Source organism: Xiphophorus hellerii, chromosome 21, assembly GCF_003331165.1.
Source record: "Xiphophorus hellerii strain 12219 chromosome 21, Xiphophorus_hellerii-4.1, whole genome shotgun sequence".
NCBI classification, from domain to species: Eukaryota; Metazoa; Chordata; class Actinopteri; order Cyprinodontiformes; family Poeciliidae; genus Xiphophorus; species Xiphophorus hellerii.
In genome coordinates, this window is record NC_045692.1 from 10414284 (window position 1) to 10558462 (window position 144179).

General features: G+C 38.6%; 5 protein-coding genes across 13 annotated transcripts; 2 read left to right on the forward strand and 3 right to left on the reverse strand.

Moving 5' to 3' along the window:
• Positions 1-34064: 34064 nt before the first annotated feature.
• Positions 34065-49702, reverse strand: hnf4g (hepatocyte nuclear factor 4, gamma). 2 transcript variants are annotated; one of them, XM_032550695.1, is made up of 11 exons: positions 49504-49702; positions 42534-42699; positions 42243-42337; positions 41577-41683; positions 40902-41051; positions 40429-40516; positions 39873-40025; positions 38497-38546; positions 38052-38238; positions 36074-36193; positions 34065-35974 (listed from the first exon to the last, which is right to left on the reverse strand). In XM_032550695.1, the coding sequence occupies exons 1-11, from the start codon at positions 49532-49534 to the stop codon at positions 35853-35855; spliced, it is 1269 nt and encodes a 422-aa protein (XP_032406586.1). In that variant the 5' UTR covers positions 49535-49702; the 3' UTR covers positions 34065-35852. The 2 variants fall into 2 exon arrangements, with proteins under 2 accessions (XP_032406586.1, XP_032406585.1); XM_032550694.1 differs by lacking the exon at positions 49504-49702 and adding an exon at positions 44677-44927.
• Positions 49703-50089: 387 nt separating this feature from the next.
• gpr141 (G protein-coupled receptor 141) lies at positions 50090-52835 on the reverse strand. Its single transcript, XM_032550746.1, has 2 exons — positions 52611-52835; positions 50090-51673 (listed from the first exon to the last, which is right to left on the reverse strand). The coding sequence occupies exon 2, from the start codon at positions 51670-51672 to the stop codon at positions 50758-50760; it is 915 nt and encodes a 304-aa protein (XP_032406637.1). The 5' UTR covers position 51673; positions 52611-52835; the 3' UTR covers positions 50090-50757.
• Positions 52836-55076: 2241 nt separating this feature from the next.
• On the reverse strand, positions 55077-69792 carry pign (phosphatidylinositol glycan anchor biosynthesis, class N). Its single transcript, XM_032551151.1, has 29 exons — positions 69216-69792; positions 68594-68866; positions 68388-68509; positions 68192-68290; positions 67457-67563; positions 67051-67175; positions 66781-66911; positions 66574-66693; positions 66449-66489; positions 65350-65409; positions 65053-65145; positions 64880-64935; positions 64691-64769; positions 64273-64455; positions 64011-64150; positions 63644-63743; positions 63427-63519; positions 61749-61840; positions 60798-60903; positions 60604-60712; positions 60379-60481; positions 60177-60279; positions 57888-57974; positions 57616-57671; positions 57084-57159; positions 56163-56236; positions 55922-55964; positions 55729-55781; positions 55077-55576 (listed from the first exon to the last, which is right to left on the reverse strand). Exons 2-29 carry the CDS (start codon positions 68818-68820, stop codon positions 55453-55455), a joined length of 2802 nt encoding a protein of 933 aa, XP_032407042.1. The 5' UTR covers positions 68821-68866; positions 69216-69792; the 3' UTR covers positions 55077-55452.
• A 77-nt stretch (positions 69793-69869) lies between these two features.
• On the forward strand, positions 69870-121043 carry relch (RAB11 binding and LisH domain, coiled-coil and HEAT repeat containing). Of its 8 annotated transcripts, none has more exons than XM_032551148.1 (31): positions 69872-70430; positions 92076-92165; positions 95212-95283; positions 95449-95504; positions 95600-95713; positions 95918-96112; positions 96427-96521; positions 96704-96812; positions 96903-97060; positions 98250-98325; positions 98406-98501; positions 99291-99314; positions 103745-103857; positions 104004-104094; positions 105256-105327; positions 105428-105568; positions 105660-105824; positions 105901-106048; positions 106159-106315; positions 106925-107048; positions 107279-107327; positions 108068-108147; positions 108402-108508; positions 108599-108698; positions 110042-110124; positions 112891-112954; positions 113073-113211; positions 113319-113435; positions 116905-116993; positions 117543-117613; positions 119770-121043. In XM_032551148.1, exons 1-31 carry the CDS (start codon positions 69977-69979, stop codon positions 119867-119869), a joined length of 3549 nt encoding a protein of 1182 aa, XP_032407039.1. In that variant the 5' UTR covers positions 69872-69976; the 3' UTR covers positions 119870-121043. The 8 variants fall into 8 exon arrangements, 7 of the variants coding, with proteins under 7 accessions (XP_032407039.1, XP_032407036.1, XP_032407037.1 ...); XM_032551145.1 differs by lacking the exon at positions 110042-110124 and adding an exon at positions 110786-110868 and having other exon boundaries at positions 119749-121043; XM_032551146.1 differs by having other exon boundaries at positions 105904-106048; positions 119749-121043.
• Positions 121044-125328: 4285 nt separating this feature from the next.
• On the forward strand, positions 125329-140737 carry tnfrsf11a (tumor necrosis factor receptor superfamily, member 11a, NFKB activator). The gene is made up of 10 exons (XM_032551538.1): positions 125329-125658; positions 130021-130099; positions 130486-130611; positions 130724-130879; positions 131003-131093; positions 131514-131590; positions 131786-131884; positions 132054-132103; positions 132495-133452; positions 138661-140737. The coding sequence occupies exons 1-10, from the start codon at positions 125602-125604 to the stop codon at positions 138930-138932; spliced, it is 1965 nt and encodes a 654-aa protein (XP_032407429.1). The 5' UTR covers positions 125329-125601; the 3' UTR covers positions 138933-140737.
• The last annotated feature ends 3442 nt before the right edge of the window (positions 140738-144179 follow it).

A 144179-nucleotide genomic window follows, 5' to 3' on the forward strand; every position in this document is an offset into this window, starting at 1 on the left:
TTATCTTGTTGTAGAAAATGAAATTTGCACAAAGTGATTACAATAAGAAACCATGAAAACTAAGTTGTTTTGATAAAATGACAAAAAGTAAAATGATCTGCAATAAGTGCATTCAGTGTAGTAAAATATGGCGTTAAGATAGACATCTTGAAAAGTGTTTCATTTTATTTATTAATAAACACACATTTTCTGTTGAAAATTGTAAACCTCTATCAAATGCAATGATTTTAAAGGGATAAAAGGTGTTTAATTATTTTTTTATTTTTAATTAATTTGCAAAAATCTAAAAAAAAAAAAAATCCACATTGTCATAATGTGGCTGATGCAATTATTGGGTAAAACCCGGAACATGGGAAGGGATTTAAACTGCCTATAAAAACATTTTTGCAGAAATTGCCACCGATATATCAGGAAAGATAAACGAGCAAATGCCAGAAAAGAAAAAGAACATTAAATAAATAAAACATTGCCCGTAAAAAAACAACAGACGATAATCGTTTAAGATCAAATCATCTTTCAGTTATTCTGTCTTTTTACCTTGTGCAAGGCTCTTACTTCAGAACAAAATAGAACATTTATTTTATTTCGTGCACTGATGTGGCACTCATTTTGCTCCATTGTGTTTTAAAATATAAAATATAAAACATGAACTTGAACGCGCGGCTGTTCTACATTGATATTTTTTTCTTTCTTTAACATAATGAAAGTTGAAGAAAGGCCAGTCCTAAATTTAAGTTTGCTTACATGTTATTTGAGATCCACGGTTCTGGATATTTTTCAAATCTTTTTTTTTTTTCTGCAACATTTAAGTTTATTAAACTCTACGTGAGCATAAACAAACTCCAGCCCTTCAAGTTGTTGCTCTATTTCTCAGTAATACACAATTACAATTGCTTTTGCAACAGCCACAATCGCAACTAGCAATGGTGTTTAATTGCCCGGTCATGTGTGGAAGAGTTTCTCAATGCCTGTGTATGGGGGTGCGCTCTTTCACCTACTCTTCAACCTATTAGTTATGGTGTGTGTTGTTTCAGCTCTGGGCAGGTAAACAGTCAGAAGGACATTAGCTTCCAATCAGCCTCTGCTAAATCACCTAGAAGTTTAATTAATTTCAATCCATAGGGCATGCAGTGTATGGAGAGTCTGCAGTTCAATGTGTTGTGTGTGTGTGTCTGTTTCCATTTAGACTTCCTTATAACCCTGTCACGGTCAGGGTGTCTAAAACTGCTGTAAAGGTCAGCACATAATCACTCTCTTTAGCCTGCCTCAAATTTTAATTGACTATCTCCCACCTAACACCACCCGTCCACTCCACCTCTTTCCTCACACACAAACACACATACGCAAACATACTGTACATAGACACCAGCCCCCCCCCCCGCATGCCTCCAAACCCCACCCCTGTCATTACAGCCAGTATAGATCCCAGTATGAATTGATGATCTCCCCTATCTAAAGCCTAATCACTCTGCTGGACCTTAGGGAGACTCAGTGATCCGTTTCCTCTTCTACTGCACCACAGGAATCTCAGATTCACATGCTGGGCCTGTTGATGAGTTGAAAATGAGCATTCTACCTGGCTTAATATTGCTCTTCATCACGAGTCCTGTGAAAAATCTAAACTGGCATAAAATAGTTCTTGGAGACTGGCAACAGGATTGGAAGGATTGGTAGTAAAGGATTAATCTTGGAAAAGGGAAAGAAATCATTCTGGCTTATTTTTTTATCACCTGAAAAACAGATCCAATGGACTTACAAATGTGTAATCTCTTGCCGCACAAAGGTATTCTGATGCACACCGATCTCAGTGAAAAAATAAATGTCATATTCATGTTCAACAAACTAAATTGGGATACATCATTGCTGCCCATAGCAGGCTTAATGAAATTATTTTTATTTTAAAACATTGCATTTGAATACTGCGTGGAGTTTTTCCATGTCCTTATTGTATTTTGGTTTGTCGTCAAAACTTTGGAAAGTTAAAATAAAATTAACTGGTTTTTGGGGGTTGGCTTTGTAGAAAAAAAAAAAGCTGTTTGACAATTTGTCTTTTATCATTAGCAAGCCTATCATTTAAAAGCCAAATTTATTGGGAAAATGCATTTGTAGGTTGAGCAGCAAATTGGAGTATTTGGATTGTGACCATGAAAAGTTACCAAAGCCTCTCTGAGAATGAAATTTAAAAAAATCACCTTTTGGTAGAATTAGTGTGAGGGGAGCCAGCATATCCATTAATGTCAAAACAGGATTTTATACAATCTAGCGCTACTGGAGCATCATGTGTTCGAAAGCATTTTCAACACTAGTAGTTGGGTTTTCTCAATATAGTCTTTAAATACCAATGTCCTCCCTGTGTCTGTTCTTTTAGGGATAATTTTGTTAACAATTCCAATTTGGCGTCATATATTCAAACACCATCCAAACAGAAATCTTCTGCTTCTTCTGGCTTATGAGTTTATTCATGTGCTGCATGTATGACGCCACCTCTTGAATCCATTGTATTCTGCCTACAGTGCAGATGTGCACTGTCAATCTGAGTGAAATTTGTAAGCCAATTTTAGCAGAATGTGCAGTATTTCCAGTGAGTTTGCTAACTCAAGTAAAAGAGACCTTTCTTTCATATCATCTGAGGCAACAGTGTTTTTTGCCCATTGTCCTTCTGAGCACCTGTAAATTGGTCTTAGTCTTGTGATTCCGAATTCAGTGCAAAGAATTGAACCATTAACCTTGGTGCTAATGGAAAAAATTTGTAGTCGGCGATGTCTCTCTAAAGCAGGGAGCATTAAATCCACTTTCATCATTTCACAGTGGTGTACAACTGTACCTCTTGAAAGCTCAATTATTTGATTTAAGATAATATTTCTGGCTTCTTTAAAAACCCTTAAACCATGACCGGACCACTTCAAAACGGTGTCCATCAAGAAGGCCTCCTTTGTTTAATTAACTACTAAGGTTGTTCCACAAGCCAAAGACAGTAGGAAAAAGATCCATTTGTTGTGATTCTACTGACATAGTTTTCATACATTTTCAATAGGTAAGGCCAGTGCTAGGCTTATGTCTTCATCTGTTATTTTAAAATCCAGGCTTTATCAGGCAGATATTTTTAAATAATAACTGAGACTTTACTCGCTTGCAAGTTTTTGATTATAAGAGTGGTGCCCCGATTTAGTAATTTTGATCTAAATTGCTAGTTTTATTAATAGTTGCCTTAAGCAATTACTATAATTATTCATACCCAAATTCGACTCTTGTTAAAGCTCAGCATAATGCACAGAGTGTTTTTTGTATTTTATTTTATTTTTTTCATGTGAGAAATTGGGTGCTGCATCATATCAAAATGTCTGTCAAGTGTACAAAACAAATAAATTTTGGAAGCATTATGAGAGAAATTATAAATGCATACATAATTAACATTTACAACATGCCTTTCTGTATGCAGACATTTGTATCGTGTACATTGGAATATGCACAATCCAGCTGTCAATATGTCCAGCTGTCCAATTTGTCCTTTTCAGTTTACAATGAAAAGCACCAAAGCCCTCCAGTAGAAAGTTTTTCAACACAATAGTCTTCCGATAATGTACTACTGGTACAGTGGTACAATTTTGCCTTATTATCAGAAAGGTATGGGCCATTTTTAAAGTCCTTTATTATCTTAAAATTTAACAGATGATGCATCTAAGTGCGTCAAACCGATTGAGTGCTCAAGCTCATGATCTTTGACCCTGCAGGAAGGGGGGCTGGTGGGTGGGTAAACCATTAGCGTGTGTGTGTATCTATCAAAGTGGATTTCCTCCCCCACTTTTCTTTTGCGAAAAAACACAATTTAACACCCAATCTTCAATTATTCAAACCATTTGCTTTGAATGCAATCTGACCCACTAGCGCTATCACACATCTCTGGGGAAGGAGTCTTGGATTGCCTTATCTCTCTGAATGTAATGTGTAATATTAATGTGTACTGTTGTTAATGAATGGCTGTAAATGTATCATTCGAACAACAAACAGTTAAAAATTTCTGAAATATTTCCACATTCATAATGGTATCATTTATACTTTTTAAGGTGTGGCGTTCCCCCTGTTAATGGAGTGAAATTCAGTTCCTATCGCCGATAAAATTCCTGCACAAAATGTCCTTGTGCCTTTCCTCATTGGTTATTCAGTGCTGGTTAGCACCAATTGCACATAGAGAAAGGACTCTTTTTTTCCTCCTTTCTCCCTCATTTAATTTTTTTTCTCCTGACCCCTCACAGTATCACCAGACCTCAAAATTGCATTGAATATATAAATGCTAATGCTAATAAGTGCTAGCAGGAGATGATAATGTCCTTGACTGGTACAAGAAAAGATCCTTTTCTCTTACATGACTCACTGGCTCTGAATAACATTAGAAGAGTTCACATTCCAGCCTCTTATTTCTCTCCTATACTTTTCATACACTTTTCTTTTTTTCTTAATTTACTTGACACTCCCCTTTCTACCTCAACCCTTCTTGTAGCAAAAAAAAAAGAAAAAAAAAGAAAACCCAGCTGCAGTATAAAATATTAATTCATTTATCCAAAGTGATAAGATCTTGCTGGTTCGCTTAAAAATTCCAATGACATCCATTTGCCATTAAGTCAGTGCAACACACGGGCAACGAGGCCTCTGGAGCTTGTCTGTCTTTGCAGCCTCCTTCACATCGTAGCTTCATTTTAATGCAGCTGGAAGCTTTTCATGGTAGGAATTAAACTATAATACTTGTTTCAATACCGCGCATGTTAATGGCCACAGCAAAGCTGTCATTTAAGAGACATGACAAAATAGCCTCTCCCAGAAACACCCAGCATGTCTCGTCAGCACGTTTTATTGCTTCTTGAATGATGGAGATGGTTCTGTTATTAAAATCCCTGCATTTCGGAAATGATTATTGAAACGGAAATGTGCATTATGATTGGTTTAGATTTGAGTGTCCAGTGGGCTCCAAAACCCCCGTTTTTGTCTTCCCCAGTGGGGCCTGTCAACAACAATGGAGGAATTAAAGAAGCACCATAACACAAGTAAGAGGATACTTACATTTATATAGAAACTTGCTTCTCTTTGAGAGCGGATGTGCAGAGACCTACATGGCAGAATTTGCCCTTGTTTAAGTTTTCTAAAAAATGAATTATTTCCCATCTGACAGGCAGCTCTCCGGAGGTGAGAGGCTGCCTCTTAACATGAGCAGGTATCAGTCTTAAAAATGCTCAAAGTAATTGTACCTTTGAAGTTACACACATCACAGACAGCACAGACAATATTGCACCAACTGGTTTTGTTACTTTGCTCCCATCTTTCCTACGCTTCCTTTTTTTCCTTTTTCCTTGTGATGAAAACTACATTATTTGTCACAAATGTTTTATTAAAAGAGGCCAACCATCAATCAATCTTGCAATCACTCACGCAATCACATTAATCATTCCTCTACGCCTTATTTGCATCATTTGCTATAGAACATTCAGTCCCCAGGAGAAATGTACTTCACTGCTACTTTCTGGATCTGCGTTCTCTTTCAACAGCGAGCTCCTCATATCATGTCGGCAATGTTCACTTGGAGCAATAGTCACAGATAAATGCCATTAGATTTCCCTGGAATTTCAAACAAAGCAACCTTTCAAGGTTTCCTTTTTCTTTGTGTTTTCTTAACTTTGCTGCAGCGAAAGTTCTTTGTGACCAAAGTGAGATGGTGTAGTTAAATGACATATATTATCATTTTTAAAACTTTTCCTTTTCAGTTGTGTTCAGACTCATAGTTCACTGTAGCTACAGTCAAATCCATGACCAAAATCAAGCATTATGTGGAAAAGATGCCTCACAGAGAAAAGGCGAGCAAAAGTTCCTAAAGAGTGATAACAGTATGTTTGGAACATGGGCATCAAATCTTAATACAGTGTCCACCAAAGACGTAAGTGAGGGAGATTTGAAGCTAAAATGTCTTCTCATAAGGAGGAGACTAAGATGTCAGTTTATCCAGTAAAGAGGAGGACCTCAGGAGAAATGTTTTCTGAGAGGAGTAGTTTGGTGATTTAACAAACTAGCCCTTAATGAAGTGATTTAAAAGCACTCTGTGTTGAACCAAGTCTGCCTATGATTTAGCATGAATGTGAGCATTTTGTCTGTCCTTACAATAATCGGAAAATCCAGGTTAGACAGTGCAAAATCTGTTTCAGTTTTGATTGACTTCTCATTATTGTGATTTATTTAAATTTCACAAAGTAAATGTCACCAACATTTGTAGTGTTATATGCACAAGACACTTGATATTCCCTTGATGATGGCAGCTGTCCTAACTATGTCCAAGCAGTTGGACATACTTGCATCGTATTCTCTCTACCCCTCTCATGTTTGGGGTTTCGCTTCTATTTAATTCAATATTTCAATTGTTTCACAATCTTGGGGCAAAAAAAAATAAAAAATTCTATGGAGAAATATTTTTGGAAGGATAAATCTATCCTCTTCCACTTGTTTGTTTACTTTAATGGATATCACATATTCTCTGCATACATATGATCTTTGAAGTACAAGTGCCATCAGCACATTGTCTGTGTTGCAAATACGAGTGTATTCAACATTTAAAACCCTCCTTTTTTGCTAATGTAAGTAAGAACTTATTTAGAGGGACAGACTTACACAATGCTATTGATTATGCTGTGATATCAACATCATATTGTCACCTTCCTAAAATAATGTAAGTAATTAGTAAGTCAAAAGTATTTTTTGCAAAAGGAGAAAAAAAAAAACACTCACCATTTTTTTTATCAAATAATGATTAAGGCAAAGGGGAAAAAAAAGAAAGAAAAAAAGAAACACTTTTGGCAAAAAAAATAAATTATTTTAGGAAGATGACAATATCTGGTTTTGAGGCATAGTATAGAGGAAAGGTTTCCACCCCTCGTCCTCATGGCCCTGTGTCCTGCATGTTTTAGGTGTTTCCCTGCTGCTGCACACCTGGCTTAAATGAATGGGTGATTAAAGGGTTTCTGCAGCAATTGAGGGCATGCTGAGGAGGTAATGTAGTTATTTGAATCAGCTGTGTTTGAGTGGGAAAACATCGAAAACATGCAGGACAGTGTGCCCTAGGGACTAGGGCTGGGAACTATTGACTTAAGATAACTAAATTGTGAAGTTACTTGATAACTTGACTAAACAATGGAAAGGTCAGATATAGGTCTTGTAAGAATTATGTAAAATATTTTGTAGGTTTTCTGGTTCCAAGATGTTTCTATCTCTGCTCTTTAATAATTTAGCAAAAGTAAAAGCTTAAACTTTTATTATTGTTGTGTATTATTATCAAGATATTCCAAACAATACTTGCACAAACATTAAATCGCACGAAAACCTCAACTTGTCTTGCACGTAAAACAGGGTTTATGTTGTGCTAATTGCAAACAGACAAAGCCCCAAGATAGGATGAGGAAGCTGTTAAAAAAGTTTAGAGGAAACTGAGGTTTATAGAAAAGCTGGTCTTCACCACATACTGCCTGCATTACACAAACATCCGAAGTAAAATAAAACAATGAAAGTCTGATAAGCAACAAATAGTAAGATAGCCACAGGCAACCACATCCCGCTGCAAAATACTGAAAATGAGCACAGCATTGCTCAAAGCACCATAAACAGCAAGGTTTTAAGGGGAGAACAGGGACCAGACATCAATCCACGTGTGGCTCTGTAATGAGAAGATGAAACAGATTTATCACAGAGACACAGGAGTTTTTGGGTCTCTGCAGGTATAATGCCGTAAATCATTACCACCTTTCAGAATCACGGCTTGAAGAGGAGCTGTTACAAAATCCCCGCGCTACTGTGTGATTTTCTCAGAGAGAAAATTTATCAGGAAACCATGCGAATGAGAAAGACAGCGAGATTGGCCCTTTCAGCACAGAAAGTAAAGAGGAAAAAAAAAATCTAACAACACAAACAAAAAAAAAGGAGCATTGAGATGCTATTTTTTTGTCTTCCTGTGAGAAACAGACAGCACAGGAAGACAGTGGGTAAAGTCAAGCTTGAGAGGTTACACAAGTTTCCTGCCTTGATTAATAAAGTCTGTCTGGGACTCAGGTCAACTCACTGCTCATCTTGGCCTGCTCCAACCTCTCACACATTTAATGCTGTCTGCCAGCTTTCCTGTGTTGACTGACATCTCCCCAGCCCCCTTTTAATTGTTTTTCGGATGGTGCTGAGCTCAGGGCTGAATCTGTTAGAAAAATACAAATTCAGTTATTTCCATGGCCTTTTATGTGTCTGGATACAGCGAGTGTTCTACCCAATTCTGACACCTGATATGCTGGCCTAGTGCATCTTTCTGTTTAAAACAGCAGGTAAAAGAATGCATTGCACGAGTATTTCGGCGGGCCATTCAGCATAACCAGTGATAACACAATAATAAGGTCATATCAGTATTCATCTGACAGGCCGGAACAGGTTCCAGTGTTGATAGAAATTGCATTAGGCCATCCAAGATTAAGCACATTTACTCAAATACATACTCAGGTACTTTAAGTCAAACCCCACATAATGGGTCCATTCAGCAACTGCATAATGGGGATCCTGTTTCAAACTGGATTTAAAAGAATCAAATAAAACATGTCATTTTGATCAAAAAGTAAGAAACACTCACCAAAATGCATCATTAGGACAGCCCTTGCCCACAGTTTAAGACATTAGGGGCGTTTAGCCATAAGGAGTGGTGAACATAATGGGCTGGGCGTGGGTTCATCGGGTTGTCTGCTAACATTTTTATTGCCTTTCTGCTCCATACTTTAGCCATTAAAGAGTTGGAAATGTACAAAAATTGTGTGCCAATTTGCCAGTTATTTGCCCGCTAAATGTTGAAGCACTTTGCTGTCATTTGAGGTGATCAATGCTTAATGAATTAGTCTGTTTTTCACCTCCGTTAAAGGCAGACGTGCTTAGCACCTTCCCAATCCCTCCGAGACCCTGTCTGATGGAAGCCTTCCACCCCTAATTTATGAAAAGTGAGGAGCTAAGCAGTTCATGCGTCTAGAAGTGCTAGCTTTTTGGTAAATTGCTTTTTGTGAATTCACTTGAGTCCAAGACAGAACTCAACCTCGACTTTCATTAAACCCAGAATGAAAGAATGTCTTCAGAAGTGGCGGAAATAAAAAGGAAACAGAGACAGAGAGACTCAAAGATAAATGGCAAGAGCTCAAAGCAATGTTTACATGATGGGGATGAGCGTCCTAATGCAGTGATGATTGCAGAGTGTTTCCACTGATTCCATTTAGCCTATTGAATTAGACTGAGCCGGAGTCAGCACACTGGCCCCTATGCTCCAGAAACAGACACCCAGGCATCAAAATCCAATTAAATGCATTTGTTAAATAATGTAATGATTGCTTGAGCATACTTTTCAGTTGGACTCCATTCATTGTAAGCAATAAAAATGCCATTGTTTTCTGAGCTTTGTGAAAGGTTATGCAGATTGATAGAATTAATTGTCTGGTGGGGAAAAATATCATTAGAACACTCAGATGGCCACAATGGCCCATTTATATTCCCAGTCTGTTAGCGGGCAAACATTTTAATTTGTAACTTGACATGATAATGTGGCTGGTCTGCAGCTCACAGACATAAATATTGCATTGATTAAAATGGACCTCTCCTTCCTCATTCAATTTTGCTGGACATGCAAAAACCAGACAGTGTTAACTTCAGCTTTCTATCAACATTAGCTTAAAACCTCCTGGCTTCAAACAATAATTAGCACATTTACAGTCATCCAACCAAACTTCAAAATATATTAATGGTGTTCTATAATTGACTTTGTTCTCACAGATTCAAAGTGAGAACATAAATTGGTAAAAACTGAACAGTATTCACAAATCAGATTGTATGACTTAGAACAGGCTAATATGGCTACCTAAAATGCCATCTTTAAGAATTTCAGGCAGGCAAATTTGGCCTGTCCAAGGAATACATTTTTACTTCACTTTTGAGTTTCACCTCTTTTATCATGTATGGCATGCATAAGCAATTGACATTAACAGTTATCAAAGTTCTCAGCCTGAACAGGTCCAAACATCAGCTTCCATGCCTGTGGGCTGACAGACCAGACGCCAACATCTCTTCAGAGGTCTTAGATATGGCTTGAGACTTAATTAGGCAAGAAAGAAAAAGCCTCTGGCATCATGAGTAGGGGTGCGGGCTATGTTTCCATGGTAACATATTCCAGGGTGCCGAAGGACTTGATCATTAGGCCTAACTGGACATTTGAAGGTGAAAGGTTAGAGGCACTGCAGCCCATTGGGAGCAACTATAAATCTATCATTACACAGACTCATAAACATAACGCACAGATGCGCAAACATCCCCACCACACACACACACACAGACGCAACATGATTAAGGGTAAACTGACAAATTCAAGAAAAGCTCATGATTCACAGCAATTAAAGAAAAGAAATCCTATTCCTGATCATGGCCAACATGGCCTCTCTCTGGACGTGGCGTTCTGTTGGCAACTTCATGCCACACAAATCAACTCATAACGAGCTGTTGAGAGTTAAAAGAATGTCAGAACATCTCATTGAAATCACATGTCTTTACTACACCAAAGCTCACAAAATCCATCACTTTGGTTTTTTTTTTCAATTTTTGAAATTTATCTCATTAAACAATTTAAATCACAAGACAGAAAATTGGGAAATTGATGAAATGTGCAGCTTCTAGGTGTGCATATTTTCAGTTCAAATAACAGTGCGATTACCATCTACTGCTATGTTTGTTATTGGTGTAAGTCAACAAATATATTTCAACTAGCACTCTGATGTCGTTAGATGTCATCATTTACAAGTTGTGTTCACCTGCTTTATGTAAAATTAAAAATCACAAAATAACACAAAGAAAATCTTTAGGTTTCTATCTTCTTTTGTGAAATTGTCACAATTTCCTAGCTGCTGACACTTTTTTTTGGTCTAATTTTGCCTTTGAACAAGACATAACAAAATACTTGTAAGCCGGTTTGTATTTTTGATCTTTAAGAATTTAAGTTGGTGCTCACCAAACAAGTGATGACAATTTCTACAGCAGTCATATGTATTCCTATCAAACCTTATCAAATTTGTTTCAAAGCATTTAGATGTGTTACATGTCCGCACTTTGTGCCCAACACGAAAACAAAAACACAGCTGATGTCAAAGAGATGATATATGATTGCAGACAGTTAAAATTAGAATTTCAGTTTCACCAATAAACACATTGTGCAAAATATTACAAATGACACCTCAATAATGAGCTGCATGGCATTTTACATCATCAACGTGTCACTTTGCAAACCCATTCTTAAGACTGTCCCCTATGCATGATTTGAGTGACAGAGACGTTTGAAAAAGGGAGAAGAATGCAGAATCAAAGCTCATACTCACTTTCTTAACCAGTCCACCCCCTTTAAAATGTAAACAATTAGGTATTTGGAGCAGTTAATTTAAACTGAATGATGACAGGAGTGAGGAAGAGAGACAACAGTCTTGAAAGAGGATGGTCAGTACCAATCACAGATCACATACCATTTCTTATTTTGATGTAAGATAGACAAGAATTGCTTTGTAACCCGTTCACAGCGGACAACAATTTTTTTTAAAATTTTTGATGGTGGTGGAGAAAACATGTATTAAGTTCCAGCCGATCCCAGGTAGGCCTTTGAATTTCAATCCTTGCTTTTTTAGTTGATCGGTATTATAAGTCACTGATAAAACTTATCACTGGTATGCAGTCTTTGATTTTGTCAGTGATAAACCCAGCAAAAAAAAAAAAAAAAAGGGAGGCTATGTTTTCTTTGGCCACTTTCTAAAAATTACAACCTATTGTGGAAATTGTGCTAAACTGCTTTGTAGGTTAAGCACATTATTTTGTTAATCAAACCCGAGTTGTCTACATAGAATCTAAGCCTTTTTTACTTTTCATAATGATGTTAAATAATGCAGACCTGCTCTGCCCACTGCACTCAAATCTCCACAGACAGCTCTCAACATAGCAGAGAGACACTTGTCATAAAGTTTTACAACTTTCAAATCAAAGTACTACGTTTCTCAAGTAAAATAACCAGCATGTATTAACTAGAAATGCTTGGGGCAATAGGTTACTTAGTGGTAGAGGAGGTGCACCATATAGGCTACAGTCCTCAATGCAGATGTCTGAGGTTTGATTCCCGGCTTCGGGCTCCTTACTGCATATCCTCCGCTTCTGTCTCCACTAGTCTCTCTGTCAAACTACTAATAAATAAAGGCCACAAGTGCCAATGAAACCTTTAATAAAATGATCTGCTTTCAATTATGTTAGATGTAACATGAATTACTGTGTTAACTAGATTTTTCAAAACAGAGAATAAACCTGTTACTCTTAGCAAAAACTGACTACATGAAAACAACAAGTGCAAAAACTGAAATATTTTGGACTATCAGATGAATTTCAATACCACACTGATATTCATTTTCATATGACAGTTATCCTGATTAAATTCAAGTAGTTTTCCGATGGCACTTCTATTTGTAAATGGAAAAAAGCTTTCCGCACCAACCTCGCCTTGTGTGAAAAAAAAAAATGGTAAAAGTACAGGTTCTGAAATGTAAATAAGAACAAAAGGGAAAAGTGAAATATAATTTGCATCTTCAATATACAAAACAACTTACACAAAGTAGGATAGCTATCCCTTTTTGCTCACAACTGGCACTGCCACCAATCTATACACTGCAAAAACACTAAATTACATCTTAACAAGTACTTTTGGTCTAGTTTATAGTGTAAGTAAGTACTTTTGAAGTAATACAAAACTAACTTACAAGTAACTTTTCAGCAATATATAGTAGATAGTTTTAAGTAAATAGTTCCTTCACACTGATGGAAAAAGTCCTAGTTCCACTGGCACATTATTTTACTTATAACATGGAAAAAGAAGCCTTGTTATAAATGAAATAATCTACCAGTGGAACACTTAGATTTGTTTGGAGTCAAAGTTTTTTAAAACATATACAACTTTTCATTCTCATCATGTCTGAGATCTTTGACTGGTCTGTTTGTGGCAATTTTGTCGCATTTGAATACTCAGCAGGTATAGCAATTTTTACTAATAAATGGGTAAAAAAACAAAATACCTATGTAACTTCTAGAATCTGTTAAAATTATGCCATTAAACTGAGCGTCTTGAGAAACCCATTTTTATTGGCAAACCACACAGTAACACGAAAATATGCACAAAGTGCCCTTTGGCGTTCAGAGAATAACAAGCCAACCTTAGAGCTATTTGATGTAATCATTGTCTTTTAAATGTGCAACAAAATTCACTTAAGAAGGAAGGATAAGCACATTATTTATTAATTCATGGGACTGCAGCATTGGAGCCCTAGATTTGACTTCTAAGTGATGCATTATTTCTTTTTTTTTAGGATTCTTCTCTGCTGCTTTATGGGGAATACTAAAACTTATCTTTCTGTTTTATACTTCTGAGTAGTTTTGTTGTACTCTTCAGAAGTGCCACTTGTATCAATTCTCAATCTGTTCTAATACCTTTTAAGTGCCTTTCATAATAAGCAATGGGGAATGGCTTGTGGTTATCCCTTAAGGCTTAGTTGTTGAATAATCCACCTGAACAGTATTCTTAAAATTAAAATTAATCACTCTACAAATGCCTCATTGACCAACTTAATTGCAAATAGTAAGTCTATGTTAGTTCAGTAACAGTAATCATAATTGTTGATTTGCGGTTTTGTTTGTTTTCCATATGAATAATCTGGACTTTAAAGCAGCACAAGAAAAGAAAAGAAGAACCAAAAAGTAATTCTAGCTCTCGGTCTCGTACTTCCTTCTCTGGTGGCACCTGCATATGGTTGCTGTGATGAACCTCAGTCACAGAAATGGGTGTAGATTGAACCCCATCACATTCGTGGGTGACTGGATAACAAGTGTGAGATAGTGAAAGAGAGGTGGAGAAAATAACCTCAATTTACACTCATTTTCACATTTCTTTGGCAAATGTTGCAACATATTGGGCTCTGCCTCAGCACAGCCTGTTTTATGTCCAGCTTGTGTGTGTATGTGGGGCATGTGTGGACAATGGGCAGACTCTCCTGGTCTCTTAGTTGTCTTAAACCCCTGTGGTGAGGCTGAATAACACACCTCATCCTAAGCTTCTTTTCTCCTGCTCACTCATTTTCACACCCACGTTTTCTCTACTTTCAAAAGGCTGAGACAAAAGCAGGCCCGCTGTTAATGCCATTTTGTTTGGTGTGTATGTATTTGTGTTAATGTATGTGTGTGTATATGGATGTCCTGTCTTTCCCCTTCAGAGAACAGTGCATCAATAGGCTTTCCTTAGATGTTACAAAAGCAAGCACCAACAGTCTGTGTGTTCGTAGGGTCTCAACATCTTTTCTGAACGTCTTAGGCGTACAAAAAACGGTTCTCAATTAGAACAGCGGTTTCCGCTTTGTGCAGTTGTGAGAGATGTTTGCAGCCCTTTTCTCTTTTTTTCTTTTTTATATTACAATGTGAAAATAACTAATTACAATTTTTCTTTTTGTAAATTTGCTTCAACAACAGACCATGTTTTGTCTGTAAAAATTATGCGAATTCATCATCACAAAAACACAAACACGGAATGGATAAGGAACTTAGTTTACACAATGGGTTCTAACAGCTGGAAGTGAAAGGCTTTAGTTTTGACATGTGAATGGTTAGTTGTTCTCTTATTGCCCTTGGAGGTTTCAAGTAATAAAAAAACAGACAAGAAACATGACATCTAGGAATGATTTACTATTTAATAACAGCACTCCAGATTTTGAGCAAGATTACTTAAAAATGAATGTTTGAAGATAAAATCAAGATTATACTCTGGTTAGGTTAAATTGGATGTTGAACTGGAAGTTTAAAAGTCAACCTCTGGCTACCATCAATTTTGTCAACTCTGATAAACAAATATTCACATCCAGTCAAGGTAAACGGGATAATGTCATTCCTCAAGAAGCACTGAAAGTCTGATGAAAGGCAACTTAGGCTGAACTATAGAATGTACTGATAGTCTGCCATGTTAGGTGTTAACAGTGTTATCTTGAAAAGAAGGAACGATAGCGAAAAATTGTGTGACCAACATTGATAAAAAAAAAAAAAACAATGGAAGAAAAAAACCAGACATCATAGAAGGAAAATTTCCTTTGAGCATAGATGACAAGGAATCAAAGTGACACTAACTCAAAATAGAGCCTGTATTTTTGGCTAGAAATCACACATCTCTCTCCTCCCTCCATTGTTTACATTTATGTCGCCGATGTCTCTCACCGAAAAGCATAAGGAAAGTAAAAATATAGCTTTTTACAAAGTAAAATGACAAAAATAGTAACGCAAGCAGATTTGGATTAGTAACTTTAGACTTATTATTGGATTGGAAATAATAGCATGTTAGATTACTTGTTTCTGAAAAAAAATTGAGCAGCATGTATACAAGGGAGATTAACAGTGCTTGGACACTCCTCCTGCCTCTGATTGGTTGTTTCTGACTGGGAGCAGTTAATTTCTGCCAATGGCTGTAGGAGTACTGAGAGAAGGTGGAGGAGCTCAAGCTTTTCACAGATTATCTGTCTCATATTATACTGTCACAGCATAGTGATAGTTTTGACAAATATGTTAATAACATATTTTTCTAAAAATTAAATATTGCAGTTTTAAGACTTTGACATGCCACTCTTTTCAATCATTGAAATAATTCCTTTTATTACAGCCAATTTATACAGTGCACATAAATGATTCATTAGCTTAGCCTTAATTTCAGATTTGGAATTGATTACTGACTTGCTAGCTTAAACCATCTAGCCTCCGAAAACACCTGAATTTCATTTTGTTGACTATATTATTCCCTCTTAGGGTTATCTGCCCTACTTTTATTGGAGTGATTCATCTGATGAGACCTGGCCATCCCTCACTTCTGACACTGGTTGTTAGCGCAGGCCACCGATGGATTTATTCTTCTTTTAATGAAGAAAACATAAAAACCTTAGAAGCTTTGCTTGTCCACAACAGCTTCACCACAGAAATCCATTAACAAGGTCAAATCACAGTAGCACATTCAAACTTGCATTGTCTTCAAAATAACATGTCACAGAACAATACAACATAATCAATATAAATATTAGTCTCTCTTTCTCTCTCTCTTTTTCTCATCTCCTCACTATGAATTAAGGAGGAGATTTTTATTTACTTTTTGCCGTCACAGGAGCTGACCAGAAAGCAAAAATGTCAATGTCTAAGAAAGGTTCAGATCCCTTTTTAGCACAGCGTAAGCTGCAATCCATGAATGAACCTTTCTAGACCACCTATGTAAAATAGGATATTTACATAAATTCAATTCTTTGTGTATTCACAAAAGTCCTCTAATCTTAGATAATGAGTTCATTTTTTTCTTCTCATCTTTGTGTTTGTTCAATGAGTAATTTTTGAGGTGTCAGAATTTGCCCCCTGCCCCTTGTCCTTCTCAGTAACACATACCCACAGCCCACCTTGTCCCAGACACTCATTGTGCAGTTGTATTAAGTGGTAGGGGGCAAAACAGGAGGGGACAGGGCATAGAGGGAGAGGTGGTGGTGGTGGTAACGGGGTATGGTGGGGTGGGGGCACATTCTCTTCTGAGGCTGACTTTGAGATTGTTATTATCATTTTCAAAGCATCAAAGCTTTCTCTCTGGCTTTCTCTCACTCTCTCTCCATCCAAGCTTAAAGAGATGAAAGTTTGCCTTTGTTCCATCCCCTGCTACATTACCTCTATGCATTAGGCCTCCTCTTTATCCGTGAAATTACCTTTTAGCTTTCTCATTCAGTGCAGGCAGCCTGCATGCGACGAGATGGCTCGCACTTTTTCACCACATCATAACCCTCCTCCCCGCCTTTGCACACCTCTCTCTCTCTCCCCCTTTCTCTCTCTCTTTGCACTAAAAAGATTGTTGCATTTGCAGTTTGATTTTGTCTACACCTCTCCTCTATCTCTATTTCACTGTAGTTCTGCCTCTATCGTTCTCCACTTCATATAAGGTCCATCTGGCCCTTCATTACATGGTTAGTGTTGTTCTTTGATCGTTCTATCTCCAAAGCAAACATAGGGTTCTATGTTGTTCCCCCCATTGCGCAGATGGCTGAAAAATGATGGCAGGGATACTTCTGTTTGTGCATTTGTATAGAGAGCCACTTTTGCAACCTCCTAAAGCACTCTTTGAAGCTAGGAGGAAGCTCTCGAAGAGAAAAAAGTTGTTTGACTGTGATGCAACAGCATCTATCTATCTATCTATCTATCTATCTATCTATCTATCTATCTATCTATCTATCTATCTATCTATCATAGGTGATGTGCTTTTACATAGTGCTTGTTTTTCACAAGACTCAGTAAAGTATTCTGAAAGTCTTAACTAAGAGCATTACAAGCTATGAATTGAAAGTGATGTGAAGCTCGGCACCTGCACAAGCAGTGCCAAGTCAATAGATTTAATAAATGTTCCCCTGTCCATAAAATTCTTATATAGGAGGAGCCGTGTGCCCGCTTTGCAAAGCAATACAAATGAGTAAAAGTCCTCTCCACGTTTATAAACTCATCTCCAGAGAAGCAGTTACCGGGCATTGTTTGGCCGCAAGACAGCATTAATATACAAATGAGCAAAAGTGTATATACGGAGAGGATGGGAAACACACACAGGCCCGCACACACACGCTTACTCCACACAGCTGGAATGGCTCTCTGCAGACTAATGTAATTAATAGCTTTTTATCCATGTAGAATTTGAAATGAAGATGTAAATTGTTCGTTTAACATAGCCATAGGACATGGAGGCTTCTGCTGTCAAAGTCAATTACAGACTCAGCATAGTCCCAGACTTTATGAAAACCTAATCAAGATGTGGTCTGTGTGCGTAGGGGTGTGTGTGTGTGTCTGGTCGCAAAATAAGACATAGGAGTTCAAGTCAGTGCTTGTGCATTTGTGCGCCTAGTCTTAGTGCAAGCTGGATGTTTTACTCTGACTCTGGGCAATGACACAGATAAAAATTATGATAAAACCAAATCTAATCACCAGAAAATGAATCTAAGCCTGTTTTAGCTGCTGTAAGTCAAAATGTTTTTTGACTTTTTTTTTTTTTAACCATTTTTATCACGCTGGTATAGTGATTATATTGAAAAGTGTTTTTTTTTGCCATTAGGAGAAAAGACAACATTAAAGCTACACTATGTAACTTTTATAAAACATGCTTTTGTTTTTGTTTTTGACATATTTTTAAAACTGTCACCATGTGACAGTACATTATGAAACAGATAATCTGAAAAGATGGATCTCTCACCTTCTCCCAGAGCTATTTGAACTATCTGAAGAGATGAACCAGGGAAACAACCAATTAGAGCCAGGAGGTCTTGACGCTGTCACTCAGCGTCATGTACTTTATGCTCAAGGTGCTAATGGCACAGAAACAACTTACTGTTACAGAAATAAACATTTATCCACCGTCATCAGTGGCTATGCTAACTAGCCTGATCATTCAAAACAGGATCTGTTGACGGGGTAGAAACTGTAGCCGTAGCAGAGAGCGAGGCGGGTAAGGAGTGACATTGTGATTGACAAGAGCTAAGACCTGCCTCCGGGCTCTGATTGGTTGTTTCTAGTTAGAACTGGGAGAAGGCAAAAGAGCTCAATTTTATTATATATTATGTGTCTCATGCCATTCCAAAGTTTTTTGGTGTTTTTGTTTTGTAAAAATTAAATACAATTTTTACATTTCCTGGAGTTACTGTATTTGTTCATAGTTCTAATGAACAACTTGTTCATAGAGAACAACTTCTGATCATTCCCAAATTAATTTGGGAGCATTGTAGGGTCTCAAACATAAAGTCCCTGTGACTGTAGCCCAGTTTTGACTTATTCCACAACACACTCCATATTCTCATTTCAGGAGAAATAAAATCATCACCATAGTCATGGTAAAAACAAAGTGCAGTTCATATGTTTGAACAACTCAGTTGTATAAACATATGAACATCTGGAATTTAGCTGATCTAAGTCTAAGACTTTAAAAATATAGCAGATGTTAGTTTGTTTCTGGCGACTCTGCTCAGCTGAAAGAAAAATACTGTAATCTGTCAGGAGAAGGACTTGCACTATTATTCAAAGTGCTTATGCTTTGTTTTTTAATCATATTATACATGGAATAACAAAGAGTATCACCTATTTTCGACAGAGCCAAGCAACATGCTTTTTGGTATCCATACAGCTCATGTAACTTTCAGTCAGTCAAAGAATATATTGCAGAAGATTGATGCAATTGTTATGCTTTCTGTGAGGCACTTGAGACTATCTATCTAGCAAGTCACTTCCACTTTGTTTCTGTTTGTTGAACTTTCCATTACCTTTGGTATATTTACAAATAATCAATGGCTTTCACTTTTATTGTTTTTTTTTTTTTTTTTTTATTATAATGATCATTAATGTTGTTCAAGCTAACTAAGAAAATTACAAAAACTGCCAAATGTTTTCTTTCCACCCAGTCCCATTTGAGGTGTGTTCAAGTGGCAACGCAATGCGTTTTACTTTTTCGTAGGGCTACAATCTACGCCAGAAGTGTTTTTAAATGAATGTCTTCTCTTCTCTTTGGCAAACTTTTCAGAAGCTCCAAACTTTTGTCCAAATGTAAGTAATGCTGTGTAAAATTTAATCTCTTTCTTTAAACTGAGAACTCTATCCCTTGTTCTTTCTGAATTTTCCTTTGTTTCTTGACAGATTGATTTACTAATGATATGCTCCTGAGATTTTTTCATGTCTGACTCATCGGCCCTGTTCTGAAATGAAATCTCTCTACAATAAACTCTACATTAAAATGATTAATATGATGTTTCTTGGCAGCATGCTTGAGTAAAATGAATTAACATAAACTTTCAAATTCATCTGGTCAGCTGTTAAGCTTGTATGATTAAAAAACAATAACAACGCATTGTATTACATGTATACAGAATTTCAGTATTTCTTCTCATGCGCCTCTGTACAGATTTAGTATTTTTTTGGTCCCAAAATATTTTTGATTTAAAAAAATTTAATATATACCTATGTAAGTAAAAAAAAAAAAAAGATTTCAAATAGTTATGTAGTTGAATACAGAAAACAGTTCAGTAAACCAAGGTTCATCCCCTGTTTTTCCCATTTGTACACAATGGCTCAAGCTGTTTTTTTTAAAGTGTTTTTTTTTGTTTGTTTTTTTTTTTTAAATTGTGCTACTTTTTTAGAATCACGCTGCTATTAATCCTTCAAAGTAAAAGCATTTCCTAGTTGCATAGTTAAAAAATTCAAGATGAACAAGTTTTATTTTATTTCTACAGGTTTTTTGTTAATCAAAAATGCATATTTACATTTTAAGGGTGGTAAATATTATACCTCATAATTTTCAAAATAGTTAATTCAGTTAAAATCAGCTTGAAAATGTTGGAAAAAATAAATCTTAAATATCTGTGTGTTAATAGGCTCAAGGATTATTTGAGGTCATACCTTACAACCAATCAGAGATTTAGGCAGACTAGTTAGTATGCAGCTGATGTGTGAATGTTAATTTCAGTCGCTAAAGGCTTTACACCTGACTTGGACTTGCAGGGAAAGATTTAAAACTTGATTTGGACAAGCCCCATAAATATCTGAGAGATGATTTAAACTTGTACGACATAAATTGTGAATTTAAGACCCTTTGCATATAAATAAATGTAATACAACAATCACTGATTTTTATGGATGTTCTTGCGCAGATAACTACAAAGTAACATCCACCTTGTTGGGCATTTAATCTGACAAATATCTTACAAGACTTACCTGTCAGCATTTTTGCACAACTTTCTGTTTACCAAAACATCACTTTTTCACTCTGAAAGTCAGAAACCAGCAGTAAGAAATCTTGTCAAACTTTTTAATACAACTTGTCACGCCAGTGGACAAGTGACACAAATTCTGTTGACAGACTTCAAATACCCAAATGAGCTCAGTGAAGTAAGCCAGCCGGGCGGAGGTTTGCTTGTGTGGAAAGTCATTTATAAACGCCAAGGGTAGCCATTCATGCTCAATGATTTAGGACTTTCAAAACACATTTCTGGCTCATTTGAATAATAATGGTCATAAAAAAACACTGCCTGAGGCGCAGCAAGCATACATCAAGCAACAACAAATGCCCACTGAAGTTGTCGAAAGGCCTACAAACATGAAAACAATTAGGACATACAACTTAATTTGCAACGGGTATATTTCTCAGCTAGACTTTGCTCATTCTAATGAGTTTGAAAGCAGTTAGTGTCTGGAAGTTTGTGGTGCTGCTGATTGACCGTCACAGGCGTTTAGTGTGTTCTGTGTGTAGATATTCAAACTTTAGCCTGTTTACACATACACACACTACATATTTTGTTTTCTCTTTTTATGTCAAGACATAATCACACTAGGTACCTGATGATAAGGCATTCAAGCACCCACATTCACAGACTCCCTCAAAGATGAATCAAACAAACCTATCCACTTCAAACAGATGACCTCGTGATTGCCTTACATCAAAAGTAGCATGCAATTAGGGCTGAGTAGTGTTCATCAGCCTGGCCTTGCTTTGACCAGAGGCTTTTCATTGTCCAACGCACTTGGCAGCAAACATCAGAAAGAGATTCAAAGATGAGAGCAATTACATTGTACCAGCATGTTTAAAAAAAATACACCTTTAACCCCTGAATAAAAAGCTATTTTGATTTTAATATAGTCTTTCTACACCAGTTGGCTTTGATATTTCAGATGTGAACCTTTGTGAAGAAGCAGTAAATATAATTTATAGCTTTGGGAACAGAAAACTAAAGGCAATGTTCGACGAGGCAAATGCCAGATTGTTTTGTTACTTTCCACTACTGTAGTTTCTTCATGTTTAACTTCACCTTATCTCCTCTGGTATATCCTCTTTTCTTCCCCCACGTCTGGTCAACTGGAACTGTTCTTATATATGCTCCAAGCCAGTTTATCAACAAGTCTTATCAAAACAAACAGTAAACTTCCTAGCGTTTGCTTAGAACGTCATCAACATGGTCTGAATGAAAACATGATCAGGAGATGTGAGTTTATTGAAATCTAACATGTATCCTGCTTATAAGAGATGTAAGAAGGTGAGCTTAACAACAAAAATCACTGTTAGCAATTAAAATAGTCTGATCAAATCTAAGTTACCCACTTTACTTACAAATAAACACATTGCACTGTTAAAAAAATGCCTTGTCAGCTGAATAGTCAACAGTTGTTAGATCTTCTGTTTCTTTAACAGCATACCGTAGATAGATTAATTCACTTTATCTAAGTTAATATTCTGACATACACACAGGTTAAATTAATACAAGTTACATTCTGTACTTAATCTAAACCTTGACTTATCTTTGATATTTTCCAAATAGTTTTGGGGTTTGTTTTTGCCTTAGATTAGTAGTGCTAATTTTTGATAACGCTGTTTGCAGACTAAAAAATGAACAAATAATAATAATTTTAAAAAATCAACAAACCTTATCATTCAGCAGAGTTGCTTGAACTGTTGCATGACATGAGTCACATCATGATTGTGATTGGTGTGGATGGATAAGCTAATTGAAATTGGTTTGAAGAGAGCCATCCTCAATGTGCATCTAACAGCTGGTGCTAGTGCTGCCCAGACCGGGTCAGATGACATGAAACACAATTTTGTAATTTGGTTGTGAATGGGGTCATAGTCAGAACTTTATAGCTTTCTAACCCTGACACTTACCCTCCCTAACCCCTGTTAACTTTGTGTTGGAGCAGCATATTTACTCTCACTGGCAGAAACTCCTGTTGGGATAAAGATATGGTTTTAGTTATAATACTGAAATGATTATAGGCTGTTAGGACTGTTAATCAGAGATGTTTAAGGGGAACAATGAGAGGTAATTGTTTAGTTGTAGTTAGAAGTTGTTTGTCCTGTCTGTCTCTGTGTTGCCCTGCAACAGACTGGCGACCTGTTCAGGGTGACCCCGCCTTAGCTGGAGATAGGAACCAGCACCTCTCCTGACCCCACTAGGGACAAGGGTGTAAGAAAATGGATGGATGGATGTAGTTAAGAAGCTACAACTGCACTTCTAAGCTCTCGAATTGGTCATCTGCTGTCACACTTCTCTCTTGATGTGGAGATGGCCAGAATCAGCTGTTGACTGTAGCTTCAGTGAACCTGTACAGAATTGGGATCCAAACCTCCCTCCCATGAAGAAAAGGGCTTGAACAATGCGCTGCCTCCCTAATATCACTCTCTCTGGAGGCAGGTCAAAAGAAAAAGTTTTACCTTACTCCTGGGAAGATAAAGACCCCATTACATCACAGATTTTTCTTTCTGAAACTTTTCTTTCTGCTGTTGGAGCCAGAGGTTGTTGAATCAGTAGTCATACCAGCGTTAAGTCAGTTTCAGTCCTACGTGCCTCGATCGCCAACATTCTTCAACAAAACTCTGATACAGCTGTATTTATGCAAAGAATAATACGGGTGCACACCGATGGACTCCAACGACAGTTGGTTAACCTTGATTTCATTTAGGATTTTTCTGTGAGTATCACAGAAACAATTACAATTGAAGGGATCAGCCTAAGTCAATGTAACTGTGTGAATACTAATTTAATTTACAATGACGGTATGATAGCATAATAAAGAAACCAAATTATCTAAGAATTGAAGAAACTTATCCGAGCAGTAGTCTAGTTTCCACTGCCTGCTTGTCAGATAGATGCTGCACCACTCTATAAAAAAATTGATTCCAAAGTGACTTTTTTCTTTATTTGCTTGTCACACTTTGGCCTTATGGATTGTCTTTTATCGTCTTTGTATTTGTAGATAGCAACATCACACATTGTCTCCACTGGAGACCATGTTCCTGCATTCAGTTCATACATGCCTCCACATATGAAATAACATCCAGAGGACAATACCCACTGCAGCCTACGTGGAAGTGACATAAACAAGCACTCACAACTCACTGACTTAAAAAGCTATGAGCAAACAATGCAAAGTGAAAGGATATTAATATTTAAATAGATCATTTGCAAGATTGGTATAATTAGCGCCTCATATTCATGTATTCACTTCGGGGATATCACATCGAGACATGTCTCTTTATTCAAATAGGATACAACATGTCATGGGGTGCCTATATGCAAATGCACATATGCCACTAATTACACATTGCCTGTCACAAAGAGGGAGAGGCTTTCAGCAAAAATGTTCAAAGTTTTTTTATGAACTGTTCAACCAGGCTGCTCACGCTGCTCAGGTCTAATTAAAACATGCATGTCCCCAAGGCCTTATCAAAGCACTGCAGAAATATGTACATCTCAAATAGAGAAAAATTAGCTATATAAAGGACCTCCCTGGTGCTTTTGTCCTACGCATATTCCTGGCTCCACTAACAAACTTTATTTCTGATTGATTCTCAAAGTCCACCTCAGGGATTTGAGAATATTTTGACCTGAGGCGGGGGACTTTTATTTTGACATCTTCTCCCCCGGCACAATCACAGATTTGATACCGCACTTGACACCAGCGGAATTCAAGGCAGTTGTGATCCGTATTGTTATTTTAATGAGGTGGAAATGAAATGTAAAACTTTCAGGAAGTGTTTTCTAATTAGTCAAATGATATGGCAAGTACGAAATGCCAGCTGACAAACCATGCATTGTGTAGTGCACAGCTATGATAACAGGTTTTATTTTAAGGCATCAAAGAAAATGTGCTGTACTTATTATAAGGTTGCCACAAGTTTTGACTGACGCTCTACAAAAGGCAATTCCATCACACTTGTAGTTATTTTTACACAAATATGGCACTATGAGCTAATTATGAATATTCATGAGTTATATTTTTGGCCAAAGTTTTTAGAATGAGTCCATGTCTAACATTGGATAACATGTTAAACTGCATCCTACACAATTCCTAGATAAAAAACTCAAAGCTGCAGCAAATATTTCTATGTATTGATGATATGTAGACTTTAATTTTAGTTATGGTTCGCAAAATAAAAGGTCCAACTTGACCATAATTAGTGTAGGTTGTCAAAATAGGGTAATTATGATTATTATTAATATTCATTTTGTTATTATTAATATCGGTAGTATTAGCATTTTCAATTTTATTTCCTATCTTCAGTGAAACCTTCAGATTTCTTTATGCAAACTTTAGATCTCTCAAATGGCAAGTTAATTTGAACTGTAAGGAGGGAAGCATGAGTCCCACACTTTCTCCTCATCTCACATACTGCTATGCAAGTACAAGTATTTGTTTAAAATAAAGGTGTCCAAATTTTTGTTTGAATATATGATTCATATCTGGGCAAACAAATATGACTTTTCAGTGCAAAATCACCAATAATTAATCAACAAAATGTACCACAAAAACAAAAGACCAGACAAAGACAGGTTTTGTTCTGGGCTTCAGTAGGGGCTTTTTTTTTTTTTAGCTCATCTGCTTCAGTGCTTGAAAATGTGTCACTTGTTTGAAATAAAGTTGACCACTAAGAAGAAAATGACACATTGATTGTGTGTTCTAATACCACCATATTTTCTTTCATTGCCCACTAAATGGCTAAAACAATGGTCAGTCAGTCTAAATAATCAGACTCACTGATTATCATGACCCAACTTCTGCGAATGCAAAAAGTTGAATAGTACAAAAGGCATCTTTGTAGCCACAGAGAAAGGAGAAACATACTAAAAGTTCACTGCTCAATTCGTCATCCAAAATAAATATAATGCCAATCCGGGCAAGTACTGCATTAATCATAGAACCAGCCAAAAACTTCTTTGGAGAAGCTGCAGATATCCACAGTTCAGCTGAAGAATCTGTTTACAAGTTAACATGCAAAACTCTGTGTGGCAGAAAAGTTACCCTGCACACACTCTCAATTTACCATCCCCACAGTCAAGAACAAGTGGTGACAATATTATGTTGTGGAGCTTGTCAAAAACTTGAGACTGAGTGTCAAGTATTCCATAAAAGTCTGTTACTATTAATTGTGTTTTCTTTTTATGAGATTTCTTTGTGTTATGATCTTGTGACAATATTGTTACCTACCATTGCTGGATAAACTTTAAAATCAATCCATCCATTATTACTTCTGTAAACAGTTTAGTGCAAGTGCACTTGTCAAAAGTAACTGACAGAAATATATCTACATTTTCTTCTGCTGCTTTTAAGTTCACACGATATGCATTAATGTTAACAAATTGTTGCATTTTTATACATTGAAACAAAGGCTTCTCCATCTATTTTGTAGAGCTTATAGATGTCCAAAACGCTGTCTGTTAAATGAATATGTATGCAGCTCAAACCAATGTGCTGCTGGACATGGTAATCTCTCTATATTAAGGATGTCACTTTTTCAAATCTTTTTGCAATTGCAGCTTAATATCCTTAACCACTCCTATCTGCAGGGCTGGTGATCTTCAGCAAGCGTGCATACACAGAGTCACTAACTGTTTCATCACATACATCCATGATGTGCAGGTATTCCACTGAAGAAGTCAGTCATGTGTATCTTTCAAATACCAGCTGAGAAAGCTCTTGATTAAGATGGGAAGTCATGTGTGTAAAATTCACACTTTCTCTTTTACCACCACCATTTTTAGTGGAAAGGTATCCCAAGTCTGTGTGTAAAACACACATATACGTAAACTCTAATTAAGTGGAGAAGTGGTGAATAGTGATATGAAATTAATTACATGCTGACAACTGAATTCCTTTGTAGATTTTAAAGTGAGCTCATTTCTAATTTCAAGCTAATATAATTAGATCCAGAACTGTTTTAGAAATTCAATGCCTCATCTCTCCTATGAAAGGCGAATTATTTACACTTGGTTTGTTTTTGATGATACATTCCTAAAATAAAGATCCAGAAATGTTCTGAGCAGCAGGTAAAATGGATTCATGTATAGTTGTGTTGGATTTCCTGAGGTCTTTTTCATCCTGATTCAACTTAATTTACTTGTACATAATTAAAATATATATATATTTTTTTTACTGACCATTTACCAAATCTACAAAATACTTGGAAAGTTGTATGTTTTCTATTAAAAGTGTGGACTGAATTCTCTATGCCACCAGGACAGAGGCAGATCCATGATGAAGGTAACATTTAATTATAAGTCAAGGACTTAGAGAATATGCTAAAAACACATAGGAACCACATAGGAAACGGTGGTATACAGCAGGGAATGACAAACACTGGGAGACCTAAATAGTGGGATCTGGGATTACTGAAAAAGGAGCAGATGAATGATTAGAAACAGGAACCTTGTGCAGCTGTGAGGAAACGTAACTGAAGTTAAGCTGAAGAAATGGGGAAAACAGAGAGATGAGGAAGCTGCTGCTGCAGACATTGCAACCACACTTTACTACAGACTACTGCAAGGCTGAAGATGCGATGTGTGACACAGGAGATGCAGAAAATAGTGCTGGAGACACGAGGGCTCAGGACCAGGAGCAGGCCTGGGCTCAGGATGAAGCCTGAGACTAGACCTGGACTTTAGGTATCTCAGTGACGGCGACATCTTCAGCGAGGACAAAAAAAAGCAGTAGTAACCACCACGCCAGGTGTGTGGTGGAGGAGGTTTGATCTGTGATACAAGAGGCGTGGTTGCTAGAGCTGGTGATCATTGAGATCAAGGGACAAATATTTCTGCCAGTAACAAACAGGGACTATTCTCCCCCATTTCTCCATCCCACTCCTAAAGTTAGTCGCCACATTTAATCTGCACAATGAACTTTGAATGATAAAGATCTGATGGTATACTTAACTGATGCAATAACTCTGAATCATTTATAACATCTGTCCACTTGGTCCATGTCTTGACTGGTTCCTTCTGTCATAATTTGTGATTCTTTTTTTAAAGAACCTAAAGGCAGACAGGAGTCTGGAAGTAGCATGGTGAACCTACTTTTATTAATGAAAAAAGACAAATTTACAGGTAGTGCACAAAGAGATTAGGACTAGGAAGTGGTCTGCAGAACAGAAGGAATCAGTAAAGACTGGTTAAAAACATGAGGGCTTAGAAACCGGGGTATCTGTGGAAGATGGCATTGGATCTAGGTGAGCTTAATCCGGGCATGTGCAACAGCTGCAGGAGGAGAATCCTGAGTAGGAACCTAAAGAACGGATAACACTATAAGGCTAATACTAATTAGCCTTTTAAAATAATCTAAAATGAGCTATCAGAACACACAAAGAAAGGGACTAATAAGGCTTGACCTTTAAAACATAAACATGTTGCTTTGCCTGACTGCATGCAATGTTGCTTGACAGCTTTTAGAACTAGGTTTTGAATATAAGCTTATCTTGATGAATGAAATATTTGTTTTTTCTTTGTTTTTATTTTTACCTCATTCTGCAAGGTTGTTAGGGGGTGGGAGGCAGAATGATCTAACAGTAAAAATACTTGGAATTAGTTGAGGTTGTTGTTTATGGATTTTTGAACAAGATAGGCCAACATTTAAATAAATGTTTGAATCATGTTGGAGCTGCTCGTAGCATTTGGGCTGAATCAATGATTGAGTTTATACAACGCAGTGTATGAGCTATAGTGGAATGTGCTGCAGAAGCACACCTGGTGGGGAAAAACCTCATGAGCAAAGGACTCACCTCAATTCAACCTTGATGTTGTTTCAAGTAAGAAGCTGTGTGCAATATAGAATGAACAATGTATCTTATTACTATTGAAAGGAGTTAAGACAAAGCTTTAGATCAGCCCACTGAGGTTTGTCAGATAGTAGACTTTAGTGATTGTGGGGAAATCTCAAACTCTGCTTTCATTTTGGAACATAGAGGTCTTTGCCAAAAGGGGTGTTCAGAAAATGCGCTGTACAAAAGCAGGTACCGCATATTAAAAATCAACTCTTAAGCTTACACACTAATTGCATTTAAAAGTACTAACTGGAACGGTGAGTTCAGACAAGACATGTTAACAAGAAAAGAAAAAAACACTGGTAACTTTCCAACTCATGGTCACAACACTGCTGGCTGCATATCAGTTTCAATACACTCACTCTTTGAATTTCTCAGAGAAAAACTCAAATATTACCTGTTTGAAAATGCAGATTGTTTTCTTAGTTTATTAGTTTATTCATAGTTTCATGATATAAAAATTTGATTTTTAAATTTTTTAAGCTGGAAACTAAAGAAATTCATATGCAAAATGCAGCATTTCTCATTGGCAAAAGACTCAAGTTTCTGGATTCCAAAAGAAACTATTTGCAAATGCATGGACATTTTTACACATAATTCACAATGTATATGATAACTGGGAAATGTAGGCCTTAAAATGACACATTTTGCAGCATAGCTGGTGAAGGTTATAAGTTTTGATTTTGCTTTATGGTGTTCTATGTATATCAACAATGTGGGCAAGGAAGTGGAAATTCCATGACCAATCCAGTTGAGGTGGAAGAAAAAAAGGGTCACGACATAAAGGCAGAAATTTTCTCTTGAAAAACATCTATTATACTATTAATATACAAGCTCAAAAACCCCAAACGCCACAAAATTAAGACTTTTGGGAGACCTTAGACGAAAAAATCCCTACACACTGGACTCGACCAGTTTGTACTAAATTGGGAGTGTGCATGTTTTCATCGAGTGCCAATCTCATGAGGTCACCACTGTTTGGCACCATTTGATTTAACTTAAACAGTAAAAGTAAGAAGCAAAAACATTTCCCTGTTCTGTATGAGTGAAAATGTGAAGAGGTTTAGTTAAAGCAACCGAAGCAAAGGCATTTCAACCTTCCTAGACTTTGATTCCATGCCTCTTAGTGTATAAATAAGGGCAGCATTCATGCACCTTTATTACAGTTTGATATGGCCTCTCATTGTGCAAAACATAGCCCACCTACATGCTACAATTTGCAGTGCATTTATTATTATTGACCAAGGTCCATGGGCCGCCTACATTCTAAGACAGCGAGCAAAGATTTCTGCTGTGCTTCTCTCCAGGATTCATCCTGTCCTTTGGATTGAAGGTGCTTTAGTGTCTATAGCAAACCAATGAAGACATTAGATGAGCATAAACGTATGAATTCTCTCAATGCAGATGGAGCTATCTGAAATCATGGCTCTAGGATTCAGTCCTCTGCCTCCTTCACTATTCTCTCCTTTTCTCCCTCGTCCCTTCTTTCTCAATTGTGTCCCTCGCCTCTGGCAAATGGGAGTCATTTGTTTGTGTGAACTTCCCATAACCCAGAGTGTGCGGGACACTTATCATTCAGAGTGGGGCTGCGTCGTGCGGAGTTGTAATACCTCTTCTCTTCTTCTCTCTCCCCTCTCTTTTCTTCCATTTTTTTCCACCCCTTTCACGCCAGCTCGCTATGTCTGTTCCAGTTGACTTTCACCATGGTTCATCATATATGAGTCTCCATATTTCTCAATTTTTTTCACTCCCCTTCAGAACCCTGCAACCCCGTCCCCTCTTCTACAGTACATCCCCCACCCTTCTTTCTGTCTCTCCCTTTTTGCTCTGCAATCTCATTCCCTGTGTAATCTTGGGGTACACAGGACCATTTTATTACTGCTCGACTCATCTTATCATCCACACTGTCATCTCCTCTGTCTCATGTCCTTTTCATATTCCTTTATTCTAACAAGTCTGCATCTCAGAACCTATCAGTGGTCCACCCCTTTTCATTTCCCTAATGTAACCCAGTAAAGACACGTGCACACATATCCCCACACGCACGCACACCCCAACTCACCCTCTATTCCTTAACCCCTAATTCCATTGCTCTAACCTGCTCCCCATCAACATAATGCAGAGTGCACCTTAGTTCCCCGGATCTATGTAAATTACTGTGGATGCATGTGCATAGCCAACTGTTTAGTAAGCAGTTTTTACCTTTACCTATCTGTATGGATTATCTCTGCACGTAAAATAAGTGGAAGCAAGACAACTTAAACAGGGAACAAGGTTGCAAAAAAGGAAAACAGGCAGAATGGTGTGACTGGAGACAGAGGAAGACGGGGGAAAAAAGTGATTTTAAGGAGGGAAAGCTGTCATTGAAGGCTGAAGTGAACCCTCAACCCTGCCGCTTGCTTTAATCCCTCATTTATGTGAACTCAGCTTTGGAAATGAAGCTGTCGCCGTATTTTCCTTCCTTCGCCCATCTGTGGTATAATCAGAAACCACACATTGATTCAAGCCATACGAAGTCGCAGGACAGAGACACAGAAAATCACTCAGGAGAGGTTTTGAAATTCACTCCAAGAGTTGGAGGCAGAGATTCATACCGCCTCACCTCGTCTCCTGGAGGAGGAATCATTGGATATGTTGGAGACATAGGGGGAATTATGGGTAAATGCAGTGGCAAGGAGTGATAGTCTGCGATCTCTGGCTGTAATCTGGGGTTGCTGTCACATGCCATTCACTTCAGACTGTCTCAATGTTGTGCTATTTGGGGCAGCACCGACTGACTTTGCTGGCTTTTTAAAATAATTTTCATAAAATTAACCCAGAGTTAACATTTCTAACAATTTCTAGAAATGTTTTTTTTTTTTTCTAGCAATTATGGTGTTTTTATTTTAAATTGATCAATAAATTGTCATTTAAATGACAACCATTTTCTTTGCCTTTTATTGTTAGTTTTATTTTATGTTGTACATTATACTGTTTAACAACTGCAGTAAAACACATGACGCAAGCTTAGTTTTTTAAGAATATTTATTTATTAGGTCAAAGCTGATTGACAAAGGACATAAAAGCCATTAGTGTCATTTCCTAACGCTACTATAGACTTATACTGCCATCTAGTGGTTTGAGAGCAAAAAAGAAACTTGATAGACATTTATTTAAAATAGGATATGTTCAGAAATAGAAATAAATGCTTTCCAGGTCACATTTTGCAAACTGAATATTGTGTCTTAATAGATTATGTAAGGAAATGCTATGCTAAGCATGTGCCGATTTTCACTAAGTGAGAATTCAATGATAATGTCAGTTATAGTATTACTAGTAGAAGTTGATTCTACTTGGTCTTTCTTTTTTAACAAGAGGGGTTCAAGTTAGATTCATCCTAAGATGAAGAAGAGTCTTAAAATGTTTGTAAATGGAAAAATTAAGTCAATACCATTTCCACCTTTTAGCCAGATGTAAACCTGGACGATCACAGTTCATAAACCTCACTTATGGACAACAACATTAAATAAAAAGATATTTCATATTCCTGTCCATCCTTTGTTCCTTTATCCCTCTATCTTCCCCCCTTGTCATCCTCCTCAGGTGGAGCAAGCATCATACTGGTGTGTAATAGCATGCTGTCAGTGTGGGCCGCGGTGAGGTGTGTGGAGGAGAGCGGCACGTCTCAGATGAGATATGTGACTGGCATGCTAACACTCAGTTTTATCTCAGGGAAAGGAGAGAGACAGGGCCCCCACATCTCCTCAGTATAAGGCTTTGATTAAAGCTCACTGGGTACACACACATGGACACCCTCCAAACGCACACGCAGGCGCTCAGATTATAAATAAATTGCAGGTAGGAGCATGCACACGTACTGTATATGCACCTACACACATCTCCCTGTCGTAGGTGGTGTTGTTTTGACCTAAGCCAGGTAGCTTGTCCATTATGGAGTTGATAGAAGGATTTGGCCATGTTGATTCTAGACAACATCATATCCTCTGCCATAAATACCCTGATTTTTTATTTATTTTATTTATTTATTTTTTTTACCAGTGACTCACACAGCAATATACACAACATAAGAGCTCTCAGCTTTATCCTTCAATCTCTTCCGCTGCAAGCAAAACCTCGCACATACACGTAAATCCAAAGAAAATGACAGGAAATGATTGTGTGGGGATAGATGTAAACAAAATCAAAGATTTTAAACATACTGTCGGCCGGTTCCTGCATCAATTACCATTTTGTGTCCTACTGTGGTTTCGGTGCTTGTCACCAAGTGTGTTTTCTCTGATGGGCAGAAGAAAAATACAGTTTGATTTGACATGAACACCATCATCTGGCAGTGAGGTCTCAACAGCACACCAATAAAGCTTTGTATATAAAGTCTATATCCAGAACCAATGGAGCTATGGTGGAGTGTGATGGCTTCCATGAGAGAAGTTAATAGACAAACCATACGGCATATTGCAGCATGTGAGGAAAGGATTTTGAAATACTTTTTGTCAATTTGTCATCATCCTGTTGTGATTGTTTTTTTCTTTATATATATATATATATATATATTTCCTTTTCCTTATGTAATGCTGGCCCACAACGTCCCAGATCATCCACTTTGCTTAACATTGGGTGCTTTCCAAAGGTGCTACTGCTTGTTATTTTTCACCAACACTGGTCTTTGGAGCTTTTGTTTTATCTCCCTTACCATCCTGCTCACTGTGTGTGATAGCAAGATAAACATGGGTCCCCATCTTGTCTTGTTTGTCATAGTTTCTCTACATTCTGACCACTGACAAGTTGAGTAACAGGAAATGCTACATTACAACACAATGTTCTGCTCTACCCTACAAACCCTTAATGTAGACCTCCATAAAATTCCAAGTGTACTGTAACCATCAGATGACTTACACCTTCTTGGACTCTCAATGTGGAATATCAATTTCTGCTGGTAATCCAATTATCATTTAAGTGGGTGTAATCAGTTTTTTTAATTTTGGAAATGCACACATCATTTATACAATGCAAACAAAATAAATACAACTGTAAAAAATAACAAAGGAACTGAAAATGTTCAAATATAAATTTGAATTACACACATTAAATATTACAACAAATTAATTTTTTGCACTCAAGATTGCATTGTTAAAATTTCGTATGTTTTTGTAATCTTTACCACTAACTCAAGAAGAGTTAAGAAGACTTTTTATTACAGATAATTCATAAACAATATTAGCTGTGAAAGACATGCACACCTGCAATATACTGTATGTGTGCCATTGTAAGATAAATATGTTCATGGCTCATAATCCCAATAGAAGAAACCGTCAAATTTAACTTTGCTTTTTGTTTTACTTCTTTTTTTTTAAGCTGTCAGGTGGTCTTTTTGGTCAGATCCTAAAAAATAAAATGTACAATCTTATTCATCTATTTAGATAAATTGGTCTGAGAGAAGGTCTCACATTTTAATGTTGTGATACATGCTGTTCGGTTGTTTATATATATATACAACTGAACAGCAGTTTTTTTTTTGTTGTTGCTTTTTTATGTATGATAAACTGTACACAGAAAATCCTCAACAGGCATTTAAAAAAATATTATCATCTAAGACATTTAGAGAAACAAATCAAAACCAAGACTAACCCAGCAACAACTGTAAAGACAAATGAGCTATTTTGTTGAATTTATAGCTACCTCAGTTTATTTTACATTGGAGACAGAGGAAACTCTAAATAGGAGATAAATATAAAATAGGCACAACCTCATATTAGTATTTGACAAAAAGGTTAAATTGTGACAATCTGCAGTTTCCAAAATAAAATGACAACAATTCCTTACCTCAGAACATGGTTGTGTATATTAAAACAATCTGGCTAAGAATTGGAGCTGTGGCTGTACAAATATCAGAGCATCGGCCTGAAACTCAGTGCTACTTATTGTCATCACTTTAATGTACTCAGATATAAGAAGTAAAATAAACAAACCTCTTTATTAACTGTGCAAACCTTCCTCACCATTTACTCTACTATTTCCAGAATTATGCTATTGTATTATGTAGAAAAATGCACTATGTTGTTAGCAGCCGTTTTTGTTGGGGTTCATATTTATTCAGTAAGCCAGTCTGTGCTGCTAGTTTGCTGTTCACTTAGTTAACAAATTGAAATCAATTTAAACAAAGAATGATCTACTTCTGAAATTCGCAAATTCTTTTGTGATTTAATATGATTTACTTTTTTTTTTTTACACTGTGCTGTTTCATGTTGAACCATTTGCCGTTTATCTAATCTACTTTGCGTGCAAATCCAGTTTTGGGTCAGGTCAAGTCAGAGAGCCAAGCTGGCTGGATTTGGAGACTGTGGCAGGTAACAGATCACTTTGACAGCTCATCATTTACATAAACTCCAAAGCTCAAAGACTTGTGTGCTTTCTTAATTTTGTTTTTAGACATTTGGGTTAGATGGATAGCTGATGAGCAAATATTGGAATAATTCAAAAGCAGCTAAATTGAGGTTTCTGCTCAAAAATGTATACCTCATTAACATATCTCACACTCAGAATTGTTCTTTTTATTTTCCATTCTACTTCATTCAGACAAATCAGCGTTACCAAAGAAAATGTCCAGAAAATTTGTCTTTCAAAGCCTGGAAACCACGAGCAATAGTTGCTCAAAATATATACATTTTATCAGATGACCGAGCCTGTTGTCATGTAAGGCTGTTCAATTAATGAAGTTACCGCTAAGCCATCATTACAGTTTACTCACACACATCATTCCTACCCCTGTGAGATGACTATTGGAATGATCCAAATGGTCAGAGCTGGGTGGAACACCAGCTGGATTCTAAATGAGCCCCTAAATTGCTCTGCGTCCTCTCATCATTGCAGCTGAAGCTCCTGTGTCTGGTCTTTTGTTGAAAGATATAGACTTGTGAGGGTTTACATTTGAATAAAAGCTTACCTTTGAAAGGCAGGCAATTATTCTGAGACCATTGTTGCTGTAACACTGGGGAGGGGGAACAGGCAGTGGGAAGTCTTTAAGACACATTCTGAATAAGGAGTGCCTTCCTAACTTTCACATCAGTATATTAAACTATGCATCCAAGAAAAAAAAACTGATTTTATGAAAGACTCTTTGTCATAGGGCAGGAAGGAGTCAGGGGTCTGTCTGTGTAGAAGGTGAGGGGCTGGCAGGAGGACAATGAGGCTGAGGGAAATGTTTGTACATTTCTGTAGTGGGACCCTGTGGTGGCGATGGGATGGGAGTCTCAGGTGAAGCTGCAGAATGAGCAGAAAGCATGTTAGAACATTTAGTAATTTTGATATAGGTTTGTCTTCAGTATGCCTAGTGCTTGTTTTTGGGGATATTTTTCTTACCTATTTGTGGAATGTGAGCAGCAGGCATGGTACTGATGACAAGGGTGTGTCCAGTCACATGGTCCTGGGCCAACTGGGTGTGTGCTGCATGGTGAAGGTGGCTGGACTCTGTTGTTAATCCTGAACATACAACACAAAGAAACTGAAGAGGTGCAGTTAACTAACAAAAATACATTAAGAATTATTATAGGTTTGTTAAATATGTAAGCAGCTTGTGAAAGCAGTTTGCTGAATAATCCACTCTGTTAGCCTCATTATTCAAGTCAATGCATTTCAGAATCAAAATTTGGAACTCAATTTGTCTTTTCAGGAATGAACTGCCATGCCTTGCAAAAGTATTTATATCCTTTAAATGTTTACCTTTTGGTTATGTTGCAACTCTAAATCTGAATGCATTTCAGTGACGTTATAGAGCGCCACAAAGTAGTGCATGTGGAAAATGTGAAGTGGGTTTAAAAAGAAAAATGGCTTTTTATTAACAAAAATCTAAGAAATGTGTTGTTCATTTCAATGCGGCCCACTGTACTTTGATACACTCTCAATGAACTATTATCCCTAGCTATGAACATAAATGCAGCTTTTCTGGGAATGTTTGAAAGGAACGTTAGAGAGTGTCAGTGAACAACGTGTAATCATAACCTAGCAAGACATGCCCAGTCACCTGAGCTGATGCTTCCTCATCTCACAATCCTTACAATAAAAATTAGTGGTGTATAGAGCAGTTTGCTGTGGTAATGTTTTTTTTTTTTTGTTTTGTTTTGTTTTTTTAAAGCAGGGAATGTAATGCCAGTCAGTGGATGGAGATAAACATAAGAAGAAAAAGCAGTTAGGGGCTGAAAAAGTTTTCAGTCTGTGTCAGGGGTTCACTTTGCAGCAGAACAGTGATCTAACTAGACATCCAGAGGTTTAATGGTTTAAACAAAGAATATGTCTGTATCTGTCAAAGTTTAGATCTTTATTCAAATGATAATCTGTGGCAAGACTTAAAAACATATTCCTTTCTCTAGGTGTTCAAAGTTAGCAGAGACATACACCAAAAACAAATTGATTTAAAAAAAAACATTGACACCAGGGACGTTATATGGAAATAAATGCAATACATTAAAAAATGAAGAAAAAAAAAAGACTTACAAATATCATTTTACACATTACTTCACCGTTATACACCACTTTGGTTTGATGTTTCATTTTGAAGTTTTGTTTTGTTTTTTATTATTATTTTAATGTGACAAAATGTGTTTGGGTACTTTTGCAAGGCAACATAGATATAATTCTAATATAGAGAGTACATGTTTGTTCATTACTTATTTAATCAATTTTTCAAGGTAAAATACACTATTAAAACCTACATTTTTGGGTTCCTAAATATATTATTCCAACAATTTTAAAATAGGAGAAAGTTTGCTGCTGTTGTTGTTGTTACAGTTTTTGTAGAAAGTCATTACACATTCTGACAAGAAAAATGCAGCTCTTTCTGTACACTGTCATCTAAGTCAAGTTTTCACATCCATGAGGGTTTATTTTTCCATGAGTGGTGAAAGCTGCGGGGCATGTTTTCAGATGACTTTTTACATCAGACCCCATATTATGTTTGAACTATTTGACATAGCCCTCCTTAAAATATAGCTGATGCTTTCTAGCTTAATATTTATACACATCTAGATGTGTGTGCAAATGTCCCTCGCATCACATTGTGTGGCAAAGTTGGTCTATTTCTGTTTTGCCTATTATACATGAGAGCTATGCAAAGTTACACTGTTCTTCGGTACAGTGTTGTTTTTTGTTGTTTTTTTTACTTTTTAGTTCCGTATATTTATATGTCCTAGAGAACTTTGCTGAGCAGGAATACTTTTCCCCGTTTCCACAATCCCTCATGTGGCTCCCCATATTCACCTCTCTGAGGCACCAGGAGTCGCTTTGCTGAAGGTCACCCTATTTGTTTACAGAATTACAAACGCAAACACTAGCTCAGGCCTACCTCCCAGCAGCATCTCCTGCAGCAGGTTGTCTATCTTGGCCAGGCCGCATAGCTTAATGAACTGGAGCTGTTCAATCATTTGCCAGGTGATGCTCTGCAGGGTGGGAAGCAGCAGTAAGAGTTCTCCAAAACGACCCCTGGAGTCGTACTGACGGTCGTTTATATAGTCTTCCAGACTCATCTGAACCTGTGAACACACGCATACACACGCCAACATTCACCACTGTGACGAAATCTCCAAATTTAAGTTTGAAATCCAAAGCAAATATTTATCTATGTAAAGTTACGTGGCTAATGACAGTAAAAGTCGGTTGCCCTTCAAATACAAGTTAGAATACATCCTAAATGATGAGATTAAAATTGCTATAATAATAATAATAATAATAAATGTAAAATAATTAACTACAGACTTACAGTAATTTCAAAGATTAAATAGCAAACCTACCTGAAGACGCATAGTCTTAATTTTTGTTGGGTCCCGCAACGACTTTGCATCTGGAGATTAGAAAGCAAAGCATTGAAGAGACAGGTAAATAGACATGGGAGGACATGATTGAAGGACAGGAAAGAAAAAAAAAGAAAGACCAGGGATAAAATTGAGGATATGGGTAGAACTGATGGAATGATTATTGTTAAACTGGTGTATGGAGGCAAAATGAGGGGATTTACAGAAGGAGGGAGAAAGGGTTAACGCATGATCAGGGCGGTGATAGTGCTCGTGTGTAGGGATTGGAGAGATTGGAATCTAACTATGAGGGGAAACATACGACATAAATAACAATAGATTTATGATTAAATAAAATGGAAATAAATAAAACATGGAATTTTTTTTCCATGTTTCTAACAACGTAGTTACACCATCAATAAAATCCATCATTCATTATTTTACTATTTGTTTTCATTTTTTGTAATTGTACATTTTATTAAATTATACTGAATACACTACTTTGTCTTTGTCAAAGGTAATATTTCATTTCATGGCCAGTTGTTGGTGGTATTTTAAAAAATATCAACGTCCAACATATGATTTTTTTCTGCAAAGATAAAGTATGTAACAGTGACATCTATTGGCACAAGCAGTAGAAAAAAATCAAGTGTCCTTTCCAACATTTGATTACATCATAAACACATACTTTCATGTATTTCATTGGGGTTTAAAGGAATGGACAAACACAAATGTGCATAATTATGAAGTGTAAGTACAATAATATATGAATTAATTTGTTTTTTTGCTAATTAAAATCTGAAAAGAGGGATTTGCATTTATAAGAATTCACAATCCTTTAATTTAGAGGATAGCTTTAATTTGCATCTAGACTACATTTATTTAGTAACTAGAGTAATTTATCCACTGCTTTTCTGTGAAGGCCATGGAGATTTATCAGGAGTCATTAGCGTGTGAACAGTCCAATGAAGACTAAGGAGCACCAGCCAGGTTAGGAATAAAGTTATGAAACAAATGAAACCCCTGATTGGTTATAAAATAATCTCCCAAGGTTTCAACATCTGACATAGAACTGTTCTTTCTATTATCCAAAAAGGGAAAGAACAACTGAACTGAAGTGAAATGTTGTTCAATTGTTTATTAAAGACTTTCAAATTAGTACAGATTTATCAAGTGAGTCTTCCACCTTGGGAGGTCCTACTTGAATAATTTTGTTGAATTAAAGAGTTTGTAAAGTCCAAGAAGTATGTTTTTTTTTTTTTAGATGAATGGATTATCTACAGCCATATTCAGCAAATACTTAAGTATCTGAAACATACAGTATGTGCCATAAGCTTTCTAATCAGTTGCTAGTGGATGTAGCATTTAGTTATTACCTGGGTCAAAAAAGACAATTGCCTTGAGAGCTGCATACTCGTTGTCATCTATCTGAATATCTTGGAAGGGCTGGACCAGCTCGTCTAATATTCTGCTGGCAACTCTGCAAATCTCAGGTTCAGGGCCGTTCCTGTGTATCACACAGCCATTACCTGCAGAAACAGTTGACAAAGTTAGTGGAGAAGAGTTGACTGGGGTAGAAACGTATTTGAGCAGGTATGGGTTGGGCTCTGGTGTGTACATGAGTGGTTTGTTATTTCTTGAGAGGTCCTATTTAAATTGTTGCATCAAAGCTAAATGGTAATTTGTAAGGTCCAAGAAGCATGGCATTGCATAAAATATGTGGAAGTGTTTGTAGATTACAACTGTGTGTACAGTATCCTACTTTCTAAGTAATTAATGATATATTTATTTTTTTCTCTTACAAAGGACAACCTTGAGGTTACATTTCAAAAACAGAAAGCTTTAGTTAATTATTCCCAGGCCTCATACATATTAGTGCTGAGACACATGGTCACAACCAAACAGTGAGAAAAATATATCGTCATTTCCTACCTAAAAGGAGAAAGTCCTTGAATGGCATTGACCTTTTGGCAACCCCAAGCAAGAGATGTTCACCTGCATGAGCCCTGAGCAAGCTCACCTGGAAACACACACACATGCGCACGCACGCACAGACGAAATAAAAAATATATATTAATAAGCAGAGCAGCGATTATTCTCTTTTCCTTGCTTGTATGGTGCTGTGCATTGTCATAGGCTACAGAAATGGGTTAGAGATAACATACCACATAATCATTGTAAAAATGCTAATGCTCTGCAGCATTTTGCAAAGTAAATCCATTATTTTTTTTTCACACAAGGAAAAGCGAAATAAGTTTAATAGAAAAATACCAGCATATCTGATGAATGTTATGGGTTCTACTCTAGATTTCACTTCAGTATTTTTTAAATGACATGAGATCACTGCATAGATATGACTTAGTACAAGCTATATACAAATTAAGCTCACTTATATGACTTGTTACCTGGTCATCCAGTGGCAACTCGCCAAAGGAAGGAATATATTTGGCCCATTCCACCAAAACCAACAGTTGTTGCCTCATAGAATCACATACATCCCCTACAGTGGCTGATTTCACATTCGATACGTCTACTAGTCCTACAGGAGTGATGATCTGCAGGGGAAAAAATAGTAGGGTCTTAACACACATGATGATGTATTAATAAAAAAATATAGGCTTCCAGAGTTAATGGGAATATGAATGAAGATAAATAACTGTCAATATTGGAAGAAAACCTGTTTGAAACTACAGAAGGGTTGAAACTGGAGTAGAGTTGAACATAATAAAGCTAGAGCAGCAGCAAAGTCTAGATCATTCCAATCAAAGTCAAGAAGTGAATCCAATTTAGAGTCTAAGCCAAGATTGGGTGGCGGCTATAACTACAGCACAGAATTGCATATTACTCGAGCTGTACACAAATTTACATCATACATTTCATGCTTCTTTGTAAAAGCAGAACATAAGAAATGTCTTCTTTTCCTACACTTTGCAATTTAGAAGTATTTTGTGTTTGTCAAATAAAATGTCAATAAAATGCACTGAAGTTTGTGGATGCAACATGACAGAATTAAAAAATGTTTCGCCGATGCATTGCAGACCTTTATTCTAGGAATAATAAAATAAGCAGGACATTCTTACTTGTTGGGATAATGACTCTGCCTGTGCTAAGACAGTAATGGGTGGAAGATCTTGAGAATCTGGGATGACTCTTCGGGAACTGATCCGATCTCTCTCATTCTGTACAGCTAAAATATAAGAGCCGAGGTTATTGCTTGCACATGCGTGAACAAGAAGTAAAACAAAAAGAAAACCAAAGGGAACAACAGATAATAATACCAGGCAATTCAACAGCAGTTTTTACTTCTAAGCATGCAAAAGTTATTGTACTAATTTTAACATTTAGACTTGGACTAATTCATTAGTGTAAAAAGTTAAGGTGGGGTCCTAAAGAAAAATAATAGTTAATATTTAGGAAAATCACTGAAGATGCTGGGATCAGCAATAGGAAGTCAAACGTTAACCAGTTGCAGTACAGAACAACATGTTTCAGTATCACAGGATTAGGTGTCATAAAATTCTGTGCCAAGGTTATACCCCTCATAAATGCACACACCACAAGTCTTCCCTTGTTTTATGGCTAAGCCAATTTTGATTATCTTCATGAAGCTTTGAGATTCCATGACAACAATGTTTCTTGCAGTGGATGTAGTTATGACCTTGTTCTTTGAGCCAAATGTGGATATTTTCTACAATAATACTGTATAAGTGAGGAGCTGCAAACGTGAGTCATTTTTGAAATCTTACCTTCTTTTTTCATGCCAGCTCTAAAGCATTTGTTGAGTCTGCAGAAGCGACATTGGTTCCTCTTATCCTTGTCAACCACACACTGTCTGCTGAACCTGTACATGATAAACAACAATATGGCGTGACTCTACAGAACAGCATTTGATTCACGATAACATCCCATGTTGTACTGAAAGGTGCCAAGTCAATATGTTTTGACCAAAAAAATAAGTATTAATCCTTCAGGTTTTATCATTGCATATTTTATTTGTTCAAACATGTGCCCTTATGGTATGCCTTGGTTGTCTTTACCGGCAGGTGTACACATGGCTTTTTCGTATGGAGCGTCTAAAGAAGCCTTTGCAGCCATCGCAGCTAGAAGCACCATAGTGTTTTCCTGTGGCTTTATCTCCACAGATTGCGCAGTTAGCGTTCAGCCCATCTGGACCAGAGTGGCTTGGTTCTGTTGGCATACTGTCTGCAAAGCACAACATACAGGCATATTTTTACTCATGCTTTACACACATCTGTAAATTGCAAACAAATCAAGAATAGAAAACATTGTATATTGGTACTTATACAGTGATTTGATTTGTCTGTGTATGAAACCAAAGTGTGAACTAATTCAAAGGGTTTAGGGCTAGGGTTACGGTTATGGTACCATGTTAAATAAATTCTTTAGCTGAAGTGCTAAACAAAATAGCAGAAGGTAAAGCAGCATTATTTTTTAGCATTTATTATGGTAGCTGATGCCGTAATTATTCTTGTTTCTTGCACATTAAACATTCCTTTAGTGCTTATTATATAGTTCCAAGATACCAAGTTATTTAAAGTGGGAAACCTTGATGAGCATCAAGATACAAATCTTTAGAGTTCCATTCATATCTCACTCAGTTGTACTCCATGATCTCCCAACAATGTTTGAGTTAATGTTTGACTAACTCTCAGCTCAAAAACTAAGGTGACATCACAGAGGAGTGTTCCTATTCTTCAGCAAACCATGTTTATGACCCATGTCTTCAACTAACTTTATTTCACTAAATATCAGCAACAAAGAGCTCTACAAGCAAGATCATCAGTTTCTGGGGAAATATATGTATATATTTTTTTACCGTGTGACAGAAAAACACAAAAAGAGATATAGAAAGAAACTTAGGCTGTGTTTGTTGGTTTTCACAGAGAAAGCAATGGGTGTTGCATTCTACTGTAAAACCCTCTCTTGTGTAGGTGTTGCCGGGCGACTTGTACATAGCAACACCATGCTGAGTATTCCCGACACCTTACGCCCAACTTAAAATAATGTAACTTGGGCGTATTTGATTAACTTGGGTGCAGTGCTGTGTGATGTCATATGTGTGCTCAAATCAGATCAACCCTAATATGGATATGAACCTACAAAGATTGACAAGTCTGCGTGAGTTTCATTTTAGTGGGGTTTTTTTGTGTTTGTCTTGCCGTGTAAGCAGGTTTTGTAGTTTGCTAAAATACATTTTTAAAAATTTGAGCCAATAAGTGTGTAAATGAACACATGACATGTAAAGTTAATAAAATTATCCAACTGTCTAATGTCACATATTTGCTAAGGCATGAGACATGTAAAATAATGTCAACAAAATATTTCAAGAAGTAAACTCAACAATAAGGTTGTGATAAAACATCAAAGCCTTTAATTTTAATAACGCATACATATTAAAAGCAATAGTTCTCCACTTGAGTGTTTGCAGTAAATAATTCTTTGTAATTTAATGGCCCAGTATTCTTTTTTCTGTTTGTAGGTTAAAAACAAAAACAAAAAAATCTCATATTGAAAAAAACAAAACACCAGTGTAAGGGAAGGACCATCCCTCTACCCTCAAGTATATAATCACATATACTCTTATTTTGCTTAATTAAATAATAGATATAATAAAGAGAAACGAACAGAAAACAGGATAGCTTACTATGTACACAAAAGGTTGAGATTTACTTGGTGAAAAATGCTGAAATACCTTTTCACTCAGTGATCTACTTCAAATCGATTTATTGAATAGTTTAAATTTGCTCAACCCAGCACAGCTTCTGCATTAAAGTGCAGCATTCTTAAATTAATTCACACACTGGCAAGTTTGATAAAATTAATGAAAAACACACCCTTCCTTCTTTCAAAATACTAACTCATTAACATCAGCTTATCTAGCTTCTCTGTTATTAAATGTCTTCCCGAATAATATTTCCTCATCCGGTTCTGAACATGATGACCTCTTATGCAGCAAACTTTTATCTATCTTGCTCTGCGACACTGTATCAGTGAGAAGTCATACTCCTCAGTAGTGTCATTACCTGTGAATAGAAATGAGTGTATAGCTGTGTTATGTGTATATGCTATCACAATGTCTCAAAACCAAGTTTGACATTTATGGGATTCTCAGTATGTATGTGCCTCCGTATTTAAGTGTCTGCATGAAAACTCACTTACCTCCTCCTGCATAGAGAACCTCTGCATTCTCAAACCCTAGTGTGCTGTATGATGGATCCAGGCCTTCACAGTAGTTGGCCACCTCCATATCTAACAGAGATTTATTCTGAGGAGCTGCAGGATACTTCATTCCTGCTTCAAGCTGAGCTGCCCTTTTCTCTTTTTTTCTGTCTCCGTAGCTTCTCACAATTTGTCTTTGCTTCTGTTTTCTTGCCACTGTTTCATCTAACTCCCACACATTCAACAGGGGAGATCCCTCACTTAACAGGTCTATATTGTGATTTGATTGGGCCATGAACGCAAGAAAAGGTGGAGCTAGAGCTAAGACTTCTCACCTTATTATACCTTACTTATCTACTCTCCACTTACACACTTATCACAGAAATAAATGGACAGTTGTAAAGGAGAAATTTCCTTGTCCAGTTTCTGTTGTCCAGTCTTCGACTATTTGTCTTTATGAATCAAAGTATGCATAATGTGAATACTGTCTGCTAATTATTTATTTGTGTAGGGGTGTGTATGTGTATGTGGCCTTGTTTTTGATACAGTGTAAGGGCCATTTTTCTTACAAATACTGCATGTGGGGACCAACTGCACCTTATGGGCCCCAAAGCTAAGTTCCCATAAGAAGAGGTTCTGTTTTTGGGCTATAGGTTAGGTTTAGGACTATGGTGTGAATTGAGCTTAGGTTAAATTTAGGGTTAGTCAGTGTCATAGTAATAGTAATAATTAGGTTTAGTGTAAGCACCAGAGCTCTGCAATAGAAATGAATGAAAAATGAATGGAAGTCAATGTAAAGCCCCTTTGAAGATAGTAAGAGGGGGTGTGTGTGCGTGTGTGTGTGTATGCATGTAGAGAGGTGGGTGTGTGTGTGTTGTTCCAGGGATTTATAATCTAATCAATACTGGTATTACAGCATTATCACCTCAGTAGATATAGTCTATAAAAAGTGGAGAACACTGATAACTTCCATTAATTCCAAGACAAAAACACACATCCACACACACACCCGAGATTTACACTTAAGTGTTTTCATTCATAGAATTTGGTAAGCAGAAGTTATTCCCTGCATTTACTTAAAACCTGATTTTACTTGTAGTTATGTCTTTTTGACTTGCACTCAAAGTGTAATCTGAGATGAGCAAACAAAAAACAACAACTTGAAAACAGGCTCCTGGCTATTCTGTCTCTGATGCACTTTCCACCCACTTCACCAAATTTGATCAAGAACAAATTCAAAAGTGTAAATCATGAGTAGAATGACCGTCCTCTCAGGTTCATCATTTAGGGCAGAGGCATAATAAACACACTGAATAGCTCCCAAGACATAAACCAGTTCAATAGTCTCACCCACCCATTTTACATGAAAGGTTTCATTGCACTAAATCTTACTGTGTGTTTTAGAGGCAATCAGTTTCGGGCATTGTGACAAAGAAGATTGTAAAAGATAAGATGATGATATGGATGACTTGGTGCTCTACATCTGAAATGAGTTGGTCAGTCAGAAAAAAATTAAAGGAGTGTTTCAGCAAGGAAGAGGGTAATATAATGTCACAGTAAGGAACCACATCAGAATGCATATTATCACAAATTGCTTTGTAATACATATTAGTTATTTTTTCTGCTAATAGTATTTTCTCTCCCGGAACCTTTTCCATTTTGTCACATTACAACCAGAAACTTTTTTGAATTTTATGGTGACACACAAAATGACACATATTCTTGAAGTGGAAATAAAGTAGCATAGCTTGTAAAAGTTTTGCAAACAAAACTCTGAACAGCATGGCATGCATAAGTATTCATCGTCCTTTTACTATTAAATGCTTGATTAGCTAATCGGGTCCACAAATGTTTAACAATATCAATACAGCTAATGTGTGAGGGCATAAGAGGTTTCTTAGGGAACATTAGAGAACAAACATCATAATGAAAGCCAAGACAAACACAAGGAAAGTCTGGGTTAAAGATGTGAAAAAGTTTATGCCTGAAACCTTTTCCATTTTGTCACATTACAACCAGAAACTTTTATGAATTTTATGGTGACACACAAAATGACGCATATTCTTGAAGTGGAAATAAAGTAGCGTGGCTTTTAAAAGTTTTGCAAACAAAACTCTGAACAGCAGTATCCTAAGCTTTAAAGATCTCATAGAAAATAGATCTGTCCACTCAGGAAGAGAGGCAGATCATTGCTATTTGTGCAATCTAACTAAAACATAGCAAGATTCTTGAATTGTTATTAGAGAGTGGTAAGAAAGGTGGCCCATTTGCTACATTTTGCATTTCATGTGCCATTTAAGGGACACATGAAATGCATTGAGAAAGGTACCCTGCTAAGATGAGAGAATAATGGAAGTCCTTGGATTACATCAAAATGCTGTGTGGATGATGTTCCTCAGCAGGATAGGGAAACTGGTCAGAGTTGATGGGAGACAGACACAGGGTAACACAAAAAAATAAAAAAAACTTAGTTTGGAGGATCCTCCCCACAGCAGGATGATCATAGAACCAGAGATACACTGGGTCTATTAATCTTTAAGTATATTTACGTTAAATTTGTTCAGTCTAAAATCATACGTTATTTCCAATTGAGAATCCATGGCAAGACTTGAATGTCTATATTCACAGATTAAATATATCCAGTCTGTCTTAGAATGAGCTATGTTGAAAACAACAACTAGACAAATTTGTACAAAGTTTGTCGGACATACTTCAAACAATTTACAGGTATAATTGCAGCAAATGGTGATTGTACAACATATTGGGGGAATGTATTACAAACCTTCACAGCACTATTCAGATTTTTCATTTGTGAATCCTTAATTGTTCACCTCACAGTAATAAACTACTTTGTGTCTTATATCATAATAAAATGTTGAGAGGTGTTAGTAGTAGCCCTGCAAAAACTATACAAACAATTAAGTTGTATTAGTATTTTTATCATGTACTGCAAATTGGAGGGTGAAATAAAAGGGTTAAATGATATGGTGATTAGACAGGAGGCTCTAGGTAGGGAGTGTGAATGGATTATAATTTAACTAGATGGTACACCCAGGCCTCATGACTCATCAAGTTTGCAAAGAGTGGCTTCAAACTTATAATCATGTTTTAAATCTATCCTGTAAGAGATGAGCTTGGATGATCTTGGTTATTTCTATTTATTAAGTACTGAAAAAGAACAAACTAATTATTTTCTGCAATTTCAGAATTCATAAGTCTAAATAGACTTAGACTATAATGCCTTTATCACAATTTGAAAGAGCCCAAATGTTGATGTCACCATTTTGTTCACTTCTAATTCACATTTGATTTTAATGGATGCCTACCTGTAAATATTTCTGTAAGGCTGCAGCTGAAACACAACTACTTCTCTACGAGACATCATGGAAAAATCCAAGGAAATCAAAGGACACAAGAAAATTGTGAACATCAGCAAATCTCATCTGTCTTTGAGTCCAAACACAGTTGTCTGAAGGTGTCACGTTTATCTGTTCAAATAATTGCATATAAATAATACCTTAGGAGTCTCAACAGACCATTTATGGAAGAAGAGGTATTCTGTGTTGAAGTGATACACAGGATTTGGTGCAAAACGCTTTGGAGACACCGTATGTTTAAAATAAATTCAAATCTTCTTCACTGTTTTGACATTTAGTAAATAGAAATATATGTGCTATTTCTCACTGAACTAACACAGGAGAAGTCTTGTCTGACTTAATATAAAACCGTGAATGTGACTTTTCTTGGCAACAGTACGTAAACATCTAATTTCAGCTGGTAAGACCTGGTGCAGGAGTCAGACTAAATGAGATACATTGCTTCCACCTATCAACCAAAAGCTCTCAGCTGCCATAAAACCCTTAGTGAGAGGCAATGTATGTGAGAAATTGCCATAATACCAGCGCCTGTACTTAAACTAACAGTTTAAGACACACATAATGATCAGCCAGGCACTGTTGCAAAAAACCACAACTTCCTGAAAAAAAAGCTATAGTTGAAGGTTCTTCAGAAAAGTAATTGCCTCCAAATCTTAAGATGATTAACTATACCTTTGCTTCATTATTGCCTTTGACTTTAAAACTAAGTCTAAACTACATAAATTATCTGTGTAATTGTGAATGTCCTAATAAAGATTTTTAAGTAAAATACCGGGTTAGAACAATGCATAGCAATTAATGTCCATATTTGAAAAAGCCAATGGACTGTTAAGGGGGGCCAAAATCGTATCTCATACTATAACCTCAAGGGTTAATAAACAACAATCTAGTCGTCTTTGTAATTTATTTACAACAATACAAAGTGGACACATGATTAAAAGTAGTGTTATATGGAGGTAGAAAAGGTAAATTATAGGAGCAATAGAAATAACATTATTTCTCTGGTGATTAATCCACATTGGTTTTGATTGTGCTGAAATCCCTGGTAAATGTGAGAAGGTAAAACGAGAGCAAAGAGAGAAATATCTTGTTCCTGTTTATGTCCTTGACTTGTTCGGGTAAAACGAGTTATCACATGATCTTTACAGCACAGCTTTTGTGACGAAGTGAGTCTCTCTTATCTCCTTTCACATACTTGCGTTACATGAGATACTTTAAAGCAGCGCTTCTACTTTGTTCGAATGAACCATCGCACACCATTTCTTTTCTCTTTTTTTTTTCAAATTAGAAAACCACATGATTTGAGGAACTTACTGCAACCAAAACTAAGAGATTCTGGTAACGTTTGGTATATAAGACTTAACAGTTTATGTATTTACTAAATGTAAATATTTCCAATTTTAAAAAAATTAAAACAAAGCAAATACAAAACAGAAAAAGTTTGGCTTACCTGTGTTGCTGTTTCTGTCTAGTATGTGCATTTATCCAGTAGTATTGCTGTACTCTGACAGGGAGCAGTCGTCAGTCGGCCATCGGGCTTATGGAGTTTTAAAATAGTTTAAAGTGTTGGAAAACATTAAAAGGGAAGGCTGGAGAGCTGAGCTGCCAATAATTCATGGAGCGACACATTGGATGGCGCCATCATAGCCCTGTCATAAGATCGATTTACTAAACAAACTTAAGCTAGGGTGGGGATGTTAAACAGTAACCCAGGTCCATAAAAACTAGAGAAGAGAAACATCACTAGGTGAATGTGAGTGTGCTGATGTGCGGGTGACAGACCCCGTGACACAGAAAGTGCACAAAGATATATAATTCAAGAAACTTTAGATTTTGTTTAGAACACTGTTGGAAAGAAATATATTTTTTCATCGAACTTTAAAATGTGTATTGTGATAATATTTTGAGTAAGGATCTGTTTTGTATGTCTTCATCAGCTTCAGTGGTCTAGGATCCTGTCATAGTCTCAGACTGGACAATGTGTAGTACAGATAAAGACCAGCAGATGGCAGGAGTTCATTTATTTTGGAGTCAAGTTCAAAGTAGTTTTCAAACTGCATTTATTACTTGGCAACATATACATTTATGCTATTCATAAATACAATATCAAAACTGGACCTGAGTTCATACTCTCTGGTGAAAACTTTTTTTTTTAATTCAACAAGCAAGCATTTCTTCAATAATAATAATAATAATAATAAAAATAATCATTATAATCAGCTGAAATAATATTGGTTAGATCAGGTTGCCCAATGTAATACAGCCGGAAACTATGGTAGGGAACAAAGCAGATTAGCATGATCAGTGTGAAGCAGAGGCTCTTCAGTTGAGCCCCAAAGTCTTGCTGAGACCTGCATCCCTGGTCCTCAAGCCACACTGCCCTGCATGTTTTAGGTATTTCCTTGCTTCAGTCCAGCTGATTTTAATTGATGACTGATTAACAGGTGTTTGTTGAACTGCAATCAGTTGAATCGGGCACATTAAAGCAGGGAAACCTCTAAAGCATGTAGGGCAGTGTGCCTTGAGGACCAAGGTTGGGAAACGCTGGGTTAGATAATGAAGCAGGCAAAATGATCATAATTTGATATCAAATAAATTCACTAATCATGTAGATCAACAAGAAATATAAAAAAGAAACACATGCCAACGTCTTATATCAGTTTGTCTCCTGTATGCACATCCGCAGTTATTGTAGACGCTGTGTTCACACAGTCCTACTTCTTAAGCATATGTGGAGTGTTCTCCTCCCCAAGAAGGTCAACATGTCCAAACAGTTGAAAGTGGTCAGGCTCAGTAAGACTTCATTGACAGGTTCAAGCTCAGGTTGCCCAATGTAATACAGCCGGAAACTATGGTAGGGAACGAAGCAGATTAGCATGATCAGTGTGAAGCAGAGGCTCTTCAGTTGAGCCCCAAAGTCTTGCTGAGACCTGCATCCCTGGCGATCCCTTTTGTATAGAGTCCACAGGACGTTGGCCTGAAGGGCTGTCAACACAACACCTACCACTATCACCAGTATGCTTAATATGTAGTTCAGCTCTTTGGCAGAATTCATGCTTTCTGCAAAATGAAAGCAATGAGTGGAATTTTTATTTTCTTCTGTCTTGCCATAAAAACGAAAAATGATGCAAGAGACTACGATGAGCACAATGACCCACAACACTACACTGCCAATGAGTGCTTGCATTCTGCCTAAGGATTCCACCTGCCTAGCCCTGCAGTAGTGTGGCCACAAGCGAGTGACGAGGATGATCATGTAGAGCAAAAAAGACACATACATGTGAATGTGGATCATCGCGCTCACCGTTTTACACCACTCGATGCCCAACTTCCACTCGTTGGTTACGTAATAGTAAATTCTGAAGGGCACTGTCAGAAGGAAGATGAAGTGGGCAAAAATTAGGTTAAACACGGTAATGGAGGTGGCAGATGCAGCACTGGACTTCAAGATGTGCATCATCAGGCTCAGGCTGACAGTACCGCACAGCAGAACTACAGAGTAGATGACCATGAGGGTAATGCGAAACTCTGAGGATTCAGGCTCAGATTTAGTGGTTGGTGTGTTGTTCTGAGTGATCATGGAGGTAGACAGTTGCTGCGGGGTCACGCTGGAAGTCATCCTAAAGAGAGTAGGTTTCAGACAAAATCCATTGTTAGAGACAAAAAGGAAGTTGGTGTAACAGTTAAATGGGTAGTGCTATAATGAGAGGGAAGAAAAGGAGATAATCTGTGAGTCAATGTTGACTTTTTATAACCTAAAAATCTTGGTAAAATAGGATGCAGGCATGGTACTACAGGAAGTTATTCAGCTATGTACTGTATTTCCTCTTGTGTAAAATGTGAAAATGTAATTTGTTACAAATGCAACCTATAACCTATACATGTGCTATACCGTCCAGACTAATTTACCTCTTTATTCTCAGTCTGATGCATTCTGTTTTGTCGAGTTGGCCTTTCTGCAGTCTATTTAGTTTTTGTATTTTTTTCCACAAGCAGATTCACTTCTGTTCATGAAACAATGATGCTGACACATCTTGTCATTTCAAAATGCGTTTTTACTTTTGAAGGTTCTCTTTTTACCATCCTCTTGTAGTTTGTTTGATTGAAAAGAAATCTTACAAATTTACGTTAACATTTTCGGAAAAAAATACACACTCACACACACATATATAAATATGAAATGTACAACTCTACATGAGTTCAAATTCTTAATAGAAATATTCAAAGCTCAGTACTCAGTTCTGTTGTAAGACTGTCAGTGACTTACAGCAAGGGTCGGTATCATTTGAATAAACACATTTTATAAAATGTAATTTAGAGCTAATTTAGAGAACCTTACTATTGCTTGGTCAGTTTATCAAAAGTGAATAAAAGCAGCAATACATTTTCCCCGAACACCAGATTAGCACTAATTACAACAACAAAAAATGGGTTTTCTATTGAAGAATATTTTGAAAATGTGTCTTGCTTGTATATTAATAAAGAGAACAAGGCAACAACCTCATGATGAGCACAAAAAGAGATGTAACCTTAGCTTTCCAGTAGACTTAGACTTACCTTGTAGTCAAAAATTTGGCTGCTGCCTGTTTTTAGGAGTCCCAGCAAAATGTTAGAAACTCTCTCTATCCTTCATCCCACCAGAGTGGTAACTCCAAGTTTTGACAAAGTCAGTAAGCATCCAAACACTTTCACAAATACGAGATATTTTCTGGGTCTAAAGTTAGCGTAGGTTATTGAAATGAGCTACATCTGTCCGTGTCAAGAGCCCTTTTGCATACTGGGTGTCTGTACTTTGTCACCGGAGGTGACTTCATGTCAGCATAACCACAGAAATTGTAGCTTCCTTCTTTTGGCCACCTTCTGTTTGCACTGTTTTTCTGGGGATTTTTGTTGCTGTTGTTGCTATTCTTTAACTCCAAGAAATGCAACATTTACATTATTAATTATACCGCACATACAGCAAATTACTTTTATTGTGTAAAAAAAATGTCTTTTACATTTGTCCAACTTAATCGGCGTAAGTTTATAGTTTATTTTATCTCATAGCATCTACGGTATACATAAATCTAATGAATTCTTATTTGTTTAAAAATCTGAGAGCATCTGAAATTTATTAACTGTGTGGTTGCATACTGCCATAGCATAAGCTAATTGATGTGTAAAGAGAAGTTAGTCAGGAAGTCATGGTACGAGTAGCAATGTTAACATATGTCTATAAATATTGCAGTCAATTGCAAGCATTGCAAATGTTTTAGATGCTGTTGATGCTAACTGGTTCCCATGGGTTTTACAGTAAAAATATCACACTACTTTTATCAAGTTTTACAAATTGTCATTGTACAACAACGGAATTACAAGTTTGTGATGCTGCATAATGTACAGTAGATTATCCATCCATCCATCCATCTTCTTCCGCTTATCCGGGGTCGGGTCGCGGGGGTAGCAGCTTCAGAAGGGAGGCCCAGACTTCCCTCTCCCTGGCCATTTCTTCCAGCTCTTCCGGGGGAATCCCGAGGCGTTCCCAGGCCAGCCGAGAGACATAGTCATAATGAAGATTATGCTGTTACTATTTGACTATTTTCTTAAAATCTGGATATCATCCATCCATAAGTTAGTCTATGGGTTCCTGTGAGGGACTTTCTGAAATGTGTGAGGAAGCTGCAGTACCCGTGGCAACAACGTAAGCCACAGTTCCACTTTGTTGCTTCCACGTCAATATGCAAAGCTGCATGTGGGTTTAGTTATTTGTCCCTGTAATTCTTTGCATCTGATTATTCTGTAAATAATACACATCTGGTCCTTTTATTATGATTTGTTTTATTATGCAAAACATTTCTGTCAAAATGGCAAACACACGTCTTGTTCCTTAATTTCAAACCCTTCGTTAGAGGTTTCACTTGCATAATGATCATTAGTCTACTAAAGGGACAACTTTCAGTTCAGCTTCAATTTTTTTCCAGATTCATGTATTTATCAAGCTCATTTTATAAATTGCTTTCTTATTTGAACCCATAAAGGAATGTCCAAAGCACATGCATTTTTACTTCTAATTGATGTTAGAAGTGTCAAACTGGAAACCTGATACCATCAGTTTCTTGAGAGAAACTGATGGTCACAGTTCTTGAAATAAAGAATTGCGCTCTTTATTTTATATGAAGAACTGTGACCATCAGTTTCCAAGAAAGGAAACCCAAATGGTCATAGTTCTTTATATGTAATAAAGAACTATGAAGTTCTTTGGTAGTCTCTGCTCAGTGTGGCTATTGTACAAACACAGCACTGTTGAAATGCTTCTACATTTACTTATAACATTTCTTAAGGTTGTCAAATTATTCTTTAATTTACATTTCACCACAGAGAAAGAAACAATTTACAGCCAAAACAAAAAGATCGATCTCTTGAATTTTAAGTCTGCTACAGCAAGACGTTTTGTTCAAATGCTGTTGAGTATGTACAATAACTCCATGTGGAGAGTTGAGAAACACTGAATTGACCCAATTTCAGTGTTGTGTAAATATGCTATCACACTAACTGCTGAGACCAGTTTATTCATAATTTAAATGGGAAAACCAATCAATATCCTATAAACTTTCTGATGGGCTTGTTTGTATTTTTCAATGTTTTGAAGTTCTTGTTTGGTTTGGCTCAATCCAAAAACTTATGTTGAAATCTAGTCTTTCAAGTTTACAACACCATTTTCCCTTCACCGAAAGCTATAAATAAAAATCGGATCAATTGCATCCAGAAGTCACCAATTAGCAGCATCTGCCCGTGTATTATTCAGTCCCAGTTTAAATCCAGCTGTGTGTTCAGTTGTGTGTTTAGACTCAGCTTTAAAGCAACAATCCGGGTGTGTGTGTGATTCCCTCATACGAAATAACATAATAACATGATATAAAACTCAAAAAGGTCTATTTTGGCTAACATACCCCAAACATATTAGTAAAGGTTACATGTCTGATGCAACATGTACCTATTACTGTCGAATTGTATCTTGTATAAATCAGCTAGTAAACAGACAAATCAGTTCCTGGTTCCTTTTTTATTAGTGAATATGTAACAACAGGTTAAAACATCCTTTCCCTTTATTAAATTCTATGTACCTTAACATAAGCTTGTGTTAAACTTTAAAATCACAAATCCAGAGTTTTTTAAAATGATTAATTTGTAGTTAAATATCCAAAACATGTATGTCCAATTATTTATTATTTAATTTACGATTATACCTGAAAAAAATCACTGGGTGTTTAGAGGGTGGTCTAAAAACGGGACTTGGCAAAATTGATTCTTGCTCCTATGCATTTATATAAAAAGTATATTAAGCATATCTACACAGAATAAATACAAAATATTTGGCATACACAACCTACAACACTGGATGGCATGAATCAGTTTTTATCTAAGGAAAGTGCATCTTCGATCTGTTCCACAGGATGAGTCTTTTTGAGGTGAGAACATGTGTGACCACGCTGAGCAGCATCAGGAAGATCGTCATCGACATCACTATCACATAGTGACTAATGCTGTAGCACACAAAAAAATATAAATTGTTTTTTTTAGGTAAATCTGTGTATTGCAGGTCACAAACCACAAAGAACAGGTGGAAACAATCTGTGCAAATATGAAATGATTGGCTGGTGTTTTATCGACACAAACTGTGTTCTTGTGGACTTACCTTGTGCCAATATCCAACCAGCTTCCATAGTCTTGCACCAGGAAGAAGAAATGCTGAGGACAAGGAAGTTAAACATTTACCATGTACTGTTCACATAAATTTTACATTAATCAGAAAGGGTATTGAGCCAATAAGGCTTTTAAGAATGTGAATTAAATTGCCCATAAGTCTGATATTATCTCAAGTAATTTACCAGTGCCATGACATCAGATATAACCAGGACAATGAGGAATAAACTGGAAAGGAAGAAAAGAAAAAAAAAATCAAAAGGAAAGAAAACATGAACAAGAACCAAAATTTGTAACAATATCCATGTACTGCAGAAGCAACATAGATACAATTTGTATTTTGTATTTCTTAACAGAATAATAATTTGTTCATGCTGAAAAATTGAACATGCACAAATGTCAAATACAACCATCAGATCAAATTACCTTCTTGATGAGAGCTGTGTTGCAACTTGGATGGTCTCAAAGGTACACATTACTATGATAAATGGAATAATAACCTGAGAGGGAAAAAAAGACAATTTAAAGAAACTTAATCAAAGACAATCAACATGAAATCAGTCATTTCCATTGGCGCACACATTCACACGCTGATGATGGGAAGCTATTGGATTGTAGCCTGGGTCGGGCAGTCGGGCAAGGCTGCTATATCACATCATCTGCCCTTCTAATTAATACCAGCAGGCAAGGTGGCTTAAGCTTCTTGCTCCACTACATGGAGAAGGAATTGAATTGGCAACCAATCAATTCAAGAGCAAACTCCTACCACCGCTGCAGTGAACATTTAACAGAGAACAGTTCAATCCATAATCTGACAATGGAAGGAAGTGCAAGACACCTGCAGACCAACCCAGGCATGCCTGTCTACTTAAACTGACAACAAGCGAGCATTAATTAAAGAAGCAGCCATGCGCCCCAAGATAACTCATGGAGTTAGTGCAGATCAAAAATAATCCTTGATTTGAAAATTGGTGTCCTCAAATACTCTCCAATCAATCTGACTGAGGTTGAGCTCTGTCTGAAGGAAAATGGGGTGAAAAAAAATGTAGCCTTAAAATATGTAAAGCTATGTGAAACGTGCTCCAAAAGATTTGCAGTTGTAATTGCAATGAAGGGGGAAAAAAAATACTACAAAGCAATGACTCAGTGGGGCTGAAAAGAGCGTAAAAAAACACACATTCAATCTTTTTCTCTCTGCTTCACAAAGATATGCTACTTCATGTTTGTCTATACGTTGAAGAGAGTTTCTCTTTACATTTTAATGGAGAAATGTAAAGAGGAATGACTAATATTATGAAGTTGTTCACACAACATGACATAACAAACATCTAGAGTAGAGTAACCTACCTTCCACATCATGAGCCCCCCCATGATAAATGGGTTGAAAACAGTGAGGAAACAATAAACGGAGGCTGGGTCAAAACTAGATAACAGCAAAAAGAGGAAGCATCAGTAACTACTAACAAAACCAGAGCTACAGTAAATCAGAAACATTCAAAAATAACCAGTTTTGAGAAGAACAGCAGACCATTAATATGTTGCTTTTAGACTTCACATTTCTGTAATTCTTTTGGAAAATGAATTACAGACAAAATTCTTCACAGAAAATGTCGGTTCAAAACCTTTAGAGACTGGGTTAGCTAAACAAACTAAAGTACATCATAAACGGAAATATATTTTCACAGTTCACTACTCTGCTTCCTCTATTTAAATGATCAACAGGGCATCATTAACAGAGCAAACATTAATGAGACTAAGCACACAAGAGAGGTTCACTAAAACTACAACACATCTACAACTATCCCATCCAAGCGTCATGTCATTTGTAACAAAAAATAAGTACAGAAAAGTACATTCAAAAACACAAATATTATCCTACCTGTTAATGGATGCTATGTTCCCTGTGCCAAAGAAAGCTGTTATTATAAAAAATACCTGAAGAAAATAATAGGGAAAAAACTGAAGTAATGTGGATGTAACATATTATTTAACTATTTTTAGACACATAAGGGTGCTGCTAAAGTTCTACAAAGGTTATCTAAGCTTATAAGGGTTACCTTTAACAACCTTCTGAGAATAAAGCACCTCAATTTACTAGCTCAGTTAGTTCTTGCGGTTTAATTGCAAACAATTACAGTATACCAAGGATACGAAAAAATATGATCTTCTGATGTCATCCAGCTTCAGCTGTCGGATTTTGGTAATGTCGATGTTGGCTGAGAAATCAATTGTAGACAGCTGAAAACAAAGAAACACAATTAGAAACCACTTTTGGGCATTTTTTAACTATCAATTTGCATTTGGTGCATGATCAACTGAGTAAAAACCTGATAAAATATCTCCTACCAGAAATATCTCCCACCAGAAATACCTGACTTCAAACTATATTCACCATATTCTCACAACATGTGATACATCGCATTAATTCTGTTTCCAACTTCCACTCCGGCCTCTTTATATGTAAACAAATGTTCCATCGGAGAAGAAATATGGTGAAAAGCTTGAGGCAACGTTAACTTTTCCATCCTAAACTGGATAATATTGTAATTCTAAACCTTTCATCTTTAAAAGATTGGGTGGATTACCTGAAAGATGGACTATGATTATGCACACTAGCATATTTATTGGCCGCATGCACACCAGTGCTAAGATATTTTAAAGCTTAAAGTTTACAAGTTGCTGGTCTTTCAGCAGTTGCTTTAAATTGAAATTGTTAAACCACATTCATCTTGATTCATCCTCTGTTGGTAGCGGATGGAAAACTGATCGCAGCAATTATTTATGTTCAACACACACCAGGTGAAGAGAGAGATTAAGCTTTCTTTGATTTCAGTTTTTCTCAGTCGCTTTAGTGCATTTCTTAGATCAGAATCTCAAATCTACTTGTTCAATCTTCAAATCAAATTGTCACTTGTGCACATCAAAAAAGCAGTTTTCTTGCTCCTTTGAGTAAGTTGCAAATCATGTTAGACATTCTGCAAGTGATTATGTACAATTCTCAGATTTTTCCTGCATTTCCAACTCCTGATGATATCTGGATCAAAATGTGTTATATAGGAGTAGTCTAAACCTCCACAACGTTTAAGCATAATTTTACTGTATGTCTGTGCTAAATGTTTGAACAAGTTGTCATAGTAGGTCAACCATATTGCTACACATTACCATTAGACATTTTTTTCTAAGTCTGTCCTGAATTAGTAAATTTCCCCAGTGAATCCTGACTTTTTCCAATGGAGGTACAAGTGTGAACCATTAGCTCAGCCAATGACCAACCAGCTTTCTGAAATAGCTCAAAGGTGCATCTCATAAACCATCAGCTGTTAATTACATAGTGAAATATTCCAGAGCACAACATGATATTACATTTATGGCAATGGAAGGACAAGGATTTGGATAGGGTCAAAAGTCAGAGACAAGAAGAGGAACGGGAGTGCTATTGATCTCCCACAGTTACAATTTACAATATTTGTCATCAAAACTTTAGCCATTGTTTACAGAACATTCCTCCAGATTACATTGCTATATTGACACGACTAATCAATTTGACTGTTTTATCCAAAAACAATGAGACAGGACTTGTCATTCTGAGGCACTGATATGTTCACTGACAAATATTTAATTTTAAAAGATGAACTACAGAGTTTGAGAAACAAACTGGCTTTTGTAGGTGATCCATACACTTTTAGCCCATTTCTCCAGACAGTGTAACGGGGTCCATTTTTTGTGCTTCCTTGCAGTCCTTTTCAGTTCCACAGGCAAATTGTCCATGACTGAGATCAAGGCTTTGCAGGGGCCATTCAACTTTGTTGTATTTAGACGACTTTGTAACTATCTGGTTGCATGGTTAGGGTCATGGTTCATTTGGAAGACTTGTTTGATTGACTATAGCCAAACACTCAGTTTTAGTTCTATCACACAAAATAATATTTGTCACTGTATTCAATTTCACTGTTTTATATTGCTTTTGGAGAAATGACTATTTCCTAGCTGAATGGTCATTCAGGCTATGTTGTTGCAGATTTTGTTTCGCAGTGAGTAATGACTCACTCAGTTTCTTACCAGCTTCAGCCAGCATCTTCACAAGGCCTTTTGCATTTGTTCTGGTATTAATACCAACATTTCACACCAAATTATACTTATGACATCCTAAAATAAATTATCTTTCAATAAATCTTTCACCAACTATTTAAAGGTACAATAGCAAGAATACTGACAGACATGATCCTGTGGGCTCTCACTGACTGAATAGGAAAGCTTTGGTCTGATTCATTGTGTAAGAGTGAGTAAAGAACAATTAAATGTCATATTCTTTTATATTTTAAGTCTACTAGCGAAAGCAAAAGATGCATAGTAGTTAATATAGACACAAATAATAATAAAAAGCAGACTTCCTCCCACATCCCCAAATTTTTCTCATTATAACCTGTATTCTAATGCTACCTCTTGTCTTCTGGAGTCACCCTGAGCAAGTAAGGCCTCCTGTTCAATGTTGATCCATACAAACATCAACCAAGACAAAACAGGAGGGAACAAGGCCTCTGACCTAAGTAGGAAAGAACAGAAATAATATTTGTATTTGGCAGATTTTCTGAAGCTGTGAAGCTACAAAATAACAACTCAATTTGAAATGATCTTGCCATACCCAGTACTGAGAAGCAAGTAAGTGGATGTGAGAGACAAAAATATGCTGAGGAGTCGGTGAAAAAGACGCGTTGAGCTCAAAAGAGGAACAAATATAGAAGACGCTGAAAAAAAGATAGACAGCATACTCACTTGTCAGATCACTGTTTCCAATGAAAACATACATTTCAAATAATATCTTACAGTGGATTTTTCTGACATTGAGAAAAGTCTTTCATCCACCAACCTAATGTGCTCCAGCTGATGATCTGATTTATAAGGGGCAGGCCTTGTTTCTGTTGCAGGCTGGAATGTGTGAGCGATGGCACATACAAACACACCGCGAGATGGATCATCTGTTAGGGTTGACAAGCAATACATCTCTTAGCAATTGTTGAGAAGAAAAAAATAACACCCGAATCTGGAAAAGCAAACAATTACCTGACTGAAAAATTGCCTTCTGTCGCTTGTGTGCAGCGGTGTCCTCCGCCATGATGACCAGAGGTAACAAGCCGAAGTGAAGAGAGTAAGCAGGCCTGCACAGGTACTGAAGGAACAGAAACTAAGCTTTACTGCATTTACCCTTTAAGGTACACAGCCTTAGTTAAGCATATGGATGTAGTGGAAAGCTTTTACTGTGAATCAGGGAATCGGGAGTTAGAAATTATGCCTAAAAAAAATTTCTACCGGTTACATTTCAAACTTTCTTTTGTTTGTTTTTGAAAATCAAAAGTGTTATGGAGGAGAGTCAAGAGATCCTGCTAAACTCTGTGCAGAGTGCTTCAAAAATATCTGCATTAATAATAATTATCTCTCAAAATCCTTAAAATGGGGAATTCACCTGAATTTGAACACATATTGAGTTTTTTTTTTTTCTGTGTTTCAGAAGATATATTGGAATATTTGAATTCAATGCTAACAAAAGCTAATAAGATTAAAAAAAAAAGTTTATAGAGGAAAGAACTTCAAACCTCTGCCCTACAGAAGAAATACATTCTTGCAACCGTTTCCCCCGACTTTCACCCCCAACTTCTACTTAAAATGATGATGCATTTTCTATACCTGGGAAGAGGGAAGTTAATGCATTTTCACTTGCTTTTCGCTTAGTTTTAAAGAAGTTATTCTTACACAACTTCAATAAGCAAATACAGTAATGATCTATGGCCGCCTTATCTTATGTCTTTAAATCCAAAACAAAAACAATCTTACTTTTTTTTTTTTTATTGTGACCTGTCAGAAGTGCTGTAAATGTTTCATTTCAGGAACTGAAAGAACTAGAGCAACAAGAAAACAAATGTCTGCATGTGATAACATTTCATTTCTGAGTAGGAAAGTAATAGGATGCAGTGGCAAATGTTCTGATAAATGTAAGCAAATAAAGGAAGTACTCACACCAGATGTAGGTTAGGCTCTCTGCCCACAACGGGCAGCAGGGGGAAAACAGCCAAGCACAGGCAGCCAAGAAACCAGCTCACTGAGCGAAGCTACACAGGAAAACAGCCAACAACCACAAACAGAGGTGATAGGGGGGATTAAGCAGTGAAATTTTGCTTAACAAACTTGCACAAAACAATTGCTACAAAAATTAGTAATCTGGAGTAATCTAGTAGCAATTTGGACTTTAGAAAACTGAAACATCAGACTTCTGTATTTCTACAAGAACTGAGGTATTAATAGCTTTCGAGGTCAGAGTGACTAAAGATATGAAATGCTTTTAAAAAGTTCACGTTCTTTTAACAAAACTCTTTTTCGTCCATTTTGGAACAGAGTTGCTGAGACGTTTCAGGTTACTTTTGTGTTCAAAGAAAGTTTTCTCGAAGCTTCGTCTATTTGACACATGGACTCAAATATCACTACAGAAAACTATGACATAAAGAGAAGTTACTTGTTGACTCGATGTTTCCATGGTGCAATGTGTAGCTGTGAGGTGTTTGTGGTAATATCTTGGTTTTTAAATTCACCAAACACGGGGGAGTGAATTAAGAACAAATGTCTTTTAGAGTAGAGACTTTTGTCTCTACTCTAATCTTGTCTTTCTAAAGAAACTATTCCAGAAATGTAATAGTTTTTGCTGCCATACTTGTTTTTTTTTTTCTTCTAATTGTATTGTTGGCTATGTTGTATGTTACGCTAACTGAAGCCTGTAAAGTCTAAGATGTGGCATCTTCTCAAAACATCACAATCTGAATCAGCTAAAATGTCCACTTCCAGAAAGATTGGGAACTACCTCAAATGTTTTCCAGTTAAATTATTATTTTTTTTTTTGTTACTGCTGAATGTTGGACATAAAATTGTTTGGAAATAAACTTGCAATCATTACCAGATTTGTTGGGCAACAATAAATGCTTCTCTGTGGTCATTGCTGATAAATTCTAGCCTTGGCATTTTGTTAATGCACATATTTGTGCTACATGTCAGCAAATTGCTTTTATTTAGATGATCACGCTTGATCATTATAAAATGATCGTGTGTGTTTGAATAACAGCAATTGTTCTTCAAAATCTTTTGAATTAAAGCAGAGGTTTGATTAATTTGCTACACACAAGATTTTCATTTCAGTTTAATAACTAAATTGCAAACTTGGAGTTAGATATGAATAATTTTAGAACCTGGGAAAGACCAGATTATATTTAGTTTTTCCTGGTATGTAAATGTGTAAATTCCGAGAAACAAAAGGCTGTTCTATCTACTCTGACTATTTACGTCTACTTCAAAACATATCATAATGCAGAGACGCTCATTTTATTTATCCACATCAATGGATGTCTTTCCAGGATATACAGAACTGTATATCCTGGAAAGACAAAATCCATGATATTCTCCGCTATAAAATGATGTTTTTCTGTTTTGTTTTTTTGTGTGTGAAAAAATAAAACCGTAGGATTGGTTTTGGTTTCAACATTTTAGTGAGAACATTCTCAACCCGCAAACGACTTCACAACCAACCTCATGTTGTTGCTATATTTGTTTGAATATGTGTTTATCATTCTAGAAAACAAAATCCTGAACAGTATTCCATGATCTAATCACTAACTTTTATTGGTCCTCACAAATATGATCTTCTAGTTACCTTGGCTTTGCCAAAAAGTCCCGACAGGAGTGGCCACAGCGAAAGGAAAGCCAGGCCTACAGTCAGCATGGAGCGATGAAAGAAACTCACCACCTGGGGGCAGCAAATGACAATCAGTGATAAAAGATACAGACTGTTGTCAGACTGCACACAAAAACCCCCACGCACTAGTTACAAGTTGGATTGAACAGATCTGGGTTGGACTGAAGAGACTTACAAGCAACTCGATCCCAAATGCAACCAGCACAAAATAGCCCAAACATTTCCAGAGTGGCAGAGAGGGAGCTGATCGGATCAGATCTGACAGAGCTCCAGACCTAAACAGGAAGAAAATATTTCATTTGTCAAGAAGAGGAGGCAGAAAATTAGAATATTCTTAGCCATTTGCAGAGGAAAAAAAAACAACCACAACCTCAAAGGAACTAAATGACACCTAAATAAATATGTCTGAGTGTATTTTGGTTTCTTGTGCGATTACTCAAATGTGAGTGTGGTCCACACAGAAACTTTGCGCAATTTACACTTACATTATGAAAGGTGCAAACACTAATCTAGTTACATTTATTTTTAAATGTCTTACTTACTCTTTTAAAGCAGAGTACCACACAGGAACTGGCAGCAAGCAGTATATATAGTATGTAATGGGACTTCTTTGGATAAGCAGGAACAGAGTGATCACCACGGCCACAGCAACACAAATCCTGGCCAAATTCTGATTGGGATTCTGCACACGCACACACACACACACACGCCCACACGCACACACACACACAAGTGCAATACCAGTTTAACAAGACAGGCAAGAGTTGTAAACCTCTTTTTGTGAGAGGACTCTGCTATCCTCACTTGTTTAGCAAGGTTGGGATACCGAATGAGGCTAGCGTGAGTCCTCAGTATAACCAAGATGACATATGACGTCCAGCCTATAAAGCCCAGCACCACGCTGCAACCCAGGAAGAACCTGTCGTAGGTGTGGTAGTAGACCAGGCCCTCTAAAGACAGGGATATCAGAGACTGGCACAGAGAGATCTGGCAAGAGATGGAAATTATACGGGAATCAAATGGAGTGATTACGTAAGGAAGGAAAAAAAAAACTATAATATTACCACACAATTATTGAAAAAAAAGAAAACACAGTTATGGATTTCACAGCAGTTTGTAGTTTTTGAAGGGATAAAACATCAAAACCCAAAACCATTTTGATGTCCATCTAATATTTCCTGATTAAATTTAAACATAGTTTAATCAATTCTCTGATACTTACAGCATCATTATACTTTTCTAACTGTATCAGTATCCGGGCCCTGCGAATGAATTCTGCTTGCTTTGATTCAGTCAGGAGTCTGGGGGGGAAAAAAAAACAACAACTTCAAATTACTGACCTGCTGAACTGATGATAAAAACAAGCTAACTTGTAATGCATTACTTGTAATGCTTTGTGTATTATACTCACTGGAATGGTGTGAAGAGAAAAGGTAGGGTTGTCTCTTTTTTCTGGATCATTTTCATCTATTGAAGAAAAAAAAAGACCGTTGTGTAATAGCTGTGTATCAATGACAGCATTACAAAAGTCTCACATTTTGCGACATGGCAGTTAGTATACAGCAGAAATGCATGCTATGATACCTTGAACTGCTCCAATACTTGGATGGCATTAGTGTACATGCTTTCAGCTTTGAACTGGTCACTGTTGTTAAGGTAGAGGAGAGGCATCACACCCTGGAAACACACACACATACAAAACCATGTCGCTTTCACGTCTCAAAATCAGAACTAGAGTAGTTAAACATTACATTATATTACTATTTGTTTAAGTATGAGTAGACGATTCTCTTTCAGGAAAGCTAAGTAATGCACTGAAGATGTAGTATGTTTTGAAAATGTTATATATTTTATCATTATTATGATTATCCACTGACTTACAACAGAGTTAACTGGAATGGGCAAACCAAGGAGCGAAGCCATGAGTGGAGCAATATCAGCCTGTAATAAAAAATAAATAAATAAACAAAACAAACTTGCAAAACTGTTTACACAACTTGACCTTATCAAATTACAATAATTATTTCTACAAATTACGGTATAATTTTGTCAGACAGACCAGAACAAAGCTCTGCTTTAAATAAAAATCTGAAAATGGTAGTGTGCATTTGTATTTGGTCTCCCGAATCAACATTTTGTAGAGCTCTCTTTTATTGTTGTTACAGATGCTAATCTTTTGTCTACCAGGGAGATGAGCACTGTTAGTTTTGCTGATGGCTGCTTCTCTTATTAATGTTTTCCTTCCCCTGAGTTGTAGTTTAGTTAGACAGGAATGGCGCATTAGGTTCGTACTTGTTACTATGCTGTTTTACATTTGCAGTTTGGATTAGCACTCAATGAAATGCTACATTGGGATGTGTTCATATTTCTATTTATTTGTAGGCTGGAGGCTTTTTTAGAGCAACCACAGGTGTTACTGGTAGAAACTGGTCTTTTGAAACTTGGATGCTTTAATACTTAACTCATTTTTTTATTTCTGTACAAATATATATATATATATATTTATTCCCCCCCCTGCCCCCCCAATAAATAAACTTAAAAGATTAAAAAGAAAATTAAAGCCTAATCTAAAACCTGTTCTCAATTTCTCCTCAAACTGACTTGTCTCTTGTGTTCCTTGGTCTTCATGATGCTGTTTGTTTCCAAATGTTCTCCATTATACCTCTAAAGCCTTCACAGAACAGCTTTTTACTGAGATTGAATTACACACAAGTGGTCTTACGACTTCTTAAGGCACTGGATTTTATTTATAAATAACAGAGTAAAGGGCAGTGGTCACATTTATAGACACATTTTCTTTTAAGATTTTAACTTTAAAAGAAAATGTTGTGTCATTTTTATTTCACTTTACAACCATGTGCTAACTTGTACTGGTCTATAACATAACACTCCAATAGAACATATTAACATCTGTGGTTGTAATGTAAAGAGTTCAAGGGGTATGCACACAAAAGCAATATTTTTTTTGCATTCTTCTCACCTGATTTACATCAGCTCTATGAATATGCTCCAAGTTCCAATCTGGAAAGGAGACCAACAAGAAAAACAATGGCTTCTATGAAATCAAGCATACATTTTCAAAAACTGATAATAACCTTGATATACCTTTTAAGTATCCATCCTCATATGGCTGGGGTTCTGTGACTCTCTGGGCCTTGTTAACTCCAGCTCCCCACACCACTAATGGTGTGAGCGTTTCAGAAGGATGGCCTGCACCATGGGAACCTAGAAGAGGAAAACTGTAGTAGATGAATACCTATTCTTCTTACTTAGGTAGCAGACATCGAAACTAAGCCTGTACAAAACTCTTACCCCAGTTTGTCATGCCATGATCAGAGGTAAACACATAGGCAGTTCTCCCATCATGGCCAAAGAAGTCCTCTATCAAAGACACAACCTCAGCTACACCAGTGTCTACCAGGGCAATATTATCCAGGTATTCCCTGTAGAAAACACAAAGAGAAAGACAAAAATAATGTCTCATGAGGGATTGTTAACTTTTAAAAATATGCAATTAAAGTTCAATAAATGTAATCCCAAAAGCCAGAAGAGAAACACCCCAACTCAATATAACCTACTTACTGTGACATTGGTCTGTGAGCATGCCCATTAGTGTCAATGCCAAGCAAATGCAGAAAGAAGATGTTCTTATCCTCAAGCAGAGTGGCTTTTAGAGTGGAGTTAGTCTTTGCGGCTTGAAAGAAGGACTGTCACAAAGTTTAAACAGAAACATAGTTATTTTAAGAATGCTAGACTTCTAATTGATATCAAGAACAGCATTGTCATACACTGACTCTGTCTTATCTAGAAAGCATAGAAGTTGTTATTATTATTATTCAAAGAAAATACCATGAACATTTCACCCCATGAGATGTCTTGTCTCTGCACATACATAAAAACTCTAAATTTGCAGACTTAATTAGTTGGCATAGATATATACAGTAAATTGCAGCAGTTATCTTTCCTATCAACATTTCAACAACCGTACCTTGACTTGAGTGAAAACCCAGGTGTCCAGCCTGGATGCATCTGTGGAAGCAAAGTCCTCTTCCTCTGCTGGGTATGTGTGGGTATAAACATGGTCACCAGTTGCACCTAAAAGAACCCAGAGTAGCAAATGAGCAATGTTATTATTTAACAATACAGAAAATGAAGAGAAACATGTAGAGATTATGTGAAAATAAACAATAATAGATTTGTTATTATTATTGTTGTTATAAGTATTTTTTTTTCTTGAGAGGTTAGTGGTTCACTGTGTTCATAACAATAAATGATCATTTTTGTGATTGACTCACACAAATACTCCAAAAAATGCCATTTCAAAATGCAATATTCTAATTTAAAATCAATAATCATTCTATAAATCCTAGTTTGTTTTGTGTTTTTTCTATCTAAACAAAGCAGGAAAAAAACAAAACAAAACAAACAAAAAAAAACGTTAAACAGTTTTTTCAATTAGTGTGCATTTACTCAAGGCCCAAAATTATCAATAAGTTGAAAAAAACTTGCGTACTTAATATATCAAAGTTACAAGACGTCATCTACATTTAAATCAATATAAAGAAATTGTATCTTATAAGTGAAAGAATAACAAACAAATTCTGGAAACTCAATAGCATTTTCCATGCTCAGCTTTCTCTTTTCTTTTTACTTATTTTTGACTTGATAAATAATAAAATCGTATTTCATATTTTTTCACCCTGAGTGGGAACTTGTTGACTACCTTTGGCAAACATTGGGAGGATATCTGGGCTCCCCCAGCACCAGGTGCTTCTGCTCTCATTAAACACTGAATCAAACTCTACTGGATTCTCCTTCCAACCTGAAAATATGCAAAGAAGATGTTAATGACTCTAATAAAGAAACAATGCAAAAATCCTAGAAAGATGTATTCTTGGAAAATCCCAACAAACACCTACCTTTAGCAACTGCACTGACATCTTCATAGAAGCCTGCGATCAAAGCAACATGACCAGGCCGAGACTCAGTAGGTACACGTGTATGAGAGACACCCCAGGTACCAGTCTCCTCTATTATGGTTCTGATGGTAAAAATAAGTTTAAGTCTATTTAAAGAAAATAAAAACAAAGTGTGTTCAACTTCATTGCCTAATCAGTTTCCCAACCTTAGGAATGGAGTTCTACTTGAGTCGTTGGGAAGCAGCGTGAAGAGACTATCAGCTCTGAGGCCATCAGCCACAACTAACACCAGTCGGGAGGCAGGGGGTGCCAGCGGCGTGGACTGGGGTGTCATGCCGTGGACCAAAGGAGATGTGAAGTAGATGTCAAATATGGATAGGAAGAAAACTACATGGACTGTTAGTCCTATCAGGAAAAAGGTGATCATCTTCATTTTGATTGAAGACTGCCCGCCCTTTACAGGTCAATGCTGAGGTTTCCTGATATGAAGGAAAGTGAAAAAGCATAAAAACAGAAAGCTAGGGGTAAAGATTATATTGAAAGTAAATATAGTAAATATAGTGAGCTAAAAATAAAGTTTGCAAAGAGAATTCAAATAGAAAACATATCAGCTTTACAATTAGACTGGCTAAGTCAATGTATCTGCTACAGAAAGGCTTAGTAAAAGGACTAATCCGTTCACCATATGCCACTAGCCAATCTGCCAAACGTCAAGCACATTAAAAACCTAAAAAAATTGTGGCATTTTAATGGTGACAGTTTTTCCTTCATATTTCATGTGTACTATAAAATCTGCTAGATCTGAGACAGTGGAGTTGTAAGTCTTACCTGTATATAACGTCAACTTGATCCTGACATAAAGTGCTTTAAGGAGTGCTTTGGATAGTATATGGGGGATCAAAAAAAAAAAAGAATTACCCATTCAAAACAAATGTTTCCTTAAATTTTAACTTCGTAAATGAGCCACCGAAACATATCCAAAGAAGCAGGCTGATTAAAGCTGCTGTTTCGAAAGAAGATCACATAATCTTTAAGTGGATGCTTTTACAAAACCAACGATCCCTCTTTGTAACAAGATTACTACAAGAAATACAGGCAGCACAAGAATTTACTTCCTTGTTGTGACTTCGGCGTTGACTCTTAACGCATGTGCCGGAACTTGCATTGTGGGTAATGTAGTTCAAAGATATCTAATTTAATTTCAGCAGGTTTTCTAAATTAAGACGGTACAACAATTATTAGCTCGTAATTTTTGTATTTGCTTAAGCACTCGACGAGCAGAAAAATAAACATCTTTATTTACATAAGTTGCATTTTCCATTTTTGACATGACATTAGCTAGCATGAGCTGTCATCTAACAACCATGCCCTGCCCAGCTATAATATCCAATCACTTTTCAACATTCCATTAATAGGGCGGGCTTTAAGAAGACGTCTCCAAGATTTAGCCAATCGTAATGTCGCATTCCTCCCCCCTCTAGCCATACACATCAGTATCCATTCAGGAAGACGGCTCTCTGATTAGCCTAGCCTTCCTGGATTTAATATATATATATATTTATTTATATATATAAATATATATTGGAAAAATGGCGTCGGTCAACCCATTTGATGTCAGTGATTCTGATGAAGAAGCAGAACGACGTCCCAATGAGACGGTTGACACAGAAAGAAGCCCGAGCGAGGGGGCGCCAGGTCCACCGCCAGGCAATGCCTTCTCTCTACCTGCAGATGCCGAGCCTCCGACACTGCTGCTGTCTAGCAACCGGACAAGCCCCAGCGGTGAGGGCATGTCGGTTTCGGCCGCGGCCACATCCACTATGGCAGGCGGTGTGGAGACGCGGGTGTCTGTGGATGTTATCGCTGCTCAGCTATTGCGGGACCAGTACATTCTTACGGCCCTGGAGTTTCACACTGAACTGCTGGAAGCAGGCAGGGAGCTTCCGCGGCTAAGGGATTATTTCTCCAACCCTGGCAACTTCGAGCGACAAAGCGGCACTCCACCTGCCAAAGACCAGGTGCTCGGACCTGGAGGACCACTGAGTAAGTAGCGTTAGCTCATCTTGATGCTACCAGTAGCAGGTTGCCAACCCTGTCTTTACTGCGGTATCACATAAAAAATAACTCACTAGCTCGCTAATGTTAGCTCAGAACCTGGCTGTAGTAGTCAGTTGATCTCGAGATCCTAGCTTTCTGCTCCTGCCCAACCCCTTGAGGGCCGCAGTCTTCAGACTGGTTTTGTGGGTCAGTTATCTTGGCAGCTTGATCAGTGCTTTAGGTCAAGAAAACCCTTTCAATTGACAGATGACGATCGATTGAAAGGGCTAGGTAATATTGTGACAGACCGGTTGTGATGGACCTGGTGTAATAAAACACCCCTTTCTTCAGGCCACCTGCAGGTCAGAAGTCAAACAAACTACAACTGCAGAATAATCATTAGGAAAGAGAGGTATCCTTGCGATACCTGCCTTTACATTATTAGTTGCAGATACGCCAAAACATATTTTCTGTCAACTTTCTCAACATGCAAAGACTGCCTTGCATGTGTTCATCTTGTTCTGTGCCAGACTCGTACAATAAAATTAAATTAGCTGTTGCATGCAGTATGTGTTAAGCATTCTCATCTACTTATGGGGCTTCTAATAGAATAACTAGTGCCTGAAGCTGGAGAGCCTCATAGGCAAATGCAACATGCAAATAATTACCATAGTTACTGCCTGCATCACAAATAAACCTTGTTTATTTGTAACCTTACCTGTTGTGAAAAGGGATTGACTTTCATGAGATTCTCATAAAAAGATAACATTAACCAGAAACACAATTATTTAATTTTATCCTTATAGCCGAACAAACCTTCAGGACAAAAATATGTAGCATTATCTGACTGTCTTTATTTAAAACAAAATAGCATAACATATCCATTAGTATCTGTCATAGTTTATTATTGATCTGACAAAAATGGACTGCAAAAAAACCAGAATCCCAGTTTGGTCCTCATGTAGGATGGTCAGTACTTCAGAGTGTTCTCCTGTTATGTTGGGAGTTTGCTGTGTTGGCATCATTTGGGTGTCAGGTTCTTGGTGTCCTTTGGATGTCAGGTCAGAAGTTTAAAACTGTATATTCAAAGCAGAAAACACAAACTGACTGTTCTACAAGTTGGACAGAGAGAGCGCTCTAGTAACTGGATGAAACCCACAAAAGGTGTGGAGCACGACGACCTTAAAAATAAAAAAATGGTAAGCATAACATACCGAGACAGCTTCCTTATTGTGGTACTGACAGGACTGTCATATGGGAATATTCATCTTAGTCTTCATAGCTGCTGATAAAATATGACAAAAAAGAAACATAATTGTCATATCAACTCTTGACCAAAATAGAAAGAAATGAAAACAAAACTATGTGCACCCACAAGGGAAAACTTTGGCTGACATCACGTCATGTTTTGTTTCCTGCCAAACCCAACAGCAAGTGCTCAATAATTATAATTAGGCCCGAGCAGCAAAGCGCTGCGAAGGCCTATTGTATCTGTACTGTTTTATTAGGCCCGAGCAGCAAAGCGCTGCGAAGGCCTATTGTTTCTGTACTGTTTCTTATTATTATTAGGCCCGAGCAGCAAAGCGCTGCGAAGGCCTATTGTATCTGTGCTGTTTATTATTAGGCCCGAGCAGCAAAGCGCTGCGAAGGCCTATTGTATCTGTGCTGTTTATTATTATTAGGCCCGAGCAGCAAAGCGCTGCGAAGGCCTATTGTATCTGTACTGTTTTATTAGGCCCGAGCAGCAAAGCGCTGCGAAGGCCTATTGTATCTGTACTGTTTATTATTATTAGGCCCGAGCAGCAAAGCGCTGCGAAGGCCTATTGTTTCTGTACTGTTTCTTATTAGGCCCGAGCAGCAAAGCGCTGCGAAGGCCTATTGTTTCTGTACTGTTTCTTATTAGGCCCGAGCAGCAAAGCGCTGCGAAGGCCTATTGTATCTGTACTGTTTATTATTATTATTATTACGATTCTTCCCACCTCTTCGTGTGCCTTTTTGGGGGCTTTATCATATTCAAAAACTCACCAAACTTGGCGGTCGCGACTAGAAAATTTAAAAATTTTGAATTTTAAGGTTGTCGCAAAAATCGCAAAAAAAATTGCTGAACGGCAGCAACTAGCAATTTTCTGTTGACACAATGGTATGAACGTACTTCATCGTAGAGACATGAAATTTGGTACACTTGTAGAGCTCACCAAAAGACTCAGAACTTACATTTAATGTTATAAGCCAACTATCACAGAAAGTCGGCCATTTTGTATTGAACGTCCATTTTTTTCCTCGATTTTGACGTTTACAGCCTTCGTATTTGATCGAACTCCTCCTAGGGATTTCGATTGATCGGCTTCAAACTCGGTCAGTCTGATCATAAGGCATGTTTGATTTAAAGTTATCAAATTGGTGAGTTTTGGAGCATGTTGAAGGGGGGTTAGCAGGGGTCAAAGTTCACCTACTCGCCATGAAACACGAAACTCTTATATTTCCTATACAAAAACACATAGAGGGACCAAACTTTCAGTGATTGATCGTCATCGGGTGCCCTACACTACCCTATGGTCAAATGATGACATCACTTAGGCCACGCCACCTGAGAACAGGAAGTGTCATGTTTTACTGTGAACGGTCGCTATCTTAGCCCTTTGACCTAATCAACATGAAACTGTGTCCAGAGACAGAAGACATCTTGGTGTGTTGAGGATTCCAACCCTGACCGGCTTTGACATAGCAGGTGGGCGTGGAGGCGTGGCGAAGTGACCTGTAACGCCGTTGCCATACGTTTGGCTCTGAATTCCACAATTTCGGGCCCAGCTGCTCCAAACTCACTAGGATGGATCCTTATCCACCCACCGACAGGAATTCATAACAAAATTTGGTGGGCGTGGCCTAATTTCTCTATAGCGACCCCTAGAGTATTTTAAATGAACAGCCCTAAGCCATGCTTTAACCTAGAATTACGAAACTTGGTACACATGTGTATCTTGTCAGGACGTACAAAAAAGTCTATTACAGCCATGGTCGAAACCCAACAGGAAGTCGGCCATTTTAGATTGAAGTTCATTTGACCTCGATTTTGACGTTTACAGCCTTTGCATTTGATCGAACTCCTCCTAGGGATTTCGATTGATCGGCTTCAAACTCGGTCAGTCTGATCATAAGGCATGTCTGATTTAAAGTTATCAAATTGGTGACTGTCTGAGATTGCTGAAGGGGGGTTACCAGGGGTCAAAGTTCACCTACTCGCCATGAAACACGAAACTCTTATATATCCTGCACAGAAACTCACAGAGACACCAAATTTTCAGTTATTGATCAACAATAGGTGTCCTAAAATACCCTGTGGTGAAATTATGACATCGCTTAGGCCACGCCCCCTGAGAACAGGAAGTGTCATGTTTTACTGTGAACGGTCGCTATCTTAGCCCTTTGACCTAATCAACATGAAACTGTGTCCAGAGACAGAAGACATGTTGGTGTGTTGTGGATTCAAGCCCTGACCGGCTGCGATGAAGCAGCTGGGTGTGGCGGCGTGGCGAAGTGACCTGTAACGCCGATGCCATACGTTTGCTTCTAGATTCCACATGTTTCGACCGAGCTGCACCAAACTTGGCCTCAGTGATGCTGTTGTGATGCCTGACAATGCTATGTCATCATATTATGACGTCATCTAAGCCCCGCCCCCTCAGAATGAATTAGAGAGATCTTCTGTGTAATTACATAATAAACAGTACATGTTCGTCGTTTGTAGGGCAATGCTGCCCTCTGCTGGCCACTGAAATAGTTTCATTATTTCAGTAATTCGACACCAGAGGGCAGCATTGCCCTGCAGATGAAATTCTTCGATTTTGTAATACACAGGAAAAAATGAAAAATTGGTATTTCTAACACAAAAACTCACAGAGACTCCAAACTTTCAGTGATTGATCGTCATCAGGTGGCCTACAATACCATATGGTCAAATGATGACATCACGTAGGCCACGCCCCCTGAGAACAGGAAGTGTCATGTTTTACTGTGAACGGTCGCTCTCTTAGCCCTTTGACCTAATCAACATGAACCTGTGTCCAGAGACAGAAGACATGTTGGTGTGTTGAGGTTTCCAACCCTGACCGGCTTTGAGATAGCAGCTGGGCGTGGCGGCGTGGCGAAGTGACCTGTAACGCCGATGCCATACTTTTGCTTCTAGATTCCACATGTTTCGACCGAGCTGCACCAAACTTGGCTTGAGTGATGCTGGTGTGATGTCTGAAAATTCTATGTCATCAGATTATGACGTCATCTAAGCCCCGCCCCCTCAGAACAGGAAGTGCTATATTTTTCCTTGGAAACTTTCATCTATGGCTCTCGACCTAACCAAGGTGATTCTGTGTTGGATGACAGATAGGAAGTTGATCTCGCTTGCTTTAAAGTGCCAAGAGTTTTCAATGGCGGCAACGCCATTCGTATACGTTTGCCTCTACATTCCACATATTTTGACCGAGCTGCATCAAACTTGGCCTGAGTGATCCTGGAGGCTTGCCCGTCAATCCTACGTCATCACATTATGACGTCATCTAAGCCCCGCCCCCTCGGAACAGGAAGTGCCATTTTTTTCCTTGGAAAGCTCTGTTTATGGCTCTCTTGACCTAATCAAGATGATTCGGATGATAAACTCTGTCAATGCTCGCTGCTGGCTGAACCGTGTGGGCGTGGCCAAATGGCGAACATCAGTCCCTCGCCATATGCATACGTTTGGCTCTAAATCACACACGGATCATCCGATTGGCGCCAAACTGGATATGTATGATCTTTGTTCACCTCTAAAGAGCCCAACGAGTTTGAGATGTAATTTGGCTCCACTGCGCCCCCTAAGTTAATACATCGGCTGTGTCTCCTCGAGGCATCGACCGATCTGCACCAGATTTTTTGACAGTGGTCGGGGAGCGCTGCCGAACGCATTCACGCATGTCGCCTGGTGGACGGGCGTGGAAAATGCGCGACAGCCTCTGCGGTGGCTAGTGGGCGGCGGTGCTGGAAACTGCGGCAGAGCTTCTGTGGTGGGGAGTTGGCTGCGGCTCTGGAAATCGTGCGAGAGCTTCTGCGGTGGCTGGAACCCCCGCGGTGGCCAATAGGCCGGAGCGGCGCTTGCTGCGAGGGCCGCCCGAGGCTGCTCGCAGCTTTAATTATTATTACGATTCTGCCCCCCCAAAGAGGCGCCTTTTTGGGGGCTTTATCATATTCAAAAACTCACCAAACTTGGCGGTCGCGACTAGAAAATTTAAAAATTTTGAATTTTAAGGTTGTCGCAAAAATCGCAAAAAAAATTGCTGAACGGCGGCAACTAGCAATTTTCTGTTGACACAATGGTATGAACGTACTTCATCGTAGAGACATGAAATTTGGTACACTTGTAGAGCTCACCAAAACACTCAGAACTTACATTTAATGTTATAAGCCAACTATCACAGAAAGTCGGCCATTTTGTATTGAACGTCCATTTTTTTCCTCGATTTTGACGTTTACAGCCTTCGTATTTGATCGAACTCCTCCTAGGGATTTCGATTGATCGGCTTCAAACTCGGTCAGTCTGATCATAAGGCATGTTTGATTTAAAGTTATCAAATTGGTGAGTTTTGGAGCATGTTGAAGGGGGGTTAGCAGGGGTCAAAGTTCACCTACTCGCCATGAAACACGAAACTCTTATATTTCCTATACAAAAACACATAGAGGGACCAAACTTTCAGTGATTGATCGTCATCGGGTGCCCTACACTACCCTATGGTCAAATGATGACATCACTTAGGCCACGCCCCCTGAGAACAGGAAGTGTCATGTTTTACTGTGAACGGTCGCTATCTTAGCCCTTTGACCTAATCAACATGAAACTGTGTCCAGAGACAGAAGACATCTTGGTGTGTTGAGGATTCCAACCCTGACCGGCTTTGACATAGCAGGTGGGCGTGGAGGCGTGGCGAAGTGACCTGTAACGCCGTTGCCATACGTTTGGCTCTGAATTCCACAATTTCGGGCCCAGCTGCTCCAAACTCACTAGGATGGATCCTTATCCACCCACCGACAGGAATTCATAACAAAATTTGGTGGGCGTGGCCTAATTTCTCTATAGCGACCCCTAGAGTATTTTAAATGAACAGCCCTAAGCCATGCTTTAACCTAGAATTACGAAACTTGGTACACATGTGTATCTTGTCAGGACGTACAAAAAAGTCTATTACAGCCATGGTCGAAACCCAACAGGAAGTCGGCCATTTTAGATTGAAGTTCATTTGACCTCGATTTTGACGTTTACAGCCTTTGCATTTGATCGAACTCCTCCTAGGGATTTCGATTGATCGGCTTCAAACTCGGTCAGTCTGATCATAAGGCATGTCTGATTTAAAGTTATCAAATTGGTGACTGTCTGAGATTGCTGAAGGGGGGTTACCAGGGGTCAAAGTTCACCTACTCGCCATGAAACACGAAACTCTTATATATCCTGCACAGAAACTCACAGAGACACCAAATTTTCAGTTATTGATCAACAATAGGTGTCCTAAAATACCCTGTGGTGAAATTATGACATCGCTTAGGCCACGCCCCCTGAGAACAGGAAGTGTCATGTTTTACTGTGAACGGTCGCTATCTTAGCCCTTTGACCTAATCAACATGAAACTGTGTCCAGAGACAGAAGACATGTTGGTGTGTTGTGGATTCAAGCCCTGACCGGCTGCGATGAAGCAGCTGGGTGTGGCGGCGTGGCGAAGTGACCTGTAACGCCGATGCCATACGTTTGCTTCTAGATTCCACATGTTTCGACCGAGCTGCACCAAACTTGGCCTCAGTGATGCTGTTGTGATGCCTGACAATGCTATGTCATCATATTATGACGTCATCTAAGCCCCGCCCCCTCAGAATGAATTAGAGAGATCTTCTGTGTAATTACATAATAAACAGTACATGTTCGTCGTTTGTAGGGCAATGCTGCCCTCTGCTGGCCACTGAAATAGTTTCATTATTTCAGTAATTCGACACCAGAGGGCAGCATTGCCCTGCAGATGAAATTCTTCGATTTTGTAATACACAGGAAAAAATGAAAAATTGGTATTTCTAACACAAAAACTCACAGAGACTCCAAACTTTCAGTGATTGATCGTCATCAGGTGGCCTACAATACCATATGGTCAAATGATGACATCACGTAGGCCACGCCCCCTGAGAACAGGAAGTGTCATGTTTTACTGTGAACGGTCGCTCTCTTAGCCCTTTGACCTAATCAACATGAACCTGTGTCCAGAGACAGAAGACATGTTGGTGTGTTGAGGTTTCCAACCCTGACCGGCTTTGAGATAGCAGCTGGGCGTGGCGGCGTGGCGAAGTGACCTGTAACGCCGATGCCATACTTTTGCTTCTAGATTCCACATGTTTCGACCGAGCTGCACCAAACTTGGCTTGAGTGATGCTGGTGTGATGTCTGAAAATTCTATGTCATCAGATTATGACGTCATCTAAGCCCCGCCCCCTCAGAACAGGAAGTGCTATTTTTTTCCTTGGAAACTTTCATCTATGGCTCTCTTGACCTAATCAAGGTGATTCTGTGTTGGATGACAGATAGGAAGTTGGTCTCGCTTGCTTTAAAGTGCCAAGAGTTTTCAATGGCGGCAACGCCGTTCGTATACGTTTGCCTCTACATTCCACATATTTTGACCGAGCTGCATCAAACTTGGCCTGAGTGATCCTGGAGGCTTGCCCGTCGATCCTACGTCATCATATTATGACGTAATCTAAGCCCCGCCCCCCCGGAACAGGAAGTGCCGTTTTTTTCCTTGGAAAGCTCTGTTTATGGCTCTCTTGACCTAATCAAGATGATACGGATGATAAACTCTGTCAATGCTCACTGCTGGCTGAACCGTGTGGGCGTGGCCAAATGGCGAATATCAGTCCCTCGCCATATACATACGTTTGGCTCTAATTCACACATGGATCATCCGATTGGCGCCAAACTGGATATGTATGACCTTTGTTCTGCTCTAAAGAGCCCAACGGGTTTGAGATGTAATTTGGGGAAAATGCGCGACAGCTTCTGCAGCGGCTAGCGGGCGGCAGTGCTGGAAACTGCGGCAGAGCTTCTGCGGTGGGGAGCGGGCTGCGGCTCTGGAAAACGCGCGAGAGCTTCTGCGGTGGCCGGAACCCCCGCGGTGGCCAATAGGCCGGAGCGGCGCTTGCTGCGAGGGCCGCCCGAGGCTGCTTGCAGCTTTAATTATTATTACGATTCTGCCCCCCCAAAGAGGCGCCTTTTTGGGGGCTTTATCATATTCAAAAACTCACCAAACTTGGCGGTGGCGACTAGAAAATTTAAAAATTTTGAATTTTAAGGTTGTCGCAAAAATCGCAAAAAAAATTGCTGAACGGCGGCAACTAGCAATTTTCTGTTGACACAATGGTATGAACGTACTTCATCGTAGAGACATGAAATTTGGTACACATGTAGAGCTCACCAAAAGACTCAGAACTTACATTTAATGTTATAAGCCAACTATCACAGGAAGTCGGCCATTTTGTATTGAACGTCCATTTTTTACCTCGATTTTGACGTTTACAGCCTTCGTATTTGATCGAACTCCTCCTAGGGATTTCGATTGATCGACTTCAAACTTGGTCAGTCTGATCATAAGGCATGTTTGATTTAAAGTTATCAAATTGGTGAGTTTTGGAGCATGTTGAAGGGGGGTTAGCAGGGGTCAAAGTTTACCTACTCGCCATGAAACACGAAACTCTTATATTTCCTATACAAAAACACATAGAGGGACCAAACTTTCAGTGATTGATCGTCATCGGGTGCCCTACAATACCCTATGGTCAAATGATGACATCACTTAGGCCACGCCCCCTGAGAACAGGAAGTGTCATGTTTTACTGTGAACGGTCGCTATCTTAGCCCTTTGACCTCATCAATATGAAACTGTGTCCAGAGACAGAAGACATGTTGGTGTGTTGAGGATTCCAACCCTGACCGGCTTTGACATAGCAGGTGGGCGTGGCGGCGTGGCGAAGTGACCTGTAACGCCGTTGCCATACGTTTGGCTCTGAATTCCACAATTTCGGGCCCAGCTGCTCCAAACTCACTAGGATGGATCCTTATCCACTCACCGACAGGAATTCATAACAAAATTTGGTGGGCGTGGCCTAATTTCTCTATAGCGACCCCTAGAGTATTTTAAATGAACAGCCCCAAGCCATGCTTAAACCTAGAATTACGAAACTTGGTACACATGTGTATTTTGTCGGGACGTACAAAAAAGTCTCTTAGAGCTATGCTCTAAACCCAACAGGAAGTCGGCCATTTTAGATTGAATTTCATTTGACCTCGATTTTGACGTTTACAGCATTCGTATTTGATCGAACTCCTCCTAGGGATTTCGATTGATCGGCTTCAAACTCGGTCAGTCTGATCATAAGGCATGTCTGATTTAAAGTTATCAAATTGGTGACTGTATGAGCTTGCTGAAGGGGGGTTACCAGGGGTCAAAGTTCACCTACTCGCCATGAAACACGAAACTCTTATATATCCTGCACAGAAACTCACAGAGACACCAAATTTTCAGTTATTGATCAACAATAGGTGTCCTAAAATACCCTGTGGTGAAATGATGACATCGCTTAGGCCACGCCCCCTGAGAACAGGAAGTGTCATGTTTTACTGTGAACGGTCGCTATCTTAGCCCTTTGACCTAATCAACATGAACCTGTGTCCAGAGACAGAAGACATGTTGGTGTGTTGAGGTTTCCAACCCTGACCGGCTTTGAGATAGCAGCTGGGCGTGGCGGCGTGGCGAAGTGACCTGTAACGCCGATGCCATACGTTTGCTTCTAGATTCCACATGTTTCGACCGAGCTGCACCAAACTTGGCTTGAGTGATGCTGGTGTGATACCTGAAAATTCTATGTCATCAGATTATGACGTCATCTAAGCCCCGCCCCCTCAGAACAGGAAGTGCTATTTTTTTCCTTGGAAACTTTCATCTATGGCTCTCTTGACCTAATCAAGGTGATTCTGTGTTGGATGACAGATAGGAAGTTGGTCTCGCTTGCTTTAAAGTGCCAAGAGTTTTCAATGGCGGCAACGCCGTTCGTATACGTTTGCCTCTACATTCCACATATTTTGACCGAGCTGCATCAAACTTGGCCTGAGTGATCCTGGAGGCTTGCCCGTCAATCCTACGTCATCACATTATGACGTCATCTAAGCCCCGCCCCCTCGGAACCGGAAGTGCCGTTTTTTTCCTTGGAAAGCTCTGTTTATGGCTCTCTTGACCTAATCAAGGTGATTCTGTGTTGGATGACAGATAGGAAGTTGGTCTCGCTTGCTTTAAAGTGCCAAGAGTTTTCAATGGCGGCAACGCCGTTCGTATACGTTTGCCTCTACATTCCACATATTTTGACCGAGCTGCATCAAACTTGGCCTGAGTGATCCTGGAGGCTTGCCCGTCGATCCTACGTCATCATATTATGACGTCATCTAAGCCCCGCCCCCTCGGAACAGGAAGTGCCGTTTTTTTCCTTGGAAAGCTCTGTTTATGACTCTCTTGACCTAATCAAGATGATTCGGATGATAAACTCTGTCAATGCTCACTGCTGGCTGAACCGTGTGGGCGTGGCCAAATGGCGAATATCAGTCCCTCGCCATATACATACGTTTGGCTCTAATTCACACATGGATCATCCGATTGGCGCCAAACTGGATATGTATGACCTTTGTTCTGCTCTAAAGAGCCCAACGGGTTTGAGATGTAATTTGGGGAAAATGCGCGACAGCTTCTGCAGCGGCTAGCGGGCGGCAGTGCTGGAAACTGCGGCAGAGCTTCTGCGGTGGGGAGCGGGCTGCGGCTCTGGAAAACGCGCGAGAGCTTCTGCGGTGGCCGGAACCCCCGCGGTGGCCAATAGGCCGGAGCGGCGCTTGCTGCGAGGGCCGCCCGAGGCTGCTCGCAGCTTTAATTAGGCCCGAGCAGCAAAGCGCTGCGAAGGCCTATTGTTTCTGTACTGTTTCTTATTATTATTATTACGATTCTGCCCCCCCAAAGAGGCGCCTTTTTGGGGGCTTTATCATATTCAAAAACTCACCAAACTTGGCGGTGGCGACTAGAAAATTTAAAAATTTTGAATTTTAAGGTTGTCGCAAAAATCGCAACAAAAATTGCTGAACGGCGGCAACTAGCAATTTTCTGTTGACACAATGGTATGAACGTACTTCATCGTAGAGACATGAAATTTGGTACACTTGTAGAGCTCACCAAAAGACTCAGAACTTACATTTAATGTTATAAGCCAACTATCACAGGAAGTCGGCCATTTTGTATTGAACGTCCATTTTTTTCCTCGATTTTGACGTTTACAGCCTTCGTATTTGATCGAACTCCTCCTAGGGATTTCGATTGATCGACTTCAAACTCGGTCAGTCTGATCATAAGGCATGTTTGATTTAAAGTTATCAAATTGGTGAGTTTTGGAGTATGTTGAAGGGGGGTTAGCAGGGGTCAAAGTTCACCTACTCGCCATGAAACACGAAACTCTTATATTTCCTATAAAAAAACACATAGAGGGACCAAACTTTCAGTGATTGATCGGCATCGGATGTCCTAAAATACCCTGTGGTGAAATGATGACATCACTTAAGCCACGCCCCCTGAGAACAGGAAGTGTCATGTTTTACTGTGAGCGGTCGCTCTCTTAGCCCTTTGACCTAATCAACATGAAACTGTGTCCAGACACAGAAGACATGTTGGTGTGTTGAGGATTCCAACCCTGACCGGCTTTGAGATAGCAGCTGGGCGCGGCGGCGTGGCGAAGTGACCTGTAACGCCGATGCCATACGTTTGCTTCTAGATTCCACATGTTTCGACCGAGCTGCACCAAACTTGGCTTGAGTGATGCTGGTGTGATACCTGAAAATTCTATGTCATCAGATTATGACGTCATCAAAGCCCCGCCCCCTCAGAACAGGAAGTGCTATTTTTTTCCTTGGAAACTTTCATCTATGGCTCTCTTGACCTAATCAAGGTGATTCTGTGTTGGATGACAGATAGGAAGTTGGTCTCGCTTGCTTTAAAGTGCCAAGAGTTTTCAATGGCGGCAACGCCGTTCGTATACGTTTGCCTCTACATTCCACATATTTTGACCGAGCTGCATCAAACTTGGCCTGAGTGATCCTGGAGGCTTGCCCGTCGATCCTACGTCATCACATTGTGACGTCATCTAAGCCCCGCCCCCTCGGAACCGGAAGTGCTATTTTTTTCCTTGGAAAGCTCTGTTTATGGCTCTTTTGACCTAATCAAGGTAATTCGGATGATGAGCTCTGTCAATGCTCGCTTCTGGCTGAACCGTGTGGGCGTGGCCAAACGGCGAACATCAGTCCCTCGCCATATGCATACGTTTGGCTCTTATTCACGCATAGATCATCCGATTGGCGCCAAACTGGATATGTATGACCTTTGTTCTGCTCTAAAGAGCCCAACGGGTTTGAGATGTAATTTGGGGAAAATGCGCGACAGCTTCTGCAGCGGCTAGCGGGCGGCAGTGCTGGAAACTGCGGCAGAGCTTCTGCGGTGGGGAGCGGGCTGCGGCTCTGGAAAACGCGCGAGAGCTTCTGCGGTGGCCGGAACCCCCGCGGTGGCCAATAGGCCGGAGCGGCGCTTGCTGCGAGGGCCGCCCGAGGCTGCTTGCAGCTTTAATTATTATTACGATTCTTCCCACCTCTTCGTGTGCCTTTTTGGGGGCTTTATCATATTCAAAAACTCACCAAACTTGGCGGTCGCGACTAGAAAATTTAAAAATTTTGAATTTTAAGGTTGTCGCAAAAATCGCAAAAAAAATTGCTGAACGGCAGCAACTAGCAATTTTCTGTTGACACAATGGTATGAACGTACTTCATCGTAGAGACATGAAATTTGGTACACTTGTAGAGCTCACCAAAAGACTCAGAACTTACATTTAATGTTATAAGCCAACTATCACAGAAAGTCGGCCATTTTGTATTGAACGTCCATTTTTTTCCTCGATTTTGACGTTTACAGCCTTCGTATTTGATCGAACTCCTCCTAGGGATTTCGATTGATCGGCTTCAAACTCGGTCAGTCTGATCATAAGGCATGTTTGATTTAAAGTTATCAAATTGGTGAGTTTTGGAGCATGTTGAAGGGGGGTTAGCAGGGGTCAAAGTTCACCTACTCGCCATGAAACACGAAACTCTTATATTTCCTATACAAAAACACATAGAGGGACCAAACTTTCAGTGATTGATCGTCATCGGGTGCCCTACACTACCCTATGGTCAAATGATGACATCACTTAGGCCACGCCCCCTGAGAACAGGAAGTGTCATGTTTTACTGTGAACGGTCGCTATCTTAGCCCTTTGACCTAATCAACATGAAACTGTGTCCAGAGACAGAAGACATCTTGGTGTGTTGAGGATTCCAACCCTGACCGGCTTTGACATAGCAGGTGGGCGTGGAGGCGTGGCGAAGTGACCTGTAACGCCGTTGCCATACGTTTGGCTCTGAATTCCACAATTTCGGGCCCAGCTGCTCCAAACTCACTAGGATGGATCCTTATCCACCCACCGACAGGAATTCATAACAAAATTTGGTGGGCGTGGCCTAATTTCTCTATAGCGACCCCTAGAGTATTTTAAATGAACAGCCCTAAGCCATGCTTTAACCTAGAATTACGAAACTTGGTACACATGTGTATCTTGTCAGGACGTACAAAAAAGTCTATTACAGCCATGGTCGAAACCCAACAGGAAGTCGGCCATTTTAGATTGAAGTTCATTTGACCTCGATTTTGACGTTTACAGCCTTTGCATTTGATCGAACTCCTCCTAGGGATTTCGATTGATCGGCTTCAAACTCGGTCAGTCTGATCATAAGGCATGTCTGATTTAAAGTTATCAAATTGGTGACTGTCTGAGATTGCTGAAGGGGGGTTACCAGGGGTCAAAGTTCACCTACTCGCCATGAAACACGAAACTCTTATATATCCTGCACAGAAACTCACAGAGACACCAAATTTTCAGTTATTGATCAACAATAGGTGTCCTAAAATACCCTGTGGTGAAATTATGACATCGCTTAGGCCACGCCCCCTGAGAACAGGAAGTGTCATGTTTTACTGTGAACGGTCGCTATCTTAGCCCTTTGACCTAATCAACATGAAACTGTGTCCAGAGACAGAAGACATGTTGGTGTGTTGTGGATTCAAGCCCTGACCGGCTGCGATGAAGCAGCTGGGTGTGGCGGCGTGGCGAAGTGACCTGTAACGCCGATGCCATACGTTTGCTTCTAGATTCCACATGTTTCGACCGAGCTGCACCAAACTTGGCCTCAGTGATGCTGTTGTGATGCCTGACAATGCTATGTCATCATATTATGACGTCATCTAAGCCCCGCCCCCTCAGAATGAATTAGAGAGATCTTCTGTGTAATTACATAATAAACAGTACATGTTCGTCGTTTGTAGGGCAATGCTGCCCTCTGCTGGCCACTGAAATAGTTTCATTATTTCAGTAATTCGACACCAGAGGGCAGCATTGCCCTGCAGATGAAATTCTTCGATTTTGTAATACACAGGAAAAAATGAAAAATTGGTATTTCTAACACAAAAACTCACAGAGACTCCAAACTTTCAGTGATTGATCGTCATCAGGTGGCCTACAATACCATATGGTCAAATGATGACATCACGTAGGCCACGCCCCCTGAGAACAGGAAGTGTCATGTTTTACTGTGAACGGTCGCTCTCTTAGCCCTTTGACCTAATCAACATGAACCTGTGTCCAGAGACAGAAGACATGTTGGTGTGTTGAGGTTTCCAACCCTGACCGGCTTTGAGATAGCAGCTGGGCGTGGCGGCGTGGCGAAGTGACCTGTAACGCCGATGCCATACTTTTGCTTCTAGATTCCACATGTTTCGACCGAGCTGCACCAAACTTGGCTTGAGTGATGCTGGTGTGATGTCTGAAAATTCTATGTCATCAGATTATGACGTCATCTAAGCCCCGCCCCCTCAGAACAGGAAGTGCTATATTTTTCCTTGGAAACTTTCATCTATGGCTCTCGACCTAACCAAGGTGATTCTGTGTTGGATGACAGATAGGAAGTTGATCTCGCTTGCTTTAAAGTGCCAAGAGTTTTCAATGGCGGCAACGCCATTCGTATACGTTTGCCTCTACATTCCACATATTTTGACCGAGCTGCATCAAACTTGGCCTGAGTGATCCTGGAGGCTTGCCCGTCAATCCTACGTCATCACATAATGACGTCATCTAAGCCCCGCCCCCTCGGAACCGGAAGTGCCGTTTTTTTCCTTGGAAAGCTCTGTTTATGGCTCTCTTGACCTAATCAAGGTGATTCTGTGTTGGATGACAGATAGGAAGTTGGTCTCGCTTGCTTTAAAGTGCCAAGAGTTTTCAATGGCGGCAACGCCGTTCGTATACGTTTGCCTCTACATTCCACATATTTTGACCGAGCTGCATCAAACTTGGCCTGAGTGATCCTGGAGGCTTGCCCGTCGATCCTACGTCATCACATTATGACGTCATCTAAGCCCCGCCCCCTCGGAACCGGAAGTGCCGTTTTTTTCCTTGGAAAGCTCCGTTTATGGCTCTCTTGACCTAATCACGATGATTCGGATGATAAACTCTGTCAATGCTCGCTGCTGGCTGAACCGTGTGGGCGTGGCCAAACGGCAAATATCAGTCCCTCGCCATATACATACGTTTGGCTCTAATTCACACATGGATCATCCGATTGGCGCCAAAATGGATATGTATGACCTTTGTTCACCTCTAAAGAGCCCAACGGGTTTGAGATGTAATTTGACTCCACTGCGCCCCCTAAGTTAATTCATCGGCCGTATCTCCTCGACGCATCGACCGATCTGCACCAGATTTTTCGACAGTCGTCGGGGAGCGCCGCCGAACGCATTCACGCGTGTCGCCCGGTGGACGGGCGTGGAAAATGCGCGACAGCCTCTGCGGCGGCTAGCGGGCGGCGGTGCTGGAAACTGCGGCAGAGCTTCTGCGGTGGGGAGTTGGCTGCGGCTCTGGAAATCGTGCGAGAGCTTCTGCGGTGGCCGGAACCCCCGCGGTGGCCAATAGGCCGGAGCGGCGCTTGCTGCGAGGGCCGCCCGAGGCTGCTCGCAGCTTTAATTATTATTCTGCCCCCCTCTTCGTGTGCCTTTTTGGGGGCTTTATCATATTCAAAAACTCACCAAACTTGGCGGTCGCGACTAGAAAAATTAAAAATTTTGAATTTTAAGGTTGTCGCAAAAATCGCATAAAAAATTGCTCAACGGCGGCAACTAGCAATTTTCTGTTGACACAATGGTATGAACGTACTTCATCGTAGAGACATGAAATTTGGCACACTTGTAGAGCTCACCAAAAGACTCAGAACTTACATTTAATGTTATAAGCCAACTATCACAGGAAGTCGGCCATTTTGTATTGAAAGTCCATTTTTTACCTCGATTTTGACGTTTACTGCCTTCGTATTTGATCGAACTCCTCCTAGGGATTTTGATTGATCGGCTTCAAACTTGGTCAGTCTGATCATAAGGCATGTTTGATTTAAAGTTATCAAATTGGTGAGTTTTGGAGCATGTTGAAGGGGGGTTAGCAGGGGTCAAAGTTCACCTACTCGCCATGAAACACGAAACTCTTATATTTCCTATATAAAAACACATAGAGGGATCAAACTTTCATTGATTGATCGTCATCGGGTGCCCTACAATAACCTATGGTCAAATGATGACATCACTTAGGCCACGCCCCCTGAGAACAGGAAGTGTCATGTTTTACTGTGAACGGTCGCTATCTTAGCCCTTTGACCTAATCAACATGAAACTGTGTCCAGAGACAGAAGACATGTTGGTGTGTTGAGTAATCCAACCCCGACCGGCTGCGATGAAGCAGGTGGGCGTGGCGGCGTTGCGAACGCCGTCGAATTTCGTTTGGCTCTGAATTCCACAATTTCGGGCCCAGCTGCTCCAAACTCACTAGGATGGATCCTTATCCACCCACCGACAGGAATTCATAACAAAATTTGGTGGGCGTGGCCTAATTTCTCTATAGCGACCCCTAGAGTATTTTAAATGAACAGCCCCAGGCCATGCTTTATCCTAGAATTACGAAACTTGGTACATATGTGTATCTTGTCAGGACGTACAAAAAAGTCTATTAGAGCCATGGTCGAAACCCAACAGGAAGTCGGCCATTTTGTATTGAAGGTCCATTTTGGACCTCGAGTTTGACGTTTACAGCCTTTGCATTTGATCGAACTCCTCCTAGGGATTTCGATTGATCGGCTTCAAACTCGGTCAGTCTGATCATAAGGCATGTCTGATTTAAAGTTATCAAATTGGTGACTGTATGAGCTTGCTGAAGGGGGGTTAGCAGGGGTCAAAGTTCACCTACTCGCCATGAAACACGAAACTCTTATATTTCCTATACAAAAACACAGAGAGGGACCAAACTTTCATTGATTGATCGTCATCGGGTGTCCTAAAATACCCTGTGGTGAAATTATTTTTTTAAGTAGGCCACGCCCCCTGAGAACAGGAAGTGTCATGTTTTACTGTGAACGGTCGCTATCTTAGCCCTTTGATCTAATCAACATGAAACAGTGTCCAGAGACAGAAAACATATTGGTGTGTTGTGGATTCCAACCCCGACTGGCTTCGATGTAGCAGGTGGGCGTGGCGGCGTTGCGAACGCCGTCGAATTTCGTTTGGCTCTGAATTCCACAGTTTCGGGGTGAGCTGCTCCAAACTCACTAGGATGGATCCTTATTGACCCGCCAACAGGAATTCATAACAAAATTTGGTGGGCGTGGCCTAATTTCTCTATATCGCCCCCTAGAATATTTCAAAAAATCAGCCCCAAGCCATGCTTTAGCTTAGAATTACGAAACTTGGTACACATGTGTATCTTGTCAGGACGTACAAAAAAGTCTCTTGGAGCCATGCTCTAAACCCAACAGGAAGTCGGCCATTTTAGATTGAAGTTCATTTGACCTCGATTTTGACGTTTACAGCCTTCGTATTTGATCAAACTCCTCCTAGGGATTTCGATTGATCGACTTCAAACTTGGTCAGTCTGATCATAAGGCATGTTTGATTTAAAGTTATGAAATTGGTGAGTTTTGGAGCATGTTGAAGGGGGGTTAGCAAGGCTCAAAGATCCCCTGTGATTGACATATGACACAGTCAATTACAAAGGGGATATTTAGTCATTCCGTAGGGCAATGCTGCCCTCTGGTGTCGAATTACTGAAATAATGAAACTATTTCAGTAATTTCAGTAATTCGACACCAGAGTGCAGCATTGCCCTACGGAATGACAGAGTTCATTCCGTAGACAGAAGACATGTTGGTGTGTTGTGGATTCATTAGAGATTCAAGGTTCTCTAATCAAGAGAACCTTGATTAGGCTCTCTTGACCTAATCAAGGTGATTCTGTGTTGGATGACAGATAGGAAGTTGATCTCGCTTGCTTTAAATTGCCAAGAGTTTTCTATAGCGGCAACGCCGTTCGTATACGTTTGCCTCTACATTCCACATATTTTGACCGAGCTGCATCAAACTTGGCCTGAGTGATCCTGGAGGCTTGCCCGTCAATCCTACGTCATCACATTATGACGTCATCTAAGCCCCGCCCCCTCGGAACCGGAAGTGCCGTTTTTTTCCTTGGAAAGCTCCGTTTATGGCTCTCTTGACCTAATCAAGATGATTCGGATGATGAGCTCTGTCATTGCTCGCTGCTGGCTGAACCGTGTGGGCGTGGCCAAATGGCGAATATCAGTCCCTCGCCATATTCATACGTTTGACTCTAATTCAAGCACGGATCATCCGATTGGCTCCAAACTGGATATGTATGACCTTTGTTCACCTCTAAAGAGCCCAACGGGATTGAGATGTAATTTGGCTCCACTGCGCCCCCTAAGTTAATACATCGGCCGTATCTCCTCGACGCATCGACCGATCTGCACCAGATTTTTTGACAGTCGTCGGGGAGCGCCGCCGAACGCATTCACGCGTATCGCCCGGTGGACGGGCGTGGAAAATGCGCGACAGCTTCTGCGGCAGCTAGCGGGCGGCGGTACTGGAAACTGCGGCAGAGCTCCTGCGGTGGGGAGTTGGCTGCGGCTCCGGAAATCGTGCCAGAGCTTCTGCGGTGGCTGGAACCCCCGCGGTGGCCAATAGGCCGGAGCGGCGCTTGCTGCGAGGGCCGCCCGAGGCTGCTTGCAGCTTTAATTTTTTTTATTATTAGTAAATATTTATTTTATGACTGAAATATATTGTGAGATAGGAACATATCCACCAATATTCATATCACAAAGAAACTAATTAGTGCTGCAGAATCTCATTCTTTCAGAGGAGTAAAACTCACAAATGTCATGTGTCACGTGAGCTATAAAAGTAAAATAAAACCCCATACTTTCTCTGCTGACCAACTATAAATGTTTTCGATGGGGCCATTCAGAACACAGAGCCTGTGTCAGCTCATCATGTGCAGCTGATTGCAGCGAGCATTCAGCCGGGGAGTGACCGGGCCGCTGCTGCAGCTGCTGCTCCCGGCCAGATGACACAGCAAGACATTTCCCACCCTTTTTTAATTATCAGCAGGAAGGTTTCGGTGATGTACTCTTCACACCAGGGCTAGATAATCAAATAGTTGCTTGATCATAAGACACATTTTAGGGCGTAATGGCCGTATGCACGCTTTTTGAGCAAGAAAAAAAAAAAGTTAATTGTATTTGGGGGTTCTTGCCTACAAAGCTCGGATGTAAGCTGCACACAGAATGAGTTTCACGTTGTGCTCAATGCTGAGATACAGTTGGTTTGTCATAACTATTGACTTGTTTTATTTTTGATCCAAACAACAAAAACTTTGTAATTATTTCTTCTTTTTTTTTTAATTCTGGTTTTCTGTTAGACTCCTTCAAAAAATCTGAAGCACATTTTTCTCATCACCCTTGTCTGAGCCAAACTAAACATTCCACATCCTGATAAGGTGTGAGTTTTCGCCTTAAGGCATGTCTAATGTGACAACCACAAAAATCACGGACATTGCAAAATAAAAATTTAGAATACAAATACTTTCTTGCTTGTAATAGTAATCTGGATCCCGTTTAAGTTAAACATTTTCTTTGTATGGGTAATTACTTAATAGCATTGACAATAATTTAATTAAAAAAAAAACATTCCCTTGCATGCACCTACAGACACTGTAATTAAGAGATGATACACTGTAATATGCTTCTTTGTTGATAAACTGGTTGTACTAACAATGCAAGAGGATCATGTTTCTTTTATATCAGTTTATGTTGGAAATGAACCCTAAACATAGACAAATTTTAATATCCATTGGAGATGACCTGAGTAAATCTGAAATGCAATTTCAAATTATGAGTTCATTTATCAAAGGCAACAAACTCCAAACAAACATGAATCTTTTGTCATTGGGGAGGAATATTTGCTAGCCTTTTTTTTTTTTTTTTTTGCTTTATAATTATCCACATTAGAAGTTCATATTTTGATATTTCTTACTTAAAAACTGTGTTTTATATTTATTCAGGTGTCATGTGTGGCAACAATTAATGACATCTTTAAGGGGCAGTGTTTTTCACAGCACTGTTTATCTTTGGACCAGTCCCAGACTCCTTCAGTCTGCTCTGATTTATGTCTCAGTAATCTTACTACTGCCCCATTTGTCCCATGCTCATTTACATTGTAAACCAGTGTTATTCTTGCCAAGAAGACTCTTCATTAAATTAAATGAGCTTGTTGGCAACATCCTGGTATTGTATCTGGCCCCATTTTTTTCAAATACTTCTTTGTTTCTACTCGATGCTCGTTTATTGGCTGATGAGGCGTGTTCATTTTGATTCAGGCATATAAAAGAACCACTAAATGCCTGATTCCCATTATGAAAATCTGATTTTATTTTATTTTTATTTATTTTATTTTTTTTGTGCCGGTGGTTAAATGTGCACACATTCAATGTCTCTGTTCTTGTGCTGTGATGAACGGTTCCTAACTGAATTCTCAATGGAACTATGAGATGTTTCCTTTTTGACACTGAATTTTAAAACGCTTAAACAAGCTTGACTATTTTAGGCCAACACAACTACATTTAGCCTGAGTCTATCCTGTCTGTGGATGATAGAACAAATGCAGTCCAGTGGAAAGAAAGCTAACACCATTGACGAAGCAAACCAGGCAGCCAAGCTCAGTGTAATATGATCCTGAATGTGCTTATTTATCAGCTTTATCTATCCTCAAAAGTTTTAAATTTGTTTTTCTTCCCCTATGCTCAGTTTTAAAGTTGCGTCTTAATATCTGTTTCCATTATGTTAAGCAAAATCTATTTTTATTACAGTACATGTATGCGCTGTGAGGACTTTTCAGTTTATACTGATCTCTGCTTTAAAAGTTTATATGAACCAACTCTGTCAATGTGTGAAGGAGAAGGCTCCTACATTTAAAGGGAGTGTCTCTGAAGCCCTTTCCTAATTCATTGCCACATTTCTTAAGCTTTGTTAGCTGGGAAATTCTTTGCGTAATTGTTGCAATTGATGTTACTCCTGTCTCACAGCTGCCTCTGTGTTCCTGTTTCTGTGCAGATCGAGCAGGCAGTATTAGCACCTTGGACTCTCTGGACTTTGCGCGTTACTCAGATGACGGCAACCGAGAGTCAGACGAACGAGTGGCAGGTAAGATGAACCATAGCGTCAGGGATCCAAGCAGCGACGACTGTTTTACCTTTGGGGAAATAAAAGACGACAGGAGAAGAGAAATGGGCCTTACGTCTCATTAATAACGTCAACTCCTTTAGCATGCTTGCTAGAGAATATTGCCTAAATACGCAACGTTAAATAATCCAAACTTTTTGAATTAGCACTACAATAAATTAGTGGTAGAGGTACATTTAAATTTCTTGTCAGATTTTGGGATTTGGGTTAAGGTTTTTGTAGCGCCACTTGAATTGTCCAACTTACGGTTTCAGGCAGTGGTATTTTTGTTACATGACCTACTTCACTGCTTTTTTTGTTTGTTCTTTTTAATTGCACTTTCTTACCACTTTGGAGCTGTCAACATTTTTCATAGTCGAATCAATTTCTAATTGTGTCTTGCACTATTTGAATACCACCTTACAACTCTACTTGTTCAAGCACCTGCTCAAGCATTAGCTTTTTCTTTGTTTTAAGGTGCATTTGGGTGAGTAACTGTAGGTTGTTCACAAGGAATTCATTTTTTAAAACATCTCTTTATGGTGAAAATGTAGCCTTTATCTAAAGGATTTGTATCAGTCCCAACATCAGCTAGGTGTTAGCATCTACAATGCATAAAATAGAAGGTTTAACATGAACTGTTATCATCTTTTTGCTGTTGTCATGGTTAGCATTGAGCCCCAAATTCCCCAAATCATAACTCTAGTTTTGTTACCAGAGCAGGAAATTTTCTTAAAGATCTGAGACTAATGCTTTTGTTGCAGATGGAACTGAATGGGATAATTTCCAATAAACTACAGTATTATTGAAAAGTTAATTTATTTCCGCAAATTAATTAAAAAAGTAAAACCTGCATATTAATCGATTCAGTACACACAGAGAGATTTATTTCTAGCACTTATTCTGGTAATTTTAACAATTATTGAAACACGTCAAATTCCTCAGAAAATAGAAATATTACGTCAGATGAGATAAAGACAACAGTTTTGAATGTATAAATGTTGGCTTTTTTGACAAGTAGGTTTATGTTTCACACAGTATTCGGTACTTGATCGAGGCTGCTTTTGCTTGAGTTACTCCATCAGAGCAGCGTGACACAGAGACGATCACCTTATGGCTCTGCTTAAATGTTATGGAAGCCCAATTTGCATTAATAGATGTCTTTAGCTCGTCCACATTGCTAGGTTTGCTGTCTCTTGTCAACTTCCAGGCAATGCTCCATAGATTGTCAGTAGGATTTAGTTCAAGTGAGTCTGTGTTTTGTTGCTCTTGAAGCACTTGCTCTGACCACACCTTATGAGTCTTTGTTTCACAGCGCCGTCAAGGCTATCAATCCATGTTGCTCACAAACCTTTTTTTTTTTTCTTCAACCACACTGTTTTCTTCTGCTCAACTTTCCTCTACTTGAGTATGGCACTCTGAACAGGCAGCTTCTTTAGCAGTGACCTTTTGTGGTTTATCTTGTGGATACTGCATGTCAAGTCTTCAGGTTGAATGTGGTCATAAAATCCTGTTTCAATATTACAAATATAATTTTTTATTGGGTCTAATGTAAAATTTTAATTTCCTAGAAAACAGAATTTTGAGTTTTCATTTGCTGTTTGGTGTAATTTTCAACATTTCTAGATATAAATTCTAAATATGTCTCTAATTGTGTAATGAATGTTACAAGTTTCACTTTTTGAGTAAGTTTCATTACTAAAATATTTTAACTTTTATGCTAATATTCAAATTTATTGAGATGCATACATATATTCAGTTCACTAATTTCCTTTCGGGTCTTTTATTACTTGATTGAAATCAGAGACATTTACTAACAGATACAGTTATATCTATCATGCAGCAGAGATTTTGGTTTCACATCCATAAATGGTGATTTGATAAAACGATTATTTAAAGACACCTTTTCTGTACAAAATGTGCACCTCCACCCCCACCACCACCACTTTGATCCATACCTGTTGTCATCTCCCACAAAGTGCTCTTCTTGTTAAAGCGCTGCCCCCCCCGGCTGTCTGACTCTGGGTTTTCTGGCTTTCTCCTGACGTTGATCAAACCCCAGTGAAATTCTGGACAAGTCACTCCATCCAGACTAGCTTTTTGTTTTGGTTTTATTTAACTTTCTTATTTTCTTTTATATATACCTCTCCCCGTTATCCAGTTCATGGGTTTCCATTTTGTTCAGATTGCAACCTGTGCACTCTTCATCTGTAGAAAAGTTTACATGAGATTATGATTAAAAAGACACAATTTTGTATTGCAGGAAGAACTTAGGTTAACTGTTACTTCATATAGAAATACAATCAGAACAAAACACAGATTTTCAGTGCACAGATATGCAACATTGTTTCCTTGCTCCATTGCTTATCACTTCTTGCGTGTGTTCTGACTCTGAAGTGTGAATCTTGTTTGTTCCCTCTTCTTTTTTTAAATGTTAGATTAGGAGCATGTATTGCAAATAAAATATTTATCCTCACCTGCTGTTTCTCTGTAGCTTGTAAGACATGAGAAACAATTTGCTAATGTGAATACGTTTTTGAAGGATAAAAAGAAAAATGACTCTGAAACTGAAACAAAAACTGAATCATGTCTGAATGATTTGACTCCTTTTTCTTTTAGCTCAGAGCCGATTTGTTGATACAGCTATGCTGGAATCTGTGAAGAACAAGTTCCCTGTGCAGCATTGTCCTTTGAGTGCCTGGAAACCAGTTGCCTAGGAGGAAACCTAGTGTCAGACAGCTCCTAGATTAGAGAAAATTAAAAAACAAATTGACCACCATTTACAAATTTGATGGCAGGAAAACCACCTGCCTGTCATTAAACCTACAGGCAGGTTTACCATGATCCTCTGCTGCATGCGTTTTTGTTGTTGTTTTTTCTATGAACCCATGATCTGCATGCTTTTTTTTTTTTTTTTTGCTTCATTTGATCTTCAGTGTCATATTTTCAAATGCCCCATCTTTGTTTAATTTTGTGCCCTGTGTTTGGTTGGATCCACTTCCTGTGTGTGTTGTCATTTCCTGTCCAGTGCTGGAGTTTGAGCTACGGAAAGCAAAGGAGACCATTCAGGCTCTGCGGGCCAACTTGACTCAGGCAGCAGGTGTGGCGTACTTTTAACTTCTTCTCCACCTCAACCTATCTTGTTGCAGTTTTCTCTCTCTTTTTTTTCTCATTACGAAGAACTTCAACGAGAAAGTTAATCCTCAGTACTGGTCCAAACATTTTTTTATTATTGTTTTTTTTTTCCATTTTCTCAATTTCTCAGAGAGTGAAGTGGCATCTCAGGAGAGAAAAAACTTCAAATCGAGTCCTGAAATCCAGGTGGGGAATCTGTTGAAATAAAGTGAAAGGAAAATATTAGATTCATTCAAAACACTCTAGCTAAACTTTCACCCTGTTCTTTTCTCCTTCATCAGGAGCCCATACGCCCACTGGAGAAAAGAGCCTTAAACTTCCTTGTGAATGAATATTTATTAAAAAATGAATACAAACTCTCATCCATCACCTTTTCTGATGAAAACGATGACCAGGTAAAAGCCTTTTTCCGTTCATAGGTTATTTCAACAAAAGATTTTCTTTTGTTCTGAAGGAAAATAATAACTTCCAACTGGTGATTTTAAGCAGATTCATGTTTAGATCAGTTATTTAGATGTCTTACCGTCCTGCGTATGAGCTTAAAAACACATCCATTCCCTGAATACTTCCTTCTTATTTTGCTTTGTATTCATCTCCAGGACTTTGAATTGTGGGATGACGTCGGTCTCAACATCCCAAAACCTCCTGACCTGTTGCAGCTCTACAGGAACGGAGGCAGCACGCTTTCCTCTCCAACAGATAAGGTGGACGCGTCTGTCGGTGTGGCTTTTGGTGATCTTCCAGGAAACTTCGTCTCTCGAGAGCCCCAAAAGAAGCCTGACCTGTCGCAGCAGGTGTTTATAAGCAGTTTTCTGTATATGTGTATTTACAGTCTGATCACTTCTATGCAACGCTGCGTTGATTCAGTAACTCTGAGAAAAGCAGCTCTAACTATTCACTTACATAAAGATATTTTTCAGTTGGTAGAAATTTCTGTTTTAAAAAATCCCTTCTGTAAAATTTTTATTTTCTAAGAGTCTGAATATCTGTCTCGATCTTCATCCAACTCTTATAAAACCAAACAATGTTGGTGAAGTCACTAATTTCTTGATATGTGTAATACACTTTTTTTTTGCCAGAATTTCCCATTTTTTTGTGTTTTCTCCAGCAACAGTCAGAAGTTGTGCAAGAACTGGAATACCAGCTCAACCTCCTGAACAGTGAGAAGCAGAGTCTTGCTGAGCAGATAAAGAAACTGCAGAGGTAGCTGCTTGCACACCACTCACTCAGGGAATGATATCGTCTTCTGTGCTGCTGATGAGCCTTTCATTCATTCTTTTTTTTTTTTCTATGACTTATTTTTAGTGATGCTGCAAAAAAAAAGTCAATATTTCTGACATGTTCATGACATTTCTTTTTTTTCTATTTTTAAAATTGCTTCACAGTGAGATTCAGATCCTGAAAAAGAGTGTCTCGTCTCCGCCTCCGGCCACTCTGGAGCTTTGCTCCTCCTCTAGCTCCTCAAAGCCCTGCTCCACTAATCCTCCTTCTGTGGTATGTGGCTTTTTTACTTATGTGTACAAATTATATAAACAGATGCCTGTGTATTACTCTCGTTTTTTTTTTTTTTTTCCTTGCTCTCAGCCTTCCTTAGATAATGGTCAATATCTAGACATTCGAGGGGTGTCGGAGGCTGGAAATGACCTTGTATCGACCTCCACTCAGAACACATCACAGTCCCAACAGCAGACCTGCAACAAAACTACAAGTCAACAGCGCGTCCAGTTTGATCAACCAAACAGGTTAGTGGAAATCTCAGGAAACATCACATCTATATCTCCTTGTCATCCATAATGACTGAAGGACTTGACTGATTGATTTCACTCTGAAGTTAGTCACTGCATTACTTGTTTTATTTCATTAAATCTAAAATCTGCACAAGTACCCAGAACTGATTGTCAAACTCGTAATTTTTCTCAACACAAGAGACAGATTCTATAAAACACAGTTTTGAATTCTTTAGTTTTCTATGTATACTAAAGGGCCACGTGAGTATGAAGTAATTTTAATATCACTATTACTGTTTTTTTATTCTTCTGTTTATGTTATGCTGTAACTGTATAATTTCTACAATAAAGAACAACTTCTAAATTTAATTTGTTCTCCCCTTTGATTTTCAGATTTCTAAATTTCTAAATACATTGACTTCACTTGAATCAATCAGTGGGGGCTCTGAAACTCGCCTTCAACACACCCAATACAAATTGATCTGTCTTTAGTATTTTTCAAGAGCCACAACTAAAGTGAATGTTATCAATTTCTATGTCTGGGCAGCTTCAGTCACAGGCCTTTTTTCCAAAAAGCATTTGTATTTATTTTTTCTCTTCCACTCAAAAGCAACCATGGCTAAGTTAAATTGTTGTTTAAATGCTCTAAATATTTGAATAATATCAGGTATTAAATTATCCCAAAATTAACAGATGAAACCATTTTTTGCGAAGTTGCATCATATGCCCACTAGATGGCGGTAGACATCTGGCTTTGCAAACATGATGGACAGGCTGCCCTCTTGTGTGAAAATGCAGATTTCTGCTCTTGCTGACAGAGGACAGAGGATTTGTTTCAGCATATTTACTTCTAATCCTTTCACTTATAACACTTAATGCCTCACCCATTACATAATCATAGTTGTTTTTCTATCTATAACAGATGGACTGGATTCAGTTAAAGGCCATGCAACTTGTATTCTCACAATACTGTTTTAATGTCTTTTTGCTCTGACTTAATTTAGCACATTTTATATGGAAGGCAAACAGCAGTTGCATGAGAAAGTGGCAGGACTTTAGCTCTCTTGCAGCTTGGCTTTGTTTGCACCTCTGTCATTTTGTGGTCGGAGCAATCGCCAAGCCCCTTTTTTGGGGAATTAACAGGAATTGTGGAGCGCTGTACTATAATGATGGTTTCCAACTTGACTTTTTCCTACTATTCCAGGAAGTTATCCCCGGCCTTCCAGCAAGCCCTGCTATCTTTCTGCAGAATGTGCTCCGAGAGTCGACTCGGAGCCGAGGTCAGCAACACAAAATAGCGGGAAGATGATCGATACATTTAAGGGCAGCAGAAATTGATGCGTGTCCCTCCTCCCTCCAGGTGTCTCGCATAGCAGACAGCGAGGAAAGCGTGATGCTGATGCTGGGCCGCTGTCTTCCTCACATCGTCCCCAACGTCCTCCTTGCTAAACGAGAGGTAATCCTCCCACCCACCATTTCTACTGCCCCTCAGCGCTTCTCTTTCTCGCCACCCTGTTTCCGATCAATCACATGCATTTTGTCTTAATATCCAATAGATGCACACAGAGCAGCAGGACTAAGCAGGGGGATCATTTTGGGGAGCTCCAACGACTTGATCATCTTTGATCTATACTGTGCCTATGTTGGTACTAAACCTTTAAGTCTACATAAACTAAAGATTTATTAGCTTATTTTTGTTAAGCAATTTTTTTATGTCTGTATATTTTAGATATCAATAAAAAGACCTAATCTTCCTATCAGACTTTGCTTAACTTAGTAAAGCATGCTTACACACTTCAACATTGCAGAAAAGTTTTTTCCATAGAGTATTTCTTTTTTTCTTGCATATGTTTTTCCTTCAAGTAGTTGTCGAAATCCAGCATACCTGTAGCGTGACAGTACACACTGTGTTGGAGACTTCTAGTCTTCTGGAGGTTGTTTGTTATTTAAATGTCAACCCACAAAATTTGTGCACCGTTTTATAGAGTACTTACTTACTTAGCAAATAAACATTCTCAGCCTGTAAATCTCCTGCTGCCTTGTGTCTCATCTATTGATTTTGAAATGTCATCCTGTTTTAAGGAGGCATTCGTTTTCACTTCATCATCCCCATCGTCATTTCTCTGCTGCTACTTTGGATTGATCTGTCACATTTTGCTGGCCTTTTGCCTCTTCACTGGTTTTTATTTCTATTCCTCTTTTCGTCTCACTCATTCTCTCACTCTCATGCATGCCTCTCTTCTAGAGAATGGTTTCACATCTTTGCCAGGTGAGTCTTTCACGCACTCATCTGCATGGTTCTGACGTGTAGATTTAAGCGACTTATGGCCAACTTTCCCCTGAAGCTACAACTGCTAAGAGAGGTGACAAATAAGTGCATTAAATAAGTAAATACATAAAGAGTGTAAGGAAATCCAGAATTATTTCCCATAGCTTAAAAAATTCTTGAGTTTTGCTATCCTGCTGTACAAAGTTTAGCAGTTTTAGCTTTTTAGGGGTTTTGTGTGATTTTCCTGCTTATTTTCCACTAGTTGCTGAAGCTTTTCCATTCCTGATGTTGGAATATTCTGGTTGAAAAATCCATACAAGTTAATTAATCTTAATCATGTTAACAACAAGTGCAGTTGAAATCAGAAATGTACATACACGAGATAAAGACACTTTTTATTTCTCACTATTTGAAGTTAAATCAGACCAAACTTCTGTTTTAGGTCACTTGGAATTAGTAAAATTACATCTATTTGCTAAATGCCACATTAATAAGAAGCATGTGAAAGGAAACCCAAATGGTTTGCCTTTTGTTTTATTGTTTTGTTTTGTTTGTTTGTTTTACCTTTTAAAGCACTTTGCGTGTGTAATGTGCTCTATAAATAAAGATTGAGTGATTGATTGTTCCAAGTCATGAATTTCAAATGCATTACTACCAAATACCGTTGGAATGTATGTAAGCTTCTGATTTTGTTTACATTATCTCCCGGATTATTTAGATTTCTCTGACCTATTTTCAAGGACTTTTTTTTTTATTGTCATGCCAGCTTTGCTTGTTTGTGGTACAAAATCTGGACTCAGGTCCCAGACTAAAATTGAATACGTAAATAAATAAAGTAATTCTACGTTACCTGAAACTAAAGAAGTTTGGTCCAATTTAACTTTAGACAGTGATCAGTGATAAACAAGGGTATTTGTGTCTTTTTATTTGGTGCATGTCAACTTTCTGGTTAAAACTGCAAAGATATTTTTTATTTATTTATTTTTATTTTTTTAACTGTCATGTTTCACTTTGGATAAATATTGATACCCCATAAACTCGTTCACGTTTGTCATGTTTCAGCACAAACATCTGTCTATTTTATTGGGGGGAAAAAAATTATTTACCAGCACAAAGAAGTAAATAACTGAAGAAAAGTTACTTTTACAACTTTTAGAACACCACACCATTGCAAGAAAAGACTCAAATCTTTGTCAGTAAAAATTTTGAAAGCTTTCCACTGATTCTCAATTTATTTATTTTTATCCAGAATTATCCTGTATGTAGCTCCTCCCATCTGCCCATTAACTCAGACCAACTTCATTGTTTCTGCTAAGGGGAAAAAACAGCATGTTCACATTATGATGCTGCCACCATCATGTTTTTCTTTGTAACATGTGAAGGGGGACATTTCCTCAGCCACAGCATTTTGAATATAAAGATTTACATTTTGTTGGCTGAATACAAATGCACACCTCACTTTTCAGATTTTGTTGGAAAAAACGTGTGTAATTACTTTGCAGTGCTCCATCACAGTGTGAAAAGTTCATGAGGTACATTTGCAAGGTCATTGCAGCAGTACTGAATAAGAATTTAATTTTTTTTCTGTTCTGTTGGTTATCTCAGACAGTAGATAATGATATTGAAGAGCAAGTGGTATAGAATCGGGGGGGGGGGTGTTGAAATAGGTCAAGCAGTAACCGTGGCTCCCCTTAAGCTAAAACAACAGACACCTGCACAGGTGTACACTCTGACTACCTGCATGCAGTTTGTGTTTATGTCTGTCTATTGTACACAAATACAAAGTATTTGAATCTTCGAACCGTGTTGAAACGTGATACGTCACAATTTGTGATTGTCTAAAAGAGGTAAGTCTGGTTGTAGTAAATTGCAGTTTCACTGCTTTGCATATCGCCTTGGCAATGTAGGTGTAGTGAACCTCAGGCCGTTAAGAAGCTCCTAATCTCCTTCCTAAATCAAGGTAAACAAAGCAAAGGGAGAGGTTGGTGAGAAATAAAATTACAGGGAAACACTAATCCTTTGGAGCCCCTCTTTAGTGTTGTGGACTTTGCTCTGTGTCAGTTGGATTCACAGATCATTACCCCATGTATTCATAAGCAGAGGCAGCTGCTCACACTTTTACTTTGCAACTTGAAACTTTGTGCCCACAAGCCTGGGGACCAGACTTTAGTCTGGTCCCCAGACTTTAGTCTGGTCCCCAGGCTTGTGAATGTGACATTCACAAGCCTGTAAATGTGAATGTGAAGGCTTGTAAATGTGACACCCACTGAAAAGCAAAATATGTTTGACCTGAAACAGTGAATTGTTTCAGACTGCCTGCCACCTGGCTTTGTTATTAGACTCTGTAAATCAGTAAACATTGTGTTTGTGTTTCAGGTACAAAACTGTATTGTAGTGTTGGAATTTGAACTGCACCCAATTATTATTATTATTATTAATTTATTTTTTGTAGTTTTGTTCTAAAACATCAACTTCTCAATTTCATTTTGTACATACAAAAAAGTACACCAATGAGAATTTTGTGGCCAATTTCCAATTTTGCAGTATTGCAAACATTTTGCTTTAAGTATTTTTCAAAGATGACAATCAGTTCTTTTTGTTTGTTTAGTTTTTTTTCACAAACTGAACTAAAAAAATTGTTTAGATCAAAAAAACATGAAAAAGCTTGGGAATTGTATTATTTTCTTGTCGCTATATAAATGAGCCAGACTTATCTAAGACCATTTATAAACACAATTTTAAATCAGGTTGATTTCTTCATTAGGAATTTCCATGCAGTTTTTTTGGTGAGCAGGTAAAATAAAATATTTTAGAATAAGATTCATTTTGTGTTTTTAAGCACCTCACTGTTTTGTTGATATTGTGGCCTAGCAGTTCCTGGAGAGATCCTGTACGTGCATAAGGAGATCATACAGAAAGGCCCCAGACCAGGATTCCAACCCAGCACCTTATTGCTGCAAATCAACAGCGCTACCAGTTTTACATGGAAAATAATACATATCAGATTTCTAATTCAAATGAATTTGAGAAACACAAGCCATACAGCATCTGTTGTCGAGGGGCCTGACATCTTGGCCAAGACAACAATATCTTGTTTGACATCACATTTGTCTGTGTTGTGCAGCAATTTAACCTAAATATGTTTTAAATTGAAATTCAGTTAATTTAGTCTATAGCACAGTCCTTGAATGTCAGTATGGAGTAGCTCTGGACTTTGAAGAGAAGCATTGAGCCAATTTGTCGCTTGGTCTCATTTTTCGCCACAAAGTTTCCAGAACAGGTCAGTTTGGTATGTTTAACGCCCTGAAGGAGTCTGTCTTTCAGAAACACAAGGCTTCGTACTCGAATAAAGTCGGGGTGGTTTCAAGGGTCTTAGATGTGTGCGCTCTATGAATTCCTCCGGTCATTTAATCGAGCCTGGGCTGTTGGCTTTTAGAAAACTGCTCTCATGAAGTACTTTCAGAAGCCAAGGCAAAAATTTATTAAATGTGACGGCTAGATTTGTTTGAACTCCGTTCCTTTACAACTTCTGAACACATGAACTGATTTCACCCACACACGACTTGTCATTAGCCAGTTAAAACCATCCAGTGATACTTTATTATTGGATTTTTCTTTAGTTTGTACAAGTCCGCCAGCCTGGCACTAACTTCACAAGGTCGGTCTAGCTTTGAGCATTGAGCGAGTGACTCACCAGAATCCTATCTTTACCCAGTCCTCTCGATAATGTCCTAGTGTCGGTGTTCCGCTTGCTCCTCCAGAGCTTGGCAGGAGAATATTATATCTTCTCGGAAAGGAAGAAAAAAATAATATTTTTAACTCTGTTTGCACTCTTTAATTTTGGTGTGTTTGTAGGGAATGTAGGACTGACCGCAGTTTGGCCATGGAGGCCCTCTATCAAGGGCAACTGAGCACTCTCCCTTCTGGCTATAGGTCCCATGAACTCTGCCTGAACTCTGGAGTAGAGCTCAGATTTAGGAGGGGAGCATGTTGTGTGTGTGTGTGGGGTGTGTGTGTGTGTGGGGGGGGGGGGCGTGTGTGTGTCTGTCTCTGTCAGTCAATATCTAGCTGTGTCTGTGTGTGTGCATGCAGTTTGTAAGCTTCTACAGTACGTAACATTAAATGTGTGTGTGACTCCAAAGCTGAATGAGTCCTTGTAAGACCGACATGATATTTGAGGTAAGCAAGTTTTCAGCGGTATTAAAGGACCCCCTATTTTCCTAAAGTTACCCTATGTGTCATATTCTGCCTGTGACATTCCAATTTTCTTCCTGTTTTTATTGACCTAACCTCCTCCTCTATTGCTCCTGCTTTTCCATTGACTGACCTGCTCAGTGTCAACCACCTTTTCTTCTTCTTTTTTTTTAACTGCTTATGAAAGGTGTTTAATGTAATATGAAACCTTCTGTTTGTCATCTTCTCCCCCTCAGGAGCTGATTCCCCTCATATTGTGCACTGCATGTCTTCACCCAGAACCTAAGGAGAGGGACCAGCTCCTCCACATCCTCTTCAACCTGATAAAGAGACCGGATGATGAGCAGAGGTAACTGTGTATATTGTAAACATAATAGACACAGGTTTAATTGTTCTGTGTCTTTTTAGGTTTTGCCATCCCGCTTAGACGAAAGAAAATAATATAGTATTCGTCCACTGATGCTTTCTCATGTAAGTGGATTTGTGTGCCCGTAGACAAATGATCCTGACGGGCTGCGTTGCATTTGCAAGACATGTGGGTCCCACTCGAGTCGAAGCCGAGCTGCTTCCTCAATGTTGGGAGCAGGTACAGTACATTCACTGCAATCAACACCATTTTTATTTTTTTCACTTGATGCCACTGAATTTCACTGCCTTTCAAAAGATATGTATACTCTTAGATCTTTTCACATTTTCTCATCTTACAACATCCATCCATCCATCCATCCTTCCATCCATTCATCTGTCTTGTTTACACCCTTCTCCCTAATGGGATCAGGAGGGGTGCTGGTGCTCATCTCCAGCTTGATTTCGGGCAAGAGGCGTACACCCTGGTCAGGTCTCATGTTACAACAAGTCTAGTTTATTTGTGTAGCACATTTCAGCAACAAGGCAGTTCAAAGTGATTTACATCAGAAAAACATCATACAGTAGCCAGTTGTGTAAGCCATTAAACACTAAAGTTGGGGACTTTTCACATTTTTATTGGTGTCACATTTGGAAGGCCATGTCTCGTTTTCCTTCTGATTTGCAGTTGTATGAAAGACAAGTGTGTGAATACATTGATGGTAATGCGAGGGAGCTCACAAAATGTAACAAAGCTGTAGCGGTGTGAAGCATCATATGCGTGTGTCAAGTTATATTAATAATGGACAGATTCAACCATCAGTTAATTGCATATGTAATGTTTTACCTTCTTTTATATTTTACTCTAGACAAAAAAAAATACTTTTACTTTCTTTTAAGCTATTTTACAATTTATCCAGGGTCAAAGGTCAAGATTTTTAATCATTTTATTTATTTTGAGTGCCTAATACCCCATATAGATATGTATTTAAATGTAAATTATGCAAGAGATGTCCTAAGCCTTGATGTAAATTATAAAGAAATCACTTTGTTTCAGTCAGAAATCTTTTTAGTGCTGCTCTCTGATTATGAAAATTGCTTTCAGTGCTTTGTGAGAGACCCTGGCAGGAATGAGATAGCAGTTTTGTTTTTATTGCCACCTGTGCAACCACACTCATGATCAACAGAAAGCTATTGCCGTGGCAATAGCCGCTGCCAGCCGTCCAGAGGCTGAGAATCTGCAGACAAAGACAAACTGTGGTTTCCACAGGGTCAGCATGTTTATGACACTCCACTTGTTTCCATTCCATTGTGACTGCAACCCCAGTCTGTCTGTCTTCCTTTTCAACTTATGTTCCTCTTTTACATTCAACATTTGTATGTGTACATTTGGCCTCCACAGATTAACCACAAATATCCTGAGAGGCGGTTGTTGGTGGCTGAAGCCTGTGGAGCCTTAGCTCCGTACCTGCCTGTAAGTTTAAACTGAGCACAGAGTTCAAACGAGGATTATGTAGTTTTGTTGGTTTCTTTTTTCTTTTTTAAAACCCTCACTTCTTCCCTCTTGTTTTCAGAAGGAAATCCGTAGCTCGCTGGTGTTGTCTATGCTGCAGCAGATGCTGACTGAGGACAAGGCTGACATGGTCAGAGAGGCTGTGGTCAAAAGTCTGGGTATTATTATGGGTTACATTGATGACTCTGACAAATACGCCCAGGTAAATATCCTGGGAAAAGGAATGTAAATCATGGCTTTCTTTTTAATCCCACTCAACTGATCCACACAAATTGCCGCTTTATCCTTTGCAGGGGTTTGAGTTAATGCTGCTCTCGCTTGGGGACCCATCAGAGCGGGTGGTCAACGCAGTCCACCAGGTCTTCATTCCTGCCTTCGCTGCCTGGACCACAGAGCTGGGCACCCTGCACACTGCACTCATACCTTCTCTGCTGGCTCGTATAGAGAAACTGCTTACAGTTGGGTTTCTGTGTGTTGCTTTATTTGGGTCTGCTGTAGTTTGCTTTTCATGCTAACTGAGACTTTTCTCCGCAGCAGGGAGAACACGGACTGGATGAGCACAAGCTTCATGTTTTCCTGTCAGCTCTCCAGTCCCTTATTCCACCTCTGTTTGCAGTGGTGCTGCAGAATGCACCCTTCACCAGCAGAGCCAAGCCACACGAAGACATACCTGCAATAGAAGGTAAAATGCCCAAGAAGGCATACACATCTCTGTTTACAAAAATTGCAATAGGTCAGCAGAATCTCTAGCCGAAAGATGGGGTGAATGAGCAGCATTTGTCTGTCACCCAGTGACCCGGTTCCCCAGACCGGCCTCTCCTCTTCAGGACATGGCTATCATCATTGGGAACAGAGAGCTGCTCAGCTCCCTGCTGCTCCTCTATGACCACCAACTGGAGCATGAAGGAACCACTGGCTGGGAAAGCCTGCTGTGGGTGGTCAACCAGCTGTAAGATATACACACATGAGCACTTAATGTAAAACCTACTAGATAAGGGGAAATTAACACAGATTTAAGAAGTTCAACAAAATTTTAATGACTCATTTAAACTTGTTTTTGAAGATTTCAACTAATGTAAATAGATACATTTAGACTGTGGCTTGCACATGTATACTGCTTGAACTTTCTCTAATTTTGGCAATGTACTGCCACAAACTACACTATTTTATGGAGATTAGAAATGATAGACCAACATGTCATATAAGCTTTTCAAAACATAGAAACTATAAACTCAGTTAATGGTTTATGGGAGACTTGTTCCAGAAAGCTTTTATTTGTGACTGCAACATCAGCTTTATGGAGCAGTGCTGAATACATGCCGCACTTTTCAGATTTTTATCTTAAAAAAAAAAATTGGAACAGTGTATCATTTGTCGGTGTCTTTCATAAAATCCCAATAAAATACAATTAAGTTTATAGGTGTGACGAGACAAAGCATAGAAAGTTTAAACACTATTAATATTTGAAAGCACTTTTTTCCGTAATCTGTACATATTAAACATTGTATTGAAATTTTCACAAAATTGTTAACTTAATTTCTGTCTGTATTTTGTCCAGCCTTCCTCAGCTCATAGAGATTGTGAGTCGCATCAACGTGACGTCATCAACCTGCGTTCACGAGTTCTCTCGCTTTTTCTGGAGGTTCTGCCGCACGTTTGGCAAGATCTTCACCAACACTAAGGTAAACTCCATCCAACTACCACGCTTTAGTTTACTGACTTGTCATATCAAGTAGTCATGGTTTTCTCTGTTGGTTTATTTTATGAGTCTAAGTTTTAAGTCTAGTGCTATTACTGTATCAAATGTTTTAGCTTGTTGGCTTTTAAAGCTGTGCTAGTATTCACAGCAAACAAGCTTTTTGTCATAGATGAGTGACATGGATGTACTGTATGTGTCGTCTGGTTTGTTTAGGTGAAGCCTCAATTCCAGGAGATTCTCAGACTATCAGAAGAGAATGTTGGTGAGGGCTATTTTACTTTCTCTCATTTTTTTGTGTGTTTATATATTGCTCTAAACTCTCTCAAGAGAATGTTGATAGATGAAGTTTAAACTCCAGACACAATTGATGTAAACAAGCTATTTGGAGTCAGCGTTGGGTGTTCCCCCTCTTCTTCTTCTTCTTGTTTCTTTTCTGTTGTTGTTGTTTTTAATTCCAGACATGTTTCTGCAGTTATAACGGGGTCCTTGGTTTCATTTAGCTGCCAAGACATTTAGCGTTGGTATTGTGGCCATTTATGAAATGTGTTTTCATCTGAAACTCTCTCAGTGTTGAGGTTATCCTGATCTTTACATAGCATGGGTCTTATTCTGTGGGTTTCTGGAAGACCACAATACAATAGAAGTATAATCAGGCCACATTTCTTTCAGGCAAAGTCATGGTAGCAAATGTGGTCCATTATGTGATTCACTGCCAATCATCTCCCCATATATGTATGCTGCTGTTTTTCCATTTTAATAATTGATCAAGCACTATGAAAGGATGCTAAAGTGCATGTGCATTGGTTTGATGTAATAGTTTGATCATTATACGATTTCTTTTAGAAACACATTTCTACAGAAGGACTGTTTTTATTTTCTTCTTGTAACTTATTCAAAAGCTGAATTTCTTCCATACTATTTTAACATTAGGTACTGTTGCTTAATAAAAAATTTTCCACTCTGTGTAGTTCACCTAACTTGTATTTTTCATTACTCTGTCAGATGCCTCAGCAGGGAACGGCATACTGACCAAAGCTACAGTCCCAATCTATGCCACTGGAGTGCTAACATGTTACAATCAGGTAACTTTAAAGGTGCATCTCGCATCATTAGCATCGGTATCGACCGACATTAGTAATATTTTAACATCTCAGTCTGATAAGTTTTTTGATCAGTTTTTTCTCATATCATAACAGCAGTATTAATCTGTTTTCAGCCCAAATTTTCATATTGGTGCCTCAAAGTTTTCTAAAAGTACATACATAGGTGGATATGAAAATGCTAGTATATTAGATTTGTATGTATTCAGATGATGTAACTGATCAAATCTATACAGGAGGAAGATCGCAAGCTGTTGGTGGGTTTCCTGGAGGATGTCATGACGACTCTGTCTCTGTCTCATGCTCCTCTTGACAGCCTGAAGGCCTCCTTTGTAGAACTTGGGTAAGACACAAACGCACAAATACATATAACATATTGATAATTAAGTAGATGACAGCAAAGTTTGTCATTTCATGTTTTTGTCCATGTCAGTGCCAACCCAGTGTATCATGAGCTGCTGCTGACTGTCTTATGGTACGGAGTTGTCCATACGTCTGCTCTGGTGCGGTGTACCGCAGCACGAATGTTTGAGGTACAAACTGAACTCTTGTATTGTTTTTTATTCATGTACCAGAATATTTTTTGTCACATTTTTACTAAGACAATGAAATAAATAATGTAATATGTTTTATAAGCATCAAAGAGTAAATATAATCTTTATTTATTGTACTTTAGAATTATTTGTAGTTCTAATTTATTAGATTTTTTTTTTATTTATATAAGTTATTAATTATAAATGACTATATAATTGTACTATATCTGCAAGTATTTAAATATTTGCCTGCAGTTTTTAAACAAATGCCGTATGCATTTATGTTATTGTTCATCTATTTGCTGTAAATGTGCTAGCTTTGCTTTCTGCTGCTGTTGCTGCTTAAGATGCATATGATATTAAATTGTTGCGTCTTTTGAATGTAAGTGAAGACTTTAGCAAAATGTTCTCAGCACTCTGGTTCCAGCTGTAATGGTTAAACCCTCCTCAAGCCAACCTCAGATCTTTCACTACAAAACGATCTCAGAAGTTGCTATGAAAACACTTGCTCTGTGTTGAAGCGCTGAGGTCAGCAAACTGAGAGTAGTCTGTAATGAAAATGACCTTAAAAAAAATAAAAAAGAAACATTATTTTTACTGTCAGAATTTCAGGCCCTGTAGAAACAGACATTATTGCTGATCTGCAATAATTTCCTGATTGGGATGCTTGAAACCTCTTGAGGCAAAATATTCAAACTGAGGTCTGTGCAACCTTTAGATCAGATGTTGGCATAAGGGTCTAGTTAAAGCAGTGGAACTTTGCTTATCTTTACAATTGGGGGAGGAAGAATGGGAAGCTGTTTTCATGTCCCTCTGTTTTGTAAATTTTGTACCCTTTCCCAAAGCACATCACTGTCCCCATCCCATAGTGTACAGTTGTCCACCATCGTTAGGACTGTGGATTGAGGGGGAGGGCCTTTGCCACAGATGCCAGATCAAATTCCCTGCTTTTTAAAATTTCCTGATTTTAATTGGATGAAATAATGTGATCTGGAGTCTGTGGAAAGAACCCACGGCTTTGAGCTCGCTTTACCGTAGTTGAATCTGAGCTAGAGTATGAGTGGGCGTGTGTGTGAGTGTGTAAAACTGTATGTACACACACTTGCCTGATGTGTAGTGCCGTTCTGTGCCTTGCAGCTATAGTTCTTGTCATTGTATATCACTTTATTTCTATCTTTTTTGTGTTTTTTTTTTCTTTTTCCCCTACTTTCTTTCTTTTGCTTTTTTGTTTTGTTGTTTCGTTTTGTTTTTCTTCTCTGTCTTTTGCCGGTGTTGCTCGCTCTTGTCCCAAACGCCCCGCCCACCTATGTGACTTCACGGCTGGCTCTGTCCAATCCGATCAGCTGCTGGTGAAGGGGGTGAATGAGACGCTGGTAGCTCAGAGAGTGGTGCCGGCTCTCATCACACTGTCTTCCGACCCTGAAATGTAAGTGGATCAACAGTAAAACAATGCTGCGTCTCTTTCCCCCTTCTCTCCGCCGCCTGAGAACTATCGCACTAGAACGAGTCTGCACCTTCGTGGAGCAAATTTTACCGCAAAACCCGATCACTTCTAACGGCATTACGTAATCCCTCTAAGATTCAGGGTTTCAGTGAGACCGTTTGCCTTAAATTGGCTTTGTTTTATAGTTTCAAGAGGCTCCTGTTTAGGTTTGGGCTGTGCTAGGGTGGTTCTACTGCGCAGCCACTGTTCACACGAATTTTCTGCAAGTGTTCGTCATCAATCTGCAACACTAGCGCATGCCAGCTCTCATCGCCTCATCTGTCTTTTAACACTAACCCATTCCCTTCAGATCGCTGCATGCAATACCGTCCAACAGCATTACCCCTGCATGTTCATTTGTTACTCCCAACCCCTCCTCTTCCTCCCCCACCCTCTCCTTGTTGAAGCAGGGCATCTTCTAAAGGATTCTATTGGTGGTTGGTTATATTTTTTGCCCCATCTCTCTATTTATCCTGTCACCCTGTTCTTTTTTTTCTTTCACTCTAAAACCTGTATTATCCCCTCTATCTCTGCCTTCTCACTTTCACCTCTCCTTTCCCGTACCTCTCCCACTCTCTCATCCTGCTGTGTGGTGGGTTTGCAGTTGGTTCTTCGAGGCATGAGTGAAGCATTAGTTGACCGTCGGGCGGCTCCAGCCCTAATAACACTGTGCAGTGGGCCTGAATTGTGAGTTAATCAATGCAAAAACAGAAAGAAAACTCTCAAATCATTGTCATTTTGTTGGCTGCATCCTTACAGTGTAACCATACATGGTTTGTTTGTTTACATTTGCCTTAGCAATGCCATATGTTGGATAATATTTAACCTGCAGAAAGATGAAATGGAACTGAAAGACTTTTAATGACAAAATTTGTAGCAACCCTGTTGGAATGCAGCCTCTTTCATATCATCATTCTATGTAAATACACATGTTTGTACATACAGTTGGCATGAGCTTCTACATTAAACCTGTACACAGTTGTAGTATTAATATCTTACTGATTGTGTGTAACTTAAAAAAAATGATGCACAATTGGCAGAATATGAGAAAAAATCAGAAATTAAATATTTTTACAATTTCAGTAGCCATGAGAGGATACCTATTTAACCTCATTTAACAACCGCTCACCAAAGAGCAATTTCCCAATATTTAAAATGGCTCAAGTAAACTATATTATTGATTGCAATGTGCATCAAATTTTACTACCTGTGCTTCAGATGGATCAACATAACTAGTCGGTTTAAGACAAATGTGCTGTAAATGACGGACTGAACATTAGTATAATTTGAACACATATGCTAATTAATCTCATGGTCCATTTTACTTAGCAACTATCAGATTAAAAAGAATGTAAAGGTTTACGGTTGGGAATTGTTAAACTGCTTTGCACGGTTTAGGATTTAGTTTAAGATGACTGATATCCTCTAGAGTAGATCCCAGTTTTATTAGTCCTTACTTCATCCAGACATCTTCCTTCTCCAAACTATAATAACCCGTCGGAGCCCATTTGTGCTCAGTGACAAAAACTCAGACGCACATAGACAGAATCTACTGTCCGTCTTTGATGCACATTCTTCTTTGTCATCAGCTATCTTGTAGTCGCTTCCCCCAAGTGCAACAAATAAAACACCATAGGTAATCGTTGGACAGTGTGGCACACACTGGCTTAGTAGTCTGCACTAATGGGCCTCAAATGCTGTCAATTACATACTAACACACTGACTACTGTCAAGTACTCCATAGATCCTCACTTTAGGAAATTTTTAGCTTTTAAGCCATTTTATAAAGTTGACTGTTATCTTTTGTGTGTTATTCATTAGTTAAGAAACGACTGACTCTGTCTCTCAACTCAACACTAAATGTCAGGTTTGGTTTGCTGTTATCTGCAAATTGTTGCTCTTTCTGTTTTAAAACCCTGAAAACTCAAGGCAGGTGCTATAATCTTGCATCGCTGTCCTCATTTACCAACCATAGGGCACATTTTTAATACCTTACCACAATTCAGCCGAGTTAATCATTAGTAATGAGACCATCTCCATTTCAAATGCTCAGTCAATAGTAAGCTCACTGTACTGTACAGCAGCAAAGCAGGTCATACAGCCCAGACTGGGATGCAGAAGTCAGTCAGGTATAGGTATTGAAGATTAGTTGTCCAACTGCCACCTCCACTTAGCTCAGCCTAAATGTTACATCTGCTCATGATAGAAGCTAAACAGAGCTTGAACGAGCTACACAACAACCACCTCTGTCTTATTTAGGGTTCCAGTCGGCTCATTACACTCTCAAGCACTGCATTTGGATGAAACATAGAACACATGTTAACCACAGTAAACCTACTCCTTTGTGGTTTTGCTCATTGTAGACTGAAGGTGCCACTGAATTAAGGAATGTGCATAAATACATCATTTAAGTTTTGGAATCAGGTCGCAGCTTTGTTTGAAAACCTGAAAGTGGCCTGGGAAACCTGTAGGAGTCTCTCCACTGATGACAGCCTTTGCAGCCACACGAGCCGCTTTAGTGGGATCTGAACGCCACAATCTACTCCTGCAAATGTTTTAAAATACTGGGCATCTTTTTGCAGATAACATTTAGGTCTTTCTGGTTGTGGTTTAAAGTCAAATTATTTAGAAAAATGAAAAACTAACAGAGTGACGCAATAGCAGAAAGTGGTCAGTGTTTTGTTTTGTGTGTTTTCCTGCTGTTTGCAGATCAGTTAGGATTGCCACTATTCCTGCCTTTGGTACCATCATGGAGACTGTCACACAAAAAGAGGTAAGAAAATTAACAGCCGATTGAAACTTTACATTTATACGCTAATGATGCGGTTGTTTCATGGCAATTTTTCACATCTGCGGAAATTTCAGCTAATACTTTACGTGTTTGTGCGTAGCTGCTGGAGCGTGTGAAAATGCAGCTGGCGTCGTTCCTTGAAGACCCTCAGTACCAGGATCAGCACTCTTTGCACATGGAGATCATCAGGACGTTTGGAAGGGTCGGTCCTAACGCAGAGCCGCGCTTCAGAGACGACTGTATGCACCATATGCAGCATAAAAACCTCTCCCGTACGTCACAGTCATGTTTTTGCGATGTACACTAAGCTTTTGTTTCTGTCTTTGACTTCTTTGTGTTCCTGAAGTTGTTCTCCCGCACCTTCATAAGCTTGCATTAGCCAACAACAGCCAGTCGGTGGAAAGCAAGAGGATTGACATCGCCATCCACCTGTTTGAGGCCTACAGTGCCCTCTCCTGCTGCTGTATCCTTCATTTTTCTTGTCTTGACTCTAGGGCTGCAACTAACGATTATTTTACTAATCGATTATTCTATCAATTTTCTGATGATTGAGTATTCTGATTTTTGATTGATTATTCTGATGTTTAATTGAGTAGTCAGATTAAACGAAATTGGCACATTTTGCAGATATAACCACCCAGGTCTTTCTTAAACAATGTTAGAAAAATATTAAAATATGCAAATAAACAAAGAATCCAATTACTTTTTTTTTTTTTTTCAAATAAGAAAATGCATATTTTCTTATTTTGTTTCATAAAATGCAACAACATAGCCTTTCTTTAGTGTATTCTTGATCATTTGTAGAAAAAGATACATCTTTAACAAAAGAAATACTGTCTACTAGTCTGTTTATTTTTTGGGATTAATATTTGGATAGCAAAAGATTTTTTTTTCTTTTTTCTTTTTTTGTACAGAATTTGAACCAGGTCAAACTAGAACTGCTGCCTTACGAGTTCTCTTAAAATCTATTTACACACACTGCAAAATCCCAATTTTTTTTGAAGTTTTGGCTTATTTACTGTTCTGAGGATGGTGGTCTTTCAGCAAATGAACGTGTGTATATGCCAATTAGTAATTACTAAATTAGATGATGATTATTTCCATAATCAATTAATCATGACTAATTCGATTAATCATTTCAGCCCTATTTGATTCTGACTTGCCATGGAAATTGAAGAAAAACTTTAGAGGTAACCTGTTTAGTTCATATATTTACTCCGTCTTTGTCATGTGTGACTCAATGTGTGACTGGATAAAGAGCTCACCATGCTGCTCTGGTTTGCTCCTGGATGTTGACCCAGTTGCTGGTACGTATCGGTGTGGTCTCACTGCCTGAGAGTGTGGTTAACTGTGTACGTTGGCTGGGTTTGCCTGTCATTTGGCAGTAGGAGAAAGGAAAAGCAAGCTGTCTCCATTCTGGGGATACGAGTAATTACAGGGTTGGTTCGGTAAAGGAAAGGATGAGAGCAAGAGAAAGTGTGTGAAGAAAAACAGCAGCTCCAATCCTCAGCAACGGTTCTCTGGATAGGATCCTCATTTACGTTGCATTTGCTTTACCTCTTTCATCCCGCTCTTCTGTGATTCTTTTTCCTTCTCTCGACCGCGCCTTTCCTCCATCGGCCGTGCCACACCCAGGTCCAGAACACACAGACAGAGCCCAGCTGGCCTGAGGTTCATTCCTGTGGATTTTTGTTAGGCTGTCATTTCAGTGCTGTCGTGTCCAGGAGGTGTAGCCCTAACCTCAGAGGGTATACCTCCCACTGTACTTTTTTTTTTTTCTTGTAATCAGTGTGACAGGCTCTGAAGCTGTACATTCCCATGTCTAAAAATACACGTTTGTTCACCGTTGGTCCCTCGTAGGCCCCTCAAACTTTGACATGTGGCAGAGCCAGGGCAATCGTGGATAAATTAGCAGCATTACCTTTATTCCACTTTTCGTTTTCAGTGGCAAGAGGCCTGCCAGTGAAATAAAAGAGTCTATACCTGTTGGGTCTATTTTCGTTCCTAACCTGCAAGGAATCAACCAGAGGCACAAATTGCTTTTCTGCAGAAGAGGGGAGCAGAGCGAGACGCGGAGAACCGGCGTTAAACACTGTCTGGGGTCAACTCTGTCGGCTCTTCGTCCCCAACTGCCTTTTATTATGATTACAAGGAAGGAGGTTGGACTTTTTCACAGTCACACAAAAAATTGATCAAAGACCTTTACTACAGGATGTTCTGGAATCGTCTGTGGACATGCCCTTACAAGGGCACGAGGCTGACCGTTACCAATCAGTTTCACAGGCAGCTGATAACACAGGAATGTGTTAACGTTTCTAGCCTCCAGGGAAACACCCAAGAAACAGTTAATAATATATCACAAAAGAAAGAAGTCAAGGAAACAACACACAAAATAATAATATGAAAACATTACTTTTCAAATAAACTCATAAGTAAATGAACTTAGATAATTTTTCTAACAATACCTTTAACAGTGAAAGATACAGAACATTACATTTTCTCAGTATATTTACTGTCTGTATCTTATTAATTCACATAGAAGCTGAAAATATCTAAAAATGAAATAAAAAATCTTGGGTTTGAACAGAGTTAAGCTCTCAAAATGTTTACACATTTAGCAAAGGAGAAACATCAAGGCTAAATAAAATACATTTTTGATTCAATTTGAAAACTATATTAGCATTTGATTCTGACAAAACAACTTGGTTTCAATGGTATAAGAAATATTTTTTACAGGTTCTATCTGTTCCTACTCAAAAGATTAAAAGCCTTAGTTTTTTCACCTTTGTTGAGAACCAGAGTCCTTGACTTACATCAGTCAAAGCCAATTCTTTGGTCTTTAGGGGTTTTTGTTTTTCTTTTGCTTGGGAATGTTCCTTTAAATTGACTGTACGTTTCTTATGTAAAGTGGTATAATTTTCTGCACAGAAACAGAAAAATGTAGTATTCAGCTACTTATTGTAAAATAAAAGTAAACTTTCCCATTTATATGTGAAAAAATTGATACGTTTGAAATAAAACCAGAATGGAAAATGGAAAATTTTAAAATCATGGAATTTAAACCTGGAACTCATGTTTCAATTCTGACTGTAGAAAGCCATCTGTGTATTAGTCTTATAGGATGGTCTTAATCAGTGACTCTATTTTTCCTCCCAAGAGGTTTGGGGGAGTTTTGATCAAATAGTTTCATGTTTGTTGAGTCAAATTGTGCATCCCATGCTTCTCTGGGAGTTCTTCTGACATAAAATCATCTACGAAGGTCCCTCAGTCTGGCAGCTCCTCCACTGTGGTCTGATTGGTTATGTACCGATTGCTTCTTTGTAAGATTCTCCCATCAATGGAGGCAATATCTGGACCTCATTCACAGTGATCACAGCCCTCAGTGTGCCATGTTGTGCTACCCAGGCAAGTCAGATCTAGCTCATATGTCTATTGTTTTTAAAATTGCGCAAAAGTCCAACTTCAAGTGAAAGTTGTTTTTGTTTTTAAAAAAGCATTTACCTAGAGACAGTCCTGTGCTGAAGATCATTTTCTGAACCGGTGTAGTTCAATTCTTCTTAGTCACATCACTACCACCCACTTTGATAGATGAGTTATGTCTAAACTATGATAACTTTTGAGAAATTTTAATAAAGACGGACTGATTAATTCAAACAACATGAGCTGCTGAAGTGGTATGCACCAGAACTTAGTATGGTATGTGGTAACAAAGAGTCTGAATCATCATGGCGCTGGAGTATAGTTGTTCTTTGTGTAACTTCGTCTTTAAGCTATTAATTGAAACCACATTAAAATGTGCTATAAGACAACAAAATCTGGAAACTTTTAAAAGCCTGGAAAACCTTCTATACACGAATACATTTGTGATGCTTTAAATGAACCGGCACTAAGATTTCTTTTCATTCTCGTCCTTAACGTGTTGCGTTGTCCAGTCATTTCTGAGGAGGTCATGGTCAACCATTTCCTGCCAGGCCTCAGGTGTCTGCACGCTGACATGGAGCAACTGTCTCCAGAGCATGAGGTCAGGAGATGCACAGACACACACACACACACCCTCACACCCCCATAGACGCTCATACAAACAGGGGATTTCTTTTTTCTTCTTCTTCTCGCACATCTCAAATTCACACACACGAATATATGCATTCTCAAGAACTGCTGCACCATGCTGCCTCATTTTTATTTTGTTATTCATAATTCCCAGGATATCCGTCTGGCTCTTTACATCTTTCACGGAAACATTCAGACGCACACCTAAAATATTTATTTTGGTCATCAAGTCTCACGCTATCCAGTTCATGTGAGCATTTTCCCAAGGTGACTAATGATCAGTTGAGCCGTCGCTCTGTACATCTGCTCTGTCCCTGTGATCCTGATACCAGGGTTTAATTATATTTTCAAGGCGTTAAACAAATGCAGCATCTTAGTTTTGTCAAGATTAGTGGACTATTCAGCATCTCGGAACATCCAGTTAATTTATGTCACGTGGAGGGTACAGATGGAGTTTGTGTAAATCATTTCAGTGTTTTACAGATGTGACATTTCAGCTGAAACTATGTTTTTCCAACAGGTGATTCTAGGGTCTATGATCAAAGAGTGTGAAATAAAGGTGGAAAACAGAGGAATTTCTGACGCACAAGGGTGAGTTTCTTCACTGCGAAATGTTTTTATACGATATTTAAACATTGTATGTCAAAAATGATGCATATCCTTCTCAATAATCAGAGTTTGTATAGATTCGTGCGAGGATTCTAGCAGAGCCAAACCTAAACCTTTCATATTGTTAAAATTAAAAGATGAATTTACACCTGAACCCTCCATGGTTGTGATAACAGCTGTAATCTTTTTCATCTTACGATTATAGAACTGCACCATATCACAAGATATTTCATTTTAAGCATCATTTTTAAAAGATTAACAGTTTCCAGTTTAATATGTTTTAGAAACAAATACTTTATGTTAGACAGGTACATCTTCATTCATACTGTAATAGTGAGGCCTATACAGCCATTCTGTCCTTAATTGTCATTATTTATATAAGAAACACAAAGAGAGCAGCAGTAAGACAGGATTTATTTATGATTTCAAAACGAATACAAAATCTTTACTGAGCTAGCATGTGATCTTGTAAAGATTCGCAAGATTAGAGAGGTTAATCTCCATTTGCAAACTCCTCATAATGTAAATAGTTGTTGTATAAATGGTTACAGTTTCCTCGACGAGGATTACTGTTGTTGCCGTGAACAATAATATGAGACGTTCACTTGTCATAAAAAAAAGGATTGGATTTTTAACTTTTAAGTTTTAAATTCTGAACTGACCTAGCTTGGTAAAAATCAGCCCCTTGTTCTATGCTATTTGTTTTGTACAAAGGGTCTGATTGCTTCCTGGAAGTGTGGATTGTGTTGAATCGCCTAACTGCTAACGTTTGCCCGTGATGTACATAATGTGCCAGATCGATGCAATGACGGTTACTGGAAGTAATCTGCACTGTAAACGTACATCCTCCACTGCGAATAGAGAAGTGCCAAGTCGAACAAGGCGGCTCTTAATGTTAATTCAATATTTAGAATTGTGGCCAACATGGACTGAACGGCTTCCTTCATTTCCTCCGCTGCCAGTGCTAAAACTACAGGTAGGCTACAATTCTAAAACGGCGCAGAAAATCGACTTTGTCGTTTACAACTTCTCCTTTTGTTTGCCAAGTGGCCTGGTAGAAAAATGTCTACCAGAGAGAATCCAAATAAAGGGGAGGAAGAACAGACTGTGCTGCAAGCGCGAATTTTTAAGTGGAGATGCACAAGAAGGCAATGGACAGGCTACTTCTGACTCATCAATATCAAAAAAATAATAATAATAAAAAAAATCAAATTCCATTCACTGGGTGATTTTTCTTCATGCATTTCTTGTTATTATTGAAATTGTTTGTACTTTTCCAATATTTATAATTAATTTACAAGCCATTAAATTTGTAATCATTTCACTTAAACTTTTGACATGTAGAGAAGTTTCTCTGGCATGTAACTGGCATGTTGATTGATCTATTCCTTGTAGGAACAATGATCCTTTTATGAAGATTCTAACACAGGGGCAAAGAAGAAAATGAAAGTACTTTAAGAACTTAGAATAGCTGAAAAAGCTGAGGAGTCTTCATTTGATCAGCAATGAGATTATTAACCACAAAACCTAAAGTATTTCTATGCTGATACAAACACAACGTTCAGTTCTCCTGGAACATGTCTAAAAAATATTTGTAAGATTTTCATCAGACCAGAAATTCCGACGGTGTTCCACAAAAAAGGAATCGCTCAACTGGAAAACTGGAACCTTGTGAAACTCAAAATTTTCTTTTATGAGTTCTTCTGAACCAAACGCTGTTTGGTAATGCTGACCACTAACCATAGAAGACTCAACATCCTATGCTCATTGGCTCTTGTTTACAGTTGCCGTTAAGATATGATGTTTGTTCTTCTGTTGAGCAATAGAGCAGTTCAAGTCCAGTTCTGTTAACTTCTCCACTGCATCAGCCAGAGTCGTAACTAACCCAAAAGAGGAACTTAAGGAGCCGTTGGACTGTAAAGATCAGGAGCGTTTCAGCTGGCACGTAGTATTTCCTCTTTAAAAAAGTCGAGCAGAGGGTAAAACATCTGTCAGTAGGAACGTTAAAGATCGAAATGTTGCTGTTTTTTAAAATATTTTTCAGCTCATGATTTCAACATTTTTATATACAAATTGAAACTATTTTGGCCTCTTTTTTGTGGTTTTTCCTTTAATAGATCAATTTCTATTGCCTCCAGTTTGGTGGGTGAAGATGCCAAGACCAAGTTTCTGAGTAAGATGGGTCAGCTGACCACTTCTGGAGCAATGCTGGCCAACGTCTTCCAGAGAAAGAAGTAACTGACCGACGTCCGATGAGCCGTCGCGATGAACTGACAAAGCCCCCCGTTGTCCCTGGGAGTGTTTTATTTCAGTGAAGAAAGCTCTGGTGCAGCCCAAAGTAGTTACTCTATTGTGTTGTTAAATCAAATGAACGATGAGACGTGAAAATAATGCTGCAGAGATGCGTACTACTTTAAGGAGATCTGAAGTGTTTGTGGGGAGGTTTGGGGCGATTTGCAGTGAAAGCCTGTGAAGTTTTTCCCCCCTTTTTTGCCCTCTTTTCCTCCTTAATTCTTTATCACGACATGCACAATGTCAAGAACTGAGGGTCTGGCATTATTTGTCAGTGTTAACATTTTCATTTCAGAAAAAGAAGCAAGGGATGTTAGGCAGAACACTATGGATACGCTGGGAAAGTGATGACAAGGAACTTGAAATGATCACAGAATTGGATTTAATTTGAACTTTTCAAAGTCATCCACTCCAGGAAACATAACTCTGAGCTCATACTGCAGGTTTTCATGAAGAACTTTAAAGAGCACCATTTTGTGGTGGAAGATTTCTTTTTAAAATGAAAAAAGGTGTGGTTACTTGGATTATTTTGGGAAATTAAGGCAAACGTTTGAACTACAAGGCTGTGCATCTGTTTAAAATGACTTATACGGTGTGTCTGTACTTAGAAGTGTTGCCTACTTGAAATTATTCACATTTGTCTTGCCTTTATTTCTTTGAGGTCTGTATTTGACAGCTTCCTGTTTTATTGTTTATTTATGTCTTAATGAAGGAAAAACAAACTTTATTCCAACTTCCAAAGAAATTTGCACTTCACTTTGCTTATTTGTTCTTTATAATGGATTTTTGTTGCTGTAATGTGGATTCTTATACATGATGATCATCACTACCTTTCCTCTCCTCCCCCCTCAATTCTGACAATGTAATGTTGAAGCAAACACTGGTCTTAATCATACCTTTTCTGGCCGTTGCATCTTGTCTGTGTGTGGCCGTTTTTCTGATTGTACTTTTTTTTTTTTCCAAGAATGTTGGTTTTTGTTTTAATGTCCATTTTGGAGAAGCTCAAAGAGAAACGGCAAATATCTGTATCATACACTGACCTGAGGTGGAGAGTACTCTCTGTATATTTGAAATTTATGTCATGATGTAATAAATGATGGACTGGTTGTGTACTTTAAGGTACTTCTAGAACCTTCTCTGACTTCTCCCTGCATGGCTTTGAACGGTTTCCTTTTTATGACTGTGGAAGAGCGTTCCACAATCTTGCCGCAGGTGTGAAAAGCTGTAAAACAACCATTTCAAAGGGAGACAAAACAACATGCTTACTGTCGTTCACGTCCAGCTTTTTGATGTGGTCCATTGTGCACTTTGTGCAATAAACCAAAGTCCATTTTATGGGACATTCCCAACATCTTACCCAACATACACCCTCACACACACACCCCTACATCTTTTCGCCATAGGAATTCTACCATTAATGTTAACACGGAATCTTGTACAAACTTTTTTGCCCTTTCTTGTTGACATTTTAGCCCGATTCACCACATTGATTTGCGTTTTTAATTAAAAAAAAAGAAAAACAAAGCGGCCTTTTATTTATTTAGTGCTGGGCCAGTGTCAGTCGGATGTCTCTGCTTAGAGTAGTATTTGCATATCCAGGCTAATATTCTACAACCATCGCTGATAAGTGACCAGGTGGGTAAATACTCGATTCATTCCAGATTGGGAGGGAAGCGGCTCGTGAAGGCGTGCCGCTGCGTCCGTAGTGATGTGTCTGTGCAGGCAGGTGCCTGTGTGTCATTTGCATTGATGGTGAATAGTTTGCTTCTTCAAAACAAATCTATATGTAAAGTTACGGTAAATAGTAGATATGCCTACTGTTTCTTTTTAGATTTTGCATGTCAGGATGTAATTTAAATAAATAATAATAAAAAAACATCATTCAGTGACTGCCATGTCCTCAAATGAAGTAAACAACCCCAGGTAGATAGCATCGTCGTACGCAGGACAGTCCTGGGCTGTTTTGGGGAAAGAACTAGTTTGGGTGATCTAATCGCTTTTGAAATCCATTTTTGGTAGCAAAACCGGAAGAAAATGTCTCATGTGTGACTTTAGCAGTCACACATGATGTTTCTCACATTGACGTGGAGGAATGTTTGCTTCTTCTACACAATACTGCTTCAGCTATTTCGGGTTTAATATGATTTGTGCACAGTTTTACTTCATAGTGATCTATATATGTATGCATGTCGACTCCCCAGGTTACTGCAGATTTCTTTAAATATTTCTTTAGGTTTCACTGAAACCAGGGTTTCGTCTGTGTACAGCTAGTAGAGTAACTTACTGATTACTTCACAAAGCATCACTTTAAACTACCCCTATAAATTGAGCTGAACATGTTTAATTTCCCTCTGGGGTTAATGGAGTAGGTTTGAATTGAAACTCCTACCATAGCATTCATCCTCAGTTCAAATCTACAGTAGATCTTTCAGTATTTATTTTTCAATCTATCTGTTGCAGGTTTATTGCCCTGTTACGCATTGAAAACATTCTATTACAGTGTATAATGACTTTCAAACACTGTCGTGGTCATCGTCAGCCCTCCACGACCGTGCTTGACAACAGGTGATGAGTGCTTGTGATTACATGCTGTGATTTGATCTTGACAAACCAGGTGCTGTGTGCATTATGGCCTCTACTGCAGCGCTGGGGTCCAAGTTCTTGCTCGTTTTGGGGAGGAGGATGACTCATGACTCCCATCTGTCCTGAAACAGAAGAAGCCATGCAGATGCAATAGGAAAACCACCGGAACATTGTGGCTGTATCTGAACAATATTATTCCACTCTGTGTGGATATGAGGGTTGGTGTGTATGTTTTTCTTACTTGTGCTCTTGTTACTGTGTCCGTTTGGAAACCCAAAGCAATGCCAAGAGCTTCCTTTGAAATCTGTTTGCAAAAGCAGGCTTTGGATGTTTTGATTTAAGTAAAAATCTGTGTTTTATGTTTCAGTTTATTAGATGTGTTCATATTTTTCTTTAAATGGGACATCTAAAACAGTCCGTCTTTATGAACTCTATAAATTGTTGACTTCTGGTGCTTGCAACACAACTGTTATGCTCACAGATTTCGGTCAGCACTCAAGTATAAAGGTTTTGGCCTGTTAGCCAAAGAGCTGCAGTTTTGAAACCGATTCTGCAACTAAAATGGAGTGAAATCACTGCTCCTTAGTGGCAGCATTTCAGGTTTAAAGTTTTAGAGAGGTCACATGTGAATTTTTGTAGTTTAATTAAATTCAACTTGAGGTTTTTGATTGCTAAGAATTAAATCCTAATTGCTACTGCATACTCACCACAAAACAGCTCCTTCCAGCAAGTTTTTACTGGGACACAGACCATTAACTTTACTGGTAAAATTTCAGCCCTGTGTTGGTGTTTTGTTTTTTTTTATTTATTTATTTATTTTTGTACCCTGAGCTCCAAAAGAATTAGAAAGCTTGAATGATAATGATTTGGGATTTTGCTTTTGATGTAATCAAGCAATCCTGAAAATATCTGCGAAAGGATATGAAAGTGCATTTACATAGCAATTCAAAAATGCTCACTAGTGCTGCAGCAGTTCATGACTTTGACTACGACCGTGAAGAAATGATTGCGCAAGCTTAACCAAGTCCTCCAAGAATGTACAGTTTGATTTCAGATTTGCATAACTGTCAACTTGAAGAGATCATGTTCCCCACTTTCTCCAGCCTTTCATCCCCTCACATGCCAAGGTGGGCTGAGCCATGCAAATTCACAAGGAAATAAATCCAGTGTTGTTTTTCTTTCCTGGGAATAGGGAACAGCTGCATGATTTCCTGGAGGCAATCATTGAACTTCATATAATTTACTTTTGTTCGCTGTACAGATGATGAAAACTGTTAACTAGATCCACACTCCAGGAAGTATTTGGTGGCCCCAACCCACACAGGTTCTATGACGAAAACCTAAACAGGAAAGTTAAACCCACCCCCATGTTTTGCCCCCTTTGGCATCTCGATGGGTCCAGCTCTGGTTTCTGTGAGGTCATCGCTCCTCGAGACTGTGTGTAGTGTGAGTTTTCACCTGCCTAAGTAACCTTTGTGCGTCATTTGGTGAGTGGGTCTGGGGATGACCCCTGTGGGTGGCGGTGTCCATGCCACAGTTTTGTATGTGAGCACCTCTTGTGTAAAAAAAAAGGTCAAGTTATTTCCCAAAGGTTTTAATAATTCAATGTTCAGGTTTAGTTTTGCTGCCATAGCTGCATCCACTTCATCACTCTATCAACACTATGGCATTAGACCTTTATCCAGAATTTCTGTACAAAGTTTTATGAAAATTCATTTAAGATGATTTTTGTTATAGAACCTTCTCCAGAAAAACCATCTTGTGCTAGATTTTACTAAATACGGTTCGAAATTTCAAGATTATGTTGCTAAACTGGGACAAATTTGACACAGTCTAAAATGATGAGATATGTCCTATTCACTTTCCCTAATTGCTAGCAATAAAATTTTGCTTGTGAAAAACTTTCAAATGTCTTTTTAATTTCACGCAAGCTGTCTCCCCTGTATTGAATATAATCAGTAAATGAAATGTGCGCATTTATAAACCACGCAGCCCTTTAAACATGTGCTGAAATTACATTAAAAATGCTTTAAATTTTTTGTGAATAAACAAAAGCATTTTCTGTGTGCTATGAGCAATAATTTATCTAACCAAGGATTTTAACCATGGAAAGTCGTTGCTGACCTGACTTCTAATTTAGGACGTGTATGCAAACAAGCCCTAAATTCTAAAAAAAAAAAAAAAATGTGCAGACCTTAGTGCCTCCGATTGGTGGAACATGGAAGGGAAGTCTTCAGGTTTTCTCTGGTTTAATCTGCAGTAGGAGCTGTACAGGGGGTATTTGCAACGTACAAAAAGCAGAGCAGTCACAATTTGGCTTTGTGCTTTATTGAATGTTTGGAAAGGGTGACCATTCGCCAGTCAAAAGGTTCAAGCAATTAAGAAAAATGTTGTATGAAGTAAAACTGTTTGACATTCTTTTACATAACACTCATGAGTGGATAATACAGATCATATGTCGCAAATTACCCTATCAAACATATATTTTGGACATCCAAAAGCAGATGAACAATATATAATTACTACGACTCTACTTATAATAATAATAATAAGAAAAAGAAGACAATAAAACCCTAATTAGATTCTGAAATCTCAATAAAAATCGCAACATGGCCACCCGTGTCTGCATTTTCTTGCTTCTCCTCTGGCCTTTTTTTTTTTTCTTTTCCTTTTTTTTTATACCTTCATATAAACTTCTACAAACAAGGAACAGCGTCAAAATTATATCAAGTGACAAGGTGCGAGGGAAGTCTTTTCTGCATTTACATACATCGACAAGGTAGGAGGAGTTTCTATCTTCTCCCCGTCCCTCGGCTCACTCAGCTTTTACAAGTTCCCGCATGCAGACTCTAACACACATTGTGAATGGAAGCACCGGGGGAAGATGAGAAGGCCTGTGGGAGCTGCCGTTGCTTAACGGGGAATGAAGAAGCAGGAATGCCCTGACAGTTTGTGGCGGAAATCCTTCCACTCTTTGGCTCCACACAGCAAGAAGAAGTGATTTGCAGTGAGGATACTTGGGGAAAAGGCTGCGAAGGGGGGGGACCTGATTTCTGGACTTTGCGTTAAGACGCAGAAGCATCCATAACTGAAAAATGAGGTGGATCTTCCGAGGGTGGATAACGTGTGTGCTCCTCACCTTTTCCGCACAGGTAAAATACGTTTGTTTTGTTCTGAGTTTTGAGATTGATTTAATTGGTATGCATGCGTAATTGTCCAAATAGCCACAGTTTGGGGGTTTACCACGTTTTATTCCACCACCAAAACTTCCCAAACATCATGAGATTCATTATGGTTTTGTTGTATTGTAGAAACTTTATCACATCACATCATTCACTGGAACGTAACCCCCCCTCCCCTCCGACCCTGGTGGAGAAATATTGAAGTTGGGTTTTGCGCACAAACACCTATTGTAAACTTTTGTGCTTGGATCGAGTCCTATTCTGACAAAAATAGTTCTGGCAACATGTTGTCTATTCACCAGATAGATTATCAGGCACAGAATGCACTCCTGGGAAATATATTTTTTTTCTGCCTTTGTAACTTAAGATGATAGTTTGGGGTTCTTTTCTGGGTTTCTGTCAGCCAAAGTAATATTGATGTTGTTTAATTCATTTTTCAGCACTTAAGCGTTTTAAATTTAGTTCTCTTTCAAAAATAAATGACTAAATATTTTCAATGCTTAACGAGAAGAATAAACATGTTGTCCACTTTGTGTAGTCCAAGCAGCTAACAGCGTCCAGGTGCAGAGGTTTGTAAGATGTGGTTGTAGTGGTGGGACTGCTGGGCTCTATCCCTGCCTGTTACCGTAAAGGAGCTTGGAAATGTCTTGACTGGAACAGATGCTTTTCCATTTTTTTTTTTCTTCTTCATATAATTCTGCTTCTAAAATGTGTTGAAAGTGAACAAGTCTGAGCTGGCACCAGCATCTTTCCCAAGCAGAGATTCATAATGCCAATGGCACAGGAGGAGAAAAACAAGGTTTTCATAAGCTGTGAAATCACCAAACATCAAGCGGATGCCTGGAAAAGGAGTCAGAACGGGGAAGGGTAAAAATATTTTCCGGCAATGCTTTAAAATGACAAGGCAAACCTTTTGGCTCTTATTTTGGTTCTCACAGTGGTCTTGCCATTACTGGCTCACAACATCCCCCTAGAATTCCCCGTCACGTAGTCGCAGGTTTTCAACCACTTCTACCCAGTTCATTCCAAATTCGTCTCAAACCGTCTGTAAGATATTGGGCAATGGGCAATGACTTCAAGATGTTCAGAGCTTCGGATACAAAAACAATAAATCATGGAAATTCTGCACATTGGTGGAATTGTTTAGTTGCTTGCCCACAAAAATTCTTTGTTTTTATCGAAAACCCTCCATTGGTACTGGCGATAATGTTCCGAGTTTCTCCTTCAGTACAAACAGCAGCAAAGTGTCACTTCTACCCTGATGACTGATTCCATTTCTTTTATCGTTATCCCTCTAAACATTTTCCCCACCAGTTTTAGCTACTATGAAATCTCCAGACAGTCCATCTGTTCCTTCACCTACACACTGATGAGTGTCACACCTGAGCCCCATCTTAAGCAATCAGTGAGTTGCATCAGACCTGCACATTCTAACTTGATTTGATGGAAAGGAACTAAAGCGTTGGGGTTTGCATGTTCTTTTCTTGCATTCAGCTGTACAACATGAAGCAATACTTGCTTTGACAATAGAAGCTTTTGTAAAAAAAAAAAAAAAAAGGAAATTTTAGATGTTTTTGGCAAGCCTATAATAAAAACTTGTCAGTTTCAGCAGAAAGGCACTAGGAAAGACTAGAGTCTTAGAAACTTGTCAGTTTTGTGGTCTTTTGCTTGAGCTCACATGAATTCTATGACTTGTACCACTTACAGGTTATTATTTATTTTAACTTTGCTATTTTTCTCACCGATCAAGGGTTGTTTTCTCAGAAAATCACCTCCTGCTCTTGTTTATTAACCCTGTAGAAAGTATTGATTTTCCTGTATCATCTACTTTTGCCTGTGATTGTTTTTTAGTAACTTTAAATGCAGTTTAATCCCAGATGGAATCACCACCCACAGATTCAGTTGTTGTGCAATATTGCTTTTACGGCACATTATCAGTAAAAACCCCCAGAGCCCTAAAAGGCACACCGTGCATCTCTTGGCTCTGTGCCTGGTAGCTGCTATGACCGTTATGCAAATTCTCCCCGTCCTCTGGAGGCAAATGGATCGCAGCCTGACTCACAACTGTGTTTGACGGGATTACACGAGCAGTAAAAGATGTTTTGAAAGATAAGCAAACTAGTTAGGAAAAAGTTGATGGAAATGGGGGGTTTACTGAACGTGACGGTGGAGACTGAACTCTGAATGCCTCTTTGTTCTTTTTTTTCCCACTTCATTTAGGACTGTCTAATTTTAATCCTTCTCATTTGACTATTTCCCCCTTTCCGTTCTTCCCATATTTTATTTCTACAAAAAACCCAAAAAACATTCATTTGTAATGATAGATTTGAGGACATACGGCAAATAAAGTTAGGTTTGTGGTCAGAGATTCCATTTTCACCATTATGACAACCTATAATCTTATAGGGTGGGTCAGCTGTTTTTCTTTTACATTTATATTTAGTTAGTCAAAACACATTGCCACACATAGCCAAGATCCTCTACTTACATATCGGACTAACGAAAACACAGTTCCGAACATCTCACTTCCTGTGGATCCTGGACTAGATGTAGAGACTAAAACTGGATGGATGGATGGATAGGTGGATGGATGGAAATAACAATTCAGTTTACTGCAGCACATGGTCTTTATTAGCTCTGTGGTGCGAGCTATGAGTGCTGTTCATCATTATCCCTTTGGTTAGAATATAAAACAAAGGTTGGCCGCTGTGTTCGTCTGAGAGGAGGTTGTTAAATGTGAGCCAGTGTTCTTGTTGAGCCACCGTCGCCTGAGGCTGCACAGACAGACATGGAGACTAAACACTGTTTAACATAGAGGTGTGGTAGAGAAAAACTTATAGAAGATGTAAAAAGTTTTTTATTCATTCTTAGAAAAACCAAATATCACGCTGCTGTTGTGTCTTTACTTGATTAAAGTGTCTGATGATTGAATGTGCTCTAATGCAGGGGAATTTAACCAGGTTTTAAGACATTTTGAAACTTTTGCTGAGTTAATATGTTCATTTGTAATACAGCCTATGTGCAACGGAAATGTTTAGTATTTTCCTCACACAGATTTCTTCTCTTTTTTTCTTTCTTCTCGCACCTAAATGTTGACTTTATGTAAAAAAGTAAAATCTGGCTTAAACGCAGCATTTTAGATCAAAAATAAAAATTTCACCAGTCAGACATGGTGGTTGTGGTGTGATGGCCTGGGACCACCTGGATAACTTTCCATAATTAAGGGAATAACAAAAATTCAAAAGCAAACTAAAAAACAAAATTACTAAAAAAAAAAAAAGTGTGATAAAGTGGCCTAGTCAAAGTCTGGACATGCATTTGATAGAGATGCCGTGACCTTAAAATGGTCAAATATTATTACTGCAGCCAAATTTGGCGCTATCAGACATAAATGCAATCATCATTTGAAAACTACTTTTTTTATTCACTTAAGCTGTTTTTGTCAGATATTAAAATTTGTTTGAACACCTGGAACATTTAAGCCAGACAAAAAAGAAAAACAGGAGAAATCTGCCAGGAAAAAAATAGCATCAGACATGCCAGCCGTGCCAAGCACAATCAATATAAATAACAGTAAATAAACCAAAAATTCAGTTACGTTACAATCATACTTTTATATGTAAATTAGTTAATGATGTTGTAAAAACTACAATTATTCATTAAAATGTAACGGTTTTAATGGATAATATGTAATTCTTAATTTCCCTAATATTACCTGTGTGGTAAATTGAAGTTCTGTACAGCCCCAGCCTGTATTTACAGTGCAAACCACAGCTGCATATTTTCATGGGAAATTTAAATTGAAAACAGTATAACGAGAACCTGAAGACAGTTGGTCACAGTTCAAAGTGCAGTCAGTCCCATAGGTTATATTTTTCTACCTTTTATATATAGAGTTTGTGGCTTTGGCATCACCTCTGTCATAACAGCCAGATTCTCTAATTCAGCAGTGTGGTGAGGAGTTCACAAGCCACAGGTTTGGAGAGATGCGAGGGTGTGTGCAGCATGTGTGTTGGACTAAGTGCCGTACTTTTGCAGCATTTTGCAAGAGTTTGAGCACCGTCTAATTAGAGCTTCATTTGCTGCTTTAGAGGTTAAATGTAGCTCTGGTAAGGTTTTCTGAGAGGGTGTAAAATTCCTGAGCATGTTTTGGAAATAGCCCAACAATCCTCATAGATCTCAAAATCCATTTTTTTTTTTTTTTTTTTTTGAGATTTACGAGTTGGTGGAAATATTGGAAAAAGATCTCAAAAATTATAAACCAGTCATATAGATTTATAAGCCTCATCCGCCCTGTACAAATGCAGTAAAATAATATCATTTTTCTTTCAGGATGCAATCTCCAAATCGGCCCAGTGCAGAGAAAGTCACTACTTCAACGGCTCCACGTGTTGCAAAAAGTGTCCACCAGGTAACAAGAAGTTCATGTATGCACACATAGTAATAAGGCACCTAAAAGTGGAGGGTGGTGTTCATATGGTTTTCTCAATGGAATCAGCAGGAAGCAAAGTTCTTTTTTTATTATTATTTGCAAAGTCATTTCAAAAGAGGAAGGATGTTTAAAAAAGCAACATTTGGCTGAAAATAGCTTCGACAAATGTTCTCACAAGCAGTCACACACAGATTGTAGCTGGATTTTAATGCTAAAAGTAGCAACTACAAAAAAAACAGAGGAAAGAAGTTCTAAATTTCATACATATCCAAGTTATTTTCCCCCTGTAGCTTTTAGGTTCTTACTGTAGTCATATATGTGTAGTTTTCATCTTATCTGTGTCCGTTTGGCTGCCTTTTCTCTAGGTCAGCGTGTGTTTTCTTACTGCAATGAATCCCAAGACACCGTATGCGTAGACTGCAGTCGAGATACCTATCAGCCTGGCTGGACGGCAGACACGAACTGTATCAAGAAGAAGTTCTGCGATGAGGGTCAGCATCTGCGGCTTTTTACAGAAAACAAACAAACAAGCAAAAAAAAAAGTCAAGATCCTGAAGAAAGTGTCTGTGTCTTTACTAACCTGCTCACTTCTTTGATCTGTAGGGAAGGGATTTATGAAGAGAAATGCTCATAGTGAAGACTTGAAGAGAGAAGAACAGTGTCAATGCAAGCCTGGTTTCCAGTGTTCGCTCATCAACTGCGAATTCTGTGAGAAGATACCCACCTGTGGGCCTGGTTCCGGACTGGAGGAAGAAGCTGGTGAGACAGTTTAACAGAAAACACATCCATGCATGTCAAGCTATTACGGATGGCTGTACAACACTGATATATTGTGATCATGAATGTGTGTGTAAATTTTTTTTTTTTTTTTTTCTTCACCAGCTTCAAAAAATGGAAGGAAAACTTGTGTTGCATGCAAGAACGGCTTCTACTCTGCTAAGGAAGATCAGGAACAATGCAAAGAGTGGACCAAGTAAGGAATTCCCTGGAATACCGTGACATTCTGTGGACAATAAATGCACTGGTGCAGCTCTCTGTACCATTAGCTATTAGAATCATCAACCTCTGTCCAGATCTGAGTTTCTCTTGTAATTTCACCTTCTCTGTGTAGCCAATTGCCCCAGATCCAACCTTGAAATCTTTTTGTTCTTCACTTGATGACAGACGCATCTCGTTGCATATCTAGTAGTAAAAACATCCTATAGTTTTCCTTTAGATTTATATCTATGAAAAATGTGCTTGATGTGACTTTTACGTGTATTTCTACAAGCATTTTACAAACATATTCTGCATATTTTGACCTAATATTTTAAAGTGTGGCAAGTATGTTTACAGTGCATTTAGCTAAAAATTAATTAATTAATTAATTAATTTTTTTTTCTTCTTTTCCCAGATGTAAGGCTGAGGGCAAGAGTGAGACTCAACCAGGCAGCGCTCAGGCCGATGCAGAGTGTGGACCACCTGTCTTTGGTAAGGCAGCCACTGCAGGCTGTCACCATGCAGTTTACTTTGTGCTTAACAAATGAATATTTCTGTCACTTTTAAAGTTTAAATTCGCAAAGGATTTTGAAGACATGTGTTTTGGACATGTTTGATTGTTTTTTTATGTGTACTAAATAACAAGATGCAGACCACCAAAGCAAACTCATATATCTGTCATTACAGGTTCCTGGTTTATAGTTTCATTGCTGTCAGTGATTACTGTTCTGTGTCTCCTCATTCTGCTGCTTTTCTGTTACAAGGACAAACTCAAGTTACTTTCTGGTAAGTTAAAATTCATTTGTAAATTCCTTGATCATTTCTTCTTGACTTATGCTTAATTCTTTTCTCGGTGTTGACCATGTTCATTCAGAATTTGCATGTGACAAACAAAAGCACATTTCTGCTCAGCAGTTTAATATGTAACACTGTATGTTGTCTTATATATTTTTAGTTAATCTCCGATCCTGTGTCCAGAATCTGAAGAGGAGCAGGATACAACAGGTAACTAGTATTTAATCTTTTTTTTACATTTTTCTCACACACTTTTGAATGTCTATGTGCTGGACATAATTCTAAAGTGAAAGGAAATGATACTTGCTCTTCAGATTCTCAATAGAATTCATGCCTATGCTTTGACTAGACCATTTTAACACATGGATAGATTTCTACCACACATGCTCAATACAAATGCTTGAAACACTCATGTAGGACTTTCCCACCAAATTACAATTTAGGGCTACTTTACATTGTTTGCTTACTTAAAACCTCAATAAAATACATTGAAAATACTTCAAGCATGAAAAAGAAGCACACAAAGTTTTGACATACACTACTTTTTCTAAAGAATTAGACTTGATTTCAGTTTCATCTTTCACTTTTTGTTTTACTCTAGGAGACGTTGGCCCCTCTTTACCGCAGTGGAGCTGAAGGAGGAGGAATACCAGAAGTCGTTGGCTCCAAATGTGCACCGTGTGAGATGACCAAACTCATCTGCCAGGCTTCTCACAATCCTGAGTTTGACCCCCCATCCACCTTCTCAGCGTCTGTTCCCTGCGTCAGGATCTCTCTGCCCTTCACAGAGGGAATGGCAGAAAAAGAAGGGGCTAGGGATAAGATGGTGACCGAGACCGAGAGCCAGGGTTCCGGAGAACCAGAGGAACTGTCAGAGGAGGAGGTTGTTAATGCGTCTCCACTTTTGGCAGGTTCCTGTGTGTGCGTCAGTCTTGTTCGCGAGCCACTCGAAGTGGGAGAGAATGAAGACTGTAGCCAGGCGGTTATTCCAGGGACATCGGGAACATGCTCATGCGGGGGCCTTGAAGGTAAACGGGATGGAGAGGAAAACAGAAAAGAGGATAAAAGGGACAATCGAATACCTGAGGAAAGGGTCGACCAGGAAAAGACGGGCTCATCCATGAGTGAGATGTGTGTTAGATCACTTGTCTCAGTTTGTCCTCCACTCGTCCACTCCTCCTCTCCAGCTCCTCCATCCAATCTCCTTCCTGAACTCTGCTTGCCGTTGTCCCAGGCTCTGGTGACGCCGCAACTAGGGTTCTCCCTGTCTGACAAGTCCCTAATAAAGCAGGACGAATTATATAGACTGGCAAGCACAGAATCTGACTCAACTAGAAACAATGCAGCCTCCGCTATGACCCTGGTCAGTGCTGTGATGATGTCCACATCTGCTGGAGAACTGTACCTGGACAAGCCCCAAGAGGCCTCCAGACCGGAGCCAGGGCAGGGAGGTTCCTGCGGGACCAGCAGGGAGAACAAGATCTCTTTGGAGGAGTCGGAACTGGAGTGCTCGCCTGAGAGTCTCCACAGTGAGCTGGCTGAACCGACTCCTACCTCAGGTACGAAATACACCAGGGAATAGTTTTTTGGCAGGGCCTTTTTTTTAAAAAAAACAAAAAAACTCTTTTTGGTAAGTTAAGAATGATTATGAAATATGTCATTGTGTGATACATTTAATTGCACCTGTACAATGTGAGGACAATATTTGATTGTGATATTCTTGTTGAAAATAGCTATGATGATATTGATCTTGATTAGCTCACTTTATTCTGACACTTTTTTTTTACCATTCTCCACTGCCCTCACAGGGTCTGTGAAAACTTTAATATTGAAATTTGCAGCCGTTAAGCATATACCACAGGTGTGCTCATTGGGGCCTGCCCATAGCAATGCATAAGGAGAGCAGTACTGACTTGCGAAGCAAGTCAGTACTGCCTCCATGCATTGCATGGCAGGCACCTATTATTCTACACCCAATAGAATGTCTCTTTATTTATATCTTTATAGATTTATTTTTCTTCCATCACCGTTAATGCGGCTCGTACCGCTGCGTGCACCCCCACAAAAGTGGTATCAAAACGTGCGGCTCGATGCCGAGAAGGGAGCTATTATTTTTATAAGGAATCGGACTTACAATGGCGACGTAAAAAGCGTCAAACGAGCAAAATTTCCAACTGCCGAAACGCAGAGCCTAACTGACACCAACTGCCGCTTTTTTAGAGTGAGAAATGAAGAGAATTTTTGACCCCAAACTAATTTTGAGATCGCCCTCACGCCCACAAATATTGCCCAATTGGTATCAAACTCGGTCATGACATCGATACGCCTGCCTGCTCCGGTAAAATGTTTTCGAAATTTCTCTAGGGCTTACGGTTTTCTGTCAAGGTGCTTCAGAGCGAAATCAAGCGCCAGGATAACTGACGCTCTCCCAGATTCACTTCCATGTATTTCTGAAAAATTTCTGAGCTCTGCATGCACCATTTTTGTCTCATCACTGCAATTACAGTGAGTGAGCTACAAATATGAATCGTGGAACTATGGGAGAAGACAAATAGCCCTTTCATATGCTTCAAACGGTTTTCCAATACGTCTCTCGGTTCCTGAACGGCAAGGAGTTGTTCAGGCTGCTTTTTCCATGTAAACCAATGGGGTGTCTCACAAAGATAGAAATCTTTTTCCACCTCTCTGTGTCACACACACATGACAGTTAGCAGAGGATTGGTAACCACAGCAATGGAACACAGGAGGGGATTGGCTGCTGGTTAGGACTACAAATACGCATCACTGTAGTTCTAATCAACACTCAGTTAAAACAGAGGGCTGAGCTGCCATTTAGAGCAATTGGCTGTTTTGGCCAGTAAATAACGGATTTAACCCAAACACTGTTAGACATTTTAATTAGTGTGGTCATTTAATATGAAGCTTATGTTTTTTTTCAAAATAAAAGCCTCAATATTCCCCTCAGGTTAATGCACCGCCGTAGGCGGTGCAATAATATTAGCATGCATTATATTTTTCTCTCAGGTTAGGGAACTACCTTGCGCAGCAAGGCAGCTCATTAGCATTAGCCTTTTGCCTTAAATAAGCTATTAACTATTTTCTTACTTATTAGCCATGTTTAATATACTGAGTGGAGTAAGTCAATTACAGACAACATTCTAATGATATGCCACTGCTTCAAACAGTTACAATTCTGTCTCTCCCTCTCTGTCTCACTCACATGACAGCTGAACTGCTCTTTAGAACTACAATGACTGAAGGTTAGAACTACAACATGGCGGACACTGAGTGCCTACAAAAGAGGTCTGAGCTGAATGTCAGAACTACAACATGGTGGAACTGTCAGTTACTACAGAGGAGGACTGAGCTGGCCTTTAGAACTACTTGTGTTTTGGGCTTTTTATAACTGATTTTACCCAACCATTGTTACACATGGGATTAGTGTGGCAATTTAAAATGAAGCTTACTGAAAATTTCAAAATAAAAGCCTTGAATATTTTTACATCATGTAGTTGCTCTTTTTGGCTTTATTTGACTTTTTCATCCAAAGCACTGTTACACATGGGATTAGTGTGGCAATTTAAAATTAAGCTTAACAAAAATTTCAAAATAAAAGCCTTGACAATTTTTACATCAGATAATTGCTCTTTTGAGCATTATATAACTGATTTAACCCAGCAATTGTTACACATGGGATTAGTTTGGCACTTTGAAATGAAGCTTAACAAAAATTTCAAAATAAAAGCCTTGAGAAATTTTACATTAGGTAATTGCTCTTTTGAGCAATAAATAACTGATTTAACCCAATGACTATTAGACATGGGATTAGTTTGGACCTTTGAGATTAAGCTTAACAAAAATTTCAAAATAAAAGCCTCATCATGCCCCTGAGGTTAGTGCACCGCCGTAGGCGGTGCAATAATATTATTCTGCATTATCTTTTTCTCTCAGGTTAGGGAACTGCCTTGCACAGCAAGGCAGTTCATTAGCATTAGCATTTTAGCTTAAATAAGCTATTAGCTATTTATTTGACTTATTAGCCATGTTTTTTCTACTGAATGGAGTAATACCATTATAGAAAACATCCTTGTGATGTCCCACATGCTAGTGACAGCAATCATGCTAACATTAGCATTTTTGCTAATTTTAGCTGATACACTTACTTTATCATACTGAATGGTGCAAGTGAATGTTAGTCAACAGTCTTGTCAATCTCCTCATACTATTGCAGCTTTCTCTAGCATTGATGCTAATTTCTAGCATCAGAACGCTGGGTCCAAACCGACGGGCACACTTTGGCAGGCCCCGGTTAAATTTCTTCAGGAATTTTCTAGTTAAATTTAAAATCTCTCCAATTGGCAAAATATACTGTCCATATGCAGCATAAGAATGTCCAATGTTTTTTTTATGCAGTCCTCTTTGTAATGGACAGACTACATACAGTACAGACCAAAAGTTTGGACACACAGTTGTGTCCAAACTTTTGGTCTGCACTGTATATTGTCAGAAAAAAATCTCTTCATAGTTTCTGTTGGGTCTCAAAAACTCTTAAACCTGGGCCTGTCACGATAACAAATTTTGCTGGACGATAAATTGTCCCAGGAGTTATTGTGGTAAATGGTAATATTGGTGTTTGTAGACCATTTTTTGGTGATGGCAAGAGCACGTTCTCACAGATCAATAAACTTAAAATTCTAGTAAACATTTAACACTGGAACTGGTAGACACTTTAAATATACGAAAAAATGAACAACACAAAAGAAACTTGGTAATTGGAGTTTCTTTGTGGGGGGGGGATGAAAATAAAAAAAATCTTGCTTATAAATTGTTCTTCATGTCAATGTCTTTTTATGCCATTTTTTTTGGCATGACAACAGAGCATTTCACCAGCTGGCTTGAAGCCACCTTCAAATAACTCTTACTGAGCTGCTGTAATACAGTAAAAACATTGAAAAAGGAAAAAAAAGCACTCAGAGGATAAAGTTCCTGAATTTAAAACAAAATGATCTTGAAAAAGTTGTTCAAAAGTGTTTAATGTAACTTTCTAAAGTGCTGCTAATACCGAGGGAAACATTAATATCCAGATAGTAAATCAGTAACTGTCTGATAAGTGCACTGTTCAGGTCAGACTGGCACGTTGTTAGTTGAGCCTTTTACAGTGAAGCAGCCATCAGCGGTTTGGTGTCGGAACAGCAATCAGAGCTCCGACTGTTTCCAAGAAGCATGTTTTATTAAAGCCGGTTCTGATATTTGGGCTCTGATTTGTGGGGAGGGCGGGACCACACAGGGAGCAGGAAAAAGATATGTGTGTGTGTTTGATGCGTTTGAGAACCACCAGAACCACACTGGAGCAAACACCGCTCGGTGTGTGTTTCTGTGTGCATCTACAGCACAAAAGCTCCTGTTTACCCAGAGTTCCATAGGGTTGCGCAAAGTGACCACAGCTTTAATTGAAGCAAGATGTGCACAGCTTGAGTAATACGTTTATAACCTTACCCTCCCAACATGCAAACACCATCCCTTTTTTTTTCTTTTTTTTTGACTCTCACTGGTGACTCTGTTTTAATTACATGCCCACTGACCAACATGAGTTCCCATCATGCTGTAATGACAGCTGATTAGATACCACTTCCCATGCATGCTATTTAAAGGTTAAGGAGAAGGCAGCGGTTTTACCTGGGCACTTGAAATAGTTTTTAACCAAATAATAAACAGAAAGATGTTGTCCAGAGTTTCGCCTCTATTGTTTTTCTACAGCTTAAAGTTACTCTTGAGATAAAATATAGCTGCTGCACTTGTTCACAATCTATAAAATAAAATAACAAAAAAAAGCACATTTAGGAAAGTATAAATCACAAGAAGCCCGTGAGATTCCACTGAGCTTTGTTTGGAAAGCTGTGGTTGAATGACACTTTTTTCTCAGACTGGTATTCCGGGAAAGGACTCTGAGACAGGGAACACAGAGGCACTCTCTCTACATGAGGGACTGACGGTGTTTGTCTTCTAAACTTTTATATGTCTAGGTGTTCTGTTAAGTTTACCCTACGAGGGTATAAACACACTACTTAGAGTGATTTTCCTGATATTTGCTCTGATTCTGTGTGTGCGTGCGTGCGGGCGTGTGTGTGTGTGTGTCTAGATCGGAACAGATGAGACGTGACTTGTGAGTCACGGTGGGTTGGCTGGAAAGTCAGACAGGAGGCGGGACAAAATAGGAAGCAGGGGATCAATGTGGAGAAATGTGACTTAAGCAACAAAAATGCCCAATTATCTGCTAATTTACATAATAGGCTTATGGAAAAATGTGCACCAGGTTGAACAATTGATTGTTACACTCAAAGCAGAACTTCTGCCATTGAATTAAACATAAACTGGCCTAAATGGCAACAACATTTTGACTTTTTACTAAATCCTTAAACTTTTCTGACATTCCTGATGTTCATGTCTGGATTTTCTTAAAGTGAGACTTTCTGTGGACTGTAAATTGGCTGGAAGGAAATGACACAGCAGCCAATGGCCTCTTTGTGGCCATCTTGCATTGTCATTGAACCCACTCTGCCACTGGGCTATGGGTCTTAGTCACATAGGATTAGCCAACATATGTTCACTTTGCTTCAAAATCTATCGCTTTGTGTCATGAATGAAGCTCAAAATCTTACATAACACCACAAAATGTCTGTTTTATATTTTTTTTCCAGCACTTGACATGAAAATTGTTTTTCAACTTGTCGTAAACCCAACCATTTCCTCTGCTCCTCACTGTTCAGGTCTTGTTTCTGGCAGCCACAACACCACCTTCATCTCCAGCGGTCAGGTGATGAACGTCACCGGTGACGTCATCGTCGTCTACGTCAGCCAGACGTCTCAGAGCAGCGACGAGGGCGGGCCGGACGGCGCCTTCGGGAGCCCCGTGCAGGAAGAAGCCAACGAGACAGCCCCGTTTTTCCAGAGCTGCCTTAGGTCCCCGGGGGACTCCATTTCCCATAGCACCTTGCGAGAACAGACTCTGCCAGTGCAAGAAATGATACTGGGAAAGTGAAGGGTGATGAGCAGCGGTCCGAAGAGTGATCATCTCTACAACCTTAAGGTCTATCGCAATTATGTAATGGGTTTATTGTTAAAATAACACCAAATAAAAACAAAGTTTGGTTTTCTTAAGTTTTACATACATTTCATCTCACATTGTTTCCAGACCTTCTTAGTTGGAAACAATTTTCTTTCCAGACAGTGATGTGTAATTTTCTAGGGAACTGAGTTCATTCTGGGGAAAAAAAAAAAGAAAAAAAAAGATTTTTTTGTTGCATGGAAATTTCGGCTGGATCTCGACACTAATAGTTAATACATATCTAATTTCTCACTTTTCATCCTCCACACTTATGTCTTCAAACTCTTCTCTAAGTTTGACATCTGGATGATTTAAGAGCTTCCTCACGTAACAAAACATCCACCATGTGGAAATTATTTTCAATGGGTTTTTTTTGTTGTTTTTTTTTATGATTGAAACTGTGCTCTGTTAGCCACACTTGGACCTGGCAGAACACAGAGTCTGTACAAAGATGATGATGATGATGAATTTTAAGCATTTCACTGAGTGAAGCTCGCAGAAGCTATATTTTTTGCATTATGAAAACGCATCAAGTTCTGATATGACAACTGTTTAATCTGTACAGAGACTTTGTTTGTTGTCTTCTTATTGCGCCCGATGTGCAATTTGTGTCTAAGAGAAAAATGCTATGCATTTGATAAGCTATCTTATTGCTGGATTGTTTTTATTTTGCAAATTTTAATGAAGAAAATCAAAATGTTTCAAGAATGTTTTTCTAAAGGTAAGTTCTTAATGCTCTTTGTCCGAAATTTCAGAAGTGATAGATGATTGTATATATTCTAAAGAAGCATTATCTATTTGTGAAAGAAGCATGAGTTTTCCTTTGTTGGATTTTCGGTGAGGAGGATGTGTTTGATCATGTGGTGCAACTGAGGCAGAATGCAAACAATCTTAGCGGCCCCTGAAAAAGCTTTTAGTTTCTAAATATCGTTTTGGCTCCTGTTATAATGCAGTTCTTGTCAAACATGATGTTTTTTACTTAAAGAATATGTAAAGCATCTATAAAATTTGTCAATATTTAATATGGTGTTTTACTGTTGTTAAGCCTTATGCTTTCATCATTTAACACTTACACTGATTGGGAAGTCTGATGTTTCTTTTATTTTTTACATTTTTGTGTGCCATATGTTATGTATATGGGTGCTTAATTAATGTGGAAATCATAATTGTGTTTACAAAAGCTCTTTTGTATTATTTACCTGGGTACTTTACTGTTTCAGGCCCCTTCAGGACCAAATGTGGCAAAGTCATTGCTGAAATATAATTTTATTGCCACAGTCATTGTTTCTGTTTTTCTTCTTTTTTTTTTTTTCTTTTTAAATCTTCTCACATTGTCACATCTTTGCATAAAAAAAGGTCCAGATTAAAACAATGATCCTGAAGACTGCTTCACTTTCAGAACTGTCAAAAATTGCATCCAAACTGGGATCTTGTCACCCGCCAACAGAAACGTCAGCTACTGTTCTTCTGTGCCCTCTAAAACAACCGAGTGGGATGGGCAAAGCGTGTCGACATTTGGCTTGAAAGAGCCTGTGTCTTCTGGAAAAGACTGAAGGAAAACCTTTGAAGAAAACAAAACTAAGCTTTGCTATTGTCTTGCTGGGTTCACTGCACTGATCAAGCACAACCTCTCCATGTGTACGCAGCTTTTAACAAATCATGTACATATCAATCAACTCTGATGCAATGGATAAATGAAAGACTATTTTGATTAAAATTAAATATGTTTCAAAATTAAAGTCTGAGTCTTTTTTCTTTTCATAGATGGCAGCCATCCGGCATTCTGTGGTCTCTCTCTGTCAACTTTCCTATTTCGGGATGGACAAATTACAATGAAAGAGTCCTTCTCCCGATGATCTATAATCGCTATGAAGCAAGACTAATTACATATGTGGCAAGGTCCCTTTGTGTTTGTCCCAGCGCTGACAGACAGACAGCCTTTCATCAAGCCAGGGGATGGCGAGCAGCTGTGAGGAGAAACTGCTCGAGCAGTCAGACCAGCTAGCGTCAAAGGGAGACCACATGAGAGGAGCTGGCAGAGCTCAGTTAGGCCTGGTTTGGGTCAGCAGGGGTATGTTTATATATGCGTGTGTGTGTGTGCGAGTGAGTGTGGATCTCTGCTTATTTATATGGTTGCTGGAGAAAACAGGAAGTTATGACTAGCTTTCACATAGTTTACACGAGACATGGTTGGCCAGGCAGGACAGAGCTCGTCTTTACAGTTAAAAGGAGATTTTCTTTTTTCAGCTTTAAATGAGCGAGAAAACTCTGACTGCATTTATACGTGTAGGTGTTAAATGTAGAAAGTTGCTTCAGTGTACCCCCTGGTGGCGATTTTATGAGGATGAGGATTTCAAGGGGTAAAAAGTTTTAGGACACAAACACGTGTTTGTAATTTGTTTCAGAAGCAGATTAAAACAAACAAAAAAAAGATTTCCTCCTAAACTGCTGAGTAAAGCACACCAGTACTCATATTCACATATACAAATATAAGCCAAAACCTTCCTGCCAATTACATGAATGCAGAATTTGTAGACAATTGTCCAGCCTGCAAGTTCCACAACTTTATCTCTGGGCTGTCTGGTGTGTTATTTGGTTATTTGGTCCCGTAATACACTGAAAAAATGAGAATTGAGGGGTCTTTGAATTTGCACAAACAAAATAAGCTAATACTACACAAGACAGTCATGTTTCTTGTATTTACACAATTGAATAAAGGACCATTTACTTAATTACCAACAATAATGAAACTACTAATTTTTCTTATGTTGATTTAACGTGACCCCTTCTGACCCCTCTATGGGACAAGGCTGTAGAGAAAATGGATGGATGATTTAATGTGATTAAATTAGTTTACTAAAACCATTGTAATCATGTTTTATCATCACCAGAAATGATGCAATATATCAAAAGATAATAATTAAATATGATTGGAAAATGATAAGAGTGGTCTTTGAATCTTAACCAATAAGAAGCCAAACAAGATCATTTTAAAGATATCACGATTGCCGTGCAGTTTCTTCTGACTATTCAGCCACAAGAACGCAAGACAAATCTTTGGAAGCACACCGATTAGGTAAGTGATCTAAATATTATTTTTTTGTAGTTGGGAATGAGTTTGAGTTGAGTTTAAGAGAATTACCACCATACCACTTGAGTCAAAGTTCTTGTCTCAGCTGGATCTCCATTTTGACAACCTGATGAAGCTTTTCAAAAGAAGAGGAGGACAGCTTGGAGAAATCCTAAGACAAATTGTTGCACAAATGGATGATGTAAGTGATATAGCCATAACACAACTAGCAATCTTTTTGGATAAACTTTTTTTTTTTTAATGTAGAAAATTTAATTTTTTCTTGTGTTAAATGTTCTCACCTTGTACTTTTACACCTGCTTGTTTTCACTGTGCTGTACTTTAACTTTATTAGTTTGTCTGTCTTCACTATAAAAACATTTGTGTACAGTAAATTATTAAACTTCAAGCACAAGGCTTGAAAAACAGATTCTAAAAAAAAAGTCTATAAAGTCATCTTTATCTCTAAGTAGATGGATTTAAAACCATTGCTATATATAGATGGATCTAGATACAGCTAAGTCTAGAGAAAGAGAGATTAACTTGCCATCTCTTCACATAGGGTGTGGATGAAGCTGCCATTGAAGAGGCTATTGGAGCCACCACTATTGGCGTTTTTCATCTGAAAGACTAGGATTCAGCAGATGAAGACACCAGGGTTATTCTTGAAGGCATCAGAGTGGTGTCCAATTTGGATAGTGTGCCAATAGCTGTTGTAATGCTTTTTGGTCTGATATATGGACTGAACCTGGCCAACGGTGCTGACCTTCGCTACACTTTTGACTTGTTACCGAAGATAGTGATGGAACTGGTTGGAGGTAAACTGTCCAACAAGGCATTATCCCTTAAAAAACGCCTCTATGAGTGAGTAAATGGACATTTTCAAACTCTTTATTTAGTAATGTTCTATTGTTCAGTTTTTGTGTTTTTTTTATTGTTGTATTCCTCATTGCAGGACACAAATTTATTTGTTATTTTTTACACATTTATTTAAACTGTCACTATGATATTACATAGTAAACAGTAAAACATGAGATGGATAATCTAAAAAAAATTAAGCTGTCTTATACTGACATGACAGTAGCAGTTTTAACAAATATGTAAAAGAAATTTGCTATAAAAGTTACATTCGGCAGCATGTGCACGTTACATGTTCAATAAAGTTGACAGAAATCTGTCATAAACTTGACACATCTGTCATGAACATGAAGGAGTCTTTTTGAATATCTATGACTGTTATGAATCTGCTTTAAAAGTGCCAACTTTGTATTATTTTGTAATGACACTTTAATGCAAAGTTGGCACATTTATTGCAATTTTTGGAACAACTTTGCATTAAAAGTATTATTATTTACCGAATGACACTTCGTAACAACATTAATAGACATTCATAAAGACTCCCTTATGTTCATGACAGATGGTATGTCAAGTTTATGATGGTGTCATGTCAGTCTTGTGCACACCCATCAAATGAAGTGTTACCCAGATTTCTTCAAACTGCTTTTGAACATTTATTAACATGACATTAATGCAGCAGTAAGTCACTTTTATAGCATTTTTTTTACATATTTGTTAAAACTATCAGTATGTTATGTCTGTATAAGACGAGGTTCAATTTTTTTCATCGAGTATCTGTCTCATGTTTTACTGTTTGATATGTAATAACAGTGATAGTCTAAACAAATATTTAAAAATACATTTTTTTAAAGGGAACATACTACAGCTTAAATGTTGACCTTTAACATATTTCTATAAAAGAGAAAATGATTTAGAAAAGTGTCAGATTTTGATCAACTTTTTTAAACATGTAACTTGTACATGTTGCCAAATGTAACTTTGATAGCAAATGTATTTTACATATGTCACGTCAGTCTTATGCGCAACCCGTCAAACAGTGTTACCGAAATCTGACATACTTTTCTATATAATCTTGTACATCTTTAGAAAAAAAATGCTCCAGATTAACCTTTAAATCTAACCCTTTAATAAGTGAAACAGTCTACCAATGGAACAATTACTTTTAATCAACATTAAGAGACCATTGAATTACAACAAGCTCCTTTTATACAGAGATTAAATTGGGCACAGGTGGACTCTATTTACGTTCTTAT

Bases quoted from the DNA above. Each gene is read 5' to 3' on its own strand.
- tnfrsf11a (XM_032551538.1), top strand. From the start codon at position 125,602: ATGAGGTGGATCTTCCGAGGGTGGATAACGTGTGTGCTCCTCACCTTT. The intron at 130,880-131,002 runs GTGAGACAGTTT...TTTCTTCACCAG, and splicing joins CGGACTGGAGGAAGAAGCTG to CTTCAAAAAATGGAAGGAAA. The intron at 131,094-131,513 runs GTAAGGAATTCC...TTCTTTTCCCAG, and splicing joins CAATGCAAAGAGTGGACCAA to ATGTAAGGCTGAGGGCAAGA.
- relch (XM_032551145.1), top strand. From the start codon at position 69,977: ATGGCGTCGGTCAACCCATTTGATGTCAGTGATTCTGATGAAGAAGCA. The intron at 96,522-96,703 runs GTAGCTGCTTGC...ATTGCTTCACAG, and splicing joins CAGATAAAGAAACTGCAGAG to TGAGATTCAGATCCTGAAAA. The intron at 105,569-105,659 runs GTAAATATCCTG...TATCCTTTGCAG, and splicing joins ACTCTGACAAATACGCCCAG to GGGTTTGAGTTAATGCTGCT.
- pign (XM_032551151.1), bottom strand. From the start codon at position 68,820: ATGAAGATGATCACCTTTTTCCTGATAGGACTAACAGTCCATGTAGTT. The intron at 64,456-64,690 runs GTAAGTATCAGA...ATCTCTTGCCAG, and splicing joins TAGAAAAGTATAATGATGCT to ATCTCTCTGTGCCAGTCTCT. The intron at 63,744-64,010 runs GTAAGTAAGACA...CTTCCTGTTTAG, and splicing joins TGGTACTCTGCTTTAAAAGA to GTCTGGAGCTCTGTCAGATC.
- gpr141 (XM_032550746.1), bottom strand. From the start codon at position 51,672: ATGACTTCCAGCGTGACCCCGCAGCAACTGTCTACCTCCATGATCACT.
- hnf4g (XM_032550694.1), bottom strand. From the start codon at position 44,806: ATGAAGTATCCTGCAGCTCCTCAGAATAAATCTCTGTTAGATATGGAG. The intron at 40,517-40,901 runs GTAACAAGTCAT...GTGTGTTTCCAG, and splicing joins AGTTGCCACTGGATGACCAG to GTGAGCTTGCTCAGGGCTCA. The intron at 38,239-38,496 runs GTAGGTTTGCTA...GTGTGTTCACAG, and splicing joins TTAAGACTATGCGTCTTCAG to GTTCAGATGAGTCTGGAAGA.